This window comes from Bos grunniens, chromosome 25, assembly GCF_055505025.1.
Source record: "Bos grunniens cultivar Pamir isolate PY7600 chromosome 25, Bosgru_T2T1.0, whole genome shotgun sequence".
Lineage (NCBI taxonomy): Eukaryota > Metazoa > Chordata > Mammalia > Artiodactyla > Bovidae > Bos > Bos grunniens.
Genome location: NC_141189.1, coordinates 9,534,378 through 9,661,727, shown reverse-complemented (window position 1 = coordinate 9,661,727; position 127,350 = coordinate 9,534,378). Strand labels below are relative to the sequence as shown.

At 51.0% G+C, this 127,350-nt stretch overlaps 4 protein-coding genes, 1 long non-coding RNA gene and 1 other non-coding gene across 15 annotated transcripts; 2 read left to right on the top strand and 4 right to left on the bottom strand.

Moving 5' to 3' along the window:
* Positions 1 to 11,313: 11,313 nt before the first annotated feature.
* On the top strand, positions 11,314 to 24,792 carry RFC2 (replication factor C subunit 2). 2 transcript variants are annotated; one of them, XM_086374579.1, is made up of 11 exons: positions 11,314 to 11,461; positions 14,039 to 14,108; positions 15,606 to 15,647; positions 15,955 to 16,061; positions 18,755 to 18,856; positions 20,096 to 20,196; positions 20,991 to 21,148; positions 21,403 to 21,468; positions 21,714 to 21,794; positions 23,530 to 23,643; positions 24,381 to 24,792. In XM_086374579.1, exons 1-11 carry the CDS (start codon positions 11,355 to 11,357, stop codon positions 24,489 to 24,491), a joined length of 1,059 nt encoding a protein of 352 aa, XP_086230705.1. In that variant the 5' UTR covers positions 11,314 to 11,354; the 3' UTR covers positions 24,492 to 24,792. The 2 variants fall into 2 exon arrangements, with proteins under 2 accessions (XP_086230705.1, XP_086230706.1); XM_086374580.1 differs by lacking the exons at positions 15,606 to 15,647; positions 15,955 to 16,061.
* A 1,598-nt stretch (positions 24,793 to 26,390) lies between these two features.
* LAT2 (linker for activation of T cells family member 2) lies at positions 26,391 to 43,124 on the bottom strand. Of its 5 annotated transcripts, none has more exons than XR_015154444.1 (14): positions 43,007 to 43,124; positions 41,745 to 42,733; positions 37,443 to 37,568; positions 36,936 to 36,975; positions 33,237 to 33,280; positions 33,003 to 33,054; positions 32,741 to 32,778; positions 32,453 to 32,488; positions 32,341 to 32,371; positions 31,441 to 31,787; positions 30,353 to 30,415; positions 30,042 to 30,113; positions 29,451 to 29,573; positions 26,391 to 27,151 (listed from the first exon to the last, which is right to left on the bottom strand). XR_015154444.1 is itself a non-coding variant. In XM_086374582.1 (14 exons), exons 3-13 carry the CDS (start codon positions 37,540 to 37,542, stop codon positions 29,473 to 29,475), a joined length of 633 nt encoding a protein of 210 aa, XP_086230708.1. In that variant the 5' UTR covers positions 37,543 to 37,568; positions 41,745 to 42,733; positions 43,007 to 43,099; the 3' UTR covers positions 26,391 to 27,151; positions 29,451 to 29,472. The 5 variants fall into 5 exon arrangements, 3 of the variants coding, with proteins under 3 accessions (XP_086230708.1, XP_086230710.1, XP_086230709.1); XM_086374582.1 differs by having other exon boundaries at positions 31,732 to 31,787; positions 43,007 to 43,099; XR_015154445.1 differs by lacking the exons at positions 41,745 to 42,733; positions 43,007 to 43,124 and adding an exon at positions 39,329 to 39,457.
* Positions 43,125 to 47,839: 4,715 nt separating this feature from the next.
* EIF4H (eukaryotic translation initiation factor 4H) lies at positions 47,840 to 68,961 on the bottom strand. Its single transcript, XM_086374581.1, has 6 exons — positions 68,877 to 68,961; positions 56,344 to 56,531; positions 54,145 to 54,209; positions 53,967 to 54,063; positions 49,838 to 49,975; positions 47,840 to 49,755 (listed from the first exon to the last, which is right to left on the bottom strand). The coding sequence occupies exons 1-6, from the start codon at positions 68,933 to 68,935 to the stop codon at positions 49,616 to 49,618; spliced, it is 687 nt and encodes a 228-aa protein (XP_086230707.1). The 5' UTR covers positions 68,936 to 68,961; the 3' UTR covers positions 47,840 to 49,615.
* LOC147345000 (small nucleolar RNA SNORA32) lies at positions 55,352 to 55,474 on the bottom strand. Its single transcript, XR_015155133.1, has one exon. It is a non-coding gene; the product is annotated as a small nucleolar RNA SNORA32 (small nucleolar RNA).
* A 20,325-nt stretch (positions 68,962 to 89,286) lies between the features above and the next one.
* On the bottom strand, positions 89,287 to 115,296 carry LIMK1 (LIM domain kinase 1). 5 transcript variants are annotated; one of them, XM_086374573.1, is made up of 16 exons: positions 115,027 to 115,296; positions 113,235 to 113,331; positions 105,908 to 106,046; positions 105,482 to 105,591; positions 103,715 to 103,921; positions 97,566 to 97,671; positions 97,300 to 97,466; positions 96,103 to 96,286; positions 95,496 to 95,582; positions 95,056 to 95,187; positions 94,643 to 94,702; positions 94,243 to 94,308; positions 93,722 to 93,878; positions 91,084 to 91,139; positions 90,701 to 90,858; positions 89,287 to 90,591 (listed from the first exon to the last, which is right to left on the bottom strand). In XM_086374573.1, the coding sequence occupies exons 1-16, from the start codon at positions 115,079 to 115,081 to the stop codon at positions 90,429 to 90,431; spliced, it is 1,944 nt and encodes a 647-aa protein (XP_086230699.1). In that variant the 5' UTR covers positions 115,082 to 115,296; the 3' UTR covers positions 89,287 to 90,428. The 5 variants fall into 5 exon arrangements, with proteins under 5 accessions (XP_086230699.1, XP_086230700.1, XP_086230702.1 ...); XM_086374574.1 differs by having other exon boundaries at positions 96,103 to 96,283; positions 115,027 to 115,216; XM_086374576.1 differs by lacking the exon at positions 115,027 to 115,296 and adding an exon at positions 114,784 to 114,865.
* A 1,391-nt stretch (positions 115,297 to 116,687) lies between these two features.
* On the top strand, positions 116,688 to 117,724 carry LOC147344997 (uncharacterized). Its single transcript, XR_015154446.1, has 3 exons — positions 116,688 to 116,845; positions 117,048 to 117,179; positions 117,465 to 117,724. It is a non-coding gene; the product is annotated as an uncharacterized LOC147344997 (long non-coding RNA).
* The last annotated feature ends 9,626 nt before the right edge of the window (positions 117,725 to 127,350 follow it).

Here is a 127,350-nt window from a genome sequence, read left to right as displayed (position 1 = left end):
TCGGTGCCCATGCAAACAAAAATATAGGGAAACGGTGACGCACTGAGACACGAGATGATTTACTGTGTTTTAGTATGTGCTACCACCTTTTTGCTCTTTTCCATTGCACCCTGACAGTCTTGGCTTGACCATGTAGGGAGAGGAAACCTCCTCCACCCAAAGCGGAGGAGGAACTGTTGATGGAAACTTGAGGTCTACTCAAGAATGAGAAAGAGGGCTTTCCTGGTGGCTTGGTGATAAAGAATCTGCATGCCAATTCAGGAGATTCAGGTTTGAACCCTGGTCCAGGAAGATTCCACATGCCCTGGAGCAACTAAGCCCATGCGCCATAGCAACTGAGCCCAAGCTCTAGAGCCCGGAAGCCACAACTGCTGAAGCCTGTGTGCCTAGAGCCTGTGCTCTGCAACAAGAGAAGCCACGCGATGAGAAGCCCGAGCACAGCAACTACTGAAGCCTGAACGTTCTAGAGCCTGTGTCCAAAGCTGAGAAAAGCCTGTGCAGTAATAAACACCAGAACGGCCAAATAAATAACATTTTTTAAAAAAGAATGAAGAAGGTAGTCTTCTCTCCCTCCCCTCTTTTCCTTTGATTGTAAAACTGTAGCCCACTAAATTCTCGAGGTGGAACACCCTTACCTGCCCACTCGTACCTCTCACAAGCGTCCTATACAAATAAACCCCTTTCCCTACTTGTCACTCTGCCTCTCGCTGAATTCTTTCCATGCCAGGACAGAAGAACCTGCACTCTACTGAGTACTGAGATGCGTTCTGCCGGTTTCATTATTAGTGGAGGGATTCCTGGGACGCTGCATTTCTAACCTGTTTCCGGCTGGTACTGTTGCTGCTGGATCCTGGACCACACCTGAAGTGGTGAGACTTTGGACAAAACGGGCAAGTGCTAAGTCGCTTCAGTCATGTCTGGTTCTTTGTGACCCTGTGGACTCCTCTGTCCATGGGATTCTCCAGGCAAGAATACTGGCCTGGGTTGCTATGCCCTCTTTCAGAGGATGGTCCCGACCCGGGGATAGAACCAGAGTCTGTGTTGCAGGCAGATCCTTTACCGTCTGAGCCCACTGGAGATAGCTCGGATGAAACTGAACAGACTTCAAGCTCTAGTGTAGTATCCAGACCAGATTGAGACTGGAGTGGATTGAGAGGTAGTCACACGGAGGCCAGGGCAGGCACGCTGACTGAGAGCAGAAAGCGGGGAGAGCTTGGATGGGTAAACAAAACAGAATAAAATGAGAAGCAAAAAAAATCCAAAAAAACTGATGATCTGGGCTCTCAAATGTGGGGGCAAATGGTCTGGCAGACCCAGCAGCCCTGGGGTTGGCAGCCTACCCTGTTTCTACCTCCTACCTCATCACAGTGCACAAGTCAGGTGGCCCCTGTTGTGAAAACCCTAAGGCATGGGGAAACATTTCGTTCTGGTTTAAGGCCAGGAAGTGTGTAAAGCAGCTTTCAAGTTTTCCCAAGCGAAAAACTTTCCATGCAAAAGCCACTGAACTGAAACTGCATTTGTGTAGACTAGCTGGTTCTCTGGGAGGGTTCTCAAAGGATCTTTACTCGGGGGGGGGGTGTGTGTGTGTGTGTGTGTGTGTGTTAAGTCACTAAATCGTTTCAGTCGCGTCCGACTGTGTGTGACCCCATAGACTGTAGCCCGCCAGGCTCCTCTGTCCATGGGATTCTCCAGGCAAGAATACTGGAGTGGGTTGCCATGCCCTCCTCCAGGGGATCCTTTCGACCTGGGGACTGAACCTGAGTCTCTCAGTCTCCTGCAGTGGCAGGTGGGCTCCTTACCACCCAGGACAGGTGCTCTGAAATCCCCAGCCCCACCCCTTCTAAAATGCTACCTTGCAAGGGAAAACGAAGGCCTTTTAGAAGGTGCATCTCAAGGTCCTGTGTAGGCATTCGCCCCCGCCCCTCTAAACGGAGGTGTCTGGGGGCTGGGACCTGAGCTTTTCCCCCGAGGGGTGTAGACTTTTAAAAATCACACATCCTCTGGACACTTCTGCTCTGGAATGTCGATTTAAACTCGACCTGTGCTTCCTTTTTTAAAATGATTTGTCTTCATGATAATTTTAATTGTTTGTTTATTTTTGGCCACGCACTATGCGGGATCTTAGTTCCCCCACCAGGGATCGAACCCGTGCTCCTCGGATTGGAAGCTCAGAGTCTTAACCACTGGACCATCAGGGAAGTCCCAGGCTGGGGTTCCTTTTACAGCTGAGCTCCCTTTTACAGCTGAGCTCAAAGGTCGTTGATTCCTGGATTGGGAAGGTTCCCCTGGAGAAAGGAATGGTAACCCACTCCAGTATTCTTGTCTGGAGAATTCCATGGACAAAGGAGCCCGGCAGGCTACAGTCCATAGGGTCGCAGAGTTGGCACGACTGAGCACCTAACACTTGCACTTTTCACCAGTCATCTCTCCATGGGGCCTGGGCCACTCCAGCCACCAGTGACCCTTCCTCCCCGTGCTCTCCAGGTGCGAGGACCTTTGGATCACAGGCTTCTCACGGGACTTAGTTTAGTATCTCTCACTGTGGTCAGAACTCAGAGCTCACTCAGGGCTGGTCCTTCGTGGACTGACCATGTGAACATGACTTCCTGGCTAGAGAGCCAGGACTGTCCTGGTCAATGGACTGCCTTCTCTGGAGCTCCTGGGAGACAGCCGACGGGAGGACACTCCGTGACCTCATGATCCAGAATGAAGGAGCAGGCCGCATCCCCAGAGACACCAGATTCAGGGAGAGAGACTCCGAGTGAGGCCGAGACAGGCATGGAGGGAGGGCCTTTCAGGTGGCCGGTGCGCCTTCTCTGAGACCAGACTGACCCTAACCCCAGGTCATCAAGGCTCTCAGGGAGGTCCTGGAGAGGTCACGGTGTCCTCAGAGACGCAGACTGAATCTCAGTGACCCTAGGCTCTCTCATCTGTAGTAATAACAGGACTGGAGCTTTGAAGAGCACTTTATTTATTTATTTTTTAAAACGTTTTATTTCTGATTAACCTCTCCACCTTTCCTGTGGAACGCACGAGCACTTTAAAAAAAATGCCTCCTGGTGCTGCGGTGGGACGGAGGAGCCCGGCAGGCTGCAGTCTGTAGGGTCACAAAGAGACGGACACAACTGAAGCGACTCAGCACACACGCTGCAGTAGGAGTGTGTGCTGCTACAATGCTGTGGGACACAGTGTCAACACTCAGGGGAAATGTGGGCTTTCTGATGGGCCCGGAGACAAGTTTTCTGCGTTGAAAAGTTTACTTGCAAAATTACTAAGATTTCTTTGGTGAAATTTCCACATTTGAAAATCCTTGTTCCTTCCTCAAGCTTTCAAGTTCATTTTACAAATCTTATTTTCCTTTTCATCACTGTAGCTAATTTTTTTTTTAATTTGGACATACCTCGAGGGTTGCTGAATCTCAGTTCCCCCAACCAGGGAAAGAACCCGGGTCACAGAACCCTAACCTAACTGTTGGACCTCCACGGAACTCCCCCCATAATATTTTCTTTCTTTCTTTTTAAAATTTTTTACTTTTTAAAGGAGGCAAAGCTTTAACTTCTGTCTTGGTAGTGAGTCCATGAAGGTTGATATTGTTTTCAGTATATTTGAAACGCTTTACAATTTACAATTCAGAAATTAAGAGAGCACCCAAAACAATTCTGCACACATTTCTTCCACACATTTCTTCCACAGGTACCCTTGCCTCCCTCCAGACCACTTGATGCATGGCAACCAGAGTGATCGAAACAGTAACTGGGTCGTGCGGCTTTTACCCAACCTCCTCCAGGGGCTCCCTGCTCTTGTCCTGCACGATCTGACCCCTGCAGGCCTCATCTCTCTCCTATCCCGACACCCACGCATTCCGGATTGATCAGCCTCTCTTGCTCTCAGTCATTCATCCCTTCAGGACAAATGGAGCCTCCACTCTGGGCCAGCACTACGGGCAATGGGGAAAAGGGGTAACCAGGACGGAGTATCTGTTCTTAACAAGCTGTCATTCTAGGAGGGGAAACAAACAAGAAACAAGGCAATGTTGTGTGTTAGGCACCCAGTCGTGTCCGACTCTTTGCCACCCCACAGACTGTAGCCCACCAGGCTCCTCTGTCCATGGAATTCTGCAGGCAAGAAAGAATACTGGAGTGGGCTGCCATTCCCTTCTCCAGGGGATCTTCCCCACCTAGGGATCAAACCCAGATCTCCTGCACTGCAGGCAGATTCTTAACTGTCTGGGCAACCCGGGAAGCCCAAACAAGGCAATAAACCCAGATAATTGTGGGTAAGTACGGTTTAGAAATGAACAGGGTGAAGGAAAGACACCAGTGGGGGAGGAGGAGGGTGTTGTGTTAGGAGGTGTTTGCCTGCCAGGCAAAATAAACTGATGCTCAGGTCTCAGGTTCAGGGTTCAAATCTCAGGTAAGATGCCTCCTCCCGGCAAAGCCCTTCCTTACTTCCCAGGTGGGGTGGTACCCTAGGGTTGATATCCTAACAGCCTACCAGTGATTTTTCTTTTTCTTAATAATTTTATTTACTTATATTTAGGACTTTCCTGATAGCTCAGTTGGTAAAGAATCTGCCTGCAATGAAGGAGACCCTGGTTTGATTTCTGGGTGGGAGAATCTGCTGGAGAAGGGATAGGCTACCCACTCCAGTATTCTTGGGCTTCCCTTGTGGCTCAACTGGTAAAGAATCCACCCGCAATGTGGGAGACCTGGGTTCGATCCCTGGGTTGGGAAGATCCCCTGGAGAAGGGAAAGGCTACCCACTCCAGTGTCCTGGCCTGGAGAGTTCCATGGACTGTGTAGGCCATGAGGTTTATTTACTTATATTTAGCTGTGCTGGGTCTTCATTGCTGTGTGGGCTTTTCTCTAGCTGAGGCTCCAGGGCTTCTCATTGCCTTGTTTATTGTTTGTTTCCCCTCCTAGAATGCAGTTTGTTAAGAACAGATGCTCTGTCAGTCCTGTCACCCCTTCTCCCCATTGCCTGTAGTGCTGGCCCAGAGCGGACACTCCATTTGTCCTGAAGGGATGAGCTACCCACAGAGAGAGAGAGGCTGATCAATCTGGGATGATCAGCAATGAGAAGCTTCTTTTGTTCTTCTGTTGCAGAGCACCAGCTCTAGGGCGCACAGGCTTCAGTAGCCGTGGCACATGGCTCAGTAGCTGCAGCTCCCGGGCTCTAGAGCACAGGTTCAATCATTGTGGCACACGGGCTTGGTTGCTCTGCGGCATGTGGGATCTTCCTGGATCAGGGATCGAACCTGTGTCTCCCGCACTGGCAGATGGATTCTTTGCCACTGAGCCACCAGGGAAGCCCCATCAGCCCTTTTCCTAATGCATCATAATCACGATTGGCTGCTGGCTGTTTCCCCACCTACAATGTAAGCTCCAAGGTGCCCTGTTCACTCATCCAGCGGTTATAACAGTGGCTGCAGGTTCCCAGTTGATATTGCTAGACAGAAACTGAGAGTCAGGCTAAATGGCTTCCAGCTTCCAAATCCCACACCTCTAACCAGAGCACTTCCTGAGGACAAATCCTTATACTGTAGAGAAGTTTAGGATATATGCTTTTTCAAGCAATGGCATCCCACTCCAGTACTCTTACCTGGAAAATCCCATGGATGGAGGAGCCTGGTAGGCTGCAGTCCATGAGATTGTTAGAGTCGGACACGACTGAGCGACTTCACTTTCACTTTTCACTTTCATGCATTGGAGAAGGAAATGGCAACCCACTCCAGTGTTCTTGCCTGGAGAATCCCAGGGACGGGGGAGCCTGGTGGGCTCCCGTCTGTGGGGTCGCACAGAGTCGGACACGACTGAAGTGACTTAGCAGTAGCAGTAGCAATGAGCCTTTTAATACGGAACATGCTAATGAGAATGTTAGGAAGACCGTACTGATGATGGAAGGCTGCAGTGTCTGAGGGCAATTATTTCAGTGACAGAATCACCATTAGAAAGATAGCTAAAACTCCTAAGGAAATCCACTGGACAGCAACAAATGAATTTTTAAAACTTCAGTGCAGGACTTCCCTGGTGGTCTAGGGATTGAGAATCTGCCTTCCCATGCAGGGGAGGAGGGTTTGATCCCTTATCCAGAAAGATTCCACATGCCAAAGGGCAACGAAGTCCTCGAGCAGCAACTCCTGAGCCCTCCTGCCCTAGAGCCCATGCTGTGCGACAGGAGAAGCCACCGCCATGGGAAGCCAGAGCACCACAACGAGACAGCAGCCTCCAGTCGCTGCCACTAGAGAAAGCCCAAGCAGCAACAAAGACCCAGCACAGCCAAAAATAAATTAAAAAAAAAATTCAATGTAAAGAAAGTAAAGCAGCAAGTCGGTTCAACGTTCTGGGCCAATGAAATGGAAAGCAGGAGAGTCTGCCTATCCTGGGCTTGAGATGCCACCAGATTTCCAACCCCAGATCCCGCGGTGTCACAGGGGAAGTGAGCGATACTTTAACTGTCAAAGTCAAGGTGTCACTTTAACCAAGATTTGTTGCCTGTCCTGTTTGATAAATGGGATTGAAAGCCTCTGCCTTTAGGGAAAGGATTTTGTTTTCAGCTTTATTTCTTTGCTCTTTTCTCTAATTGCCCTCTTGTGATAAGAGTCTGAGAGCCCTTGCCCTTTCACAAGAACCTGGTCCCCATCCCCCATGTGGCTGCTGTGTGGCCCTGAAGGAGTGGCCAGAGTTTTCAAGATCTAAGCTCTGTCTGGGCCCAAGTCCAGCAAATCACAGACGGCTCAGTCTAGAAAAAATAAAAGAATGTCCTGATGGTATAGTTTCCCCGAAGGTCGCCTCCTTCTGATTTTTCTGGTATTCCAAGCACATCAGTGGACTTGGGGTCCTGGGAGCACCAACAGGTCCTCTGTAGAGTGGAGGGTTTTTTTGGAGAAGCAGGAAAGGGGAAAGATCTATACACCATTTTCTGCATTTATTGAAAATGTTTAGTTTCTAAACTGCATATGTGGTGGAACGTGTGTGTGTGTGTATGTGTGTATGATAGCTGACTCTAAGGAAAATATGAATATTAAACCACATGGGAACAATCCCAAGGGGAAAAAACCACAAAAAGACATTTCAAAAAAAGTTTAGATTTCAAGAAAATTTGTATTTTCTCCTGCAGAGAAATAAAGGACCTGTGAATAGTGATTCTAAAAATATACAGGATAGCTCTGGTAGTCTCAAGGGGAATGGAAGAGATATAGCCAACTTCAAGTATTCTTTCTGAAATCGTATAAAAGAGGGAAGAAAAACACTGAGTTAGTTTTTGAACCTGGAGACTTGAGTAATTACCGTCATTAGAACAAACTGCTTCAGAATCTGAGTCATTTGAGGTTTTTACCCAACTGGCAATGACTCGAAAAGAATGAGGAAGCACATGTTTTCTTCCCAGCTGTATAACACAATGGTAAATTGTGCCCACTGCCTTGAACTTGCGAGCCTGGCTGCATAACTGGAATAAGCAATTGGCAGACATCAATTCCATGCCCCTATTTACCAGGAATCGAGGGACAGGTATCATGTCCTGAAGGAGCTAAATAAACACTCAGGTTGGAAAGATGAAGCACAGAATTTTCACACAGGAAAACTGAACAGAACAGCAGGATTGTCTTTCCCAATAAATTTCCATAATGGGCAGGGTTTCTTGAGAGAAAGAAAACTGAAAAGATAAAAGGAGAGAACAATTACTTGCAATAGAGACTCTGGTACGTGTCAGTCGCTCAGTCGTGCCTGACGCTTTGCAACCCCATGGACTGCAGCCTGCCAGGCTCCTCTGTCCATGGGATTCTCCAGGCAAGAATACTGGAGTGGGTGGCCATTTCCTTCTCCATGGGATCTTTCTAACCCAGGGATCAAACCCAGGTCTCCTACATTGCAGGCAGATGCTTTACCGTCTGAGCCACCAGGGAAGCCTTCATAGATTCTGGAGACCATATTTACTTGAATGACCAATCAACTGCTTAGAAGATAAGGTCATCTCTCTGTAATGTATACAGATTTTAACTCATGATGAAAAAACCGCCATGAGGCTTTAATCAGCTCTCTGAATAAAGCAACCCAGTTCCTCACAGCTGATCAAAGCTGTTGTGGAAACATGGATCCTTACTGTTCATTAAAGATACTCATACTGAACACTTACAGAGCCTTGTGCTAAGCAACAGGGATAGACATAAAGAAGTTCCAACCCTTTTCTTCAGTTCAGACTTTTTTTTTTGGCCGAGTGGCAGTCTTGAGGAATCAAAGTTCCCCAGTCAGGGATTGAAACTGGGCACTCAGCACTGAAAGCACAGAATCCTAACCAGACTGGAATGCGAGGGAATTCTCCAGTTCAGACATTAAAGTCGGATTTTATCCTGAAACTATGATGTAATATGGGATGGGCTCGATAAAGGACAGAAATGGTATGGACCTAACAGAAGCAGAAGATATTAAGAAGAGATGGCAAGAATACACAGAAGAACTGTACAAAAAAGATCTTCACGACCCAGATAATCACGATGGTGTGATCACTGACCTAGAGCCAGACATCCTGGAATGTGAAGTCAAGCGGGCTTTAGAAAGCATCACTACGAACAAAGCTAGTGGAGGGGATGGAATTCCAGTTGAGCTATTCCAAATCCTGAAAGATGATGCTCTGAAAGTGCTGCACTCAATATGCCAGCAAAGTTGGAAAACTCAGCAGTGGCCACAGGACTGGAATAGGTCAGTTTTCATTCCAATCCCAAACAGAGGCAATGCCAAAGAATGCTCAAACTACCGCACAATTGCACTCATCTCACACGCTAGTAAAGTAATGCTCAAAATTCTCCAAGCCAGGCTTCAGCAATATGTGAACCATGAACTTCCTGATGTTCAAGCTGGTTTTAGAAAAGGCAGAGGAACCAGAGATCAAATTGCCAACATCCGCTGGATCATGGAAAAAGCAAGAGAGTTCCAGAAAAACATCTATTTCTGCTTTATTGACTATGCCAAAGCCTTTGACTGTGTGGATCACAATAAACTGTGGAAAATTCTGAAAGAGATGGGAATACCAGACCACCTGATCTGCCTCTTGAGAAATTTGTATGTAGGTCAGGAAGCAACTGGAGAAGGCAATGGCACCCCACTCCAGTATTCTTGCCTGGAAAATCCCATGGACGGAGGAGCCTGGAAGGCTGCAGTCCATGGGGTCGCTGAGGGTCAGACACGACTGAGCAACTTCACTTTCACTTTTCACTTTCATGCATTGGAGAAGGAAATGGCAACCCACTCCAGTGTTCTTGCCTGGAGAATCCCAGGGACAGGGGAGCCTGGTGGGCTGCCGTCTATGGGGTCGCACAGAGTCGGACACAACTGAAGTGACTTAGCAGCAGTAGCAGGAAGCAACAGTTAGAATTGGACATGGAACAACAGACTGGTTCCAAATAGGAAAAGGAGTACGTCAAGGCTGTATATTGTCACCCTGTTTATTTAACTTATATGCAGAGTACATCATGAGAAACGCCGGACTGGAAGAAACACAAGCTGGAATCAAGATTGCCAGGAGAAATATCAATAACCTCAGACATGCAGATGACACCACCCTTATGGCAGAAAGTGAAGAGGAACTAAAAAGCCTCTTGATGATAATGAAAGAGGAGAGTGAAAAAGTTGACTTAAAGCTCAACATTCAGAAAACGAAGATCATGGCATCCGGTCCCATCACTTCATGGGAAATAGATGGGGAAACAGTGGAAACAGTGTCAGACTTTATTTTTCTGGGCTCCAAAATCACTGCAGATGGTGACTGCAGCCATGAAATGAAAAGACGCTTACTCCTTGGAAGGAAAGTTACGACCAACCTAGATAGCATATTCAGAAGCAGAGACATTACTTTGCCAACAAAGGTTCGTCTAGTCAAGGGTATGGTTTTTCCTGTGGTGATGTATGGATGTGAGAGTTGGACTGTGAAGAAGGCTGAGCACCGAAGAATTGATGCTTTTGAACTGTGGTGTTGGAGAAGACTCTTGAGAGTCCCTTGGACTGCAAGGAGATCCAACCAGTCCATTCTGAAGGAGATCAGCCCTGGGTGTTCTTTGGAAGGAATGATGGGAAAGCTGAAACTCCAGTAGTTTGGCCACCTCGTGAGAAGAGTTGACTCATTGGAAAAGACTCTGATGCTGGGAGGGATTGGGGCAAGAGGAGAAGGGGACGACAGAGGATGAGATGGCTGGATGGCATCACTGACTCGATGGACGTGAGTCTGAGTGAACTCCGGGAGTTGGTGATAGACAGGGAGGCCTGGCGTGCTGCGATTCATGGAGTTGCAAAGAGTCGGACACGACTGAGCGACTGATCTGATCTGATCTGATCTGAAGTGCAATAAAACAGAATTTTATACAAATTCTTTTGGCAACATGGTGGGTTGGCTCCACCACGTACAACCTCATGATACCGGACAAATTAATCATTCTCAAGCCTGTTTCTTGTAAAACGAGGATACTGTAAGCACCCACTTTGGGACTAGTACATAACAGTAAATATAATGCATAATAGAGGACAGCAAACAGAGTCACTACTCGTTATTTTTATTATTTGTCATTATTATGACAATTAGGCTATGGGAGGAAAGATTAGTTCAACAGGTAGAAAACCAGCCCAAAAGAATGCTCAGAGCACTTGTGAATATGCAGTACCTATTTTTCTGGAATGAAATTAAGTCACATTTTACTGAGGCACAGTTTCTTCCCGGCACAATGAGAGTATGTCCCATGTTGTAGCATTGTGAGAATCTCCTGATAGTAAACAAGTTCCAGAGTGCAGGAGCCCACCCAATGGAAGCTGGTGTTCCGCTAGGGGAGTTCTGGGCAGTCGGGAAAACTGGCCAAGGGCACGGCCCAGCTCCGGCCTTCCCCCTTCCAAGGCCGCAGGACGTCAGCCCCTGTGCGTGTTCGCTGTCGGGTCCTGGGTTTGGCCGGAAGGTCCAGAGGCCCCGGTTCCTACCCGCACCAGGCAGGATGCTCCTACCCCTCCAGGCCTGCCCGGCGCGAGGCCCCATCTCAGCACAGCGCTTCCCGACGCGCCACGCGGAGAGGGCCTCCCAGACAAATCAAAGACGAAAACCAACCAACGTCCCTTCCCGGAGCGACCAGCGATCTCGAAAAGCCGCGCAGTCGGGTCTCGCCTTCCTCTTAGTCAGGAGGCCGGACGCCAGGTCTCCCTTAGCAACTGCGGCCAATAGCAACGGGTGCCAGCCCGGGCAGTCCCTCTGCGCAGGCGCGGAGAGGGGACAGCTCCACGGCTTCCGCTCGCGCCCAGCGTCCTTCGGAAATAGGGGCGGGGACTGCGTGATGGCGTCACGGGCGGGGGTCTCCGGTGGCGGGAAAAGGCGGCGCGAGAATGGAGGCGCAGGACAGCGGTGGTGGTACTGGCGAGTGCGGGGCCCAGGACGCTGCTCCAGGCCCCAGCAAGGCCCCCGGCAGCGCCGGCCACTACGAGCTGCCGTGGTGAGGACCCAGGCCATCCACGATGGGGCCCGTGGACGTGTGGGTGGGCGAGCGGCGGGCTGTGTGTCCCAGGGTGGCGCAGAGGCGGGAGTTCATTCACCTGAGCAGAGCAGGAGGTCCCGGGGTCGTGTCCAGTGGGTTATTATTTGAAGGCGGCAAGAGTTGTGGGTCGCTGAGCCCATCTGGGGTGCAGAGTGGCCAGCCTGGACTCTAGAAGCGGCGTTTTGATCACCACAGTGCTCGCTGAAAACAGCTACCCCTTGCCACCACCCACTCTTGCACAGGCGCTCTGCCAGCTGGGACTCTGATGATCGCAGAGCGGAAAGTGTCGGACGCAGGTTCGGAATCGGGGATGGTGTTGCAGAAGGCACCGGCCTGTTCTCCGCGGCTTGCTCACTTTAAATAGCAACATCCTGGGGACCTGGGAGGAAATGGTGACGTGGGGAGTCACCCGCCCCCGGCGCAGGTGTGGGGCAGGCTCTCTGCTGGTGTCCCGCTCCCTGTGCGCACCTCTCACAGTTCTCGCCACTGGGCGTCGTAATGCTTTCCTCCCTGCCTCCGCTGTGTATTCCCATCCCTCCAGCCCACCCCACTTGTGGGTGAGAACAGATATCTAAATAAAGGGCAGTATAACTTATTGGAATATATACGCTGCACCGTGCCGTCCCCCAGCCACTGGAGATGATGCTAGTCCGAACTGAGATGGGTTTTAAGTGTACAGCATACACCGGATTTCAAGGACTTCTTTTTTTTTTTTAATCTCAGTAATTTTGATTACATGTTGAAAATGATAATACTTTGAATGTATTAGGTTCTCTAAATTATGTTAGTAAAATTAAGCTCGTCCAATTTTACCTTTTTAAATGTGGCTACGAGAAAGTGTAAAATGACGTATGTGGTTTGCCTTATAAATTTCAGGCACAATCCTATTTTAGATGCTTAAAGATACTTCAGTGTGCAAAGCAAACTGTGTTGCCACAGAGCTCACATTTGATAGAGAAAGACAACAAAGTGAAAAATCAACGAGTAGACATATAGTACATTTGATACTGGGAAAGATTGCGGGCAATAGGAGAAGGGGGCGACTGGATGTGATGGTTGGATGGTATCACCCACTCAGTGGACATGAGTTTGAGCAAATGCAGGGAGACAGTGAAGGACAGGGAAGCCTGGCGTGCTGCAGTGCTTGGGGTTGCAGAGTCAGATCTGACTCAGAGACTGAACAGCAACAGTATTTGATGGTGACAGGCTCTGTGGAGCAAATAGCTGTGGAGGTAAGGGAAGGCCTGTGATGAGATGATATTTGAGTAAAGACCTGAATTTAGGGAGTAAGCCATTTGGCCGTGCAGAGAGAGAGCTTTCAGGCAGGGGAACCAGCTGAGAAGTCCCTTGAGGAGGAGTACATTTGCCTTGTTCAAAGTCTAGCTCAAATTTCAGCTCCAAACATCCCGAGGTGACAGTTCTTCCTTCCCCAGGCTTCCACAGCACGTGGTTTATATAAGCAGCTTAGCTTTGTCATAGAATTTGCTAAGCTGTATCTCTCCTCTAGTGGGAAAGCCCTTGATGGCAAGAACCGTGTCTTCTTCATCTCTGCACCTTCTGCTTTTCTCCTCCTGAGAGTTCTAAATCCTTCCACGGCACTTGGTACCTGGAGGGGGGCTATATGTGAAGAATAAATGAGTAGGACCAAGCATGCTCTCATCTGCTGACCTTGGAGAAGAGCTGTCCCTTTATTTTCTGCAGTATGTGGCAAACAAGCTTCTTTGCGTCCTGCTGCTTTTGGGGCAAGACCAGTACCTGGAGTGGGTACCAGCTCAGAGTAAATCAGGGAGTATAGTAAAGGGCAGAGGAAATCCTGATGGTCAAATCCCAGCAAGTCTACTTCCATTTCTGTTCTCAGAGCTGAAGAAAATAATTTTTCTCTCATCACATAGCTTGCTTGTTAATTAAAAGAGAGAAGTATTAGGAATTCTCTGGCAGTCCAGCAGTCTTAAGCTTCCAGTGCAGGGGATGAGAGCTTGATCCCTGATCGGGGAACTAAGATCCCACAAGCCACGTGGTACAGCCAAAAGCAAATTAATTTTTTAAGAAAGAGAAGTGTTGTCCTCAGGCCACCAGCCTGTCCAGTCTGCCTGTGGTCTCTGTCTAGCCGGCCCTGCTGGGCCCCTGGCGTGCTTCTGCAGACACTGGCAGGTGAGGGGTGAGACGGGGGCTCGGCTGCTTCGGTGTCTGTCAGAGCAAGTGATGTCAGTGCCACACGCACTGGCCTTCTGTTGTGGCAGGAAGGCTGTGGTGCCACAGCGTCATGTTGCTCCAGATGGCCGGCTCTGGCCCTCCTCCAGCAGCAACAGGTGTTTCTCTGCTGTGACGGGTTTGAAGCCTTTGGTACACGATTCACATGCAGTGGACTTTTCAAACAGCACTCGAACACCTCTTTAAAACCTGCAACCATTTGCTATATATTTACTGAAAGTATATCACCTCTGACAAAGCTCCCAGCATCGCCCTTTTGTGCTTTCTTTTTGGGTAGCGTGAAAATAGCCTCGTCAACATCTTTCTGCATTTTCTTAAAAACAGGGTTGAAAAATACAGACCAGTAAAGTTGAATGAAATTGTCGGGAATGAAGACACCGTAAGCCGGCTGGAGGTGAGTGAGTTTTTAAGGTGATTGATTTTTGTTTGTATTTTTTGACTGTGCCATGCAGCCTGTGGGATTTCAGCTCCCCAACCAGGGATGGAACTCCTAAACCCTGCATTGGAAGCGTGGAGTCTTAACCAAGGAAGTCCCTGAAAGATGATCTTAAACATCTCATTACTGTGGCTTTGATAAGCTCAAGGCATTTGGAGGAAGATAGCCACGAATCTAGAAGAATTAAGGGAATAGGAGATACTCAGTTTGGAGAGAAACTTAGGAGCTGGAGTGGGTAACTTCAGATGTTTGAAGGGCTGGCTTGTTAGGATTTACCAGATTGTTTTGTATTCTTCAGAAGCATCAGTGGCAAACTTTCTGTAAAGGCCAGTGAATAGGTATTTTAGACTTTGAAACCATATAAAGTCTTTGTCGAATATTCTGTTTTTTTTTTTTTAAGTTTTTTAAAAACTGTTTTATTTCTTTATTTTTGGCTGTGCTGGGTCTGTGCTGCTGTGCTGGGCCTTTTTTCTAGTTGCAGCGAGCGGGGGCTACTCTCTTACTGCAGACCGGGGGCTCTAGGGCACTCGGGTTTCAGCAGTTGTGGCTCACTGGGTTAGTTGCCCCATGGCATGTGGGATCTTCCCGGAGCAGGGATTGGACCCATGTCTGCTACGTTGGCAGCCAGATTCTTAACCACTGGACCACCAAGGAGGTCCAAATATTCTTTATTTTTTAAACAAGCCTTTAAAAATGTGAAAACCATTTTTAGCTAGGGGGCTTATAAAAATAGGCCCCAGATTGGGTTATCCCCACTCCCCCGCGCCGCCCCGCCACCTTCCCTTCCACCATAGCTTGGCCAGCCCTGCCTGAAGGAACTAATTAACAAGGCAACAGGCTTCAGGGTGACACGTGTAGAGGACAAGCAGAAATGTTCAGGCATAGAGCGAGCTTTGAATTTCCAGCCCGAGAGGTCTTTAGGTGGAGTCTAGAAACCCAGCTATTTGAGATATGACAGAGGGGGTCTCCGCTGTCGTTGGGGCTTAGACGTCAGTGGCTACCAAGGTATTTATTTTACAGACTTATTCATCTGCAGATGTTTGAGTATCTTCTCTGGGCCAGATGCGATGTGGTTTTGGGAACTGTTTATATCCTGGTGAGCAGAATAGAACTGATGCCGAGTCTGTATGAGACTCACAGACTCACCAGGGCAGCGTTAACGGCAACAGGCCATGTGATCAACGCTCAGTTAGGGGAAGTCCAGGGGCCGTGGGCGTACATGGGAGGAGTTCAGGAAAGAGTTAGCCTGATTACAGTGCCTTAAGCCCCAAGTGGAAGAAGTGACCAAAGCTAAGTGATTGGAAGTCAGACCTGGCAGGGCAGGGAGTGGAGAAAGGAGAGGAGGCTGGAATGGCATGTGCAGAGACCCCGAAGTGAGAGAGCTTGTGTGGCTGGGGGGCCCTGACCGGTCAAGTTGGCAGGTGAACCAGTTTTCACAAGCGTTTCTTCCCTCAGGTCTTTGCAAGGGAAGGGAACGTGCCCAACATCATTATCGCTGTGAGTACCAGGTCCTGGCCCTGTGCCACGTCCTGGAGTCTGGGTTTCGCCCCCCTCTTAGGTACATTCTTGTGCACAGAGCTTCCTCCTCAAGGAGGCTCATGATCACAGAGCCCAGACCACTCCCCTCGACCATGGGAGAGGGTTCCCTCCCAACCTGCGGGCTGGTTGCTGTGGAGATTGGCTGCAGATTGGGGTGAGGACAGTTCTAGAGGGGGTGAGCGGGTACAGTGGTGAGCAGTAAAGAGGGAGTTTGGTTACCTTCATTCTGTTGGCTCAAAGCACTTACTGGAGACCTCATTGCTAGGGCCCCCCGGGAACCGGCAAGACCACCAGCATCCTGTGTTTGGCACGAGCCCTGCTGGGCCCGGCCCTCAAGGATGCGGTTTTGGAGCTCAATGCCTCAAACGACAGGTACGCCTTGGAAGTTAGGCCTGAAGGGTAGCGCATGTTGTACATTTTGGGTTGTCATAGAAACAGCTATTTTTCAGATCTCTGTAGCATGTAGAGCTTGTCTCGCCAGCTTTGTGTTTTCCTTTAATCTTTCCAACAAAAGAGAACCAGGATTGCTGGCTTGGTGATGTGACATCATAGGCACTTGACTTACTGCTTTAGTTCTTTTTTAAGGGAGATTTTAAAAATTGGTTTTAATTGTGCTAAAATACACATTACATGAAACTTGCCATCTTAAAAAAAAAGTTAACCACCTTAACCATTTAAAAAAATATATTTATTTATTTGGCTGTGCTGGGTCTTCGTGGCGGCACGCAGGGTACTTTACTTGCAGCATGTGGGATCTAGTTCCCTGTTGTTCAGTCGCTCAGTCGTGTCCGAATCTTTGCAACCCCGTGGATTGCAGCACGCCTGTCTTTTACCATCTCCTGAAGCTTGCTCAAACTCATGTCCGTTGACTCGGTGATGCCATCCAGCCACCTCATCCTCTGTCGTCCCCTTCTCCTCCTGACTTCACAGTCTTCAGTAGTTCCCTGACCAGGGATCAAACCCAGGCCCCCTGCATTGGGAGCTTGAGCCTTAGCCACCAGACCACCAGGGAAGCCTCCCTGGTTTACTTGGGAGCTTGAGTCTTAACCACCAGACCACCAGGGAAGTCTCCCCGATTTACTGTTTAGATACGGGATAGTTGAGGATTATGAAATGAGGACCTGTTGAATAAAATGTCTGCAGAGCCTGCCTTTGGCTGTCCCCTTGAGGACGTGGCTTTTCACTCTGCAGTGTTTTCTGGTTTGGATGACGTGTATGGACCTGAGACAGGCTCTAAGTGCAGCTCACTGTTCATCCGGCATCAGGAGCACACCTGCAGTTGAGCCTTTTGTAAATGCCAGTTCCAGGTAGCAGATACGAATTGATTCAAGCTTACCATTACCTCCTTTTCTTCACACCCATATATCATCAAACTCACTAGTTTTGAAAACTTTGGTGGCTCTTAATTTTGTTGAAGAGATAGCCCATAATTGCAAATATATGTAATTTTAGATTTAATAGAGTGATGAGTACCATGGGTTTTTTTTTTTGTTCCTTTATCATATATTTCCTTTCAAGTCACCTTGTCAAACACACCTGCCTTCAGCTTTTGATCGCTTACAGACTGTATGTAAACGTGGGTGTTCAAACCTCATCAAAGATGAATGAATACTGTCAAATGCTCTTTTAGCAAAACGGGATGGTCTGTGTTCTTGTTACAAGACCTTGGGGAGCTAAGTCCTTCCTGTTGAGTGACTAACTGGATGAAAATATGTTCAGGTTTTGTCCTTAGAAATATGTTCACTCCTTGATTCTTTTTTTTAAATTAATTAATTTATTTGGATGCACCGAGTCTCAGTTGTGGCACATGAAATCTTTAGTTACGGCATGTGGGATCCCGTTCCCCGACCAGGGACTGAACCCAGGCCCCGGCATTGGCAGCCCGGCATCTTAGCCACTGGACCACCAGGGAAGTCCCACTCCTCGATTCTCAAGTTTGAGAAAATTCACGGGGGATTTTGGCATCCAAAGACTCTTAAACCCTGAAATTTTGTCCGTGTGATCAATTTCATCCTCATCATCAAAGTCTAGAATCCTGTTTCCCTGCTTCATTTTCTGACTTGTCTAATAATGATGAAACATCTTCCTCTGCCACTTCTCTGTGGCATTATGGGTAGAAAATGGAAAATTTTGAATTTTCCACTGTGGTCAATGAGAGCTTTCAGGTGGTGTATCTGAACTACTTTTGTATCTTCTAGAAAGATAATGTAGAACCTCACAAAACAATAAGAAACTGAGGGATGGGGCAGTAGTTAGTAACAGTTTTTCCCCCTCAATATTGCAGTATTCTAAGCACTTCCATCATCATTTCGTTTTCTTATTATTTTAGTCTTTTGTGGCATAGTTGGGAATTATTGATGAGTAATGATGAAACCAGTCCACTCTAAAGGAGATCAGCCCTGGGTGTTCTTTGGAAGGAATGATGCTAAAGCTGAAACTCCAGTACTTTGGCCACCTCATGCAAAGAGTTGACTCATTGGAAAAGACTCTGATGCTGGGAGGGATTGGGGGCAAGAGGAGAAGGGGACGACAGAGGATGAGATGGCTGGATGGCATCACTGACTCGATGGACATGAGTCTCAGTGAACTCTGGGAGTTGGTGATGGACAGGGAGGCCTGGCGTGCTGCGATTCATGGGGTCGCAAAGAGTCGGACACGACTGAGCGACTGAACTGAACTGAACTGAATGATGCGACAGTTACTGGGATGATGAAATAGCAAATGTTTCCAGGTGCAGTATGGGAGTGTAAGACTATGGAGACCCCCAAAATATATCTTAGACTGTAAAAGGGTCCAGTGGGTCCCCCATATGATAATTGCAAGATAAAATGAGTTTCATTCCGTTTTTCAAAAAGAAGTAAATTTTTTTTCCCTTTGTTCTTCTGAAAACCTCCAAGAAGGGATAAAAGTAATGAAATGTCAATCCTTATAAATAATGAGAGTTGCCCCAAAAAAGAGACTTAAAAACAAAATTGGGTCCATGGTGGTGTTCTGAGGGTTGAAAGTCCCCCATAAAGGTAACTGAATTGGTCTCAGTGACAATAACCTGTGGCTCATCGTTCCAGAGGCATCGATGTTGTGAGGAACAAAATCAAAATGTTTGCCCAGCAGAAAGTCACCCTGCCCAAAGGACGGCACAAGATCATCATCCTGGATGAAGCAGACAGGTAGGGGGCCTCGCCGAGAACCCGTCACCTTGATCCCCAAGTTTCCTGCCTGGATTTACTAACTTAGGAGGAAAAAGCTCATGCCTTTGCACTTCTGTGGTAGATTTGCTCATCACATCTTGAAACATGATTCCACAGGGGCCTGAGCCTTAAACCTGATCTTAATTAAGTAACTTACAAACATCCAAGACAGTTCATTTGTTTGTTCCAGCATCACTGACATGCGTAATTTAAATGATTTTTTTTTTAAATTGTGGTGGAATACACCTAACAGAAAAGTTACCATTTCCAGTCCTTTAAAGTACACCATTAGTGACACTGAGTGGGCTTTCCTGATAGATCAGTTGGTAAAGAATCCGTCTGCAGTACAGGATACCCTGGTTCGATCCCTGGGGTGGGAAGATCCCCTGGAGAAGGGATGGGCTACCCACCCCAGTATTCTGGCCTGGAGAATTTCATGGACTGTGTGTCCATGGGGTCGCAGAGAGACTGATGCGACTTTGACTTTCAGTGACATTGAGCATTGAGGGTAGTCACAGTGTTGTGCACGCATTACCAGGATAAATGAAAAACTGTTAAGTGACATTTAGGAAAATAACAGAGTTCGTGTTCTTTGAAGAAATTTTAGAAGATGTGAGTACAATCTTGCTTTATTTCATCGACAGTTTTTCTACACTATGCGTTTTTATATAATTGGGATGATAATAGTATAATTTTTATATCCTGGCTTTTTCTTATAAAAAGTAGAGTTCCATGTGGTTATAATCTTGTTGTCAGCATAGTTTTTAATTGCTGTTTTCTGTTCCATCCTGGGGCTGCATCTTAGCCATTTTCCTTAACATTAGCCATTTTACTGTAACGCTTTTATAGCAGTAACATCTATCCAGCACTTACATGTCTCCATTTGCATCTTGGCAGGTTCTCTGCTGAACACTCTGTGTGTTATTGTCTTGTTTGTCATACCAACACTCTGAGGTGGGCAGTAGCATTGTCTTCTTATGGGCGATGACACTGAGACTCAGATAATTAGCCCCAAAGTCCCCACACGAGCAGATGAAGGAGCTTCAGGGCGGTCCCAGGCAGCCTGTGCTCTGTCTGTGTACAACCAGCGGGCGTGAGACCCACACGGGGTCCCGGAGGGAGACTGAGCATGCTCAGTTAGGAGAGCTGGCTTCCCAGGGTCCTTTGGAGGGGATCTGGGTCTCAGCTGCAGACCTCCCCTTGTGTTCTTCTTCTCAGCATGACTGATGGAGCCCAGCAAGCCTTGAGGAGGACCATGGAAATCTACTCCAAGACGACCCGCTTTGCTCTCGCTTGTAACGCTTCAGATAAAATCATAGGTGAGGGTCAGCTGTGCATGGCTCGGGGTCCTCGTGGCGCTCACATGGGCTCTTTAGCAGCAGAAGAGAAGGTGTGGTACCAGATGGGGAGGTTTGGAGAGTGGAGACGGGTGAGGTTTGTGGAAGATTTTACGTACGAGGGTCAGAGGTGGACTGTACTGTGACCTCGGGGTGGTCAAAGGGTTTGCCTGGGCAGGCCAGAACATTTTGAGGAAAGCCAGTGGGGCAGCAGAACAGGATGGATCAGAGAGAGAAACCCACCCGGGGCTTGGCGATCATGCAGTCGCCGTTGTCACAGTCTGAACAGCGTTCAGGGACAGCTCCCAGAATTCCGCATTCGTCCGCATGGTGGTTTTCACATGCGTCTGAGTCTCCCAGGGAAGCTTAAAGAAGCCAGGCAGGTGCCCCATTCTCACCCTCGCCTGGCTGGGTGGTGACCTGCCCAGGAGGGCCCACACACACAGTGTACACGGTGGTTCCGAATCCCAGCTGGGCCGGCAGTGACCCTCTTGTGGGCTGTGGTGCACGCGTGTCTCTATCCTCGAAGATCTTTTCCGCTTCTGGGAAAGGTCAGCCAAGCTCAGCCCAGGCAGTGCAGGCTGGGGCCTTTATTGGTTGATGATTGAAGTCGAGCCCTGATGGCTGGGTTCCCCTTAAGCACCTGCTGGGTAGGGGGGAGTGCTGCCCACGTGGCTGGGCCACGGGCATCGTGCGGCTCATTCCCCGTAACTAAAGGACTGACAGGGTCCGGATGTGCGTTGCCCCGGAGCCTGACTCTCTTCCCGCCGGTCCAGAGCCCATTCAGTCCCGGTGCGCCGTCCTCCGCTACACGAAGCTGACCGACACGCAGATTCTTGCCAGGCTCCTGAGCGTCATCGAGAAGGAGAAGGTCCAGTACACGGACGACGGCCTGGAAGCCATCATCTTCACCGCCCAGGGCGACATGAGGCAGGTGCGTGCGGCTGCCGCCCTGGCTTCCCGGACTGGCCACACCCCTCGCTTTATAGGGAGAAGGAGGCGACTGCTGCATGGGGATGAACATAGCCAAACCAGGGGATGTTGACCCGACACCCTGGTGGTGGGGTTGCCTCGGGCCTCGGGGGAGTGGGCCTGCAAGGAACGGGTTAAACGCAGACTCCCAAGAGGAGGGGGTGCGGCCGGCAGAGACGGAATAATCTCCCTGGCCGTGTTTCTGCTCCTCGGCAGGCGTTGAACAACTTGCAGTCTACTTACTCGGGATTTGGCTTCATCAACAGTGAGAATGTGTTCAAGGTAAGAGCCGGCGTGGCCATCACAGTCGACAGGGCAGCATTTACCTGCCAGGGCCGCTGGAACTGCTCAGCTTTCACTTGGGTTGCGAGAGAGACAGTCCCACACCTGGTTCTGCTTGCTGGAGACACGCAGACAGCAAATGAAGACCTTGGTTACCTAGGGTGCCCAGACATGGATCTAGCAGGGCTCCCCCTTGGATGGGCCCTGTCCAACCCTGATGGGCCATCTCTTTCTGGTTTGGGCAGGTCTGTGATGAGCCCCACCCCTTGCTGGTAAAGGAGATGATCCAGCATTGTGTGAGCGCCGACATCGACGAGGCCTACAAGGTTGGTCTCACCCTTTCTTGACTCGGGGGAAACCTCTGGCTCCTTGAAAAGGGCAGAGGGGGTGCTCCCTGGGCTGGGCACTTTACTCCATCTCATTCTAAACTGGTGCTAGGAGTTGAGCATCCTCTAACTGATCCTAACTGATGCTAAGAGTTGGGTACCCTCTACAGTTGAGAAATCTGGCTCAGAAGCTAGACTCCTTACTGTAATCACATAGCTTAAAAGTAATCAACTTGGAAGTCAGCATCATGCGTTTCTACTCTAATTAGATTTTCTATAAGAGGGATTTGTCCACCAAGGACATGAGGAAAGAACAGCCCAACTCCTTGCCTATTTTTTTTTTTTAATATTTGTTTATTTGGCTGCATAGGGTCTTAGTTGTGACACACAGGCTTAGTTGCTCCGAGGTATGTGGGATCTTAGTTCCTTGACCAAGGGTCAAACCCACATCCTTTGCATTGCAAGGTGGATTCTTAGCACTGAACCACCAGGGAAGTCCCCAATTCCTTGCTTTGTGGAGAAGCCATCTTTCTCTCAGTGGAGGGGAGCTGTGAAGAGCCTGGGAATGGACATCCAGGGACCCAGGCTGGGTCCTGTGAGCCGATTCCAGAGGTCATCATTGAGGTTGCTGTGGCCCTCGAGTCCACATGGGGGCCGTGGTGTGATCTGAGGCCATTGGTCTGATGGCAGCCGGGTTCCCTCTTCCTACTGCCACCAAACCAAGATAGAAGTTGACTGGGTTTAGGACAAGGCTAGACCTCAGTGGCCAAAAATCCACCTGCCATCGCAGGGACGTGGGTTCGATCCCTGGGTTGGGAAGATTCCCCTGGAGGAGGAAATGGCAACCCACTCCAGCATTCTTGCGTGGAGAATCCCCAGGGACAGAGGAGCCTGGCGGGCTACAGTCCATGTGGTCACAGAGTTGGACACGACTGAGTGACTAAGCACACACACACGCAGACCTCATGAAACTGGAGCACAAGGCTGGGAGACTGAGGCAGACTCCCCGGCACTGAAGGGAGCCGTCAGATTTATGGGCGCAGAGCTTCCCCAGCCCCAGAATGCACCCCAGGGAGCCAAGGAAACTGACTCCAGACCCTGCTACTGGGTGGGATGGGGTTGGGGTTGGAACTGGGGCCTCGGGTTGAGAAGGCAGGAGGCTGTGACCTCTGTCGTCATCTCTGCCCTGGTCAGGATTTGTTCAGGCCTAATTGTGCTGTGAGTGTGTGTCACAAGTGACAACTCAGCACAGCAGTCACTCCAGGGTGCTTACTGGGATGATTAATAAGGCGTTTTAAGAGCCTTGGAGGGAGGGGATGTATGTATACTTATGGCTGATTCTCAGTGTTGTATGGCAGAAACCAACAGAATACAGTAAAGCAACTGTCCTGCAATTTAAAAAATAGTAAACACAGGAAAGAAAAAATAAAAGAGCCTTGGATTAAGATATTTCAGGGCACAGTGGTGGACTCGTCTTGCAGTATAGTCGAGAACATTTGCAGTGTTCTGTCTGCCTGCTGGGAACGTGGATCACCCCCACCCTCCAAGACCTAAAGGGCATGGACCTTGAGCCGGGTTGCCCCGTGGGGCCGATTCCCAGAAGCGCCTGTGCTGTCTCGGGTGGTCTGCCCACTCCCAGCCGTGTGACGGGCCGACCCTGGTTTGGGTTTAGCCGCACCCGCCGTATCCTTGTCGCCCGCAGTTGCACAGCCTCCGTGTCTTTTCTTTTGTCCAGATCCTTGCTCACCTGTGGCATCTTGGCTATTCCCCAGAAGACATCATCGGCAACATTTTTCGAGTGTGTAAAACCTTCCAGATGGCAGAATACTTGAAACTGGAGTTTATCAAGGTCAGTGAGAGTAGAGCAATGCCTCTCTCCCCAGGAATGTGGGCCACGCTGAGGCTGTTTCACTCACAGGCTAGGTGCCTGGAAGATGCTCAGTCAATGGCAGGTTGTCCCAGGGGCTAGGGGCTTGTTTACGCCAATCCTGCCAGGCAGTGACCTGATGTTCCCTGGGATGGCTGTGTTCATGAGAGAGGTATTTATTTACTTGTCATATAAGTGAGATTAATTGAGATGTAAGTTAAATAAGAGTAAAATTCAACCTCTTGGGTGAATTCTGTTGACAAATGCAGTCTGGCTTTTTTTTTTTTTTTTTCATTTTCTTAGTGGCACCCGTCAAAGAGCTTCCCAGGTGACTCAGTAGTAAAGAATCTGTCTGTCAATGCAGGAGACACAGATTTGATCCCTGGGTAGGGAAGATCTCCTGGAGGAGTAAATGGCAACCCATTCCAGTACTCTTGCCTAGATAATCCCATGGACAAAAGAGCCTGGCTGGCCACAGTCCATAGAGTTGCAAAGAGTCAGATATGACTGAGCGACTGAGCACGCATGCACCCATTAAAGAACTATCAGTATTCTTTTTAGGAAACAAGATGAACTTTTCAGAGTTCATTTTCCAGCTGGAGTTTGAGTCCCCTGCATCAATTTTGAGCAAACCTTTGGTTCAGATGTTCAGGTTTTAAGAATTAAGACTCTTCCCTCACTTACTAACCAGATTTAAGTTGGATTTTTTCCCCCCCCAGGAAATTGGATACACGCATATGAAAATAGCGGAAGGTGTGAACTCCCTTCTACAGATGGCAGGGCTCCTGGCCAGGCTGTGTCAGAAGACAATGGCCCCAGTGGCCAGTTAGAGCAGAAGCCTCTCTTGCTGGGTTACGAGAGTCCTTACTGCTGAGAGTCACAGCCTTTGGTTTGGATAAAGTGATGCCCTGGACTGACCCTGGAGCGCATCTTCCTGGTCTTCACCTTGCTTCCAGCACATCTCCCCTGCTCGTGGAGTGTTCAGACTCAGCCTCAGACTCACGATGGGGTGAGAGGGTGGGAAGAGACCCTCTAGGACATGGCCCCCGGTCTGTGCTTGTGTTGGCATTTTGCTAATAAAACCTTACAGTTTTGTGGCAGAAAGGTGGCAGTGCCAGGCCACAAGGAAAACCAGCTTCCTATCTCCCACATATACCCCTAGCGTCTGCAGGTAGAGAGGTGTTCTGATAATAGATTGGACAGGCTAATCTCAGTTTTTCTAGAAGCCATAACGACAATCCCACAGGGTGAGGCAGAGTTTGCTGTAACTTATCAGCCTCTCAGAACAGCCCGGGGCCCTGAGCCCTTCATAAAGAGCTTGGCAAGAATCACCCAGGAGGGCTTCTCTGCCGGTCCAGTGGTGGAGACTTTGCACTTACACCGCAGGGGGCACAGATTTGATCCCTGATCGGGGAGCTAAGATCCAGCATGCTTTGAGGGGCAGCCAGAAAGTTTTTTAAAATAAATAAATAAATTGAAAAAAGTCACAGAGGAGCACAGTACAGATAGACCCAGAGCAACCTCCCTCTAGGTCACCTTTTCTGTGTAGCCGGGTGTATCTGTTGCTTTAGAGTTTCCCAGTGAATGTTGTAGAAATGCTTTGTTTGTTGGCAAAATGCTGTTTTTTCCCCATGTTTAAAAATTATGGAAAATAATCATTATAGATAATACAGAGAATGATATGGTGAACTTTCACATAACTCATCTTAACAATTTTATCAACACATTCCCGTCTTGTTCTTTCTATATTCCCGCCCAGCAACCCTACCACCCCACTCCCAGATTGTTCTGAAGCAATCCCTCGGTGGGGTTAGACACGCGTCAAGACCACGTTGCTGAATGGTCACAGGAAAGTCTCCAAGGTCACTGGCTCTTTGGGTTAGGGTTTTGATTAAGAGGGGGGGTGGAAATTAAGGTACTCAAAAACTGCAAGCAGGAATTTTACAAAATACTTCAGCACATCTCAATCTTATTTATTATTATGAATTTTCTGGCTGCACCGCATGGCTTGCAGGATCTTAGTTCCCTGATCAAGGATTGAACCCAGGCCCCTGCAGGGAAAACGCTGACCATGAGAGAACTGCCTGCCTCCTCAGTCTTACTTTTTGTCTGGAGCTTTGGGATCCTCGGGAAGCAAAGGGATGCCTGCGCCCATTTTTTTGTGACACCCCAGCTTCCCACACTCGATGGCGGGGCAGGACCCCTCCCGCTGGGGCCTCACCACAGCCCTGCCGCACCTGTGCTCAGGCCTGAGCCGTCCTCCCCGCAGGTGAGGCTGGGCTGCAGGGCGTGAAGGGACGGGCGGCCAACAGCTGTGTTCTAGATGTTTTTTTTCCTCTAATTTCCAAACTTGCAGCATTAACTTCTCATGGAAAGAACTGTCTCATGTCTGATGAGACATCTGGAAAGAGGTTCTTGTCCCCAGCCTTCTCTCCAGATCTCAGAGTTTTGGGGTTGTTTTAAGTATTTCTTTGGCTGCACCAGGTCGCAGCATGCCGGATCATCCATCTTTGTGGCACGCGGCACTTCTTTAGCTGCGACCTGCGAACTCTTGGTTGTGGCCTGGGGGATCCCTGACCGCGGGGATGGAACCCAGGCCCCCCGCACTGGGAACACAGCCTTAGTCTCTGGACCACCTGGGACGTCCCTCAGGCCCCTTTGTATGAAACAAGCCTGACCTTCATGCCTTAGAAGATTCTAGTGAGGCGGGGAAAGCAGACAAAAAATCATGCTCTTAAATTGGAAATGTTTATTGAGACGTTTCAGTCGGAGGAGGCGCTTTGTCCCCCTGACTCTGGCTTCTCTGAGGCAGAAGGTCCCTCAGGCTCCCGCCTGTCCCATGAGACGGTCATGTTCCTGCCCAGTCAGCTGGGGCCCCGGCCACTCCTCCCCGCCTGCCCCTTCCGCAGTCTGCCCGCAGCGGACGCTCCCACGAGAGGTTCGCAAAGTTAGCCGCAGCTTCATCTCTGCTTTAGTTAACCAAGGCCCAGAGAAAGGAGCGCCAGGGCACCCCCAGCTGTCGAGGTGAAGTACATGTAATGCTTACAGGAGACAAGTTATTACACAACCTCTACCCTGAAATGCAAAATATTAAATACAACTCCACCTGCATAAATTAACTGTACAAGCTTATCCATCACGAAATCCCAGCAACCAACGTTAGTAAGCAATTTGGGATCAAAATCCAAAGCGAAAAAAAAGGACACAAACACCCATGTAGTACGATGTTTTCAATGCGGGTAGGGGGACGCGGCTGCCCCCAGTTCTGGGCACGGGACCACGGCGGGAGCCGCCAGACCCCAGGCTTGCCTGTGGGAGCCAGTCAGAGGTTGGCTCCCTGTAACTGTCCTTTCCCAGGCCAGGTGCTCCGTGGCCAGCCCGCTGGTCCTCAGGACACGTTGATGCCCCTCCCAGGAGTGCAGCAGGGAGTGTAGAAGAGAGCGGCTCTGGAGAAGGGGTCCTGGGGAGGCGATAAATGGTTCCCTGGCTCCTTCAATGAAGAGGAAACGTATTTGTTAAAGAGGGAAAGGTTTGCCTGGCCTGACTCTTTGTCCCCTTGGCCCCAGGAGGATACACAGCGATGGTCAGTGAGCAGAGAACCTGCCTATCAAACAAGCGTGTTTCTTATTCCAGGAGCTAGGAGCTTCTGCCTTTTTTTTTTTTTTTTTTTTTAGGTGAAAGGCTGGGGATCTTAGTTCCCCAGTCAGGGATTGAACCCCCATGGAAGCTCGGAGTCCGAACCACTGGACCACCAGGGATGTGCCTGCTTTTTGTTTGAATACCTGAAGGGACTTGACCAGGGGTACCAGGCCCTAACTCCACTTTGCCCCCAGCCTTGCCTGGTGGCCCTTCCACCTACTCGAACACAGGGATTAGGTCTCCCCAGTCTTGTCAGGCCACTTTGGACATCAGCTTGTGGAGTTCAGACCTTGTGTGCGAGGTCGAGGGTGTAAATTCCAGCCAGCCGGAGTCCAACCCCAAACTAGAGGCTCCCCGTATCATTTGTCAGACAGCGTACTCTAATTTCTTTCCTCTTAGGAACCTGCACAGCCTCTTTCCTCCTGCCCTCTCCCTGAATCCAGACGCAGGTCTCTTAACTCCTCACTTCGTACAACCCCCTGCATGGTATCTCCAACTTAGCAGGCCCAGACATAAACCAGCCTTGCCCACAAAACCTGCTCTGCTGGTCGCCTCCCTGATCTCAGTTGCTGATAGTGATGCCCTCTCCTTTGACTCGGGCAAACCTCCCAGGCCTCCTCAATCCTCACTCCACCTGGCAGCTGACAAGCGGCACATCAGGGAGCCCCTTCAGCTGCACAAACGGTTTGCCCCCACCACGGCCTCCCGGGTTCCTGCCCTAAGGTACTGGCCTCCCTGCCTCCCCGTCCCTGTATTCATATCTCTACACAGTGGCGGGCAGTGATACCTGAGAAACATCAAGTCACTCTTACCCTGCTGAGCACATCCCCCATCTCAGAAAAAACCCAGCTGCTGGCCCTGCCCTCCACCTCTGCCACTCCCCCATCGCTCTGTTCTGTTCCCCTCTTGTCAGACTCAGGCTCCTGTCGGGGGTCCTTCCCTCCCCTAGAAGGGTGAGGAGGGGAGCTCTGAAAGACTTCTCTGCCTCCCAGCTTAAATGAGGGCACCCTCCTCTCCCCCACCACATTCCTCCTGCCTCTCCCCACTCCTAACATCTTAACTGCTCAAGTTCCTTTCTCCCCTCCCCTCTCCTCCCTTCTCTTGTCTCGCCTCTCCTCTTCCAGCTAGTTTGCCTGTTTGCTCTCTCCCACCAGAATGGAAGTTCTAAGTGGACAGGGATTTATGTATCTTCTCTTTATCACTGTGTCCCCAGCCTCTAAGACAGGACTTGCCCCTGGCAGGTGCTCCCTAGTTGCAGGGTGAATGAATGAACTGTGGGCTCTGCCCTTTGGGCTTAAACGCCTGCAGCTGATCCTATTGCTGGTTTCTCAAACGGCCCAGGCCTGCCCCCAGTGTGACAGGCTTGCCCGTGTCCCCCAGATTGGGACTTCAGGCAGCCTTTCCAGGACCCTTGGGTCGACTCCCCTGTCCCGGAGGCAAGGCCGGGCTCCTACATCTTTGTACGTGTGTCCATCCCCTCCTCCACGCACTCTAAGTGGGGACCGCGGCAGGTGGCTTGTCCTCTCTGTGCCTTGGGGGGCGCCAAGGGGTGGTGTGTGAGCACTTGGCACCATCACCAGCCCCCATCCCGCCCCATCCCTGCGTCCAACATGGGCAAGTCACCCTGGTCCTGCTGCTGGTTTTTTTGTCTGTGTGGCTGTACCATGTGGCACGCGGGATCTTGGTTCCTCGACCAGGGATCAAACCCATGCTCTTTGCAGCGGCAGCACGGAGTCCTAACCACCAGACCACCTGGGAAGTCCCTGGCCCTGCTTTCTGTGTGGGTCTTGCGTGTCCCATCTAAGACACAGGTCCCAGTAGCTCCACGTTGCAAGTGAGGAAGTGGGTCACGGGAGGTTAAATCACCTTCCAAGGTTGCAGAGGCCCACCCAGACTCACCAGCCTGCCCTGCCTGACACCCCCGGGGCTGAGACTTTGTGTCTGCCGTAAATATGTCACCTCACCACGCCAGCCACAAGAGTTGGGGGTGGGCAGGGACTTGACGGGAGGTCCAGTGCCCCAAGAAGCCACCCCGTTTCAGCACCCATGAGTGCTGTCCACAGCCCCTCCTGTGGCTCCTCCAGCCCCGGTGCTCTGCTTTTCCCTGGGGATGTGATCCCCCTCGTGCGGCCCACCAGCGGGGACCGTACCTTCCTCCAGGCACCTTCTTCCCTAGGCTTCGATGGCCGCCACATCCCCGTTCACATAATCGGGCTCCCCGTCCTCGTCTGGGCTTCCTGCCAGGGAAAGCGGTGCTTCCCGAGGGGCTGGCTCTGCGGATCCGTGGGCAGACAGTCAGAGGGTTCACATGGACACGCTCAGCCCGGCCCTATCTCTGCAGATGGTACCGTGCAGACCACGGGAAAGGCTACACTGCCTGGTGTGTCCGTCTCATCCTCTCTGGGATCTCCCGGCAGTCTGTCCCGCCCGGAGCAGGGCAGGTGCGATTCCATCCAAGCCACTGGACGGGCAGCAGGCCAGGAGGACCCAACCTCAGAGGCCACAGTGCTTCCGAAGGAGGTCCTGCCATGGTTGAGCCGCTGCAGCCGCTGATGCGCCAGAAGCTTCGCTGTGGGATCAGCTGGACGGGCCTCGGGGGAGCCCACCTGGCCTCATTCTCCCAGATCCCCTAAGTGCCCCTCTCTCCCCCTCCCCATGACTGTGTGTCCTAGGGCGGCCCCCCTCCAATGCAAGCCAGCTGTAGGTGACCATTTGGGAATGCCTGGGCTCTGGCCACATACCCATGACTTTCTTGGACTCCCGCCACTGCTGAATGGACGCCGAGTTCTGATAATCCTCAGACCCCTCATCCCCTGCAGAGAGAGCACCAGGACAGGGGCTGGGGAAGGGACAGCCACCACGGCCATTCCTCAGGCCAGCGAGGTGCCGTGGCCGCCCCTCTAGGGGGGCAGCCTGCATCCTTCACGTGCTTGGCAGACCCGCGAGGGAGGGAGGGAGATCCAGGGACTGACGGGGCCTCCTCCCGGGACACGAGGTCTAGTACTGGTGAACCCTGCAGCGGGAGCTCCAGACCCCAGCAGTGCAACCTTACCTGATTCCATTCTCTTTGGCTTGCAGATGAGCACGTTCTCATAGGAATTGGTGTCATCGTCATCTGCCAGGAACAGGGGAGAGGGTGGGGGGTGCTGGTGGGTCCTGCGTGACAAGCCTGGCTCTTCCTCCCTCCCTCTGTCTCATCAAGCCCCCTCTGGGTCCCGCAGGGCCTCGAACATTCTCCTGGACAAGCTTCTTAATGGGCACAGGCCTGGCTCCGTGGCTTCCACCCTGGGCTCCTTCTGTCTTTCAGAAGCATTCCCCTGAATGCTCTGGGGAGGGGCAGGCCCACCATGGATAGTTAAGAGAAGGGAGACCCATCTCTATGCGGGCAAGAGGCGCAGGCAGAGCCACTGGGGGCACAGGAGACAGGAACCTGCCTAACCCTTCAGGCAGTGGGGGCAGGCTGAGGATCCTCTGCCTGGGGGTCTAGGCTGGGTGTGGCATATCAGAGCCTGGTACCCTGGCTTTGCACCCCACCCCCACCCCCCAACGAGCAAGCTAAGCTCTAAACACTGCCTCACCCAGCTTCCATCTTTGTTGAAGAGGCTCTGAGAAGTGAGGGCTTTCCCCCCAATATAGGAGCGCAGCGGGGGAGAAGAAGACCTTCACTCCCACTCTAGCTCGGCCTAGGCGGGGATCCAGGCCTATGCCCCCTTCAGCAGGCACTGCCCACCCTCCTGTTCTGTAAAGCCAAGGTGTTAAGAGCCCAGGGTTCCAGCACCTTCAGGGCTGGCAGGGCTTGGCATCCTTCAAGCAAGTCTGCCCCTTCCAGGGCCTCCCTCCAAGGACCCATGTGTCCCCAGCCTTAAGGGAGGCCCTGAATGACAAGGGGATCAACCTGCCCCCGGTCCCTGCCCTCAGCTCCCCTCTGCTCTCCGACTCTTGCTCCCTTCCATCCCTGCCCTCCTCTGCATCTCAGCTCCTGCCCACAGTGCCAGCCTCCTCAGTCCTCCTAGGTCCTCCATGGTCCTCCCTGATCCTCTCAGGTCCTCCTCAGTCCTCCCCCAGTCCTCCCCATCCTCCCAGGTCCTCCTAGATCCTCCCCATCCTCCTCCGTCCTCCCGGGTCCTCCCGAGTCCTCACCTATCCTCGGTCCTCCCAGATCCTCCTCGATCCTCCTCAGTCCTCCTCGGTCCTCCCCAAGTCCTTCTCGGTCCTCCCCAAGTCCTTCTCGGTCCTACTAGGTCCTCCTCGGTCCTCTCCGATCCTCCCACAGTCCTCCTCGGTCCTCCTAGGTCCCCCCAGGTCCTTGCCATCCTCCCCAGTCCTCCCTGATCCTCCCAGATCCTCCCCGGTCCTCCGAACCCTCTCTGGCCCAGGCCCGAGGGTGTGGGCTCTGAAGCTGATCTGCCCTCGCTGCCTCCTCTGCCTCACCTTCCACGGGCTTCTGGAACGGATCGTAATTGTAATAGTCCGTGGAGGTGGGGTCTCTGACAAGAAAACACAGACACAGCACCAGCTGCGGGGCAGGCCCGTGGTGGGGGTGGGGGCTTCACGTGGGGGGCGGTGAGACCACGGCTGCCCCAGCCGTCGTCACTCCCCCCGGAGCCCGTGGGGGGCTCAGCCAGGGTCTCACCCCTGAGCCACCCTGGGGCTGAAAGCGTGGTGGCCTGGCTCCAGCCACCGTGCCGGGTGACTTTAGGCAAGTCGCCTCCCGCCCCAGAACCTCAGTTTGCCCAACAGGGAGCCCAGGAGGAGACGTCCTGGGGACCCTTCCTCTGGAGGGTCCGCCGACGCAGGATGAGCCCCGCCCACCCCAGACAGCCCCGCCCACCCAGACGGCCCCGCCCCCGAGCAGGGCTGCATCCCTGCCCCGGCCTTGTCCCCACGAAGCCGCGGTCCTCTGAGGAGCCACGGTGCTGCGGGGAGCCTGCCCGGGCCCGCGGGTTTCCAGGGCAGGAGGCCGTTCTCGCGGAAGGAAGCTGAGGGCGGGGCGGGTGAGGGCGGGGCGGAGGTGGCCAGGGCCCGCAGAAGGCCGCTCACATGTAGGCTTCCTCTGATCTGGGTCTGCTTCCTGCGGGAGGGGGCTAGAATCAGGCCGCGGCAGGGGCTGTGGGCCCGCACCGCAGCCCCCTCCTGCCCAGAACCCACCTACCTTTGCTGAAGTACTGGTACCTGGGGGATGAAGAATCTGGAAGAAAGTCCAGGCCAATTGGCTCAATGCTGGTTCCCCAGCCCGGAGCCCCTCCAGGTGTTTCCCACTCTTCACAGTGTCACACCTGCTCTCTGTCCCCTCGCCCCACTGGGCCAGCCATCAGGCCTCCCAGCCCAGCCGGCATGTCTCTCTGGGAAGGCCTCGTGCTTAGTAGCTGTCTTACCAGGTATTCACCTGTCTCTATCCCACCTTGCCCCAGCCCCCACCCCTGTGTCCCAGGTCACTCACCCTCGAGGCTGGGGGAGAACCGCAACAGCTTGTCCTTCCTGCATGAGAGCGGGGCCAGGGCTGAGAAGGGGCTGGGAGGAGGCCCCCGGGGTTCCTGGGGGTCTGGAGCCCACAGCCCCCCTGGTGGGGCCCTCAGAATCAGAACTGGGGTTCTGAGGTCTGAGGAAGGAGCAGGGTCTTGGCCTGGGCTCCGCCAGGTGGGTACTCCCCAGGGCCCTCCTCATCACCTCCCTTGGGTGTGGGTTTGGGGGCTCATTCCTACCTTGTCAACTCCATGTTGGAGGCCGTGTCCCCGGGCCAGGCCTCCCTGACCACTGCAAAGGATGAAGGGATATTGGCTGGGCCCCAGACCAGCTGGCTGGTGTAGTCCCTTCATCCCATCACCCAGCCCGATCAGGCCTGGCCACAGCCTCAGAACAATGAGGACGAAAGGGATTTTGAGGCTGACACCCCCAACCCTGAGCCCAGCCTGGGACCCGTCTGCCAGGGGACTCACGGGTGTAGGTCCGGGCCACTGCAAAGCTCTGCTGATTCTCTTGCCTGGAAACACACAGAGCTGTGCTGAGTCAGGGCCTGGCTTCCCACAGCCCCAGGGACAGAGAGAACAGATGGACAGGGAGGGACAGACCACAGCGAGAGTGAGGGGGTGCTGCCAGCCCTCCAGGACTCAGATCCGGGGCTTCCTGATGCGTCTATACAGCTCCCCTGCCTGCCCACCAGGTGCCCACCCTTCTCGCACGGGCCTGGGCTGGAGCCAACCAGACACATAGACGGTCAGGAGGGCCTGTGGCAGGGCTGGGAGAGCTGCTCAGGGACTTGGTGGTGACTTCAACCAGGAGCAACAAAGAGGCTGCCCCCACCACCTACCACCCCAGGAATGTTTAAGATTCCTTTGAGAGCATGGCATGCTGGAGATGTTCAAACATGCCATTTATTCCCCAGTAATGGATGAGGCAACTTCAGGGCTTAGCAAACACAGCTAGGCATCTAACTATCACTTTCTTCCTTTCAAACAGAACCTGATTTATATTTAGACAATCACACACCCATCTATAAAGCTCTATTTCCCAATAAATGAATGACATCAAACTAAAAACCTTCTGCTCAGCCAAGGAAGTCATCAATGAAACCAAAAGACCATCTGCCGGGCAGGAGAAGCTATTTGCAAATGATATATCTGATAAGGGGTTAATGTCCCTTACAATATAATATAAAAACAACTCATAACAGCCAAAACACAACCTGATTAACAAAATGGGCAGAGGAACTAAATAGACTTAGTTTTTTTTTTTCTAAAGAAGACTTATAAATGGCCAACAGATATGAAAAGATGTTCAACATCACTAATTATGAGGGAAATAAATGCAAATCAAAACCATGGTGAAGTTTCACCTTAGGCCTGATAGAACAACAATATTACCAAAAAGGCAAGAAATCAAAAGTGTTGGTAAGGATGTGGAGGAAAGGAAACCCTTGTGTGCTATTGGGGGGAATATAAATTAGTGTAGTCACTATAAATTCAATATGGACATGCCCCAAAAACTAAGGATAAAACTACCATATAATCCAGAAATCCCACTTCTGGGTATTTATCTAAAGAATATGAAATAACTAATTTTAAAAGCTATATATAGTGCTGAAGAAGACTCTTGAGAGTCCCTTGAACAGCAAAGAGATCAAACCAGTCAATCATACAGGAAATCAACCCTGAATACTCATTGGAAGGACTGATGCTGAAGCACCAATACTCTGGCCACCTGATTCGAAGAGTCAACTCACTAGAAAACACCCTGATGCTGGGAAAGATTGAGGGCAGGAGGAGAAGGGGGAGGCACAAGATGAGATGGGTGGATGGCATCACCGACTCAATGAACTTGAATTTGAGCCAACTCTGAGACATAGTGAAGGACAGAGGAGTCTGGCACGCGGCAGTCCATGGGGTTGCAGAGTCTGACACGACTTAGCAACTGAACAACAACAGAATATGTGCCCCTATGTTTGCTGCAGCACTATTTATGACAGCCAAGACACAGAGACAATCTAAGTGTCCATCAACAGGTAGATGAATGAGTAAGGAGGATGTGGCATATATACACCGTGGAATACTCTTTACCCATAAAAAGATAAAGTCTTGCTATTTGTGACAATGTGGTTGGACGTTGAGGGTATTATGCTAAGTGAAATATGTCAGAGAAGGAAAAATTCAGTACGATTTCACTCGTGTGAAATATAAAAAGCAAATAAATAACAAACGAACAAACCAAACAAACACTAACTCGTAGATACAGAGAGAAGAGTAGTGTTTACCTAAGTTGAGAGGGAAAATGGGTAAGGGGGATGAACTGTGTGATGATAGATGGAAGCCACATGTTCGTTGGTCAGCTTGATATAAGGTGTACAGAAATAGAAATAAAATATTCTACATGTGAAACCTAAATAATGTTATAAACCAATGTTACTTCAATTGTTTTTAAAAAAAGACTCTATTTCCCAGCCTCCCTTACACGTAAGTGTGACTATGTAATTAGACTCTGGTTAATGATATGCAAGCCAAAACTGTTGGGTTTTCAGGAAAGCGTCTTAAAGGAGGCACTCCCAACTGGGATGCATGCTTTTTGTCTTCCTTCTTCATTCTTACTGCTGCATGGAATGCAGAGATGAGGGCTGGAGCTTTAGCTGCCATTTTGGTCCATGAAGTACCTTTGGGAATGAATGCCACCACTAAGGTTAGTGGAGCAGATTAGCTAATTATAAAAGCCTTTTGGGTTTCTTCCATGGACCAGAATGGTGACCTGGTCCACTCTTCCAGGAGCTCCTGAGGGGTGAAAGTGATCTGATTTAGGAACAAGGCCCTAAATCCACAGAAGAGTCTGGCATGGAGCTGGGCCGGGCACAGGTAGGACTGAACCCAGTTGAGGTGGGGAGAGCCCAAGTCTCCCCTCTGATCTCCTCCTACTCAGGCCTTTTTCTCCACCTCCCACATGGGGAGGTTTAACTTGTGCCTCTGAGGATCTTCAGTTCTAAGATTAATCAGGGGCCTGGAGTGGGCAGGGACTAAGGGAGGAGAGGCGAGGGGAGATATTGAGGAACTTGCCTTGGGGCAGGGGGAGGGCACCAGGGGAGTCCAGTCCACCCTGCCCTGGTGGAGGTTGTGGGCTGGCGAGCCAGAGGACCAAGGGACCCCAAAAGGCTGGGAAGGGCCAGCCCCAGCCCCAGGAGTGGGCATGGATGGGAAAATTCTATTTTCAAATCTCACTGTGGTTTTTCAGTTGCAAAAGGAAATGAGAAGAGGGTGTGTGAGCGGGTTTGTATGTGAGTGCCTGCCCAGGCGTGCAAGCAGGCCCTGTGTGTGTGTGAGAAGTGCATGCATGAATGAGTGCTGGGGGAGCCAGTGGGTGTGCGTGGGCGTGCAGGCCTGTGCACGTGTGTGCACACAGGTCTCGGAGCCCTCCACCAGCACACCGCTGGCCGCAGCCCTCCTGCCGGGGTCCTGACACTCTGGGGTCAGTGACAGCGTTTCATCTCCCCTGACCACCGCTCTGCTTCCAGCTCTCCTGCGACTCCCCTTGGCCCTTTGGACAAAGGCCAAGGCCTCTGGCCACGGTCAAGACTCTCCTTCCTCCGAATTCAGCTCACTACTCTCAAGACATGTTCACTTCGGCTGCATCAACCCCAAGACGGTGTCCACCCCAGCCTTAAGCCAGTGATTGCCCACACTGTTCCCTCTCTCTCTGGAATGTCCCCCTTTCCCCTTCTGTCTCTCTTCAGATTCTTCCCGCCTCCTCCAGGAGGCCTTCCCTGATCCCCCCAAAGTTTCATGCCCACATTCTCTCTCGGACCCAGCACCTGGTCCCTGGTCCCTGTCCCTGCAATGGGAGGGCAGGATTCCTCTGTCAACCCCCCAGCACAGCCTAGTCCCCACTGGGCTGGGGTCACGGCGGGGATTTCTGGAGACGCTCCTGTGCTCGCTGGAGCGTGCCTCCCACCCTCCCCGACTAGTCTGGGGCAGGGTTTGGGCGGTCCCTGGGCACCCCCTCGCCCTCCCCTAAGTGCTGAGGACCCACTGGAGCCCGGCATGGAGGAGGTGAGAGTGAAGGGGCGAGGGGTGGGGGTGGGGATGCCCGAGGGGAGGCCCAGAGGGACAGCCCCCGCCCAGGCAGGACACACGGCATCACCGGGCTGGGGAGACACTCACAGACTCCTCTGCTCATAGATTTTCTCAGACTTCTTTGCACCTGCAAGAGCAGGACCAGATTAGCCAGTTCCCCGCCCCCCGGGCCGGGTGGGAGCTGAGATCCGAGGCCCAACCATCTCCCCTGTTGCCCCGGGCAGGCCTCAGACCGGATATGGGGGCTGAGCTACTCATCGCTGGGGGGCCACCTGACCCTGGTGAGGTTTGCTCACCATTTACTTAGGAGAGTGGAACATGAAGGCAGACACTGCAGGCAGCCCAGCCCCCTCTCCCCTCCCTTGTCCGGCGCAATCCATGCGCAGACAGACGCCTTTGACTCCAGAGAACCAACACTCCCACTGAGTCAGACCCGTGGTCTTCAGAGAACGATCAGGGGACGGGTCCCTGGGTTTCACTTCTGCGCCCCCAGGCTTATCTGACTGCCCCTTCCAAGCAGCCGGGTCTGGGCCTGAGCGGCTCTCTGGGGACACCGCCTACTCCTCCCACAGGCCCACGACCCCCAGGCTTTACCTGGGCGGGAACAGCGCACGCACAGGCTGGCCGCTGCCCCCAGCAGCAGCAGCAGAGCCGCCCCCGGCCACAGCAGCTCCGTGTCCGCGCTCATGTCCATTCTGGGCCGCTCTTCTTCCTGCAGGGCTGCGACAGGGGGCACTGTGAGCCAGGGTAGGGGGCCGCAGGGCCGCCCCTGCTAGGAACCCTCCCCCCAATGTCCCCTGACAGCCCAGCGTCCCCTACCCTCCCTGCTCTGGGACCAGACGGGGACAGAACCAGCCCTGTCTGCTCATCTGACCCCAGACCCACACCTCGGGTCCCCCAGGGCCATCATCAAGTGCTGGAAGGTTCTGGAAACCTGCCTGTAAGCACACACTCCCATGCACACCTTTGCTTAGTCCACCCAGCCACCCTGCGAGGGAGAGGCTCGAGCCATTTCACAAATAGAGAATCGGAAGCCCCAAATTCCACAGCTGCAAAGGGGAAAGGCAGGATTTGAATGCCAGCCTCCAGACCCTAGGAGCTTCCCAGGAAGTCCTAGTGATAAAGAAAACCTGCCTGCCAATGCAGGAGACATAAGAGACGAGGGTTCGATCCCTGGGTCAGGAAGATCCCGTGGAAGAGGGCACGGCAACCCACTCCAGTATTCTTGCCTGGAGAATCCCATGGACAGAGGAGCCTGGCAGGCTGCAGTCCACACAGTTTCGCAAGGAGTCGGACACGACTGAAGTGACCTAGCATGCATGCAAGCACTCCAGACCCTAATGCTTGTTCTGCTCTTTGATCCTGTCATGAAACCTCCTGCGAACCCAGCTTTGTTCCCCAAGCTCAGAATCCACTGCCCCTTCTACACTGGAGCCCCCATCCACCTTAGGGTGATTCTCTGCTCCCACCCAAGGCCTCCCGGGGAAGCTGGGGGTGCAATTTCCATTCCTAAAACGCCCGTCTACCCAGATGCTCTGGCTCCTCCTGTCCTGGGAGCTGGGAGGAGGGAGGTCAGGAAGGCTTCTCGGAGGAGGTGGGCCTGAGACCAGGAAGCGGCGAAGGGCGCCTGGGCAGAGAGGGACTTTGGCGGCTGGTGGAGGAATGTGCTGGGAGATGGGGTTAAGAGGCTGCTCTGTGGTCAGTGGCCGGTCCCAGCCTCCGGGCCTCAGCGAAGCCGCAGGCAGCCACCTAGCAAGGCCTGCTGAGTGCAAGTTCAGCCCTCTTGAGGGGCCCTCCAGGGAGATTTGCTGCAACTCTAAAGAGGCTCAGCCCCCTTTGCAAAGGCCAGTGACAGAGGGCAGCAGGGGTCCTGTGGGGCCTGTGCCCCACGGTGGGCACATGGAGCCCATGCTACGGAGCATCCCCTCTGAACACCTGTGCCTCCCACCTCGGCCACCTTGGAGGAGGCTTCTCCTCGCTTCACAGCTGCGGGAGGTGAGGCTGAAGGAGGCCGGAGTTTTGTGCAGGCCTCCCCCCTCTTTCTGGCTGCCCCAGAGGCCTGCACCATACCCCGCGGCCCCGCTCACCACCCCAAGCTTCCTGAATCCCTGATTCAAAGATGACAGGGAATCTCCGTGCAGGGCCCAGCCTCTGTCAGCGGCCCGTCATGAAGTTAGCTCTCTTTCCCGCAAATGCCAAGTGAGTCAGTAGGAACACCACCATTCCCAGACCTCGGGACGCAGTGGCCTCCACATAAGGAGAGAGGGTGGATCGGTCACACCCCAGATATCGTTCCGGGGGGACCTCAGCTCCCCATCCTCTAGGGGCCGGGGCACCGTCTTCCCAGGCCGCATACCCCCCGCCCTCCGCAGACCTCCCTCTGGTCCAGGGCCGCCTCCCTCTTGGGCCTCCAGCCAAGGCCCAAGTCCATCCAGGGCTGCTGAGGTTGGGAGCCCCTAGTCTTGGACAGGGGACCCTACCTGTATCTCAGGGTCTCTTGGCCTCACTTTTCTCATCTGTAAAACTGGGATCAACCAGGGCCTTCCTCCAACAGTTGTGGGGATTTCACACACATCCAGCCTGGACCACAGTCAGGGTTTCAGGAAGAGAAACTTGCTGAGTGTCACACTTCCGGCCAGCTGGTTTGGACAGTTCCCTCGAGCGCCCATCCTTGACACATTTATCTTTGGGTCAAGACGAAGGCTCTTTCTGCCCCCAAGGAGGTTTGGGGGTAGACCCACGGGGGGTTACTCCCGTGGGACAAGGGTCTGGCACTGGCCACCCTTGGGGTCTGCTTGAGACCCCACAGGCAAGTCCACACACTCAGCTTGGCATTTGAGGCCCAAGGATCTGGGCTGCTGAGCTCTGCTGCCCTCCCTCCCTGAGGACCCCCGACCACCAGAAAGTGCTCTTGCTTCCTGGCTCTGCTGTTCGGGGATAAGCCGCACAGTCAGGCATGCCCCTAGCCCTGGTCTGTCTTCCCCCCGCCTGGCACTGAGTGAGGGAAGGGGGCAGGGCATGAGAATACAAATTCTGCCCCAGCAGCTGAATCCAAATGCCACCGGTCACCCTGTTAAATGGGGGGAAAAAACGACACGCAACCCTCGGGTTCGTCATAGGAGGCCCAGCACTGAGATGACACCCGGAGGTGCTGCTGATGGCTGGCGTGGGGCACATTTGGCTGTGACCTCTGTGACTTGTCATCATCACGGTCCCCGCGGGATGGGAAGGGGTTAGCTGCATCCTGGCTGGATGGCCTGCACTGGACAGCCTGGGGCAACCCTGCCTGAAGCCCTCCATGCCTGCTCCCCCAGACACACAGGCCTGAGCCTGCCCCAGGCGGGCGTCGTGCTGGGACCCTGGGAGACCCTGGGATCTGAAGGCGAGCGTGGCTGTTGCCCCCAGCCCCGCAGTTGTCACAGAGCCACACAGCATCGCCTCGGAGAGGTCGGCTCCTTTTTCTCCAAGGGAGGAGAGGGCGACCCAGAGAGGTGAGCACTCTGCCCAAGGTCACACAGCTGAGCAGTCACAGGGCCAAGATCCGTACTCAGGGCAGGTAGACTCTAAGGCCTACACTCCTTCCAGTAAATCCTTTTTTAAATTACATTTTTTTAAAGAATCACACAATATGGTTTTTAAAAGATTCATTTGGAAAAAAAAAATAAAAGATTCATTTGAGGAAGAAACTAGGGCTGTCTCTTCCCCGAGACCGAGACTGACTCAATTGGTCCTCTGCTTGTTTTCCCACCCAGGTCTGAGAACAGGCGGGGCGGTGGCAGGGGGAAGGAGAGGGGCTGGGCCCCCGCAGCACCAGGAGGGGCCCCAGGGGCCAGGCCGCGCTGGGTGGAGTGGGGAGGGGAGAGGAGGCCGCCGCAGCCCCAGGCCTGCCGGCCAAAATAGCAGAAAGGGAAGTGGGCAGTTTTCAGATGAACAAGGTTTGCAACAAGCCCATGGCGGAAGAGCTCTCAGGGTTGGGCTGAGCGGCCCCAGGACCCAGGCTCCCGCCCCCAAAGGCCCTTGGCGACCCTCCTGTCCAGCCCCCAGCCCTCCTCTGGCTATGGATGGGAAAACTGAGGCCCGCCGGGGTAGGGATGGAGTCAAGAGGTTTCCATCCCAGCCCTGGGAAGGCTTTATCTGCTGGGCTCTACTCTGTTTCCCCAGAGAACCTTGGCCTTCAGATGAGGCTGACCAGAGGTCTCTAATGGAGGTGCTTAATGCTCAGGCGCTGGTACAGGGCCCCGGGGAAGCTCCTGTTCTGGGCAGGGGAAGGGGAAGGCTATGGCCTCCTGTTGACAGAGCAGGGCACTGGGAGCGCCCCAGGGCCTGTAGTTTCTCGACCCCCCCAGCAGGGACCTGGTGGCCAGGCTGGGGGCTGGGTGGGGCGGCCCGGACAGCTCTTCCTCGGGGCCTGGGGCAGGACCTCGGCCTGCTCGCCCGGAGCGCCTCTCCCATCCTCCCGTAGTTCCGCGGCAGGGTATTTACAGTCCCATTTTACAGATGAAGAAACCAAAGCTTCTGAGCCCCTGGGAGCCCTGTCCTGGCCCCTCAGCCGTCTCTGGAAGTGGTGGGACCACCCTGGGTGCTTCCCAGGGCTGTGCAGGCTGGGCCGGGGAAGGCGAGGGCAGGAGAGGGGCCAGAGCCCCAGAAACAACTGCCCCCAGGTGCTGCAGGGGCTGGGGCAAGGGGCTCCTAGCCGGGGCGGGGGGGGCACCAGGACAGGGCGGGGGCTAAGGAAGGAGGTGTGGGGTGTCCTGGTTTCTTCCCGGCCCACCCAGTGGGCAACCAGATGCTCCTGCCAGGACACCAGGGCCTCTCCCATCCCCCCAGGGTGTCAGGGGGCAGCCTCAGGCCCTTGGCCTCAGGCCCAGGCTCCAGGTACCCCTGGGAAAGGCTTACCTGAGAGCGGGGGGCCTCCTCACTGCGGCCACCTCATCCTGAGTACGCACACCTGCCCGAGCCGATGCCAATGCCAGACACTGGCGGGCAGCAGGCAGGGCGACGGGCTTCCTGTCAGCCACTGAATCAGCCTTCACACATCCGCTGCTCTGCCGGACAGGCCCCGCTTGCAATAGACGGAGGCGGGGAGACACAGAGACAGAGAGAGACAGAAGACATGGAAACACAAACGCACGCAACATGCACGCTGAACACACACGCGTGAACCCGTCTCAGGGAGGAAGAGACACACAGAGAGACAGGAGAAAGGGAATGAAGAATGAAAACGGGGGTGCTTGCACAGACACACACAGGCGGCCAGAGAGTAAGACACGAACACACTAAACACACACACACAGAAATACACGTCCACACTAAAATACGCACACACACACACACACAGAAAACCAGAGACACACACACACACAGAAATACACGTCCACACTAAAATACGCACACACACACACACACACACAGAAAACCCGAGAGAGAGACACACACACACACAGAAATACACATCCACATTAAAATACACACACACACACACACAGAAAACCCGAGAGAGACACACACACACACACAGAAATACACGTCCACACTAAAATACGCACACACACACACACACACAGAAAACCCGAGAGAGAGACACACACACACACAGAAATACACATCCACATTAAAATACACACACACACACAGAAAACCAGAGAGACACACACACACACACACAGAAATACACGTCCACACTAAAATACACACACACACACAGAAAACCAGAGACAGAGACACACACACACAGAGAAAGAGATACACATGCTAAAGAAAGAGAAACAGACACACCAACACACAGAGATGCATGGCAGACGCGTGCCAGGGCAGACACAATGAACAGCTAGAGGCAAAGACAGATGGACGGAGTGGACAGACACCGGCACCAGAGGAAGGGAGACCTAGGTGAAGGGCAGAAGGAAGGACATGCGTGATCGCTCCTCCAGGCCCGGGGGCCCCCTTACTCCCATTTTCCAGATGAGGCTCATAGAGGTGCAGAGCTGGCCACTCCCTCCACCTGCTGCCCCAGCATCCGGCCGTAGAGGTGAGGAGGTGCTGGACAGGTGGCCGGGTCCCCCAGCACCTCCTGTTAGTGGTCATCGAACAACTTGCCCGAGGCCACTGAACTCTTACCCACCTGCTAGGGGCCCCAGGGAAGCCCACAGGGGTCGCACCTCAAGCCCGCATCTGGCATCTCGGAGCCTGAGCTCCCCAGCTCTGGGCCCCTCTCCGCTGGGACGGGGCTTCTCTTCCCGTCCAGTCCAGCCCTGCCAGGGGCCCAGTGGGAAGCAGAACAGAACCGCCAGGGCTGGGTGCTCACTGCTGCCACCCTGTGGGGGAGAAGGGTGGCGCGGGGACCTGGGCTACCTCGTGGGCCCTGAGCGCGGGCTGTCCTCACCCCTGCAGGTGCGGGCAGCAGGGCTAAAGCCAACCTCACCTGACTCCCAAACCTGAGCCTGAGAACCGAGGCTGCCTCCCTCGTTCCATGTGGGGGCAGCGCTACGCGTAAGTCCCTTGGCAACTCTTGCAGGAAGACCTTCGTTTTCTTGGGCAAGCTGGCTGGAGGCTGAGAGGCTAAGCTGGGTTTCAACCCAGACCCCAAAGCCTGTTGTCTTTTCACCACTCGTGGGTTCAGGGGCTCGCTGGGACCGCCCGCCCGGCCCCTCCTCACCCACTGGGACAAGTCTGTGTTGGTCCCATCCAACCCTGGGCTGTGTGCTTGTCCAGGTTTCTCCATCTGCAGAGAGGGACAGAAGGGCCGTGTCTAGTGGGAATTGAGCTGTTTCACATGCTGGCTTCTGTCAAGGGCCTTCTTATTTACGGAGGATGTGGAGTCGACTGCTGACTGCCAGCAAAGCCTCGGGGTCCGTCCACCGTGGCACCCAGGATCCTCTCTGAGCCCATTTTCCATCTATAAAAACAAGGGTCTCTCAACCCAAAGACCCTTTTTGAAATTGAGTGGGAGGAGGAGCCACTCAATCTGAATCCATTCCTGAATCCAGGAGCCTCCACTGCCCGCTTTTAGGCAATTCTGAAATTCCTCAAAGTTCTATTTTATTTATAGATCATTCAGATGTGAGTTAGAAAATAAGTTTTTAAAAACTAGACATTTCAACCCCTCTCCACCATTAGCCATTTTGTGTCCAGTTGTATAAATACTAGTGTCCCCTACTCTTTTTTCAACTCAATGGTTTCTGGTGTTTTTTTTAAGTTGTGACAAAATACAGGTCACATAAAATTTACCATTTTTACCACTTCTAAGTGGGCAACTCAGAGGCATTAATTATTCAGTTTCGTACAACCATCACCACCGTCTTGTCTTCATCACTCCAAACAGGACTGTCTGGCTTTTCCGCTCACAGCTGAGTGTCAGCTGTGTGCACAACCGTCACAGAAGCAAGCTAAGTAGTAACACAGCAGTTCTAAGAACTTAAGTTCTAACGCTGACGCTGAGAATCTTCTGGGGTCATACGTCCTTTCAAGGCTGATGGGAAGTCATGGATTTTCTTCAGGTATATGCACATAGAGAAGCATATACAACATTCTAGAAGCCCCTGGAGCCTGTCTATAAAGCTGCTGCCACTTACGATTCAAACGAGAATCACTCCTGCCCCCTCACGCCCAGGCATATGTGGCATTTATCTTTGGTCATGAGCTCACTACCCAGCGGAACCAAGAATATTCCCTCATTCTTCTGCCTTCCCCACAACGAAGTGATGTTTTTGTCATCTGTGTATTTTAGCCTTCAAAGTACTTTTTAAAAATTGAAGTATAGTTGACTTACACTGTTATAACTTTCTGCTGTACAGCAAAGTGATTCAGTTATACATACACATTTCTAAAAAAAAAATCCTTTTCCATTATGGTTCATCATAGGATACTCAATTTAGTTCCCTGTGCTATACATAGTTAAAAGACTTTGTTTTCTATTCTGTATATAGGTATTTGTAAAGTGTTTTGTGTGTGTGTGTGTGTGTGTGTGTGTGTGTGTGTATAAAATTAACACAGCAGTGTGGCTGTTATTTCTTTTGGGTGGATCTCTGGGAGAGGAACTGCTGGGCTAGAATGTGGGACCATTCAATTTTCGGGCTAATGCTCATTTCAAATTGATTCCCACAGTGGCTGTACTCACTGACTCTCACTTGTAACATGTGAAGACCCACAAACTTGCCAGCAACTGGTTTGTCAGGCTTCTCCATCTTTGCTGTTTGGATGGGCGTAAAATAGTATTTTCTTTGTAGTCCTGATGCAGGTCCTTGACTGCTCATGAGGCTGAGCACTTTATTTCCTCTTCTGTGAAATGCCTGTTCACTGGTGCTTAGTTTTCCATTGAGTTCTTGTTCTCTTACCAATTTGCAGGAAATCTTCATATACTTCATGTGTTTTTAGTTTGTAACATCATCATTTATATTTTGAAATATTACTTAAAAAAATCTGCTGAGTATATTCTGTATTTCAGGAGTGTAATGCACGTGAGAGACTTCTACCAATTCCAAGGAATCCTGGTGCTACTTACAGAACCCTTCAGTGACTTGGAAAGCATCTCTCATCTCCCTGCCTCCCTATCCCGCTTAGAAAAGATAAGTTTCCAGGCCAGTAATGATTTTATTGCCTTCTGTCCCATGGTGAACAGGTACAGGAAACATTTTCTCAAAGTTCCTGAACTGAAAACCAAAGAGCCCACCACTGCAAAGGAGCACGCTTTTGTTTGTATATTTAATATTTTACAGTTAGAGTGTGGTTACAGATGTGGGAAGAGATTAGTTATAGGTTATAATTAAATAAAGTCTTTCATTATTCTGGCTCATTCTCATGACAAAAAACTGCAAAAGGAAAACTCTTAGATACTAGATGTGTTTTTAACCCTGTTAGCCTCAAATAAAAAGCAACACAAACATCTCAATGGTGTTAAAGATTGGCCAAGAAAATGCAAAAGACAGAGCAAAGCTCTTCACCAATAAGGGCAGAAGTGGCCAGGCCCAGGGGCCCAGAGTAGCCTGCTGTCCGCCCAGCCTCCCCTCAGGGGAACCTTTTAGGGTGATTCACTGCCCTACAGGCTGAGCAAACTGGGGAGGGTGGGGAGAACCAGGAGAGCCATCGGTGACATCAGAAAGGTCGGGACGTGATCTGTCGGGCTCCCTCCCTGACGTCCCTACAAAAGCCCTGGTGAGGAGTCCCTCTTTGCTGACAGCACCGGCAGCTGAGCCGGAAACAGCTCGCTGACTCCATCCTCCAGGGGGCTGAGCAGCCCCGCTGACAGCATGGGGCCATCAGGTCCTAGTGAGGCTGCCATTCCGAACACTGAACCCCGTCTTGGCGCAAGTGACGCCCTGCGCAACCTCAACAGCCATTTGGAATTTGAGGTCTGAAGGGAAGCCAAAGTGTACTCGAAGTGCAACTTGTGAAGAGATTAATTACAGTAGGGTTGTTTTAAAAAAAAACAAAAAAGCAAGCACACAGTATCTAGAGGTTGCATTGCACCGTCTCCTGACATAGCAAAGAAACACTGTTTCTAGCGGGTCTCGAGCCAGAGTGGCTTTACAAAACTCAAGTGAATCAGTTCTTCTAGACTTAATCTCTACCAAGAAATTTCCTTCTCGGAAAGAACCAGGCTAATCCTTAGTAATCACAAATTGAGAGGGAACGCTAGGTACAACTTCGCAACCCCGTCCTTCTACATACAGCCCTCCTGACCACTGCCCTCTTTCTGCTCCCAGCTCACCGGGACCTCCCTGAAGGAACATTAGAGACAGGATGGGAAACTCAGGCTTCTGGAAGCCTGCTGTGGAAACTTGTCCTCTCCTGGGACCTGGAGAAACAATCCGGCCTCTTGACAAAATGGACTCCGAGTTAAGAACATTCTTAGAAACTTGAACCCCTTATTAAAAGGGCCTCACTTGGCGCTCTACTAAAATCGGTTTCTCTGAAGCCAGTTCAAGAATAGCAGAGAGAAACCATATGTCAACGATCCGTCTGAACTGACCTGTGGAACATTCACATAGTTAGTACAAATATTTGCGAAACTGACCCTATTTATTCAGGTGCTTATTTGGGGGAAAGACATACCTTCGATGCAGGTACTAAAATGATTTTCAAAAAAAAAATAAAATGATTTTCGTGGTCTCTAAAAATGGTGCTTGTGAAGAAGCGACCACTGTAGTTTCAGTCGCATCTGGGGGAGGCAGAGTCAGCTGCAGTCTCATTTCAATCACAAGAAACCTCTGAACGGCTGGCAGACCTAGAGGACCCTTCTGAGGTCCACGGGTCTGCAGACGGAATCCATGGGAAGGCTTCTCATCATCAGACTTGGTTTTCAAGCCCCTGCCCACCAGTTCCAGGAAACCCCTCCAGGAGACCAAGTCCCACTTGCTTAACTCTGAGCAGAGGGTTTTCAGCCTCAGGGACGCTCCCGCTCCCCTCTGAACGAAAACACCAGCTGACGTCAAGTCCTCTTGCTGGGGAGCCGCTGAAGTCAACAGTCGCTCAGGCACTTGCTGGAACACACCCACCCTCCCCGCTCATTTCTCCAGATTAAGTTGCAGTTAGGCTCCGACCTCAAGGTAAGCCGATTCGCCACCTTCCCCAGCAGTCGGGCCTCTCCCCAACGCCACCTGCAGCCCGCACCTTGCCCACTGGGTCAGAGGAACCACCAAACTACACACATGCTGGGCGCCTCCTCGACATACAATCCGCTTGCCGAGCAGCAACACCCAGCACCAGCATGAGGGCCACGCCCAGGATTACCCAGCCAAAACCTATGGCTACACCATCTAAGATTTGTTAGGAAAATTATTTTTATGGGGGAAAAAAGAGAAAAATTGGCATCCCATTTCTAATCATTACAAGCTTCTAAAATAAGCTCACAAATCTTGTAACTTCTGAAAGCAAGAGGCTTTGCCCACTGAATAGGACATCCTACTAAATTTGGACATGACTTTTCAAATATAAAATTGTTAATTTTATGAGCAGCTAAAAAACAACTCAAAAAAATAAAGACAAGCATTAAATATTACGTAAGGTTTTCTTTTATTTAAAAGATCATTCACAAAATACCATATCCATAGATTTACTTTCTGTCATATAGCTGAATGTGTTAAGTGTTTGGAATTCCATTCTTACATTTAAAAGTCAACTGGATTGCCCAGAAGTTTAGATGAATTTGTTTTGTTCTTAATCTTTTCCACATTGGAGATGTAAGTAGGTCATCTGAAAGCATCAGGTTTGATTACAACCACATAATGCATGTCTTTCTTTAGGTAAGTATTGGTGTTACACAAATGGTTCTTATCTCAGAAGCAAAGATGACAGGTGGAAGGAAGGACAGGAGGCAGAGTTCTGTGAATTGCTGAGACCTGGGGACAGGGAGAAGCCGAGGGCGGCAGCTAACGAGGAGCTGTCTCCTAAGCGCGCCGCCTAGGCCCGGCTGCCCCGGCCCTCCAGCCTTGCTGGTGAGGGTCTCTCTTTTCCGGGGCTCTAGCCGAGCCCGGACTGCTCCCAGTGGGATGAACTGGGACTCAGGTGCTGAAAAATGTGTTCACACATAGGTGTCTGAGCTCAAAAGCTGCCGCCTAGCTGCCCGGCCCTGGGTGAGAGCTGAACACTCTATGTGGGAGTGACGTCCTGAAGCTGAGACCTGGTGACCCTGGGCCACCTCCCTGTTACCTGACAGATCTGCATAGTCAAATTCTCAATTCATCAAGTGAGAGAGTAAAGTGCCAGATCCTAGGCCCATTTTCATTCCAAAATTAAGGGGCGGTGGGAAGCACAGGCTCTCACTGTGACCTAACACTGGGGGACAGCGAAGCCCAGAGAGGGAGGCCGGACACACCGTGGGGGCCCAAGAGGAAGCCGTGTCCGCACGGGGTGAGCCCAGCACAGCGCTGCCCCCTGCAGCCCCCAAAGCACCGCTGTGCCTGGCGGAGCAAGCTAGACATCCAGCCACAGAGGGGCCTCTGACACAGCTGGTTCCCGAGGGAGACCAGCGTGGACACGATGCTAGAAGAGTGATAAGCACAGGTGAGCACAGCAGGGCACTCAGTCTGCCTCCTGCATGCACTCCCCACTGACAGTTCACACCATTCTCTCGGGTTCTGCTGTGTGAAACGTGAGCCTCTTCCGCGTGAACAGCCCATCTGGGAAGCGGGTAGTGGAGTCAGGACTACCTATAAATAGTTATAGGAAGGAATCTGCAGAGATCAACAGATACTTTATCCTTGTTTTGAAAGCAAGGTGTCCCAAAGGCTGTCTGTTGATCACAGCTGACTAAAAACAAGGGGCTATCCAACGTGGGACTTGCTTTCTTCCTTGGAAGCCACAGCAATACAGAACTCGACATGCAGGTCAGAAGAGAAGCACTGAGAAAAGGCAAAGGAAAAGGCCGGTGTGGCAGAAGTAAAAGGCAAAAGCAATGGAGAGAAATGAAGCAGCACTTCAACCCAGAGAACTCCCGCACGGCGGCCGCCTCTGCCCCTCTAGAGAAACTTGTGTGCTGGAAGGAGACAAGGAGCGAGAAGGGAAAAGGACAGAAGGAAAAGGGCAAAGGAGTGGCGGGGGGAAAAAAAGCACAAAACGGGCACTAGGTAGATACAGCAAAGCCAAGAATGTACTAAAAACCACTTGTTAACTGCTGACATGCACTCACAAGCTCTGTGTTTCCGTTGTAAGAAAGGAGGACAAAGGTCAGGCGCAGGAATGGTAACTGCAGGACTGCCGGTCCGGGGGGCCAGCCAGGCTGTGGTCTCGCTCTAACGCCCCCCACACCCCATTCCCTCCCCACCGCAAGCTCATTCTTGCTCCTTGTGAACGACTTCCTCTCTGGGCCTGGCTCCCCCGAAGATGGCAGAGTTGGGGTTGGCTACTTGATTGAGGGGCGTTGCGACTGTTCGAGGTTTAAGCTGGAGCCGTGGTCTCTGTGCTCGTTCCTCTGCGGGGAGGAAACAGCGCGGTTTACCGAGGCGTCATGAGAAGGCGCCCTCCTGCCACCCGATCACACGCCACCGTCGTACCTTCTGTGGGTTCTCTGAAATCCATACTGGACCCTCGAAGGGGAGGGCCATCTCTGAAGCGACTTCCCATCGGGGGGCCTGTTCGCCGGTCACCTGGGCGACTCCCTCCCCGGCCTCCTAAGAAGTCATCCCTGAAACCTGTGGAAGGAAGAGAACCACAAAGGATTTTTTATACTCCCGCCTCAAAGCTGATTATACAGCTGTGTGAACTGTTTGCGCTCCATTTAAAATTCTTTAGTGTGTCCAGCATCAGAAATTTTTCCGAGATCAAGTGCACTTAAAACGGGTTCAAATGTTAATCTGCTGGGCAATTTCAACACTGACACTTTTTGAATCATAGAAGATTAAAAAGAAAAAGAATTTTAGGAGAGAAAAATGAAAGGCGCTGTTTAAATTCTTAAGTTTGCAGGGAAAGCCAGTAAGACTATATCCTAATAAGGCTTAAAACAAAACTCCTCAAACCACATTTTATTGTTTTTGATTATCATCTATAGTTGTTAAGAAAAAAAAAGATAAACCTGAAATTTAGAAGTAACAATTTAGAATGCAAAATCACACACACACACACACACACAGCTAGATGTGAAGACAAAATAAAAACACCAAGTCACCTCTGGGTGACCACTCCCCTTTTTCCAGTTTCTGCTGCCATTCAGGTGTGGATCATTCTAAAAGCAAAGCACCCGTGTGTAAACAAAGCTGTCATCAGGCCCACTCCCTTCCCAAAGAGGGAGTCAGAGAGCAGGAACCGCACATCCAACCCACACCTCTTACAGCTGCAAAGGGCTCCCCACCCCCAATCCTTTGTGCATCCGCTAAAATAAGTAAATCGCATCTTATTTAAAATTAGAGTAAGCTGCAATTGTCATCAGTGTGAAAACCATTTTCTCAATGGACTTTTAAGAACCTTAAGCCTTACTTTGTTTTGTATTTAACTGAAAGTCATTGGGGAGAGGGACGAATTGTTTTAAGATAACCTTTTAACAGTACAACCTTTAGCTTTCAATAAAAATTTAAGACATAATTAAACAAATGCGCTTGCCCTCTCTGTTTAAGCTCCTGAAGGTGACTACTTTTATTCACTCCAAGGATGGTGTCACTGCTCAAAGCTTTGTAGGAACTTATCCTTGAAGAAGGATCCTGAGCTTGAGGAAGTCGGTCCCCCTTATTCACAGATTTCATGTTTGCAAATCTGTCTACTCACTAAAACTGATCTGTAATCCCGAAATCAATACCTGGGGCCTTCTGCTGTCATTCTGACACGCACGGGGCAGGGACAGGCCTGCCACCTGACACGTGTACTCCAATCAAGTTACCAACAAGCCTGGGCTCACACAAACGAGCGCCCTCTTCACAGCCCAGTTAGCGCTGCGCTTTCTGCTCTTCTGCGCTCTTTGTGAGTGAATATCGCAGTGACGTGCTCCTAGTGCTCCGAAGACGAAGAAGGCTGGGCGCACCTGGTCAGAGAAGCCTTTCTCAGGCAGCACCTATGAGTTCACCATTAACCGATCAACTGCATATATATTAAACAGGGTGATGTATCGACTGGTTGACAAAAACATGACCAAAGGCTCACAGGCCTGAGCCTCACCATGGCAAGTATTTCCCCAGGAACAATGGCTCAGGATCTGCTACCTGGGTGTTTGCAACAACCCAACATTGTGAATACAGACAACCAACTACCGTGAACAGTAAGGTAGCAAGGAATCTGTAAGTTGATGAAGTTATCTGAAACTCAGTTCAGAGACGACTTGTTTGAACAATTCCATTTTGAACAAAACAAGTAATGAAAAACAATTGTAAAAAGACTTAGACCAGCAGGAGCACTGCTCTGGGGGAAAACCTAATCTGGACGCATATAATCAAGTCTAAGGTTCTTTGTGAAATCACTTTTAACAACCAGAGCATTCACCATTCATTAACCAACTTAATCAGTACTCAAACAATTAACCTGACATTTCCCCCAAACTAAACTGTCAAGTGTACCTTTCCTCACTAAGTATGACAGTAAATTCCCCTTAAATGAGATTAATTTTTGCTTCGGAGTTTAGCATAAAACAAATAGGCGCACAGCCATACAGACAAGGCACATAAACACAACTGCTATCGCTACTCCGTCCAGCACCATGAGACAAAGCACAGCAGGGGAGAGAAAACAAGCCAGTGTACATTGACGTTAACGACCACCTCCACCTCGCTTCAAGATCTCTTCTTACATAAGCCTGGTCTGACATTAACAGCCATCTTTCCATCAAGTCTGATGACAGATCTCTAGGAGGCACACTACCCATGAGAAACTTCTGAGCTTTCTTTACAAAGTTTAGTTTAACATACTGTCTATTTCTGGTTGACAGGGACCTTAATTGCTTTCTTCTATTTTTTGTATTGCTTGAATTTTTTTTTTCTTTTTAACAAGAGCATGTGTCAAAAACAGACATCATTAAAGAGTCAGAGAGGTCTACCTATAGAGATAACCTGCACAGGCTGTACGCCACCGCCTGGGCACTGCTGGTTCTAGATACAGTACAGTCTACACCGGCTGGTCTCAAGGTACTTTCTCTGGCTACATTCACTGTATGTTTTGCTTCAGAGTTACAAAAACCCAAGCTAAGTGAACAGTAGAAAGGTGTTGGTTCCTCTGGTAACCTTCAGAGCTGGGAACTCGCTGTGCCATTTCTTCAGTACCAGGGAATGCAGAACTGGCAGATGGGGGCCACCACTCACTGAGTCACTAACTACCCCTGAGGTGGCTCTGAGATGACTTTGCTGCACTTTTCAATCAGAAACGAGCTTACACATAAAACTACAGGTCTACTGGGTTATGCTGTACTTCTGTGAATAAGCTCGTTTCTGACTGGCTATAGGATCTGGGGTAATTAAATCATTCAAGAGATATAAGTAGCCATCTGTTTAGCTAAAGCAGTACTGGAAATAAATTCTTTAAGAAATTGACTCCCAAGACCAGTTCTTCCCACACCTGGCAGTCACCTTCTATCGAGTTTTGCTGTGAGGGGGATGATAGGGTTGCAGGGAGGCACTAATGCTCTCCTCTAACAAGGTGGCCAGTACAGAGGATCTCCAGTTTACAGGAAAGAAAACAGACCTGTGTTTCATTTTCTACCTTATGGTTACAATGGACATTTTGACCAAATATTAACTACTTTCATCATTAAAAAAAAAAAAGAGAGAGAGAGAGATGAGAAATGTTTAGAACATCAACTCTTCAAAGCCTGGCATGCAAACTGACCTCACGGATTGACACAAGGAGGTGCCCACAAGTCTGCTTCGCTGAGTTAAGAAAAGCAATCATCAAGTGGACTATGTCCACCTTTAAGAAACAAAGAGGTCAACAGGACTACTTGTTACCATCTAGGAGGGAGCCACCAGGAACCATTAGTATGAGGCTTTCTGTAAGCTTCTAGAACCTCCACACTACTTCTAGAAATAACACTACTCTATTCGTGCCGTACACACTAGACCCCATCAAGGGGAAAGACTCAGTGTAAGATACAGGCATGTGTAAGAGCAAAGAAATGGTAACAAAACAAGGTGGATCAGTTCAACTTGGGCTCCAGTAGAGTCGTTGAAGTCCTACCCCAAAACAGAGGCTCTAATAGAGACTTGATGCGTGCCTGGGTACCTTTCAGGAAAGTTTCTTTTGTGAGAGGATCGAAGGCAGCAGTCCGGCCAGGCGGGCTACTCACAAGAACCATACAACGGCAGCAAGGCCACCAAAAAGGGTAAGTGGTGACACTTTAAATACTGACACCGGAAATCCCATCTACCACAAGACTCTCAAGAGCCGCCCATTCCTGAGAATACACAAAAAAGGTAACGTTGAGGTTGATCATTACCTTGCTGCACAAACATGGGGCAATTCATTGGAAGACGTATAGCTCATGTGATGGGAACCTCACTGAAATTTTAGAGAAGTTTTTTGCTGCCAAAAGGAAGAAAAAAACCCAGGCTTGCAGAAGCATCATCCATTCTTTATAAGATTTTACACGTTTTCAAAAGCTCATAAATACCTAATCAGACCCACGAGATAAGAGGTCTACTATAACCTACAAGACTTGTAATCAGTGGGCATACAGCAACTTTTATGTTCAGTTGTATAAGAACCAATCACCTCTGTCATCTGGTCCACCTTTCCTGAAGCCAAAGCCGCCTTTATCTTGTTTTCTGCCTTCTGCAATGTCCACACGGAGTGACCGGTCACCCAAGAGCTAATAAGGGGAAAATATGGTAAGTACTGGCAAGACAAAATCCAGCGACTATCACCACAGAGAAGACCCGAATATACTTACTGCACCATCGTATGTCAAGGCTTCCTTAAGGGAATCCACTTCATCAAATTCTACATAGCAGAATCCTGTAAGAGAAAACAAACCCTGACTTCCTCCAGGACTCTAGGTTAAAGACACGGTGGGACCCTGTCTGTACCCTTCCCTACATCACAACTACCACTTCTGTTTCACCTAGACGGCCTCAGACGTGCACAACCTGAAAGAGCATGTTTTACTTTCTAATAAATAGAATTTGCCTGGAAGTCCTTCCTCTTAATTATATTCTATCAGAAAGTGCTAACCAAACAGGCAATGAAATAGTAGCTATTTTTATAAAGCTTTACCTTCTAACCATAATATTAAAACCTTGCCTGGATCATTGAAGAGCTGTTAGTTTTGACCTCTGAATGACTTCTAACTTCTGAACACATCTAACGGGGCTTGAAGACACAGATTTCAAACTGGATACTAAACACGCTTTGAAGGAATACTACATTGAAGGTGCCTATTACTTACCGCTCAGGTAGTTGGTATAAAATCTGTTTTACAAAGCTGAAAAATACACCCTCAGCAACAAGCACATGCTCTTCAGGAGGCTAATTAAAGACAGCTAGTCTGGGTGCTTTATTGACAACCCGAGTCCTTGATGCTAGATTCTGACACGGGCCTGTAAACAGGACACTCCTGGCAGAGGAAACCACACACCCTTCTCTCCCCGCTTAAACCTCTGAATAAGCCTTTCCTTCTACTTGCCACACTCTGGTCCATGCCCTTTCCCTGCCCCCTGGGTTAAATCTGGGTTAAGAGCCCTCTCCCCACTGCCCCCTGTGCTCACACTGCACCCTGTATTACCACCCTCCCCTCCCCCTCCTGTATGATCACAAGTCACCCTCAAACCCCACTAGGACGGCAAGCGCGACAGCCTGCGTCCTAACTTCTCCTGTTCACCATCTGCTCACACAAAGAATGGCTGGAGAGCCCCCCGTCCCCAGCTCGGCCTGCACCTCCGTATCCATGCCTCTCCCACGTGGATTCAATGTTCAGAGGAACCGAGAAAACCACTTCCAAACTCAAACAGGCAACAGCCGCCTGGTCCCTCTAGAGCTCACACTTGCCTCACACTAGAGCTGCCAAAGATGCCCTTGTATGAGACAAACTCTTAAAACCTGCTGCTGCTGGCTCGGCCCTGAGGCTGGCTTCACCCCCACATTTGTATTCCCCTCAGATAAAATGTTCCCAAATAGGCTCAATGCTAACCAAGTAGCAGGAAGAAAACCTAGTGGGAATCATTTTTTATGGTCATGTCCACAGCAAATGAGAAACTGCATTCTAAATGCCTCGGTAATGACCATTCACCCACGTATTTGTACCTTATATTTGAATTCTTAATGCTTCCTCCCAGTGTGACTTACTTCCACAAGCTTAACGGGTACACGGGTTTTCATTATTTGATCACTTACAATGAAAAGGGTCTAGGTTCTTAGGTGAGAAAGCTTTCAGAACGACAAAAATACAGAAGCACTCTGCCAAGCACACCGCTGCTTCGGGCACAGCCCCCACCCCGCCACAGCCTCTCTGCGCTCTTCATGGGTGCATTTCTGGGTCAATAAAGCAAACCAAATGCCCTTGGACCCTGCATCAAGCACTTAAATGCAGGCACACCTCCCTTCATTCAGCTAGACGCCAATGCCATTTGATTCCCCATTCTTAGTCCTTCTCTGCTCAAGAGCCCTAAAGAGACTAATCCACAGACACTAACTTGATCTGAAATCTGACCCCATCACTTCCTCAAACACATGCGCTGAAGTCACAAATGTAGAGTGACAAGTACCAGGTTACTCTTTGGACTTCATAATAAACCAGATCACAGGAAAACCAGCCCCAGGTGCATGAGTCAGCCAAAGTGATGCACACCTGAGAAGCCCCGGGTTCCATTTCTTCATTTCGTTCCTGGGAACGCCTTCTCTGGCAGAGACAGAACTGCCACACAGGCTAGGCACGCTCCAGATTTACTCCGGCATGTGTCACATTTTCTACAAACTAGACTATAAATACCTCCCCTCCCTGCCACGTAGAACTGAAGACCTATGAGTTAAAGGGCTATGTTTATTTCAACTACCTGGACCAGGCAAATGTTCCAAACACCTTCATAATTAGAGCCCTCTGCGTTAGACCCTCTCCCCCGCTTACAATAACCCAGTAAAAACCCCCTGAACTCACCTTTAAATTTGTCTGTGTCTTTGTCTCTGACTAGCCGTACACTCCTTATGCTGAGATCCTTAAAGATGGCGTCTATGTCGCCCTGAACTGTGTTAAAAGGCAGATTACCTACATATGCTGTGTAGGGGGGCTCTGTGGGCAGCTCCTTCTGGCTGCGGGAACCATGGCCACCAGCACTGCCACGGGACCTGGGAGGGAGAAAAAGACAGGATTCAAGTTTGCCCGAGCATTCCTGCCCCAGAGGCCAAGGAAAATGCCTCTCACTCAGCACACCACCATGTACATTGTCCTGAAATGACAAAGAATTCCAAAATTCATTTATGGAAAATATGCCTATTTTTGGATGACAAAAATGTCCAGAAATACACAATCTGTGTAAACATAGATTTCCCTAGAGGATCAAATCCAAACAGAACATCCTCCTACAGAAAAGGGGTTCTCCTATTCCCTAAATAAGAACGGAAGAATAGAACCTAAGCCAATGCCCTCCCTCACACCCAGTAACACTAACACATACAGAAATGAACTGTCCAACTTACTGTCCTGAAGCTGAAGTTTAACTCATTCACAGTACAACTGTCTCTTGCTATTGTCTGATGATGGATAATATGCTCTCATACAGATTTTTGTGTAGCAAGTACTATGTACATACATACTCTCCACTCTGCCACGCACTACCTCACTGGGTCCTCAAATATATGTGCATATGACTAATTCACTTAAGCCTCAATGCAATTTCCTCAGCTGAGACAAGAAGCGTTTACTTGTCCATGGTGGCTCGGTCAGTAAAGAATCCACCTGCAATGCGGGAGATCTGGGTTTGATCCCTGGGTTGGGAAGATCTCCTGGAAAAGGGGATGGCAACCCACTCCAGTATTCTTGCCTGGAAAATCCCATGGACAGATGAGCCTGGCAGGCTACAGTCCATGGGGTCGCAAAGAGTCGGACACGACTGAGCGACTTTCCCTTTCACAGAGCTTACAAGTGGCAGGACCTTGACTCCATCCCATCATTGCTAATGTGAGAGGTAGTGGTTTAAATCCCAGCTCTACCAATACTCACCTGGAGGAGTTACTCAATTTTTCTAAGCTTTATTTGGAAAACTGTCAATACGAAGAAAGACAGTGAATTCCTGAGAAACCACACACGTGCTCGCTGCACACGCTGCTTATGCACCGTGCGCATGTGCAGAGTACATGACACCACCAGGCCACCCGCAGCAGAGAGCTACAATGCTTTACAGGCAATTTAAAAGTAAACGGGGCCATTGCACATTTGCAAAAGCCCACGGAATGGAACGCACACCGTCAGGAGGGAACCCTATTGCCAACTGCGGACACTGGGTGATGAGCCGTCAGTGCAGGCTCGCTGACTGGAGCAGCTGCGCTGCTGCAACGCAGACGTCCACAGTGGGGGCGGGCAGGGGGCAGGGGAACGCGGGACTTTCTCACCAATTCTGCTCTGAACCTACACTGGTCTGCTAAAATTAATGGAAGGCAGGGGAGCTCTTCTTTACATTAATAATGATGTCAGCTAAAAAATGCAGGAGGAATCATGTAATTAGAAAACCACACCAACACAGTACTAACTGATTCAGGCAAGGCTCAGTTGCCACTGTAAACAGGTAACTGAACTTAGTATCTCCAGTAACGGGACAAACTTAAACGACATGCCCTCTGTAAATGGGCACAGACTCCTCAAATGCATAAAAGTAATGAAAGACTTCTTTAAGGCAGGGAGACTAACGCAATGACAACCAGTGCTACGTATGATCTCTGGATCCTAGAACAAACAGCCGGAAAAGAAAAAGCAGGTGGAGAAATGTGAAACCGGCGTGTGTAAGTATTACTGTCAGCATTAAATCTCTTAGGAGTGATAACTGGTACTACAGTTAGCAGGATGCCTCTGTTCTCAGGAAGACACACTACTTAGGAATGAAGAGTCAGGACAGCCACTTATTTTCAGGGAGTCTGGCACAAATGTCGTGTGTGCACATGAATGCATAAAGACAAAACAGCTGTGAAACTTGCGACTCTACTACGGTCCACTGTCTCATGTTCTTTCAACTTTACTGGAGACCTGAAAGATTTCAAAATAAAAGGTTTAGAGGAAAAAAATTTAAAAGAGGGAGGTGCTACTTTTAAGAGACACTTAAAGCAAATGAGTCTCCTCACATGAGTCAAAGGTCTGCCCAAAGTCAACCTTCTCTTTCTTCTGCAGGGTATAATATTAATACCAGGTCTTGGAAAGTAACTTTAAAATTCACACAGTGCTAGAAATATCATGAAAGAAATTCCACAACTTGCCTGACATGAATTCCAGATACCTCAAATGTTTGATAATAAATACCTTTAAGACAACACTTGAATAAGAGAAAAATAGACTTACAATTGAATGTGGCTTATTTTGCATTTCAATAACCATAAAACCTAAAATATTTTCAGGAAGATACTCCTTGGGACTGGGTACTGAATGTATAAAAAGAGTACAAACACTCGGAAAATTGTCAAAACAGAGAACCAACTGTAATTTAAAACATTTAAAGTAACACCTGGTGGAAAACAGCCCCTTGCCCTCAAGTAGCTTATGTCTGAAGAGCACAAATAAAACAAAAATAACTGTAAATGCATACGAACATGCTTGTGTATATACTTACACAGATACATAAAAAGGCAAAGGGCTAAAATGATCTTAAAAAAAAAAAAAATCAACGAGAAGGTGAGGATGAAAGAATGGTAACTTTGGCAGGGTACCTTTAATGAACCAAGAACACGGGAGGGAGAAAGACTTGCTAAAAGGGCATGTGGGAACTTCTGTGGGGTGCTGGACAGAGGACGGAAGAGACAGGGTGAACCGGCCTCTGACTGCAGAAAGCCACCTGAGCCTTGATAAGGATCGCGTCTAGCAAGAACGCAGGATGATCAGAAGCCAGCTCTGGCTTTGGGAAGATGAAGACTGAAGAACAGGCAAGCAGTACTTTAAGAGCAGGAGCTGTGGAAAGAGCAAACTCAGAACTCAGACCCTTGAACTCTCTCGTTTCACCCCAGCCTCACGCAACTGCCAGTGGTTTAACACTGTAGATTTTTTCAAGAAATTACAGAGGCAGTCCTAAATACTGTCCTACCTGATGCCCTCGGCTCTACAGGACTTGAGTGGTTTTTAGCTTCTCACTGAGTTGTTCACTGAAGACACTACAGCGCAACGGGACTGGAGCCGGACAGATTTCAGTGTATTCACTCTACCAAGAGCCTACAGTGTGCCAGCAACTTGAGACAAACCCGAGCAAACACATGCAAGTGATAAAACGATACACGTGTCATCAACCAATCAAATAAAGAGTCACATGTCAGAAAGCCTTTGAGCTAGAATTCTTAGGAGAGACTTTTAAGTTTAGAGGGGACTATTACTCCAAATAAGCTATGTTACACGAAAGCACTTTCTAAAATAGGTTAAAACACAGAAGACTCATCTGGCACCTTAGCTTGGTGAAGGACCTTTTCTAAACCACCTCTGTACCTCCGTTTTTGTATCTGTTATTTTACAAATATTCAAATTTTTATATTATAGAGGAGCTTGAGACTGACCATAAAAATACTTCACAAGACTGACTGCTTTATAAAAGTTTAATAACAATTCTGAAGTGTTATGGGTAGATTAAACACCCTGCGGGATACGCTGCTCACGCAGAAGCAGCCTGACTAGCAGCTGTGGACAAAAAACAGGCAACAGACGAGGCGAAGCTGCAATTCAGAGACAGACTGAGCTGAAGGTCTGTGCTGCGCTCCCAGGCCCCATCACCAGCCCCCATCGAGCAAGGGTCCTGCCCATTCATGCCTGCTGCCGACAGGGACAGCCTGTTGATTTTATATATATATATGAAAGTTTTATTGTTTTTATTGATTTTATATATATATATATATATATGAAAGTTTTAAAGTAATAATTACACCCTCAGTCACTTCAGAAAGCCAACTTTCAACTCCATGTGTGACCAAAATCCTATAGTGGTCACATTTCTTCACTCAAGTCAACAAAGTATCTGAATGTCTATTAAATACAGAGCACCATATTAAGGGCACAAACCTAAGACTCAGTTCCTAAGTCACAAAGTTCCTTAGGCACAAACCTAAACCTAAGTTCCTACTAGCAAGGAGCTGATAATTCAGCTAAGGAGGTCCAGGTATCTACAAAGAAGAAGTCACATCCCACGTAAAAGATGACGGAAAATTCAGGAGACAGTAATGAGCACCATCTCTGCAGCGTGGAGCAAAAGCCACTTTAACTCTATTTTCCAGACAGCAGACGAAACACTGAACTCAAAATGATAATGTGAATAAGCAAAGACAAAGAGGAGTGAGAGGAGACTGGAGGAAGGGTGACTGTAAGAAAAGAGAAGAGAAGAGATAAATGGGACGGGGATTACAAGCAGTAAGTGGATGAAACAAAACTAAGCGCTCAAGATTTGCTTCCAAAGTATGTAAGATAATCAGTAATGAAGGACACATGCTGTTATTTCTGGGAAAGACTTCTAAGTGAATCAGAAACTAAGCAGGACCTCCCTGGTGGGGCCAGGATAGGAACCCGCGTGTCAATCGACGCAGGGGACACGGTCCGATCCCTGGTCCGGCCAGATTCCACATGCTGTGGAGCAACTAAGCCCGTGCGCCGCAACTACCGAGTCCACATGCCCCCGAGCCCGCGCTCCGCAGCGAGAGAAGCCACTGCAACAAGCTCACCCACTGCAACTGCAGAGCAGCCCCACTCGCCACAACTAGACAAAGCCTAGGTGCAGCGGTGAAGACCCAGCACAACCAAAAACGAACAAAAACCACTATGCAGAATGTAGGTCTCGTTGCTGCCATTTAGGACCAGTGACAAGGTGCCCTGGCCTGGGTGTTAGCCTCTGGGCCACCTGGAGCATCGGGCCTCCTCTGCCTCCAGTGCTTCCAGGGCTCATCAACAGCTTTGGTTGTTCACGTGCCGCCCACAAACACTAGCATATATCACGTGCCATGAGGCACTCTTCCTAGATCCTATATAAACCTCAGTAAGACTGCCTTTCTGAGAATAAAATGCAAGGAAGCAACAAAGACAAAATCCTCTGACCGTGCAAAGAAGGTCAAAATGTGTAATTTACTTCGTTTCGAGACAATAAGCAAAAAAGGTAAGGCTGTCAAAAGCCAGCCCCTCATTTCATTAACATCTTACCAGCCCCCTTACCTATTAACATCTTACATTAGTAAGACACACTGATTACAATCACTGAACCAACATCAACACATTTACTAAGTAAAGCTCAGTTTATTCAGGTTTTCTTAGCTCTCACCTACTGTCTGTCATTTTCACGTCCCAGGATCCCATCCAAGATGTCACATGACATTTCAATTTTAGCTTAGGTTTTAAAAAACAAGCCCATGGACCAACTGAAGACACTGCACTCCCAAGCAGACCTTTCTCTAAGTGTATGGATTTCCCAAAGCCTTTAGTTAGCACCCAAAATTAAATCCCTTTATCCTGACAACTATCATTACTACAGGATGTGCATGAAAGCCTCTCCAAGTTTCTGGTGAACACTGGGGGTGGTGTGGGGGGCAGTGTCTGGGGTGAGTTCTTCAACGAGCCCTATTTCAAGGGGCTCTCTCTGCTGTGAATGGGAGCTTCCTAATTCAGTCACATCTGAAAGATACAAAAAGCAGTGCAGGGAACTGCAACCTTCTGAGGCGGGAACTCTTGTTCACTGCTTTATCGCCAAAACTCCAACAGTATCTGCTACTTATCAGGGTAGAAGGAATGAAGCCACAAGCCTGCCAACTACTTTAGGATTGCAAGTAACCTCTTTCACCAAGATAGGTACTCATTTAGATTTTCAGATGGCCCCTAAAAGAACATTAAACCATCCTTTATTTGGTTCTGGCTCTGTCTCTCCAGAGGAAAACCTTTCTTCCATTTAAGAGTTCCGTGGGCTAACCAGCTGTAGTAGTCCTGTTGAGTCAAAGAGTGCAGAGACCTCCACAGATCATGCTGTTGGCCATCACGTAAATCAAGACAGGGCACCACACCGCACCATTACTCATGCACTTGCAGTATTTAAAAAAAGAAAACGGTTCATCAAATACCATTTGTCTAGAGTCCATATATATGCATTAATATATTTGTTTTCCTCTTTCTGACTTCACTGTGTGTAACAGGTTCTAGGTTCATCCACTTCACTAGAACGGACTCAAATGTGTTCTTTTTTTAATGGCTGAATACTATTCCATTGTATGTATGTACCACAACCTACTTGCAGGGAAGGAATAGAGACGCAGATATAGAGAACGGAACTTGTGGACACAGACACAGGGGAGGGAGAGTGTGGGACGAATAGGGAAGCATCAACATACGCACACTATCAGGTGTAGGACAGAGAGCTGGTGAGAGGCTGTGTGCGGCACGGGGACCCCAGGCTGGCGCTGTGCCGGTGGAGGGAGGGGCTGGGGGAGGGGAGAGGGAGGAGGGGTACGTTTAAATGTGCTGATTTGCACTGCTGTATGGCAGAACCAACACAGCACTGTAAAAGTTTTTTTTTAATATTTAAATTAAAAAATAGGGGAAAAAAGGGGAGGGAGGAATTCCCTGGCAGTCCAGTGGTCAGGACTCCATGCGCTAACTTCCAAGGGCCTGGGTTCAAACCCTGGTCGAGTAACTAAGTTAAGATCCCACGAGTGGTTCAGACAAAAAATAAAAAGCCATCTTTAGCAAAGAATGTTTGTTGATAAAGTGGTCAAAATGATTAACTTTATTAAATACTGACCCATTTTTAAAATATCCTGTTACCAAATGGGAATGAAGCACTCTGCTGCTTACAGAAGTACGTGGTTAGCTTGAGGAAAAACACCCCTGTGAGTAAGTTACAAGCTGAATCAGCTATTCATTTCATGGAACAACACTTTTACTTGAAAGAACTAACCAACTGTGGTCCAGACTCGGGTGTCAGGCACTTTCATGTAAATGAAGCGAGTCTTGTCCCTTTCAGGAAACCAACAATACTATCTGCTGCCAATGACAAAATGCAGGCTTTCAAGCAAAACCCAGAATTTTAGAAAACTTGAATCTATCAACATACGCTTGACAGTCTCCCAATTCCTGAAATTTCTCTGATGAAACTGACGGTGACACTGATGAACCCGATTTTTGACACTTATAGTGAAATGTCAGCTTTTGGAAGCTCTGGAAGCTCTGCATAACTCAGTGAACTGGTATTTTCCAAAGGACCAATACATCGCGTTACCACAAAAATGCACAGGTAAAAGACACACTCAAAACGTAAGACAAATCTATATGGATTTTAATGTAAGAGATGTTGACTGTTACAGTTAACCTTTATGGAAATTACCACCTGGCAAGCTTTGGTAGTTAAAAATTAAGAGTACCTACAATTATCTAAAAAGTCCATTAAAACAATCCTCCCACTTCCAACTGTTTATCTGTTTAAGGCTGGATTTTCTCCCTTCATGAATGTCAAGCCACCTACCTTAAGAGTGAATACAGAAACAGCTATGAGAAACCAGCTGTCTCCTACTAAGCTAGGTATTCAAAAGGTCCCAGGGAATTCCTTGGTGGTCCATTGGTTATGACTCTGCACCTTCACTGCCGAGGGCCCAGGGTCAACTCCTGGTCAGGGAACTACCATCCCACAGGCTGTGGGGCTTGGCCCAAAAAAATTAGGGGGTTCCCTCCAAAAATGCAACTGATTATTTCAATTATAGAAGAATAGCATGTGGAGCAAGGGGGATCACCAGCTCCATCTACCCTGTGCTGGAGCACAGTGGAGGTGCCATGTTTTCAACAGAGTATCAATATACTTGAACACATCCTGAGGGTCCTTTCAAGAACATTAAAAAAAACTATGGTATGCTTGGCAAACTTAAAAAATTCAAGGATATTCAATGATTCACAAACACAACTTAGACATCACAGCTATGAAGTGCCATCAAAATCAGCTGGTCACTTGCGCCCTGAGTGTGCAAGTCTTACCACCTGTACAAACGACGGAAAGGCAAAGAGGCAGCAGGGTCCCCTGCCCAACACTCTCCTGTTTCCAGGCGAAGCTGGATCTGATCCAGGACTGAGTCCCGATGCCCTGACCCTCTCGGCCAAACATTCTGCTTTGTACGTTCCAAGTTTCTGGGAAGATGTCTTGATTCTGTGTGAAGTCTTTCTAGAACACCAAGGGTAATTTCAAATAGAAATCTCAATTTTAAAAGTACTTAAGAATTTTTTTTAAGAAATCTCAGAAGCATTTTAATAGTCCAACATGAACTGTTACAAACCAATAATGTACAAGAACAAATTACTTAACACTAATTTATGATACTTATATATGCTTATTATAAATGTTTTATGCCTATAAAATGAATAGCATTCCCTTAATTGGCTTTAGAAATATACCCAGGAAAACAATAACTCATTCCAGCTAACTCTCAATAGAAACTTCCCCATTCTTACTAACTCCAAAGGAAATATTTTAAGAAGTAAAATATTATAAATCAACAGCTACCGATTATTAAGCATTTATGTTCCAGATACCATGCTGCAGTTTAACATCTCATTTAATATTCCAACAGCTCTACAGAGGAGTTTCTATCTTATATGTGGGGAAAATGAGGCTTAGAGAGGTTAAGGAACTCGTCTAGACCACACAGCTAATACACAGCTGAGAGAACACTTGAGCTCTTGTCTGACTCATTCTAACGCCATGGCTTCTGCCCGAACATCTCTGACATTTCAAAGACCTCTTGGTAAAACCAAGTATTTGAAGAGAACAATGTCTTGGGATCAAGCACCGGGAGACTAAGGAGGGGAGAGCAGGATGACAATAAACCTAAACAATTTGCCATTTGATAGGTTTTCACAATATGCCTTTCAACACCTTTACAGATCCTGTCAGTGAAACTAGTCAGTCAGCTTTCATACACTTTCTTCTACATTATAAGACTTAAAATAAACGTAGACATTTAGACACAGATGCCAAGCTTAAGTCCTATAAGACTCAAAGATCAGAATTCTAACCTCCCCCCACTAGAACTTAATAAAGAATATTTAACTTTGTAGTTTAATTCATCTTTAGCAGGTACCATTCCAGCAATATCAATTCTTGCTAATTCTAAGTTCCAATCTAATTCTCAGGATTGATGCTCCTTTTAGGTTCAGCACTCAAAAGACCTTTTGTAGTTAGAAATGTAAAATTAGTGTCAATGGCACTTTACTGCCAAAGGCAAATGAAAAATCAGATCCTCAGAAAGATAAGTTAGCAAAGTGCAACACAAAAATACACTCAAGATCTGGTACAATCAACTGATAATTTGGAATTCTGTTTTGACTCGATTTCTGAGCGACAGTGCCGTCCCTGGTTCTCCCCTCTGCTCCTGGGAACAGGCCTTCAGAGGCTGGGGAAATAAAGCAGTTGTTCAACACTGCTTCCTGACAACCGAACTGGTTATTACACACAACTACAAAATACACTTACAGGGAATGTATAATAATTATTAAAACCCAAGTTTTTAGATTTTGACAAACCTGCCATCCCTTTCACCTGTGACCCAAGTTGATTACAGAGTTAAGACATCTTACCTAAGGTGTTTTAGATGAGAGAAGTGAGTGAAAGTTGCTCAGCTGCGTCCAACTCTTTGTGACTCCACAGACTGTACAGTCCATGGAATTCTCTAGGCCAGAATACTGGAGTGGGTAGCCTTTTCCTTCTCCAGGGGATCTTCCCAACTTAGGGATCAAACCCAGGTCTCCTGCATCACAGGCGGATTCTTTACCAGCTGAGCCATTAAAGGAAGCCCAAGAATCCTGGAGTGGGTAGCCTATCTCTTCTCCAGCGGATCTTTCCAACCAAGGAATTGAACCAGGGTCTCCTGCATTGCAAGCGGATTCTTTACCAACTGAGCTATGAGGGAAGCCCAGACTAGGGACAAGGTGCTTTACAAAAGCGCCAAACACAGACCTCCCTGGAAGTCCAGTGGTTAAGACTGCGCTCCCACTGCAGGCAGCGTGGGCTGATACCTGCAGTCCAGTGGTTAAGACTGCGCTCCCACTGCAGGGAGCGTGGGCTGATACCTGCTAGGGGAGCTACAAAGATTCACGACACAGGGTGAAGCCAAAAAAAAAAAAGGTGGAGCATTAAAAAAAAAAAAAAAAGAAACAAGCATGAAACAACACAGGACCGTCCCACAGGTGGTGATCACCCATAATGGTGAAGCATCGCATCTGACATAAACAGCACTGAGACGTGTACTGTGCACGCATGCTCAGTCGTGTCTCTTTGCAACCCCAAGGACTGTAGCCCGTCAGGCTCCTCTGTCCATGGAATTTTCCAGACAAGAATATCGGAGTGGGTTGCCACTTTCTTCACCAGAGGATCTTCTGAACCTAGGGGTGGAACCTGTGGCTCCTGCGTTGGCAGGCGGATTCTTTACCGCTGAGCCACTCAGGAAGCCCTGAGACAAGTACTGATGTGAACATAACTCGATCACTGAAGATGATCATCTGATCCTATCATTTTGTTAAATGTCAAAGATCCCAATAACTGATAACTTCAGACCTGATGAAGTTAACATTAACCATCTGGAACAAGAAAGTTTTGGCACAGATCACACCACTACATGTCTGGTCCTCCGTGAAGTTTTTGGACCCACTCCAGACACTGCCTAAAATAACACACAAATTCACCAACAGGTTTTTTAAAACTACTTTTTAGCTACCTGAGCAATATCTCCTATGTATTTTATATAAAGATGAAGTCAAGTGGAAAATTCCAAGGTCATTTGTAGAAGATGCTTAATAGCAAAAGGATTTTTTGTTAAAAAGCTTAGGAAATGTATGGGGCCAACTGCTACTCTCTCATATCAGTTTCTGGAGTACATCTGGGCAAATGGCTAACACTGTCTTTTGTCTTTTCTGATATTCTGATAAAAAGCATCTTAAACGAGAATTTTACTTTTGATCAACTTGTTATTCAAGGCAGCCCAACTGTCAAAACTTGATACACACAGGAAGACTAACACCTCAAGTCACCAGAACATCTGGTACATTTGTCAAAAGCCAAGAATTAAAAAAAAAAATCCCCAGGTTTTGTATACTACAACTAACACTGTAGTCTCAAACCAACTAAAATTCCCTGGATCTGTCTTAATCTTAAGAGTTTTCCTGGGTTCTTCCAAATGTTTTTTGAAACTAGGAGAAAAAAAAAATACTGGTCATTAAATTTCAAGATGACTTAACTACAAATTTGATGTGTAGAAACCTACCCCAAAGGCAGTAATTGTACATGTAATCCAACATCTATTTCTTTTTTATTAGCAAATAAAGTATTCTTTGAAATAACAGGTGGCTCCACCTCCCCCAACTTCCATGTTCTACAGTCATGAATGGTACTTGGTGCACTCACGCACCCAAACAAGCTTTTATTTGAGCCATTCCAAAACCGAGGTATTAAAAGGTCCTTCTTCACCAAACAAAGATACTTTTGGGATTGAAACTCAGGAGACTGGACACCTCAGTAGGTACTATTGTGGTGTTTTCCTGGGAAAGTAATCCTTTCTGCAAATCACACAAAGGCAAAGTGTGCCCTTGACAAACAGAAAGATGTTCATAGCCCATCTCCTAAATTCTGTACGAGGTTACTCGTGCAGAAAAAAAAGAAAAAATGCAGAGCAGGTCCCTGGAATTAAGCATTATAAGCTTTTAATTCACTAGACAAGGATTTTTCTTTTAAACAAGGTGCACATATAGTTTGTGTATGACCAGAATCAGAAGGAAGCTAAATGCGATTCCTTCTCCAGGTCATAACATATATCTGCCAGTAAGCACGTAGCACTTGTTAGTAAGGCACTCTGATCTAAGGAAGGATAAAAGGAAAATGCTACGGTGTGTTTGTTTTGGTTGGTCTTCTTGGGCTCCAGCTGCCAAATCCCAGCCTCACCCGAAAACGGAAGAGAATCACCTCTCTCTCGGCCTTCCGACCCGACACAGACCGCTGGTCTCATGGCCAAACACACTTGCAGCGCAGGCTGACAACAGGAAGGGGCGGCCGGGACCAGGGCTGGGGCCGGGCAGGTAGCGGGCCCCCACCCCCGCTCTGCAGCAGAGCCCCGCGCTGGCCCTGCCGTCCTGGGGGATGGGGCTGGAAGCGGGAGCCCGTCGTCCCGGGCCCTCAGCGCCGCGGCAGCCCGGCCCTGCGGCCGAGGAAGAGGAAAGACACGTCGCGGGCGGCGGAGGAGACACAAGGAGGGGTCTGTCCCGCGAGCAAGCCCCTAGGAGCCTAACCGCCGCCGCACCCTCCCCGAGCGCGCCATTTCCAGGCCCGGGTCCTCCAGGCGCCTCTACGAGGCCTCCGCCGGCCCAGCCGGGCCCCTACGGCTCGCCGCCCCTGGTGTGAGCGCGGGAAGGCCGCCGCCCAGGGGCCAGCCCCCCCACCCGCCACCTCGCCACCTCCGACTCCCGGCCGCCTCCCGCGCCCGGCCGGGGCCCGCGCACGCCCGCCTCACCCCCTGCCGCCGCCGAAGCTGCTGTAGGCCCGATCGTCGTAGGTATCGAAGTCCGCCATTTGCCGTCTCCGCTCCGAGAGGAACCAGGGTGAGCGAGGAAGGACCCCGCAATATAACTCCCCCCGCCCCGCCGCCGGGGCTGTCCACCGCGCCGCCTGATCGCAAATCGCACGCACGCACGCGCGCGTGCGCGCACGTACGCCGCGCCGCGCCCGGCCTGGGCCGACGGGCCTCTGGTGGCCCCTGCGCGCTTTGCGGCCCACGTGGTGCGGCGGCGCGTTGGCTGCGCGCCCTGCCGTGCGCTCCGGCCCATTGTGTGCTAGCCCCCAGCATCCGGGCTTCACCCGCGGCCGCCTCCGGCCCCCGCCCCGCCCCGCCAGTGGACGGGAGCCTGGCCTGACCTCCCGAACCTTTCCTCTGGTTGCTGCAGCGCGCAGCGAGGGCTCCTCTCCGGGCTGTCTTTGGAATCTGCGCCGGGCCGGCGGTGCTGTCTGTGGTCCAAGCTTTCCGAACACCAGACCTGGCAGGGACCCCAGAGCTCTCCTCCACTTGTCCCACTCCGACATCTACCCGGCCAGGGTGTCGCTCGCTAACACCAAAGTAAGGGCTACCTCCCCCAGGATGGAGAACCCCGCCCCCGATTCCCCCACCCCCACTCCCACCTCCCCGCCACATTGAGCTGAGCATTCCGTTGAGAACGCACAGGGGCGAAGGGCCTGGAAGGTGGAGTTTGGGGGTCAGGATCTGAGCGTTGCGAGGCCATGGGGATGACCTTTTGAGTCCTGCCTCCGAGATTCTAACTGCCAGCTAGGTATCGGTCTTGGGGAAGGGGTGTTGTGATTGGAGTGTAAGTTGTCCTTGAAGCAGAGAGTTTGTTGCATCTTGCTTTTGGAAAAGAATTCTATCCTGAGTGAATTCCCTCTAGCAATAGCACAGAATGGAAAGGCAGTGGAAATTCATTATGCTGGTAATTTCACAGGTTTGTGATCGAGATTGTGGTAATAGCGGATGCTCTTAAACCCTTCTAGAGCTGTCTAGGAAAAATTGAAAACCTCATGGAATTCTTTGGTAGACTTTGCCTGCAATGCAGGAGACCCGGGTTGGATCCCTGGGCTGAGAAGGGAATGGCTACCCACCCCAATATTTTTGCCTGGAGAATTCCATGCACAGAGGAACCTGGCAGACTACAGTCCCCAGGGGTCGCAAAGAGTGGGGACAAGACTGAGCAATTAACACTTTCACTTTTTTCACTTTCACGTCCGTGATTGGTATATTTAAGCATTTTCTGCTACTTTTCCCCAGTGCTAGCATTGACAGCAGCTTTTAACTCAAGTAACCCGGGCTCTGCCTCTTACTAGCTGTGTGATCTCAAGCAAGTCACTTAGCTTCTTTAAGGTCCCAGTTTTATCATCATTTTATCCTAAGGTGGAAGATACCAGCCACCTCCTCAGATTGGAAAGATTAAATGAAAAGTTTTTTATACCAAAGCCTCCCAGCCCACAACCACCTCTAGGTGAGATTCTGAAGGACGGGAGCCTTTGTTGAGAGAGTTGTCATCTCCCCCAGGGCACTGTGTGAGGGAGAAGAGTGTGATTTATCATGAATGAAGTAAAAGGAGGGAGGACTTGTAGGAAGGCCTATGGCTGGGGCTCTCCCAGCACCAGGACCATCCAAGGGCCACCACTCCCACCAGGCTTAATCGTCCTTTCTCTTCTTAGCCAACACCCACTGCCAGTCTCGTGCCACACTCCTGATCCTCACTATCTTCCAAGACCTTACTGTCTCTAGGCCGTTCGTTTCCCCTCCCTTGATCTCCAGCCACACAGCTTCCACCCCACACAGGATCTGGAAGATTAAGGCCAACCCTAGAAATTTCCATAAATGCACTGACTGCCTCCATGGTAAAACAAGATGCTGAGCCTCTGCTGAGGTTGTCCTCATGAGCTGGGATCCTCGTTTGTTCCCCAACTCCTTCCCCAGAATGGATATGCCAGTCTTTACCAGTTCCCTCTAATCCTGGGAGTGGGGAGGTGCAACCTGCTAGAAGGCCCAACTCAGATGCCTCTTTCTGGGAGGTGCCTTTAGTGTAGTGGTGAAGTTTATGAGTTGCATTTTACTTATTTTTTGACTGCACAGCGCATGTAGGATCTTAGTTTCCCGACCAGGGATTGAACCGTGCTTCCTGCATTGGAAGCTGGGAGTCTTAACCACTGGACCACCAGGGAAGTCCCTTGTGGATTGCATTTTAAACTGCCTGTGTTTAAATCCTGGCCACACCACTTAAACTACTAGCTATGTGATCTCCAGAAGTGGTTTTATTCTGTCAGTTCTTTGCCTGTAAAAGAACAATAGTCTTAATATTCAGCTGTTTTTAAGTTCTGAAATGTTGGTGTTTTCTTGGTGAAATGCTGTTAACTTATCTAAAATAATCTCAAATGTGAATCATTTTTATGTTGAGACTAAGATCAATGACTTAGCCAATTGATGTGAAAAGACATATTGATACTGTATAAATCTATGCAGATCCGCCCATGTGAATCTCAATAAGCATCTGTATTGAGCTACTGCCAAGCTTCTGTTACAAGCCTGAGTGTTACTCTTAGGTCAAAAACTTGCCAAACAAGTGAATCTGAATATGAGAAAAAATGATACCACCATCTATACATGATGAAAATAAAAAATACTGAATATGTTTTCTTTTTAACCAAAACCATAGCTTAGTGGCACTAAAAGTGTGCAGACTTTGCAAAGAAACAAAACCGTTCAGAAAGATCTCAAATCTATTGAATAAGAGGCGAAACTATTTGGAGAAGAAGGATGCTTCAACTCTGGCCCTTTGGTCCATTTTCCACAAAGTGGTCATAGTGTTTCTTCTAAAACCTGAGTCAGGGCGCTCTGGACCCTGCCATCATCCTGGGAAGGAGCCAGAGGCCCTTCTGTCTGCTCACCCTCCAAACCCCTCATCCCTGTCTCTCCCATCACTCATCCACCCAACCACCCTGTTTTCTTTCTTGTTCTTCTAACGCCCTGATCACCTTCCCACTTCAAGACTTTGCTTTTCCTGCCCCCTGATACCCACACAGCACCCACCACTGCTTCCTTCAGGCCTCTTCTCAAAGGAGGCTTCCTAACTTGTTGTATGCAAAATATTGGGTTGGCCAAAACGTTCATTTGGGTTTTTCCATTAGATGGTGCAGAAAAGCTTGAACCAACTTTCTGTTTTCTGCCCAGCTGGTTCTTTTTCCAGCTTGTCTAACCTGACTTCTTACCTGTTTGGCATTTTCTTATCTAAAGTCCATCTTTCCTGAGAGTGGGGAGTTTGTTTTGCTGGCAGATGAAGTCTTGGCACCTGAAAGCCGGGCCTGACTCACAGAGGAAGTTCAATAAATACCGCTTGCTTCTATGAAAACTGGGTATCAAATGAAAATATGTGGAGTTTGACTAAGACCCTGTCTTCATCATCCCATTTCCTCCCATCCCTCCACTGGGGTAGCCTTGCAGAGAGCTTCCGCGGCCACTGCTGGTGCTCTGTAGACAAAGACACCCTGTAATTCAATAATGGCACCATTCATGTGCTTTGTTAGTATTATTTTTAATAATTTTATTGAGATATCATTTATATACCATGCCATTCACCCATTTAAAGTGTGTAATTCAGTGGTTTGTAGTGTAATCACGGAGTTGTGCAACCATCAACACAATCAAATTCAGAACATTTGCAACACCCAGAAGAAACTGCTGTCCTTAGCCTTAACTCCCCACATCTTACCCCAGAGTCAGAGACCAGCTAATCTACTGTCTATAGATTTGTCCATTGTGAATGTTCCATTTATTATTACTGTTTTTTTTTTTTTTTTTTGTCTTCTAATTGGAGGAGAATTGCTTTACAGCGTTGTATTGGTTTCTGCCATACAAGGCAAGTCAGCCACAATCACACATGTACCACCTCCCTCTTGAGCCTCCCTCCCCTGGACATGCCATTTACCTGGAATCAAAGGTGCTCCTTTGCGACTGGCTTCTTTCGTTTAGCCTAATATTTTCAAGCTTCGCCCATGCTGTGCCATGCCATACATCCTTGTGCAGCACTTTCTTCCTTTTTATCGTGAAATAAAATTCCATCGTGTGGGCATGCTGCATGTTATCTATCCATTCAGCGGTCGGTGGACATTTGGGTTGTTTGATTTGGGGCCATTATGAAGGAGGTCGCATGAACATTTGTGTACTAGTTTTTGTGTAGAAACATGTTTTCCCTTCTCTTGGGTGTGGTTAACTCTTATGTTTCATGATTTGAGGAGCTTTCTTTGGACTGTTTTCCAAAGTGACTGCACCATTTCACATGCCCACCAGCAGTACATGAGGGTCCCAGTGTCTCTGTATCCTCTGTAGCACTTTTTAATCTGTCTTTTTGATTATAGCCATCTCACATGTTTATGGGTCTTTTTTCATTTTCTTTATGGTGCTGTTTGAAGCACAGAAAATTTTCATTTTGGAAATTGGCTGGTGGTCCAGTGGTTGGACTTAGTGCTTTCACTGCCAGGGCCGAGGTTCGATCCTGATCGCGGAACTAAGACCCGCATGCTGTACCCGCGGCTAATAAGTAAATAAATGTGGGCTTCCTGTTTTGAGCAGGAGTAGGCTTTCTGCTTCTTGAATCTTTAACATCCTGTCTTTTGCCAATTCTGGAAAATTAGTGGTCATCCTCTTTAAATATTGTCTTTCCCCCATTCTTTGTGCCTCCTTATAGAACTTCTTAGACCTGTGTGAATTTGTTATTCTTCCTTCTGTGTGTCCTGGCTTCAGTTTCATGTTTTCCACCATTTTACCCTTCTGTGCATTCTGAGCACAATCTATTCCTCAGATATGTCTCCCAGGTCAGTCATTGTCATTTCTGATTCATTTAACTTGTTACGTTACTGATTTCCCTTTTAAAATTATGTTACATTGCGTGCATTTTATCTTTAAAAGTTCTGTTTGATTCTTCTTAAAACCTGTCTCCTTGGCCCAGTGATTAGGCCTCCATGCTTGCATTGCCGAGGACATGGGTTCCATCCCTTATTGAGAAGCTGCAAGGTGCACCCAAAAAACCCCACAAAACCACCCTGCCTCTGTTTCTACCCGATAATGTCTTATTCTTTACCTTTCTAATTCCTAATATTTTTCCTTTAATCATTTGTTAAATTATTGTATTAAATTATAACATCAGTTCAGTTGCTCAGTCGTGTCCGACTCCGACCCCATGGACTGCAGCGCACCAGGTTTTCCTGTCCATGGCCAACTCCCCGAGCTTGCTCAAACTCCTGTCCATTGAGTCAGTGATGCCACTGAATTATACATCTGAAAAAGTATACAAATCCTATGTATGCCTGTCACTAAATCTTCAAAAATTGAACAAATACAGGTAACCAGCACTTGGATCAGGACATAGAATATTCCAGTACCCCTAGAAGCCTCCTTCATGTCCACTCCACCCCTAAAGGAAACCACTCTCCCCCCCCCCCGCCTCCTTTTTTGGCTGCTGCTACTGCTAAGTCATTTCAGTTGTGTCCGACTCTGTGCGACCCCATAGATGGCAGCCCACCAGGCTCCCCTGTCCCTGGGATTCTCCAGGCAAGAACACTGGAGTGGGTTGCCATTTCCTTCTCCAATGCATGAAAGTGAAAGTGAAGTCGCTCAGTCGTGTCTGACCCTCAGCGACCCCAAGGACTGCAGTCTTCCAGGCTCCTCCGTCCATGGGATTTTCCAGGCAAGAGTACCAGAGTGGGGTGCTATTGCCCTTTTTTGGCACTCGGGATTTTAGTTCTCTGACCTGGGATCAAACCCACACCCCCTGTGGTGGAAGTGCAGAGTCTTAACCATTGGACCTCCAGGGAAGTCCGACAACCACTCCGTTATCACCTTTAACAGACTTACTTTGTATTCTCTTTCAGATTGTTGTCCTGTATTCTGGAGACCTGGGGCCTCTGGTTTGTTTTGTCTTCAGAGTTTCCACCCCAGTGAATCGTGCCCCCGGGGGTTTTGACATTTCTTACTGTGAGCTCATCCTTAAGGTGGCTGGTTCTTGTTTTTTCCTTCCAATAGAATCTGTTGCAGCCTGGATCTTGGGAGCACAACTTCCAAGCTTTTTTCTCCCCTTTTCGCTTTTCCCCCAGAAGTATCCTCAGGCTTTGTTCAGTACTTCTGTCTTTAGAGTTGGGAGTTTTCTGAACCATTCCCGTCCAGTACAATGCTGGGTTGGGAGTTCTGATTCTCAGGCTGCGACCTCCTTGTAGCTGAGCATTTTTAAAAATAATTTTATTCATTTATTTATTTGGGGGTATGCTGGGTCTTCATTGCTGCATGGGCTTTTTCTCAGATTTTTGGTGAGTGGAAGGCTACTGGTTGTGGTGTGTGGGCTTCTTACTGTGGTGGCTTCTCTCTTGTTGCTGAGCATGGGCTCTGAAGCACAGGCTCAGTAGATGTGGTGCACGAGCTTACCTGTTTCATGGCAGGTGGGACCTTCCCAGACCAGGGATTGAACCCATGTCTCCTGCATTGGCAGGCAGATTCTTTACCACTGAGCCACGGGGGAAGCCCCCTAGATGGGCATTTTTTCTCAAGTTCTTTAAAGGTCCAGACCTTTACCAAGGTCCTCAGAGACCTGCATGCGGGTCTGGAATGCGGGATATCCACGTTATCCATGCCCTGGGGTTAGTCCTGACAGAGCTCTCAGGACCTGCACCGAGCTTAGGCATGCTCCCAAGGCTGTCTCCTGTCCCCACATACACTTGAGCACAAGCCCCTGCTGTGCCCCCTGTCCTCACCCCAGAAGTAGAGCAAGCTGTTCTCTGCAGGGGTCAGCCCCCTCTTATTTCTGGCATCTGGGATTTCTCTCTTTCCTGGGACCTCAGCTGAGCATTTCAAATAATTTCTGTTCTGTCCAACTTGAGGAGGTCCTGAGCATTTGAAAGGTAGTTAGTGCGACTGTGGAACTCATTTTTAAATTCTGTTTAATTTTAACCAAACGACATTGAAATTTAAATAGCACATGTGGCGAGTGGCTCCCTTACTGGACAGTGCAGCCTTTGAAAGGGAGGAGGAGCTTAGGTCAGACTAACCCCAGGGCATGGATAACATGGATATCCCGCATTCCAGACCCGCTTGTAGGTCTCTGAGGACCTTGGTAAAGGTCACCTGGAAAGCTCCTGCGTTGGCCTAGATTGCATTCTGTGGGTTTGGACCCCTGTGTGCTTGATGAAATGGGCCAGTCAGCCTGGAGGACAGGCCCTGGGCGGTGCCTCAGGGATTTGTATTAGGCCCCACCTATTTATGTCCATTTGGAGTGTGACAGAGTTGAGAAGGATCCCGCCTGCAATGCGGGAGACCTGGGTTCAATCCCTGGGTCCAGAAGATCCCCTGGAGAAAGGAAAGGCTACCCATGGCCTGGAGAATTCCATGGACTATATAGTCCATGGGGTCACAGAGTTGGACATGACTGAGCAACTTTCACTTTCATGGCAACTTCAGTTCAGTTCAGTTCAGTTGCTCAGTCGTGTCCGACTCTTTGCGACCCCATGAATCGCAGCACGCCAGGCCTCCCTGTCCATCACCAACTCCCGGAGTTCACTCATACTCACGTCCATCGAGTCAGTGATGTCATCCAGCCATCTCATCCTCTGTTGTCCCCTTCTCCTCCTGCCCCCAACCCCTCCCAGCATCAGAGTCTTTTCCAATGAGTCACTCTTCGCGTGAGGTGGCCAAAGTACTGGAGTTTCAGCTTTAGCATCATTCCTTCCAAAGAAATCCCAGGGCTGATCTCCTTCAGAATGGACTGGTTGGATCTCCTTGCAGTCCAAGGGACTCTCAAGAGTCTTCTCCAGTACCACAGTTCAAAAGCATCAGTTCTTCGGCGCTCAGCCTTCTTCACAGTCCAACTCTCACATCCATACATGACCACAGGAAAAACCATAGCCTAGACGGACCTTTGTTGGCAAAGTAATGTCTCTGCTTTTGAATATGCTATCTAGGTTGGTCATAACTTTCCTTCCAAGGAGTAAGCGTCTTTTAATTTAATCACCACGGCAACTTAGGTGACAGTCAAGAGCCTGGATGACCTCTTTTGTCCCTTAAAGCCTCAGCGTTCCTTCTCTCTCCCCACCCCACTCCTCTGTTCTGTCTTCAGCCCTTTCCTGACCCCAGACTCTCCCTGGAAAGTTCTTCCTCCAGGGGCTCCAGCTCCCCTGGATGCTTCGCTAACAGCCTAATACATCTCAGGCTTCCCCACACTGGTCCCACTTTCCAAAGCCTGCAGGCCTCTGCCCATCCTGGTGAACTTACGGTTGCCAGCGGTGGGGGGCAGGGGGAGGAATGGATGGGGGGAGGGACAGTTAGGGATTTGGGGATGGACATGTACACACTGTTAAAGTGGCGCTAGTGGTAAAGAACCCACCTGCCAATGCAGGAGACAGAAGAAGCATGTGTTTGATCCCTGGGTCAGGAAATCCCCTGGAGGAGGGCATAGCAACCCATTCCAGTATTCTTGCCTGGAGATCCCATGGACAGAGGAGCCAGGTGGGCTACAGTCCATGGGGTTGCAAAGAGTTGGACAGGACTGAAGCGACTTAGCACACACTTAGCATGAAACCAACAAGAACCTACTGTACAGCCCAGGGAAGTCGTTTAATGTTATGTGGCAGCCTGGATGGGAGGGGAGTTTGGGAGAGAATGGATATGTTAGGTAGGTAGAATAGGGAAAAGGAGTCCAAAATGGCGGTGGCTAAAAGACAAGGAAGGTCCGAGGACCAGAGTGAAGACTTCAGGCAGAACAAACAGCACTCCTGGCTAAGCCCAATTTGCATAGGGCAGGCCCAGGTGGAGGAAAAAACATATAAAAGGAGGAGCCAAAGCGCTTTCTCTGGGACTCTCTCTTCCGCGTGCGTGCGCTCTTTTCTCTCTCTCTCTTTCTCTCTCTCTCTCTCACTCTCCTGCTATCTTCTAAATAAAATAGAGCTGTAACACTGATTTGCCTAAGAGCTGTAGCACGGTTTGTCCAAGACCTGAGAGCTGTGATGCGCCGAGGGCTTTAATGTCCGTTGCTCCAAATCTTTGTTGTGAGGAGACAAAGAACCGAGGAACATACACTCGCGTGACAGATACATGTGTATGGCTGAGTCCCTTCACTGTCCACCTGAAGCTATCACAACATTGTTAATAGGTTATACCCCAATACAAAATAAAAACTTTTTTTTTTTTTAAAAAGGCAGTCTCAAATGTCACCTCCCCCAAAAGCCCAACTTCTCTATTCCCCAAATATTCTAATACACGTCCGTGTTCTAATATGTATGTACACAGGTGTGTGTACATATACACATGGATAACATTTGTTTTTAAGAGTAAGCTGGCTCAGATGGTAAAGCGTCTGCCTGCAATGCAGGAGACCTGGGTTCGATTCCTGGGTTGGGAAGATCCCCTGGAGAAGGAAATGGCAATCCACTCCAGCATTCTTGCCTGGAAAATCCCATGGGCGGAGGAGCCTGATAGGCTACAGTCCATGGGGTTGCAAAGAGTCGGACATGACTGAGTGACTTCACTTTCACTCTATAGCATAAGATTCAGAATCCACCCAGGAGTGTAAAGTAAAAAGTTTGTTTCCCCCACGCCCTGGGCTCCAGGCCACCCAATTCCTGTTCCCAAAGACAACTGCTTCCCTGGTGGCTCAGATGGTAAAGAATCTGCCTGCAGTGTGGGAGACCTGGGTTCAATCCCTGGATTGGGAAGATCCCCTGGAGGAGGGCATGGCTACCCGCTCCAGTATTCTTGCCCGGAGAGTCCCCATTAACAGAGGAGCCTGGCAGGCTACAGTCCATGGGGTTGCAAAGAGTCCCCCTGAGGGGTTGCACTGTGCTTAGTAGCACAGCACAAAGACAACTGCTGTGCTTCGAGGCTGTGAACACCCTTCCTCAAGGGCCATGTGGATTTCACAGCAGTTGCCTGGAAAACAGCAGGATAATCTTATTCTCTGTAGGCTCTTTGAGAACTAAGGAAGGGCTTGATGCTTGGGCAAGCCACCGCTACCTGAGGACAGGGATAGAAAGAGGGAATACACAGCCGTAATGAGGGGTCTGGACTGAAACTCAAACTCACGGACCCCTGCCATGAGAATGAAAGATAGTGCAACTGGGAAAGGCACCCACCAGCTCCCCCAGGGTCCCAGCGTGGGAGCCGGATTTGTTCCTGATCCATAAACTGCTCTATGAGGTAGAACAAGGAGCTTCCCAGGTGGTGCTAGTGGTAAAGAATCCTCCTGCAATGCAGGAGATGCAGGTTTGATCCCTGGGTCAGGAAGATCCCCTGGAGGAGGTAATGACAACCCACCCCAGTACTCTTACCTGGAGAATTCCATGGACAGGAGCCTGATGGGCTACAGTGCAAGGGGTTGCAAAGAAGCAGACATGACTGTGAGCACAGGCACACGTGGGTGTAACAAAACCTTGGAACACACCTGGAAGCCCATCAGTGGCAGAATAATGAATCAGTAGTCATGTCATTCAGTGGAGTAGCTCACCAAAGTGAGAATGAATCAGCTACAGCTACACACAATGTGGATAAATGAAAGAAGCCAGACACAGGGACTCCTCTGGCGGTCCAGTGGTTAAGACTCGGCATGTCCACTGCAGGGGGGGCGCACTCGAGTTCCATCCCTGGTGGGGGAACTAAGATCCCACATGTCTCATGGTGCAGCCAAAAAAAAAAACCAGACATAAAAAAGAACATACTGAGTCTATTTATATAATAAATGTCCGAAAAACAGGCAAAACTCAACTCCAGTGTTAGAAGTCAGGAGAGCAGTTACTTTTGGGGTAGCACATGGTGGTATTGGGAGGCTGGAACCTACCGCTTCATCTAGATGCTGGTCAACTGGGTGTGTGAAAATTCATTGAGCTTTTCCCATATATATGTATATATATATATATATACTTTTATGTGTGTATATTATATTACGCTTTAAAAAAAAAAGTTACAAAAAAGAAATGAGAAACCTTTCCATATACTGCAATCAGGGATCTCTAAGGCTGAGATGGAAAGAAAAAGAGAGTACACGCCCATTAAAAACAAGCTGTTTTCTGGGAAGAGCATGAACCTCTTTTCTGCTGCAAAGCCACAGTATAATTGCATGGGCCTCCTGAACTTCTGCCACGTGAATGTATTTCTTATTGGAGAGAATGTTTCAGATTGGCCTTTAAGAAACATTACGGGGCCCCTGCCAGGCACTGGGTGGACCACGCTTCCTGCTCCTCACCTGAGTCTGAGAGGACCAGCACCAGCCTGCAGGTACCCACAGCGTGAGCGATGCTGGCAGTGAGGCCTGGAGTGAACCACCCCACTCCTATGATGGAGAATTTCAGAAGCATCTGGATCTCAGGTTCCCCAGCTCTGTGGCTTTCACAGGAGTGCTTTGGTGCCTTAGGAGCCTGGAGAAGGGCCCCCGCAGCCGTGACCCCAGCTTTAAGCACTGTGAATCTATTCTGTGTACTCAGTTCTATGAAGCTATTGTTTGAAAAATAACTCTGTTGCTAAAGAGTCCAAAAGCCCCTTTTCTAATGAAATGCTTGCCCAGAAATTCTCAGTAGCCTGTTGGGTATGTGGCTACTGTCTTTTTACGGGACTGTCTCGAAAGTTGCAAGGATCTCAGCATCCACTGTGCATCAACAATATTTGCAATCACCATGATGACCAAAAGTACCCCTTAAATTATCCAGCGGGTGAGAGGGGGCTGGGGTGCACTAACCAAAGCAAGAGATTCTTCACCAGTGCACTTGACGGTCCACAAACTTTCTGGGATACCCCCCAGTGACGAGGAGCTTACCACCTCCCCAGGCAGCCCATGCCGCATTCAGCAGCTCTGTCTCCACACACAGCTTCCTTTCCCCTGTAATGTCCACCAGTTAGTTCCAGGTATCAGTCAAAACATGGAGAGTAAATCAAACTCCTTTCCCCTGTTTACATCACACCACCCATGAGATAGGGGCTTCCCTAGTGGCTCAACGGCAAAGAATCTGCCTGCGATGCAGGAGCCTTAAGAGATCTGGGTTCCATCCCTGAGTCAATAAGATCCCCTGGAGCAGGGCATGGCTACCCACTCCAATATTCTTGCCTGGAGAATCCCATGGACAGAGGAGCATGGTGGGCTACAGTCCATGGGGTGGCAAAGAGTCAGACTCGACTGAACACAGCACAGCACCCATGAGTCATTTCTTTTCTTTTTAAGTTTTCCATTTGCTTGTTTATTTACTTGGCTGTGCTGGGTCTTAATTGCAGCATGCAGGACTTCTAGTTGTTTTTTAGTTGTTAAGTCATGAACGACTCTTTGCATCCCCATGGACTGCAGCATGTCGGGCTTCCTGTTCTTCACTATCTCCCGGAGTTTGCTCAGACTCATGTCCATTGAGTTGGTGATGCCATCCAACCATCTCATCCTCTCTCCTCCCCTTCTCCTCCTGCCCTCAGTCTTTCCCAGCATCAGGGAGGATCTCTAGGTGCAGAATGTAAACCCTTAGATGCAACATGTGGGATCTAGTTCCCTGACCAGGGATCGAACCCAGGCCCCCTTGCATTGGAAGCGCAGTCTTAACCACTGGACCACTAGGGAACTCCAGCCATGAGATGTTTCCGTCAAAACAATTAACTGAGCCCAGTCAAGTCTCTATATTTAACTTCTCTTCCCATTGCAGAAAATAAAGGGGATGGAGGAATGAGGTAAGTGCCACCTCAAGGAAAATGACAGATCCAGAAGATGGAACTTTGTACAAGACGATTGGCCTGGAACAACAACAACAAAAAATACCAGGGATGAAAGGATTGGTGGGGTCACAGGAAGAAAGAGAATGACAGACAAAGGTGCCCTGAGCCTTGACTGGGTGCTGATGCGACCAGCAAAAGAATAACAACTCAGCTATAAAATGCTTAGCTGAGAAAACTGAGGAAACTGACCTTTGACTAGATACGTAGTAATACTGGAAATTATTGTTATTTGTCTTTTCGTTTTTAAAAATATTTATTTGGCTGTTCTGGGTCTTCGTTGCAGCATGAGGGATCTAATTCCCTGACCAGGGATTGAACCTGGGCCCCCTGCATTTGGGAGCGTGGAGTCTTAGCCACTGGACCACCAGGGAAGTCCCTACTGTTAATTTTCTCGAGTCTGATCATGGTTTTGTGGTTTTGAAGATAATGTATTTTTAGGAGGCGTCTGCATGCCGAAGTATTCGCTATGTTCAGGAAGTGAAATGTCATGATGTTTGCAAAGTGATTTCAAATGAATAGTTCAGCAAAACCAACCAAACAATTAACCTTGTACACACACTGGCAGATGTTAACAATTGTTGGATGTAGGTGGTGGGCGTAAGGGACTCATTAACTTATTATTTCTAGTTTTCTTAATGTTTGAATTGCCTCATAATGAAAAGTTTGCAGAAACATCTTTCCTTAAAGACAGCCCACTGGGGGACTTCCATCATCGTCCAGTGGCTAAGACTCCAATGCTCCCAGTGCAGTGGGCTCCAGGTTCGATCCCTGGTCAGAAAACTAGATCCCCCGTGCGAAATTATGAGTTCCCATGCTGCCACTAAGACCTGATGCAGCCAAATAAATATTTTAAGCAGAACTCTATAATGTCTCAAAAAAAAAAAAAGCAGATTATGTTTGATACTCCGTGCGCCCACTTTTGTGTATGTGGTTCTGTACAGTCAGCTTATGTAAACCAAGCAGACAAAAGCTCAACTCCACGGAGACAGATTTGGGAAAGCAGGTGGTATCTGGGAATTGTGAGGCCAGTAAGCTGTGTTTCTCCAGGGAAGAAGGTGAGGCTGGAGGGTGGTCTGGGTGGCTTGGGGAAAGGCCTCAAATGCCGGGGGAAAGAGGCTGATTTCCTCTGCAGGGACTTGGACCAGCTGCCGAATGGGGTCAACTCTGGGCTGTAGTTGGGAGCAGAGAGAGTAACGATGGATGGGGGAAGAGCTTTAATCTCAAGTGCCCTGCAAAGCAAGGCTTGTCCTGGGGGTCTGTGATCATCAGGGTATGGCTGCCACTTGGGGACATCAAGGGAAGAACATGCATGTGGGCCCAATAAATCACTCAAGAGCAGCCAGAGTTCTTTCCTTGTATGTGAAATCCACTGTATAGTGTTGGCTCATTTAAAAGCAAAAGCAGGGAATTCCCTGGTGGTCCCGTGGCTAGGACTCTGAGCTCCTAAAGCGGGGCTTCTGGATCCTATGGCTGGTCAGGGAACCACGTGGCGCAACTAAAGAGTTCACGTGCCACAACTGAGACCTGGCACAGCCAGATACATATTTTTTTAAATTAAGAAAAAATAAGAAGAAAGCAAACCACGGTTGGAGGCAGACAAAGCGAGTCTGAGGCCCTGAGCAGGGGCCCACCAACCCCAGACTAGAGGCTGCGGGTGAGTTAGGAGGTATGATGACCCAGAGGGCCATGCTGGTGGCTGACCTCAGATGATGGTGCAGAGGGATGGTGGCAGGCAGAGGCCTGATTGCAGAGAAGCCCAGAAGTAGATTCCATCCTGGAAACTTTCAGAAAGAGGAGGGCGGAGTCCAGGGTCACTCCCAGGTGTCAGCGTGGGTTGGATGGCTAAGGATGACACTTTGGAGTTGGGATCCCAGAAGGAGGGCAGGATGCTTGGGGGAAACTGAAGTCTGTGTCTGGGCACTTGGCCTTTGAGGAGTCTTTGGGTCTTCCTGCGACCAGCTGGAGACCTGGAGAGATGAGTTGGAGGCCCTAGGGTGGGCAGCCCTGCTGCAGGTGAAATTCTCTGCCGAGAGTCAGGAAAGGGTTGAGAACAGGATGAGTGGGGAAGGGATAGGGAAGGAAAGCTGAGGCTTTGAGGGGCAAAAGGAGGCCCTACAGGGTCCTGACTGTCACCTAAGGGGTCCTTTGTTGTTGTTCAGTCGATAAGTCGTATCTGACCCTTTGCAAGCCCGTGGAGTCTGCAGCACACAGGGTTTCCTGGTCCTTCACCATCTCCCAGAGCTGTGTCAACTCGTGTCCATTGAGTCAGGGATGCCATCCAACTATCTCATCCTCTGTCACCCCCTTCTTCTCCTGCTGATCCTTCTCCACTCTGTCACACCCAGAACGGACAAACAGGTGGGGCCTAATGCGGACCTCTGAGATACCTCTAGGGCCTGTCCTCCAGGCTGACTGGCCCACTCATCAAGCACACGTGGGTGTAAATCCACAGAATGGAATCCAGGCCAACCTGCATGCTTCCCGCATGACCTCCATCGAGGTCCTCAGAGACCCGGACAGAGGCTGGAATGCAGGTTGTCCACCCTGAGGGTAGTCTGACCTGGGTCTGCTAAGTCCGTGGGGGTGGTGGTAAGCTCCTCCTTCCTGTTTTAGGGGAAGGGAAAATGATCTTTATTGAGCAGTTGCTCTCTGGTTTAATCACACATCAGACCTGCAGTGGGTGTTACACTGACTACAGGCGTCAGCCAGTCATCTTTCATGCATTCACGTATTCACTGTACATTTACTCAGCATCTTCTGTGGGTGCATTAGGCACAGAAGTCTAAGACACCAGGAACTGAATCAGAACACTGGGGAAGTGAGTTGTGTCATTTCCCAAATTGTGCGTGGGTGCTCAGTCGCTTCAGTTGTGTCCGACTCTTTGCAACCCTACAGACTGTAGCCCTCCAGGCTCCTCTGTTCATGGAATTTCCAGGCAAGAATCCTGGAGTGTGTTGTCATGCTTTCCTCCAGGAGATCTTCTTGACCCAGGGATCGAACCCACATCTCTTACGTTTCCTGCACTGGCAGGTGGGTTCTTTACCACTAGCGCCGCTTCTCAAGTTACAGAGGAACAATCCCCACTGTCACCCCATTTCTGGCCCCAGATGCACCCAGATTTTGGCAGACTCTTTAGGAGGCAGTGTCAGGATTTTGGCAGGGGAAGAAGGCCTAGGAAACATGTTCTGAGAAACCTCCCCACGTGCTTCTGATTTGGCAGCTAGGCCAACCAGAAAACTCGACAAGTAAAACCCTTTGAAATGTTTGATCAAATTAATTTTAGATGCACAGCTGCGGACAAGGCAATGGCACCCCACTCCAGTACTCTTTCCTGGAAAATCCCACGGGTGGAGGAGCCTGGTAGGCTGCAGTCCATGGGGTCGCACAGAGTCGGACACGACTGAAGCGACTTAGCAGCAGCAGCAGCAGCAGCAGCAGCAGCAGATGCACAGCTGAGCTCCCAGGGAAGAAAGAGAAAACCCAGGAGTCCAGAAACAAACGGGACTAAACACCACACAGGAGAAGGCAATGGCACCCCACTCCAGTACTCTTGCCTAGAAAATCCCATGGACGGAGGAGCCTGGTGGGCTGCAGTCCATGGGGTCCTAAGAGTTGGACACGACTGAGCGACTTCACTTTCACTTTCCCCTTTCATGCATTGGAGAAGGAAATGGCAATCCACTCCAGTGTTCTTGCCTGGAGAATCCCAGGGATGGGGGAGCCTGGTGGACCGCCGTCTATGGGGTCGCACAGAGTCGGACATGACTGAAGTGACTTAGCAGTAGCAAAGTCGGTCACCACACATGACCGACAATGAGTCGATAATGTGTCTTCCCTTAGGTGTTAGTGAGGGTCTGTAACCAGGAGTGACAGGAGATGAGATTTACAAGAAAAAAGAAAAATACAGACTAATTCAGGATGTATTATGTATACATAAAGTTTTGGGCTAAGTGTGGCAGTTGGACTCACCTACAATGAAAATTGTACCCATTATTAAGAAATGTCGTATACATATAAGAGATATACGTATACTATGGCTGATTCATGTTGAGGTTTGACAGAAAACAACAAATTTCTCTAAAGCAATTATCCTTCAATTAAAAAAAAATTGTTGAGGGCTTCTCTCATGGTGCAGTGGTTAAGACTCTGCTTTGCAATGCACGGGACATTGGTTTGACCCCGGGTCTGGGAAGATCCCAGATGCTGCAGAGCAACTAAGCCTGTGCTCCACAACTACTGGACCAGAACTCTAGAGCCCGTGAGCTGCGACTCCTGAGCCCATGAGCCACAACTACTGCAGCCCCCGCACCTAGCTTCGCAGCACGAGTAGCCACCACAGAGAGAAGCCGTGCATCACGACCAAGGGTAGCCCCGCTCCCCACGACCAAGGAAAGCCCGTGTGCAGCAATGGAAACCCACGCAGCCAAAAAAAAAAAAAAGCAATTTTTAAAAAGAGGTATCGAAGCCCTTAAACAAATTTTCACATGTGAGAATCAAAGTTACAATTAGGACAATTATAGCCCCTAGATCCTGAGGATATACAACAACAACATGAAAGAGAACATAAAATTCAGTATGCTGAAGACTCTTAAAGACATAAAATAATAAACCCAAACTTTTAGACAACACTCCATCTGACAAAGAACCAAATAAAGTTTCTAAAAAACTGAAAATGTAGTCACTGAAAGGGCACAATCAAGCCCTCGAGGGCTGGATTTAACACAGTAGGAGCGGCTTCCCAGGAGGCGCTGGTCATAAAGAACCCGCTGCCAATGCAGGGGACGCGAGGGATGCGGGCTCCACCCCTGGGTCGGGAGGACCCCCTGGAGGAGGGCATAGCAACACACTCCAGTACTCCTGCCAGGAAAACTCCATGCACAGAGGAGCCTGGTGGGCTACAGTCCATGGAGTGACAAAGAGTCAGATATGACTGAGCGCGCGCACGCACACACACACGCACACACACATCTACCCTTCCCACAACTCATCTACTCTCTGTCTCTATGAATTTGCCCATTCCGGACATTTCGTGTACACAGAATCATCAGCATGTGACCTTCTATGTTTGGCTTCTTTCTCTGGGATCATCCACGTTGTAGCATGTATCACTATTTCATTCCTTTTCATGGCTGAATAATATTCCATTGTATGGATGTACTAGTTTTGTTTGTCCATTTAGCAGGTGATGGACATTTGGTTGTTCCCACTTTCTGACTCTTACAAATAATGTTGCTATGCACCTTCATGTACACGTTTTTATGTGCATGTTTCCACCTCTGCTGTTTGTAAACCTGAGAGGGGAATTGCTGGGTCATAACTGTGTTAAAAAAATTTTTTTTTTTAATATTTATTTTTGGCCTTTCTGGGCCTTTGTTGCTGCGCACAGGGCTTTCTCCAGTTGCGGTGAGTAGGGGCTGCTTCTCATTACGGGGAGGGGGCTTCTCATTGCGGTGGCGCGTCTTCTTGCTGAGCACAGGCTCTAGGGCAGGCTGGCTTCAGTAGCTGCAGCCCTCGGGCTCCGCAGTTGTGACTCGTGGGTTCTACAGTGTAAGCTCAGCAGTTGTGGCACACAGGCTTAGTTGCCCCGTGGCATGTGGGATCTTCCTGGACCAGGGGTTGAACCCATGTCCCCTGAATTAGCAGGCAATTTCATAAACACGGGACCACCAGGGAAGCCCCATAACGCTGTTTAACATTTTGAGGAACTGCCAAACTGTTCTGCACAGCAGCGGACCATTTTATATTCCCATTAACAGAGAAGGGGGTTTCTGATTTATCCACGTCCTTACCAACATATTTTTCCTTTCTTTTTAAAAATTGTGGCCATCCTGTGGGTGCTAAGTGGTATCTTGCTGTGGTTTTCCACGGATTTACTTTCCAAATACTGAACCACTATTGCATTCCTGGGGTAAATCCTACTTGTCATAGTATATTATTCTTTTTAGGTATTTCTAGGACAATGGTGCCTGATTTTCCTCTTCCTGTACTGTTTCTAATTTTTGGCATTAGAAAGAGAATGACACATCTGTGTACAAAAGATATTTGCATCTTGTTATGTGGAAGCATTGTTAAGAGTTGTATGGAAATCAAATATGGCAGAAAGGTGTGTGTGGGTGAGGAGCCGAAAGGATGGGTTGTGCTGGTTGCTCACGGTACCTCAGCCCCACGCCCGCGCCACAGCCTGTTCTGTGATAGTGTTGCTGGACTGCTGAAAACTACATTTCCCAGATTTCCTTGCAACTGGCTTCCTGTTGAGGTGGGCCTGCTAACAGTGGTCCCCTGAGAGAGACTGGAACATGGAGCAGGTAGAGAGACTTTCTTCTGCCCTTGTCCAGCAGGAGCCAATGTTTAGCTCTAGCACTATTTCTGCACCTTTTTTTTTTTTTTTTTAATTACTTTTGGCTGCATTCGGTCTTAGTTGTGGCACGTGGGCTCCAGAGCGTGTGGGCACACAGGTTTAGTTGACCCACAGCATGCGGAACCTTAGTACACTGATCAGGGATTGAACCTATGTCCCTTGTACTGGAAGGTGGGCTCTTAAGCACTGGACCGCTGGGAAAGTCCCGCAGCTATCTTCTTAGTAAGAAGTTCCAGCACCAACTGGAATCCAACCCTTCCCCCCAACACACATCAAAAATCTAAGCACTGTTCTGGGGCTCCGCCCTCCACGTCTCTAGCCAGCTTCCAAGATGACTACAGTGATTTCTCCTGGGCTGTATTTGTGGCCTTGTATAGACAGCTCACATGCTGGATCAGGGTTGGTCTGTGTGACTGGCGGAATATGGTGGAAGCAAGCTTGTGTGACTTCTGAGATTAGGTCCTAAAAGGCAGTGGAGCCTCTGCTTTGCTCTCTTGGGATGCTCACTCTCGAGGATGCTGTGAGGACACTCAAGGGGCCCTGTAGGGAGGCCTCTGAGAGGGACGGAGGCCTCTAGTCAGCAGCCAGCCCAGTTTGCAGCCATGAGCATGAGCCATGTACAGAAGGTCCTTGGAAAGGGACCCTCTGGTCCCAGTGAAGCCCTCAAAGCGTTGCAGCCCCGGGCAGTATCTGACCACAAACACAGGAGAGACCCCAGGCCAAAACCACTCATCAAGATGTTCCCAATTCTTAACAGAGAAGTTCTGAGCCATGAGTGACCAGTTATTTCAAGCCACCAAATTTAAGGGGTGAATTGTTAACCTTGGCACCAGATAACTAAATTAACTTATTTCCTTAAGTGCCCCAGCCAAGGGGTGGCCGCTTCCTACAGTTCAACAGAAATGGTTATCTCAGTATCCACTTTTTGTCCTTCCACTGGATTAAACGATTCCCTGGATTAAATGACCTACATTTGAAATAACTAGGGTGGTTTCCAGTTTCCCGATGGGACTCTTTACATTTTAGAAAAAAAAAAAAAGCAAGCATGAAATAAGAGCAATCCATTCCCTAGTCTCCCTTGGCTCTCCCCCTACTCCTCCCCCTACCCTCAAACTCAACTTTGGCAAAGCTGGGCCAACACCTCCATCCCCGCCCTCTTATCTGTCCTCACCCACACCTCCATGCCTGTCTTCTCAGACCAGGCTTCTGAATCAAAAGGTCCTTCTCTCCTCCTGTTTCTTTGGGGCCCCCAGACACACGTCACAATGCGGGATCTGGGGGGGGAGTACGGAATTTATTTTATTATTCTGAGTCTGGGTTTTGTTCCTTAGACGTCCCCATTCCTGGATGGAGATGACTCTTGTCACCTCCCTGAGTCATAGTCCCATGGGCCTGTTTTTGATTGTTTTCCAGGTTCAAAGTGCACTGAGAAGGCTTCACAGTTTTAATACTTCCTAGATGCTCAACTGAGGCACAGTGACAAAATGGCCCCCCACCCCCGCCCGCCGGAAAAAATAAAACCCCAAGCCCCCGGCAGCTGCTGCTGCAGCCGTTATGAAAAAATAATACAAACTCTTCTTAAAAAATAGATTACACAGAAAGAACCCAGAGGACAGAGAGGTGTGGGGAGGGGCAGGGGCTGCTTCAGCCACTGGCAAGGAGCCTGGGGAGAGGCCTGGAGGGGGTGCTGAGATGAACTTCAGGGGGCTGGGAGGCTGGGGGACTCTGCCCAACCACCCTCTGCGGCGCCCCCCAGCAGCTCTGGCCCCCGGACCACGGCTCCCCTCCCCCTCCAGGGACCCTCCCTTCACCCTGAGGCCTGGTACCTGCTTCCCACTAAAGTGGCTTCAATAAAGAAAGGAAAAGACCCAAAGCGAGTCAGGGCTGCTGTCTGGCCCCCGGGACTTTCGCCCCACGGGAGCAGACCTCTCTCCCTTTGGGGTTTGGATAATTATCTATACCTGCTGCTACGGAGACAACCCCCTGGGGGGCTGACGGGCCCCAAATTCCCTGTCTGCTCCCAGGAACACGCATGATGGGCCACAGTCGGGGGGGCGGCCTGTCCTCCAGCCCAGCCTCAGAGGAGCTGCAGACAGCGGAGTGTGCATGGGGGTGGGCCGGGGGGCAGGTGCGGGACAGGGCGCAGCTCACATGGGCCCTCCAGCTCATGCAAGGAGAGGCGGGAGGGGGCGGCCCCACCAAGACAGAGGTAAGGCAGGGTGAGGTGATGGTGTGTGTGAGGCCAGACCAGCTCTGGGGCCGGGGGCAGAGATGGGGCAAGGCAGGGCCCGGCGCGGGGGAGGGTCTGGGTGCCCGCCGCCCCAGTGAGGGCGCCACACCCAGGCCGCCTCCTGTAGAGGAATCCAGTGCCGGCCAGATTCCATGGAGGCGGACAGGGGCAGCCAGGGGCGCTGGGCTCAGTCAGGGACCTCAGGGTGGGCGGGCAGTCCGCTCTCGCCACGCCGGTAGGTCTCCCAGAAGCCCCTGTCCAGCTGCTCCAGCTGTGGGCCCAGCGGCAGGTGGCCAGCCAAGTGCATGTGGAGGGTCTCCAGCCACTGCTCCAGCTTCACGAAGGAGGGCCTGGGTGGGGGTGGGGGGTGGGAGACAGGAGGTGGGGGCATGGTGGGTTCTGGCTCTGCTCGGGAATCCCCCCACCCACACCCCGCCCTAAGCCCCGCATCCCGCTCACCTCTTCTCGGGGTCCAGGTCACAGCAGCGCACGGTAATGGGGAAGAAGCTCGGGGGGCAGTTTGGGGGGCAGTAGCGGTCCAGGAAGCCTCGCACATTGAGGCCGAAATCCATGGTGCGTGGCAGGTAGTCCGGGTCAGCGTTCACTCGCCCAATAATCTGTCCAGATGAGGCCCGGCAGTTACCTGGGGGGCCCTGGGGCTGGGTGCCACCCGGATGGGTTTGAGGGTGGGTCTGGTACCCATCTGACCACGGGGATGCAGGCAGTGGCGGGCAGCCCGTCCCCACAGCCTCCCTGACCTGGGACCCCATAGGGCTCCAGCCTGCAGCTCAGAGTGCGTGGGGAGGGGGCTGGAGCCAGCTGCCACCCGCCCCTGGGCCTACCTCGCACAGGACGATCCCGAATGAGAACACATCCACCTTCTCATCGTAGCTGCGGCCTGGATGGAGAGACTACGGTTGGCAGGTGCACAGGGCCGGTGGTGCCAGCTGGCGAGGGGGCCAGGCTGGGGACTGCCCGCAGGGGGATGTGCTGACCCATAGGTGGGGACCAGGAGGCAGGTGCTAGCAGCCTCCGCGGGATCAGGCCCTGGGCTCTGACCTTACCTGGGCCCACCCAGGCTGAGCCAGCCTGCTGGCGGGGGAGGGGTGGCTGGTGGCTGATTGAGTGGGGAGTCAGGGTGAAAGCCCTGGGCAAGGGGTTCCAAGTCCAGCTCAGTCACTAACCAACTCTGTGACTCCGGGCATGTCATGGACCCTGTGGTGACCCTGAGAGATAACTGTCAGACCCTCAGAGCCCGTTTGTGCTACTGTTTTTGGAAAGATAAAGAATTGATTTGAAGATACAATTCTAGATCCTGAGATGAGACCACCCTAGATTATCTGGGCAGGTTCTAAATGCCCTCCTGCATGTATACTCACTCAGCTGTGTCCAACTTTTGTGACCCTTTAGACTACAGCCAGCTGGGCTCCTCTGTCCGTAGGGTTTTTCAGGCAAGCATACTGGAGTGGGATGCCATGCCTTCCTCCAGGGGATCTGCCCAACCCAGGGACTGAACCCGAGTCTTTTGCATCTCCTGCAGTGCAGGCAGATTCTTTACCACTGAGCCAGCGTGGAAGCCCCAAAATGCCATCCTAACTGTCTTTATAAGAGAGACTGAAAAGGAGAAGATACACAGGAGGAGGCAGCCATGTGGAAACAGAGGCAGAGATTGGGCCGATGTGGCCACAAGCCCGGAATGCCAGGGTCAGAGCTTAGACAGAGCAAGGAATGGACTCTCCCTTGAAATCCCTGGAGGGAGCAAGGCTCTACTGGATTTCAGACTTCTGCTGCGAGCACTCAGTCTGTGCACATGTTACAGCAGCCTCAGGGACTGATACAGACTCTCTGAGCCTCGGCCTGCCTTAGCTGTAAAATGGGAATAATACCGTCTGCCTAATAATGTTACAGATAATCAGGACAACCACTCTCACTGAATCCTGACTAGTTTACAAATCTTACCCAATCTTCATACCACTTCTTAAAGATAGGGACTCTTTTTGTTTATTTATTTTATTCTTTTTCTTTTCTTCAAGATAGGGACTATTAACACTACTTTACAAGGGCTTCCCTGATGGCTCAGATGGTTAAGAAATCTACCCGCAATGCAGGAGACCTGGGTTCGATTCTTGGGTCGGGAAGATATCCTGGAGCGGGAAATGGCTACCCACTCCAGTATTCCTGCCTGGGAAATTCCATAAACAGAGGCGGCTGGTGGGCTACAGTCCATGGGGTTGAAGGTTCAGACATGACTGAGTAACTAATGCTAACACTTTCACTTTCTTTTACTTTACCAGTTATGTTATTAGGGGGTGGGTTATATTAACTTTGATCAGAGTTGGTGTTAAGGTGACCCCCAGTCTGCCTGTCCTGACCCTGTGTTTGCACATCCCCTGCCTGTGGATGGACTTTATCACCCCCAGTCTGGGCACACACGGGATCAGTGTGTGACAGGCCTGAAAAAACAAATGGGGTGGGAGAAGGGGACTCTGTGGGAGGCCTAATAATGGTCCTGAGAGACCCTACACCCTGTCCAGGGACCGCCTGCTCCTTGGACCCTTGGACCCTGAATGTGCTGCCTTTTACGGGACTTTGCAGGTGTCACTCAGTTAAGGATCTTGCGATGGAGAGATGATCTTGGGTTAGTTGGCTGAGCCCTCTGATCACAAAGGTCCTTGTGAGGGAGAACGGAGAGTCAGGGTCAGGGTAAGAGAGGTGACGGTGGATACGGGTGTCGGAAAGAAGAGACTGTGTGCGCTGCTGGCCTTGCTGGAGGAGGGGCCAGGAGCCAAGGAGTGAGGCTGCCTCTGCAAACTGTAAAAGGGAAGGAAACAGATCCTTCCCGCTCGAGCCACGAGAAGGAATGCAGTCCTGCTGACACTGGACTTTAGCTCAGCGAGCCTGATACTGGACTCCTGACCTCCAGAACTATAGGATAATCTGTGTGTGCGGTTTTAAATTTTTTGGGTGAACCTCATGACATGTAGGGCTTCCCTGGTGGCTCAGATGGTAAGGAATCCACCTGCGATGTGGAAGACCGGGTTTGCTCCCTGGGTTGGGGAGATCCCCTGGAGGAGGAAATGGCTACCCACTCCAGTATTCTTGCCTGGAGAATTCCATGGACAGAGGAGAATTTCATGACAGTGGGCTACAGTCAGTCCTTGGGGTCACAAAGAGTCAGACATGACTGAGTGACTAACATTTTCACTTGTCACTTTCAGTGGGCTCATACTTCCCTGACCAGGGATCAAACCTGTGCCCCTCTGCATTGGAAGCATGGAGTCCTAACCACTGGACCGCCCGGGAAGTCCCTAGGATGATTTGTGTTTTTTAAGCCAAGTTGTGATAATCTGTTGCAGCAGCAAAAGGAAACTTATGTTAGGACTCGAGGAGGAGGAAGAGGCGGCCGGGACCTCTGCCTCCTGCAGTTCCGCCTGGGACCATGCGGCCCCAGGGATGTGCCCTGTGGGGCCCCCGACTCACCATTGATCATCTCGGGCGCCATCCAGTAGGGGTTGCCCACCACCGTGTACCGCTTTTTCCGGTCTGGCTTCTTGAGGCTCCGCAGGTCCTCGGGCTGCGTCTTCTCGTCCACCATGAGCCGCGCCAGCCCGAAGTCGGCCACCACCACATTCTTGTTCTGGGGAGATGGGGAAGCAGGGCCGCGCTGAGACACGCTCCCACCACCACCTGCTCACTCCCTCCTCTGCCTTCTGGGGGCAGCCTGTGGTCTCCCCATCACTGACCCCTAGACCCCGGGCTGCCTGCTCCCACTGCCTCCCACTGAAGTATATCTCCCTGCCCCAAATCTCTTTCAGTAAACCTCCCCTGATTGCCCCAGCCCCATATCCAGGCCCTCCTCCGGGCTGATGCAGCCTGGTGTGGCCCATGGCCACACTGTGGGCCATTCTCTGTGACGGTCACCCTCCCAGCAGACCCCCAACCTGCTAGGAGTGTGGCGGGCGGCGGTCCCGCTGGGCCCTCCTGCAGCCCTGGCTGCTCACCTCACGAACCAGGCAGTTGTGGGAGTTGAGGTCCCGGTGGATGATGTTCATGGAGTGGAGGTAGGCCTGAGGGTAGAGGGGCGTGGAGATGAGGGGGCAGCCGCGCTGAGGGACCCCAGCCACAAGGATGACCCGTCATCCTCCGCAAGGCTCCCATCTTCCCTCCCACTGGGTTCCCTCTGTCCTCTGTTGAAGCTTCCTATGGAATTTAGGAGAATGGTAGAGAATTTTTTTGGCAGGGGTCGGGAGAGGGGGAACTGCAAAGCAAGGCAGGTGGGATCTTAGTTCCCTGACCAGGAATCAGACCCATGTCCCCTGCAGTGGAAGCATGGATTCTTAACCACTGGACCATCAGCGAAGTCCCCACTCCGTGCCGCCCCTGAAATCAGAGCCTACTCACCATCCCAGAAGCGATGTCCTTGGCAAAGCTCACCCTCTGACTCCAGGGGTACTGACTGTCCTGGGGGTGGGGGTGAGGGGGGACAAAGTCCAGGATGAGCCAACAGGGCCACAGGGACAGGACAGTGGGTGAGAAAAGCAGGAGGGGGTGAGCGTCCTGTAGGGGCTGATGATCACCCCCTCACTCTCTACGACACCCCCAACTGTCCCTTCCAAGGGGTGTGGGTGAACAATTCCAAACAATTTCCTGAAGAGCGGCTTTGAGATCAGAGGCTGATCCCCAGTGAAGAGCCTGGGAGACTGGGGCCCAGGGAGGAGCCTCTGGGTCCAGGGTCCCTCGGTGGGAGCGGCTGGGATTGGATGCGGGTGGGGGTGGGGGTGGGGGGGGAGGGCGTGGTTCCGCCCAGCACTCACCATGCTCTTGATGATGCCCCGGAGCGTGCCGCCCTTGATGTACTCGGTGATGAAGTTGAGCCTCTTGTCCTTGTAGAGCACCCCGATGAACTTGAGCACGTTCGGGTGTTCCAGGCATCGCATGACCTTCACCTGGGGAGTGGGGTGCAAACAGACTGCGCCCCCATCTTCTCCCGCCCCTCCCACCAGAAGCCGCCATGGGCAGTTCTGAAGGAGGGGGAGTCTCCACACCCCACCCCCTCACTGGGGGTTCCTGCCTCACCTGCCGCCGCCCTGCCCTTTGCTAGGGCTGCCCCCACCCCCAGGGATGTCCCTGCCCCTCTCGCCCTCCTGGCAGAGTCTGTCTTCTTTCGATGAGGGCTTGAGTGTCACTTCCTCCCGGAGCCCTTTGCCACCCACCCCCTCTCGATGGGCAAGGGTGGGGCAGGCCCCTCACCCACCTCCTTGAGGAATGTCCGCTGGGTCTCCTCGTCAAAGCGGATCAGCTCCTTCATCACCATCACCTCGCCCGTCTCTCGGTGCGTCACCTGCATGGGGACACGCGGGGCACGGGCTCTGCTCCAGGCCGCCCCGCAGGAGGCCCACCCCACCCCACCCCAGGCAGATGGACACACGGGGCCAGGGGCTGAGGCCTGGCTGGTGGACATGGCAACCTGGCTGGTGCCTTTTCTATAAACCTGAACCTTCTAGGCTGGTCACTGCCAGAGAACATCAGAGGCAGGAGAGGGCTGGTCGTGAGAGTGTGAAGAGGGTGAGCGGCCCACATTGGGCTGAGTAGAGGGGCCTGGGGGAGGAAGCCTTCAGGGTCAGTCTGGGCTGCCCTCTCATCCCGACTCTGAGAAGCCACTGCCCTACGACCTCCTTCACGCAGTCTACCTACATACGGTAGCTAGCTCGAGGAGGCCCAGGGGAAGGCAAGCCCTGGCCAGGGAGCCTGGAAGCCAGACACCTTTCCACTGTGGCTTCCTGGGGACACTGGTGGGAAGAGGGTGGAGGGCCAACAGGTCACCCCCAGGTGGTCCCCTCCCTCCCTGGCATGCCCCGTACCTTGATGGCCTGGCCGAAGCAGCCCTTGCCCAACACCTCCCCATGGATGAGATCCGAAGGCCGAAAGATGCGGTGCGGCCGGCAGACCACACGGAGAGACTCGGAGCGACCCAGGTCCTTGCGCTGGGAGGCCGGGGAGCCCAGCGAGCTGGCGCCCGGGGACCTGTCAATGCTGCAGCTCCTTCTGGGGAGACACACCAGTGCCAGGTGCCACCGGTGTCAGGTGGGCCCCTGGCCGAGGGCCCTGCCCCTTCCCCCAGCCTGCCATGCCCCACCGATGCCAGTCCATGTAAATCGCCCGTAGTCAGGAAGGGTGGGACCGGGCAGCTCTCCAGGGACCATCATGAGAGCCCTGCCCTGCCCTGATGCGAGCACTCCGTGCCCTGTCTGGCTTGGACTTCCCGTTCAGGAAGGAATGTTTGCCCTTGGCCTTCTCTGCCTGACGACCCTGGATCAGATGCTTTGTCTCCCAGCATTTGAGTCCTGGCCCCGAGGTGCAGAGGCGGACGACCTGCGCAGGACGCCCCTAGGTGGCCCTGCAGGGTGACCTGAGCTCCAAATGGGGGAGGAGGAGACACAGGCCTTCGAGGTCACTGCTTCCTAGTGTAAAGGCTGTCACCCCAGGTGTGCCCCTGACCAGGAGTCCTGAGCAGGCCCCAGAGGGAGTGGCGTGAGGACCAGGCTGTCTCTGGGCTTCTTCTTTGCACCCTTCACCTCCCTTTAAGAGGTGCCCCTGGCCCCTCCAGCCTGGACCACATCACAGCCCTCCAGCTGTCTCTGGTCCTGAGCACCTTTTCGCAAAGGGGACCAGAGTGGTCTCTGTGGGACGCATCACTGTGCTGTGAGACCCTGGCCACCAGCTGCCGCCTCGGAGCCCACCTCTCAACACACACCAGACGCCACAGCATCCTGAGCGCCAGGCCAGCGGCTCCTTGAAGCCAGGGCTCTGGTCCACCCCGGGAGCCCTGTCACCCCTGGCTGGGGGCGCTGCTTCCCCATTTCCTCCTTCTCATTCCCCTTCTTCTTCCCAGCTCCCTGCACCCCTTGCTGGCGTGTTCTTTTTTTTTTTGCAGGGCTGACTTCTCCATCAGACTGTGAGCAACTAGAGGGCAGGGACCACCCCTCCCCACCCCGACTGAGGCCCAGTGTCAGTGAAAGTAACAAGATACAGAGCATCACGGTGCAGGGCTGACTTACAGCACAGGCTTCTGCCGGCCGGAGCTGCCCGCCTCCCCGCTGGGCGTGTGAGCCGGGGAGCCCAGGGGGCTGGGCTCAGACCCCGGCCCATGGCCCAGGCTGTCATGGGGGTCATGTTCCAGAGTCAGCTGCAGCAGGCGGCTGGTTTCCTGGATCAGCAGATCAATCTGGGGAGAGCAGGCGTGTGGACAGGTGAGTCTCAGGTGGTGGCGAGCAGGTACGAAGGCACCACCTCCAACCCCGCTTGCCAGACCTGGGACCCGCACCTCGTCCAGGGGCACGTTCCGGATGGGGGTGCCATTGATTTCCAGGATCCGGTCCCCGACATGGATGGAATTCTTCACATCCGGGCTCATGCAGCCTGGGTCCACTCTGTGGGCACAAGGCAGTGGTCAGACCCCTGCCTGCCCCAGGAAGCCAAGGCCAAGGGGATCAGGTCAGGAGTGTGGGGGCAAACCATGCTGTCTTGCATGACTGGTGGGTGGCAGTTGTCCAAAACACCGAAGTCTGGGTGGTGGGAAGAGTTCTACGTTAATTGCAACGCCTGCCATGGGTGGTGGAAAGTACCATGCCCCGAGGTATCTGCCCTGCTATACGAGATGGTCAGGCTTCCCTGGTGGCTCAGATGGTAAAAAAACCCACCTGCCAATGCAGGAGATGCAGTTAGATCCCTGGGTCGGGAAGATCCCCTGGAGAAGGAAATGGCTACCCACTCCAGTGTTCCTGCCTGGAAAGTCCCAGGGACAGAGGAGCTGGCAGGCTACTGTCCATGGGGTCGCAGAAAAGTTGGACACAACTTAGTGGCTGAACAGCAACAGCAGCAACAACGAGATGCTCGGGGGCTCCTGTTCAACAGAGCATTGTCTCTGCTACGGAGGGCAGACTTCTCCTTCCAACTGCCTGTGATGCTTGGAGCAGACGAGTGTCAAAGAGGCCTAAGAGGGTCTGGACCTACTGGCTTCCTGCCTGACCCCCAAACATGCCCTGCAAAACGAGCCTAAGGCTCCCACTCCTCCGAGATTGGCAGGAAGGGGTAAGCAGCCTTCCCTGAACCACAGCTACAGGTGAGGTGGGGCTGGTGACTTCCATTAGCTGGCCACGAGCTAAGTCACAGATGGCCAACTTGCCACACTACTTTGCTTCTTTTAACTCCTCCTGAGTGTTAATGATCTGATTTCATTTTGTCCTCATTAAAGCTCTTCAAGGAATGTTTGTCTCTGCCTTGAGATGCGGAAGGGCTGGGGCAGAGGGATATGGTTGTGGTGGTGGCAGGACAGAAAGGAGACAAGAGCTTTAAGAAAAACAGTCTTAGCAATTTTTCAATTATTGAGAGTATATTCTCACGTGGGGGAGAAGCGCTTCCTTACACAGGGAAGTCAGGTAACAAATGAAGCAGCAAGAACAGAGCTAGAAAAACCATCATTTTGTAGCCATCACAGTAGTAACTGCTATAGGGAAGACTTATCATGAAGGCAAGAACCATTTAGTGAAAGGTGGTTGGGGACAGGATATTTAGACTCAAATCTCACAGACGACTCACTGGTTACACTGCAAAGGGGGAAAAAAATCCTTTACAGCGGAGAGAATAGACTGCACTTTAACCAAATAATCGAAGTTGACATCCCCAGTGAAGGGTACACTTTATACCTCCTGTGTCTACCACTAAGATGCACAGAGGAGGAGAGAGCATCAGTTACGCGGGCAAAATGCACGACCCAAATCTAGGGAAGAGGAACCCAAGTGCGGGGGAGGGGGACATCCTCCTAACGACTGACTTGGACTCTTCACAGATGTCAAGGGCATAAAGGACAATGGAAAGCGGAGGCACTGGCACAGGTTAAAAGAAGCTGAAGACACTTGAGGACAGCATTGTGACGGCTGGCAAAATCCGAGTTCGGGGTTGTATACTGGATAAAAGTATTATATTGATGGTAAGTTTCCTAACTGTCATATAGTTGCACTATAGGACACAGTGGGTAATTACATAAAGAGAATTTATGCTTTTATTTTCAGGAGAATGTCTGAAGTATTTGGGGAAAGGATGAGTCAATGGTGCCTACAGCTTACTCTCAAATGATTCAGTAAATAACAGCAATACATGCACATGTGTGTATGAACATATACAAATGAATATATATATGTTGATACACCCACACCTAGATATACATAGACGAAAACACACACATATCTCAAACGTGACAAAAAGTTAAAAATGATGAACCTAGGTAAAGGATGTACATGTGCTAAGTCACTTTAGTTGTGTCTGACTCTTTGCAACCCCCTGGACTCTAGCCCCCCAGGATCCTCTCTACGGGACTCTCCAGGCAAGAATCCTGGAGTGGGTTGCCATGCTCTCCTCCCAGGGATGCTCCCGACCCTGTGATTGAACCCACATGCCTTACGTCTCCTGCATTGGCAGGTGGGTTCTTTACCACTAGCGCCATCTGGGAAGCCCGAAAGGGTGTATAGGTATTCAATACACTTATTATTTCAGCAATTTTTCTGTAAATTTGGTATTTTTCAAGATAAAAAATTTTAAAATCGCGACTATATTTTCACAGAGACTTCTTGTGGATCAGTTCAGTTCAGTTTAGTCACTCAGTCGTGTCTGACTCTTTGCGATCCCACAGACTGCAGCATGCCAGGCTTCCCTGTCCATCACCAACTCTGGGAGTTTACTCAAACTCATGTCTATTGAGTCAGTAATGCCATCCAACCATCTCATACTCTGTCGGCTCCTTCTCCTCCCGCCTTCAATCTTTCTCAGCATCAGAGTCTTTTCCAATGAATCAGTTCTTTGCATCAGGTGGCCAAAGTACTGCAGTTTCAGCTTTAGCATCAGTCCTTCCAATGAATATTCAGGATTGATTTCCTTTAGGATGGACTGTTTAGATCTCCTTGCAGTCCAAGGGACTCTCAAGAGTTTTCTCCAACATCACAGTTCAAAAGCAACAATTCTTTGGTGCTCAGCTTTCTTTATAGTCCAACTCTCACGTCCATACATGACCACTGGAAAAACCATAGCTTTGACTAGACAAACCTTTGTTGGCAAAGTAATGTCTCTGCTTTTTAATATGCTATCTAGGTTGGTCGTAACTTTTCTTCCAAGGATATGGCCTTAAAAATATATTTCCTGGACTGCCCTGATAGTCCAGTGGTTAAGACTCTGCACTTCCACTATGGGGTGGCCTGGGTTCAGTCCCTGATCAGGGAACTTGGATCCCACAAGCCGCACGGCTTGGCCGAAAAACCCATAGGAAAGCGTGTATATATATATTCCTTAGACTCTCCGTCTCCCTTGCCTCAGTCTCCTGCTCAAGTAGCGGGGAGGCTGGGGCAAAGATAAATTTAACTTCCCTTTCAATGCTGCTATAAACAAAATACACATAAACAAAATAAAAAGTGGCCAGCTAAGACTCTTCAAACAAACAGTTCAATCTGGCCAGCTGCCTTTGGGCAAGCTGGGATGCTTTTGAGAAGGGTGTGGCCCCTTGCAGACTGCTGGGAAAGCAGACGTTGGCTGGAAAGAATGCTCGCCCAGTGAGGGAGGCAGGGAGGAGGTGTCATTGACTCTCTGTTTCTAAAATTCTGCCTTGCTGTCAGGGTCCAGCTGGTCTGGGAGTTTCCCTGTCTCTCACCAGTCTGTCTGCTTAGTTGTGTGCGGAAGGCAGCTGCTGGCCTGGCTGATGCTCCAGATGGGGCTGGAAACACAGCATCAAGTCCAGCCTCCTCCTCTCCCCCGCTACCCTCTCCACTCCTGCCCCAACCATCTTCACTTCTCACCAGGCACTGGCCTGGTACCCAGCAGGCGTGTGAGAACTGTTCACTGACTCCCAAGGAAGGAACGGTTCACTGACTCCAAGGGGGTAGTTGTCCTACACTCAGACAACTATTTCTCAAGGGTCCTTGAAGGCCCAGGAGAAATATTAGAAGGCTCCAAGGTATCTGACTCCCTCATGGTTTAGACAAAGACTGCGAAGCTCAGAGAAGGCAATGGCACCCCGCTCCAGTACTCTTGCCTGGAAAATCCCATGGATGGAGGAACCCGGAAGGCTGCAGTCCATGGGGTCACTAAGAGTCGGACATGACTGAGTGACTTCACTTTCACTCTTCACTTTCATGCATTGGAGAAAGAAATGGCAACCCACTCCAGTGTTCTTGCCTGGAGAATCCCAGGGACGGGGGAGCCTGGTGGGCTGCTGTCTATGGGGTCGCAAAGAGTTGGACACGACTGAAGCGACTTAGCAGTAGCAGCAGCAGCACGAAGCTCAGAGAGGACAAGGAAGCAGCTCAGTGTCACACAGCGTATGAGCCACTGGCTTGGCCCCTTAACTTTCATTTCTTCTTGCATCTCAGGCCTTTTCTACAACCTTTAGAATTTTCTTTAGGGATGATCTGCGGGTATCAAATCCTGTTTTGTCTGCTTTAACATGTCTTTATTTCACCTTCATTCCTTTTTTTAATTTTTAATTGATTTATCTGTTTGTTGTTTTTTGGAGCTGTGCAGGGTCTTCGTTGCAGTGTTGGCTTTTCTGTAGCTGCAGTGTGTGGGGGCTACGTGTTGCAGTGTGCGGGTTTCTCATCGTGGAGCTCAGGTTTCAGGCGCCTGGGCCCAGCAGTTGTGGCTCCCAGGCTCCAGAGCACAGTCTTAATAGTTAAGGTGCACGGACCTAGTTGCTCTGCAGCCTGTGGGATCTTCCCAGATCAGGGATTGAACCCATGTCTCCTGCATTGGCAGGCAGATTCTTTACCACTCAGCCACCGGGGAAGCCCTTTCCTTCACCCTTGAAGGACATTTTCATCGAGTATAGAATTCTGTTTTGTCTTTTTAAAATCATCTGGCTGCGCCACGTCTTAGTTGCGGCATGCAGGATTTCTAGTTGCCTGACCAGGGATCGAACCTGAGCCCGATGCAATGCAAGCTTGGAGTCTCAACCACCAGACCACAGTCAGGTCTTTTTTTGAAGGAAATTTGTTTCTTCCCTATGGCTACTTCTAAGATATATATGTTTTTTGCCTTTGTGGGGTGATCCATGGGTAGATTTCTTATTTTTCTGTTTGGGATTTACTGGGTTTGAGTTTGTGGATTGACATCTTTTATCCCCTCTGGGAAGTTCTCAGCTGTTAAATACTGCCTCTCTCCCATTCTCTCTTCTGGGATTCTAGATGGATAATTAGATCCACTCACTCTGTCCTCTCTTTCTCTACTTTCTTAGCCTCACTACTTTCTTAAGCCTCTCTACTTTCTTAGTACATCTTAGCCTTTCTTTCTCTACTTTCATCTCGTGTTTCTGCTTCTCACTTCAGCTGTTTAAAACCTTGCTCTACTAGTACTAAACCTGTATTTCACTTCTAGAGGTGCTATTTGGTTCTTTTCCAAATTCATTTGCTCTTTACTCACTTTTCCCAAGCATCTCTTACTTATTAAAACACAGGAGTAAACAGAAAAAGAACACACACGGAGCGTGCGCATTTTACATGGTCTCTGATAATCTCGCTCTCTGCAGTTTCTGTAGGTCTGCTCCTGCCCCGTTGCTGCTGTCGGCTTGCGCTCACAGTGCCTTGTTGCCACACGTGCTCTGTGGTTTTTGACTGACCGGCTCCTATTCCTTGGGACACTCATCTCAGGAAATTCTCTGAAGCCTGGAGGTGGGTCCCACATGCATCTGCTTCTGTCAGGGCCTAGGGACATTCCCAGTGGAGAAGTACTTTAAACTTTTACAACTTCTCCTGGAGGCTTTTTGAACTACCCAGGCTTGTCAATTTGGTTGGCAAACTCAAGTGTTTGAATTCTCAGGGAAGATTCCTTCTCCCCTTCTGTTCAGGTTCAAATCAGTTTATTTTCCAGTTCTGGGAAGGAGGGGTGGAAATCGCTGGTGGAAGGCACGGTTTATTTCTTGTTCTTCCTCACCTTGAGAGCACTTTGTGGGGGCGGGGGGTGTCCCAACTTTATGGAGAAGGGATAAGTGTTCTCTTACTAGACTCACTTTCCTAGAGCTAGTCGCTTGGGCTTTGAGAGATGCTCAGCCACAAGAAGACTTCAAAAGTGAAACTTAATTCCCTCCCCCCCACCCCTGATTTAGATTTGCCCTCAAGGTATGGCTGCCTTCCATGCTCTGCTGACACCCTCAGGCTCCCTTCTTCACCTGCTCCTGACCTGGTTGCTTCTCTTTCTTGTTTGGTCATGCAGTAAGTAAAGAGAACATTTTAAATATTTTATCTGGCAATTGTTACAGATTTTTTTTCTCTTGGAGGAATGACTGGATCAGACAGCTGGTATAGCAGGTTGTTGGAGCTGGGCTCCATCTGGGCTCACATTTACCCGTTCTCAGTCCCCGCCCGAGTCGGCCTGCCCACCTAAGGCATCCGTGCCCACAGCCACACCAGCTGCAGCCTTGGCAGCCTAGCCACTCACCCCTGGACGCGGACGGTGTGAGAGTGCTCCGTGCTGCAGCCCGGCAGGCCGTGAGGGGGGTCGATGGAGACCGAGAGGCCACGTTTGCCATGAGCTGAGGCTGGGATGGAGACTAGGGTGACCGTGTGGGGCAGGTGGGAGCCAGGGGAGTCGGGCAGAATCTGCTCGATGACGGGGGTCACCACGGTCTGGTAGTAGCAGTGTCCGCTGCAAGAGCCGCCGGCGGTGGGGACCCAAGAGTGGGAAGAAAAGTGTGTCAGGGCAGTCAGCAGCATCACCCCCCACAATCCCTCAGGCCCGGGCTCTCTTCTCCTTCCACCTTCCCCTTCCTGCTCCCCATGGGAGGAGGAGGGTCTTGGCTGCTTGGTGGGCTGGGAGCAGGCCCTGCCCCTCTCTGGGGCTCAGTCATTCAGGGTTGTCTACACTGTCAGCTGGCCAGGATGAGACCTGGGGATAAATCCCATTTGGGAGGAAGTCATTAAAAGTCCATTTGGGAGCCTCAAAAGCCATGCTGCCCTCAAATCCAGCTTTATCAGTGCTGCCACACTAAAGGATTTCTCTGATCTTTGTCCCTGGTTCCTGCGAAAGAGGCTCTAAATCCTCAGAAGAGGAGTGTGTCTTCTTTTTTCATGAGTCCCTCAACCCACATTTGAGCTAATGTTTTTGGTTTTGCTTTTATCTGTTTTTCTTTCTTTTTCAAAATTTCTATTTAATTGGAGGCTAATTACTTTACAATATTGTGGTGGTTTTTGCCATACATTCACATGAATCAGCCATGGGTGTACATGTGTTCCCCATCCTGACCCTCCCTTCCACCTCCCTCCCCATCCCATCCCTCAGGGTCATCCCAGTGCACCAGCCCTGAGCACCCATGCATCAAACCAAAATTTTTATTTATTTTTTGTCTTTTTTTGAGTTAATGTTAATGAGCCAATTCAGACGGGGGTAGGGGGGTAGGGGTAGGCTGGTCACCAGAAAGACTGACCATGTGATGAGAGGCTGCCATCCTGATCCAGTCTGACCTCAAGGAGCCCAAGTTCAACCCCATGCCCAGTGATTCGGTCAATTACGCCACATAACGAAACTCCAATAAAAACTGTGGTGATGCTGGCGAGGACAGATCACATGTCCTGATTCTATGAGCGGAACGCGTGGAAGCTCTGCATTCCAGACCTCCCGGACTTGCCCTTTGTGTGTCTCCACCTGGCTGGTCCTGATTTTAGCTTTTCAGTCTTGCCTCCTTTGTCAAAGATTAATTGACCACAGGTGCATGGGTTTATTTCTGGGTTTTTATCCTGTTCCATTGATCTGTATTTCTATTTTTGTGCCAGTACCATACTGTTTTGATGACTGTAGCTTTGTAGTATAGCTTTTAGTAAAAACTGTGATTGTGGTGCTCTCCTGAGCTCTGTGAGTCACTGAGTGAAGTATCAAATCTGAGGGCGCTGTGGGGATCCCTGAGTCTGCAGTTGGTTGGTCAGAAGTGTGAGTGGCCTGGGGACCCCTGCACTTGGGTCTGGGGTGTGGGCGGTCTTGCTGGGGATGAGTCCAGAGCTTACAGGGTTAGTGCTCACACTGGTGCCAGAGTTACACAGCAATGATGTCAGGAAGAGAGCTGATGTCTCAGGCTTCCTCCATCTGACTTCGGTGTCTTATTTCCCAGTGGATTCTGCACTGTCACCATGACTGCCCTCTCGCAGAAAGGGGAAGGGCCCTGGCGTGGGAGACCTGGGGGCACGCCAGAATCAGGGAGGGGCTGGCGCTCACCAGTACAGCTTGGAGTGCTCCACCAGAGTGTAGGTGTCCCCGTCACCGATGAAGGTTCCGCATGTGAGGCAGATGAAGCATTCGGGGTGATATTTCAGCTCCCCGGCCACCTGGAAGCAAGTGTGTGTGTGTAGGGGGAGGCATGCAGGGAAGGGGACCACAACCCAGCTCAGAGGTTCCTTCAGCCCCTATAGCTTCTCCCCTTTGCCTCCTCTCAGAAGGGCAGCCCCAAACCAACTTGGGGGCAGAGCTGGCTCCACAGATGGGGACTGAGGGATACAGACAGACACACAGGCTCAGGAGGCACTGGGGAATCAGAAAACCAGTGAAAAGAACAAGAGAGATGATGGGAGAGAGATCTGGGGCAGGGAGTAACCTGTGAACACATACACACACCCACCAGGTAAGGTTGGGGGGCGTACTTACCATGACCAGCCCCTTGGTGATGTGCTCTGAGCATCCGTGGCAAGACTCGCCATAGCGGGCCCAATAGTCCTTCTTGCAGAAGAGCTGCCCATCCTTCTCGTAGTACTGGTGCGAAAGGGAGGCACTGCATTCGCAACACCTGGGTGGAAGGGGAGCTGGGACTCAGAGGGGCCCACCCTTTCCCCCCACACCTGGGCCCTGCCAGTCTCCAGGCAGCATTAGAGAAAGGTGTGCTCTCTGGATGGAGGCAGCCTGCTCTGGGCACAGGGCTTGGTGAGTGGACTCAGGGATGGATTTGGTGACCACCCCACTCCCTCCACCATGGTCCCTCGGCCAGAAGCCTTGGTCCTGTGTGCAACCTCAAATCACAACCCCCGTGCCCCCACCACAGCAGTTCTGCACCCAAAGTGTCCGGTCCACCTGCTAGCCCTGGGGTGAGAAGTGCTCCTCATCTGAGGCCCCCATCCCCTGTCGTGCAAGGAAGAGGGCCAAGTGTGGGCAGAAGACTTACTTTCAGGCCCAGGGAAGAACCTGGGAGCCCAGGACTCATGTTGCGGGGAGCACTGGAACAAACTGTGAGCCCCACTCATCTAGTCTAGTCTGCTTCTTCTCCCTTCTTGTCCTCCTATTCCCAGCAATGGGGAGGCTGCTGATATAAATGGAGGTGTCTTTTTGGAGCTGTGAAGACCTATTAAGTGCTCACATCTTTCCATTAAAAAAAAAATTAATTGGAGTATAGTTGTTTTACAATGTTCTACTGGTTTCCGCTGTACAACGTGAATCAGCTGTAAGTATACACATATCCCTTCCTTCTCGAGCCTCCCTCCTACCCCCCCATCCACCCCCTAGGTCATCACAGAGCATCGAGCTGAGCTCCCTGTGTTTCGCAGCAGCTTCCACTAGCTATCTGTTTTACACATGGTAGTGTATAAGCGTCAAAGCTGCTCTCTCGCTTCATCCCACCCTCTCCTTCCCAGGTGTGTCCAGTCTGTTCTCTTCGTCTGTGTCTCTATCCTGCCCTGCAAATAGGTTCATCAGTACCATTTTTCTAGATTCCACAGATAAGTGTTAATATACGATACTTGTTTTTTCTTTCTGACTTACTTCACTCTGTATGACAGGCTCACCTTCTTGCTTAAATTTACTTAGTCCTCACAGGCTACCATGAGGCAGGCATGGCTATCCCCATTTCTAGAGACGAGGCAGATGAACTTGAGAGGGTCTGTTCCACCCAGGGTCATACAGATGGGCAGCACAAGCCCCACGAATATGTTCCCAGTTGCACTAAGATAGAAGGCAGGAGTTCAGCTCAGTGTAGACCAGTCAGTTAGCTAAGACAAGGAAATCTCCTGGCTTCCTAGACTCCAGCCAGCCCCATGGGTGCTGCCGGTAACAGGAACAGGGTTTGGCATAGGGAGCAGGGAGGCCTGGCTGGTGGAGCCCCTGAAGGGCAGGTGCAGAGAAATGAGGTACAGGTTTCTTCCTAGGCACAACTCCACAGCCAGGAGCTAGACCGGCACGCCTGGCTTCTTTACGCTCAAGGGTCCTGGTGGGGTGGGGACCAGCAGCCCAGCTAAGCCAGGGTGAACAAATCCAAGAATGGACTCTGAGTGACCAACAGCCCCTCCACCCTGGGCATGAGCCCTGCTGGGTTCGTAGAGCTTGACCGGGGTCCTGGCGTGCACAGGTATGTCTGAGCTGTGGACATGCCATGCAGAGAACTGCTAGGGAATCCGTCCAGCTCTGCTGCTGTCTGGGTGCTCTGCATGATGTGCCAAAGTCACACAAGGATAGAAGGACCAGGCTTAGAGCTCCTAGCTCGGTGCAGGAACAATCTAGGAGAGAGGAGGGCAGGATAGACTGGGACTGGGTCAGAGAGCCCCGTGCCCCAGGCAGCCGGGGAGGCCTCCACTCTATTGTAGCCTGCAGAGTGGCAGGGCTCATTGACTGTGCTCCATAACTGCTCCTGAACTAGGCAACTGGCGGGGGGGGGGGGGGGGGGGGGTGGGGGGGGGCGGTGGTGGTGGAGGAGGAGGAGGAGGAGGAGGAGGAGGAGGAGGGAGGGGACAGCAACCAGAGCGCTGATGGGACGCTGTCCCTTTAAGAGGATCCAGCAGGTTCCCTGCTGTCTGGGAGCCTCAAGGGAGGCGCTGGGGACCACAGCTCAGGGCTTTGGGTGGGGGCGGGTGGCAGAGGAGCACAAAATGCCCAGGTTTTGAAACCTCCAATGGTGGGCGGAGGGGACAAGGAAAGCTCCTGGAGGCAGCGCTGGGATGTGGGAGGCGGCGCTGCGGCGGAAGCGGCTGGACCAGAGCCATGACGTCATCAGGCGCCCCCGCGGCCCTTCCTGCCCCGACACTCGCGGCCCCTATGGTGGGTGGACGTCTTACCGCAGGGTGGGCGACGGGCAAGGAACTTACCGAGCCAGGGGGCGGGAGGACGCCCAGGGTGGGGAGGTCCCTAGGGGAAGTCCCTAGCGCAGCCCCCGGGGGGCTCTAACCCAGCGCGGAAGGGAAGGTGGCGGCCTGAGAGCGGGCTCCGCACAGAGGCGGGGCGCGCCCGCCCCGCACCCCGATCCGGGAGTCACTGCGCCCTTCCACCGCGTCACGGGAGTGTCCCCGCGGGAGTCTCACCCGACTCCGGGCGGCTGGAAGCCCCCTCCCCCGCCCCAGTGGGCGGGACTGCGGCAGTCACCTTCCTCCAGGGCAGAGACTGCTCTTCTGCCGGAGAACTACTTCGCTCACGCACACACACTCAACACTGCAGCAGCCCTGGAAGACGCGACTGTTGATTCACTCACGCGCTGAGACTGCAGTCAGCTCCCCAATAACCACTTCCTCGCAGCCTGCTCCGATGCCCCACCACGGGCTCCGCACGCTGCCTGCATCCCCCCAGCCTCTGCCATTATAACCTGCCGGCTCTCTGAGGTCCCAGGCCAGGCACCTTTAAACGGTGCTCGCCGCTCGCGGAGAACATAAGTGTTTCCGTCAGCCTGGAGCAGTTCTCATCCGCCAGCGTCCTCGGGACTGCTCCCAGGAGCCTGGGGCTCAGCTTCTACCTCGGCCAGGGGACCTCCACCTCAGAGAGCGGACCCAGCCTAGGGTCACACAGAGGCTTAGTGGCCGGCCCCCTGGGGCCTCGGTGGACTCTGCTGATGGCAGGCACACAGGAGCCCCTGACCCTGGGCATCCCCTCATCCCTCAGGCCCCTATCTGGGCAGGAGCCAGAGGAGGCAGGTGGGGCAGGTCATGTCCCTACAAAGGGTGTCCAGAGAGGAATACCCAGGATACTGTACCTTCCCTGAGAGCAGGCAATGGCAGAGCCAACCTTGGGCAGGAGAGAAGGGCACTGGGGGTGGGGTGGGGTGGAGTGGGGGGGCTGAACAGGCCAGGCTGGGAAACCGGGATGACCCCCTCAAGGAAAGAGCAATCCCTCCCAGGGGTGCCCTCTACCCAGAATCATATTTCTGGATACCAAGGGTGCAAAAGAGCAGCTGGGGGACCAGCCTGATGGGAACCTGTACCAGAAGGGCCAGGGGCCGCAGCCTCGGCCTGCTTCCCCCTCGACCAGCAGCCAACAGTGACCAAGGAGTTTCACTTCTCCTGCCCCAGAACCCGGCCTCAGGTGGGTCTGTCCCACCGTGGCCTCCAGCCCCAGCAGGCCCCAGCCGGCCCCAGCCCTCACACCGCAGGCCCTGCCTGAGGCCTGGGACAGGACAGGAGGGGGGCTTTCCACTTACTTGGCCCTTCTGATGAAGACACGCCGTCTTCTCAGGGGGGAGGCCAGCATCCTGCGCTGCTGCCTATCTCTGGGTCCCCCGGAGGCTGCGGGGAGCGCAGGGGTGGGCCGACAGAGCTGCTTCCCCGTCCCACTCCAGGCACTCAGGATTGGAGGCTGCCGAGGGAGGGGCGAGCGTGGCCACGAGGCAGGGGAGGAGGATGCGGCAGTGTGGGTGCTGGCGGACCTGGTCTTAGCTCAGAACAGGAAGCAGCTGAAGGCCCTACTGCCTGGGCTCTGGTGCAGATAGGGAGGCCTGGCTGCCACCCTGCCCTCAGCCCTGCACATCAGAGAAAGGCACCCTCCACAGCCCGCAGCCTCTTTTTTTTTTTTGGCCTTGCTGCATAGCTTGTGGAATCTTAGTTCCCTGACCAGGGATCGAACCTGCACCCTCTGCATTGGGAGTGTGTGTGTGTGTGTTCAGTCATATCTGACTTTTTGTGACCCCATGGACTGTTGCCTGCCAGGCTCCTCTGTCCATGGAATTTTCAGGCAAGAATTTCCTGAAATTCTTGCCATTTCCTCCTCCAGGGGGATCTTCCCGAACCAGGGATCGAACCCGTGTCTCTTGCATCTCTTGCCTTGGCAACTGGATTCTTTACCACTAGCTCCACCTGAGAATCCCTCACTGGGAGTGTGGCATCTGAACCATTGGACTGCCTGGGAAGTCCCCCTTGGCCTCTGCTTTGAAAGGCTCCGGGTACTCTCTGGGGACAGGGAGCAGCTGCTTCTTCCGGTGCTGCCCCCAAGGGAACAGAGGTTGACTTCCACGAACAGTCTATCCTCCTTCCCTGAAAGTCCCCTGAAAAGGGGGGGGCATCCCAGCCCAGGCTCCGGCCCCCAGTGCCAGCTGCGCACTGAGCTCTCGCCCTCCAGGCCCCACCAGCCTCCAGGGAGATGTTACCAGAGTTACAGCAGCCCTGGGGCTCCTGCACCATGCTTTTCTGAGAATGGACCTCCCGGAGGCAACAGCTGGGCCAAAGGAAGCCTGGACCACCCTGGGCCTGGCCCCAACCTTCTAGAAGGCTGGGACAGAGAAAGGGGGTGGCCCTGCCGTGACAGCGACCCCTAGTGCTAACGCCAGAGGCATTCCGTGGGCCCACAGCAACCCTCCCACTGCGAGGCCTTGAAGCCCAGGGGCTAGCACTTCCAGGGGGCCCAGCAAGCAGTCCCTCCTTTATGAGCTGCTTTCCTGTCATGGGCGTGAGGACTGGTGGCCTTAACCAGGTTTGGGGGCTGTTGGGAGAACCACACAGCGTGGGGCCTGAAATGCTGTGGGAGTCATGGAAGCAGGGGAAGCCACGACTCTTACTGCCTGTGGGCCCCTGCCCCATTGTGGGAGCCTTCCCTGTGGCCCCACCACACCAGGGACAAACCCAACGTGCCCCCTCCCTACTGTCCCCACCTGGGGCCTCCCTCCTCTGCTGGTGAACAGGGCAGGGACCCCTCCCAAGTTGGGTTCCACACGTCCTGCCCCACTCTGCCCTTCTGTGGCTTCTGCAGGCGCACTCTTGCCCCTTCCCCACGTCTCCCAAGACTCTCCCTCCCTCCCCACCCCACACACAGGGACCCCCAAAGTTCTTCCCTTGATTTCTCTCAGCCTCATCTCAATCCCCTCTGCCGGCCCTCAGTGGGCTGATTTCTCTGATCTCTCCGCCTGGGACTGGTCTCAGATCACCTCGGCCAGCTGTGGGCAGGGCAGGGCCACTCTGGTTAACCTACTGCTTCTCCAACTCAAAGAGAACAGGGCATGACTCATGGCCAACTTGGCCCCCAGCTCCACCAGACCCAACGGACCACTCGTCTCCTTTGCACCCGGGGGTGCAGAACCAAATGGCTTAGATTAGTGTGCCCCTGCCACTCACCAGCCCCCAGCTCCTCCCCCATGGTCCCTGACTTCTTCAACTCTGCAGTGACTTGGAGTGAGACAGATACAGGTTCGAGTCCCAGCTCCGCTGCTGCAACTTTGGTAAGTTACTTGATTTCTCTGAGCCTCCGTTTCTAACATGGAAATTGGGCAAATGATGGTACCTCCTACAGTTGTGGTGAAGGCTTGAGGACATGACATCCAGGAGTCACTGATGAACAGTGGCTAATATGACTAACTTGCCAAATAGCGTCCCTTTCAGATCTGAAACTCTCTCTGCTCTGAGTCACTGTCCCAGGTCGGGTCTTATGAGCACAGATCCCTGAACCACTGTGACAGTCCCTTCCCTGTCACCTGACCACCATCTGCCCACTGGAATGGCACTTTTCAGTAGCACTTCTGCTCACAACCCTCCCCTGCTTCCTGACACTCTCCGCTGGCTCCCTACTGCCTTCAGAAGCTCCTTATCTTGGCATTCAGGGCCCTTCACACATCAGTCCTAACTTTGCCTCCTCATCACATCCCTCGACTCACTCTGTCCAACCAGATGAGCTGTTCCCATGCCTCAGCTGCTGGCACTGTTCCCCCTTCCCTGTCTCCGTGCATGTGGTCTTCTCTGCCTGTTCAGAGCCCCGTTCCTCCTCAAATGCCTCCTTCTGAACACCTGATTGGGAAGCCCAGGACATGGAACCCACCTCACCTCTCCTCTGGGCTCCCCAGCCAATGTTCATTTCACCCCTGCGGCTGTGTGTCTTTGGTCAAGAGAATTAACCACTCTGTGTCCCAACTAAAGGAGACCACACATATCCAACTATACAGAGTCCTTAAACCAGTGTCCAGCCCTTGCTAAAGTGTGGAAAATATTAGAAATTATTTTTAAAACATAAAAAAAAAAAATCCTTGTTGGCGGCTCCCAGTGCCCAAATTTAACACTTCGTTCAGCTGGTGGTAGTTGCCCTGACCCCAGCAGGGCCTCCCCAACTTTACCTCCCTTCCTTTTTGGTGCTTTTCTGCCTGAACTCTGCTGGCCACTGACTGGGCCAGGCCCCGTCACCATTCATTCTACCATTCATTCATTCTGCACCTGCTGGGCTCTCTGTCTAGAATTGCTTCCTACCACACTTCTCCACCTGGGAAATCTCCCATCCTTTGGACTCCAGCTCAGGCCCCACAGGGCTCTCTAAGGCCCTCCTCTGGCCTTGTTTCTCAGGATGGTGGTACTGGATTGCTGGGCCACCTCTGCGTCCCCACGTGCACCACCACAACCCTGATCCTTCTCTCCTATACTTGGGAGTTGGTGTCCTGGACGGAAGGGACTGGTCTTCCTGGTTAGGCATCTTTGCAAGCAGCCTGGGGCCACGACGGGGGCCCGTCTCCTCCCAAGGCCTGCTTGGTCTGCCTCTTCTCCCTGAAGCACCAGCATCCAGAAGGTAAGGGTGGATCACCCTCCACTCCCCTGCCTGCCAAGGTGCCATCAGGCCTTGGGATTATCAGCATAAATGCAGGTCTCTCCTTTTCTCTCTTCAGAGGTGTAGAATGACAAAAAAGAGAGGCCTCCAGGGAGCTTCTAAGCCAGATGCCCCATTTTACAGATGGGAAACTGAGGCCCAGGACCAGAGAGAGATCCCCCTGCCTCTGGCAAGCCTTTTTTCGGGCACCCCAGCCCCCACTAGCCTGCCCTACCTGAAGCAGTCTGCGTGCCAGTCAGCATTCAGGGCCTGGAGGTACTGGCCATCGTAGATCCTCTGGCCGCAGCTCGCACACACGGGCAACTCGCTTCCTGCAGGGGTGGAAAGGGCATTAGGAACCATACTCAGGAGGGGCCATTTGCTGTAGGCCTGGCCTGCCTCGCTGGACCCCATGTACACCTCCACAAAGCCCCCTGTACACACACAGCACCCAAGCTGAGCAGTGTCCGTGCAGAGCAGGAGACAGAATGAGAGTTGCTGAGACCATGGCTCAGTCTCCAAGCCCCCCGGGCCTCAGTTTCTCTCTATGTAAGCTAAGGAGGAGGTAGCAGAGGTCCACCCCCCAGCAAGAGCATTCTTCAGCTCAGGCTCTGGCAGTGTAAATGTGAAAAAAGAAAGCAGCATGATTTAGATGGAAGGCAGTGGCTGACACTCTCGTCACAGCCCCTTCTCCTCTGCTGCCTGCCCAGGAAGAGGAGCTCTTTTGAAGGGCAGGGAGTGGACAGCACTAAGTTGGTGCATCCTGTATTAAAGACCCCTGGAAGGCTTGGCTATGCCCTGGCCTCACAAGGGGCCAGGGCCTCAGTGCTGAGCTCCCAGATACCTGCTCCCAGGGAGGCCTGGCACCTCTTTAAGCTGGGCCACTAGGCATGCTTAGTCATCCTTGGGGCCTGGCACCCTCGGAGCAGGGTGGGCCCTGCAAGATCTCCCAGCTTGCCCCTTCCCATTGCACAGATGGGAAGACTGAGCCCTGGACAAGATAAAGCTTGCAAGGTCACCAACCAGGCTCCAAGGCCACAGCCTGCCCCTTCAAGAGGACTCAGGGACCTAGGAGCTTCCGTAAGGTGGCTCCAAGTGGGCCTTCATGGACCTGGGGGGAGGGCAGGGCTGGAGGAGCTGGCAGAGTAGAAGCTTTGTTGGACCAGGTGGGCCTATGAGATGGCTCAGAGGAGGAACCCCAGGAAAGGAGACGCTAGGGAGGGAATCGTGGGGATCTTCCTACCGTAACTGTCCTGCAAACCCAAGCCTTGGACCGTAGTAGGTGAAAAGGGCAGAAGAAAGACTAATCATCCTCCCAGTCAAGACTGACAGCAGGCAGTGGGTTTGGTGCAGGGAGGGGGTGGGGTGGGGGCCGCTGCCCACAACAAGCTTCGGCGGACTCATATCTCTGCTCTGCCCATCCTGCCCCTAGATTCCCAGGCACGCCAACTATGCGGGGGCCAACTGTACAAACAAGGAAACTGAGGCCCAGAAGGTAGCGCCTGGCTCAAGGTCAGAGAGCCGGTCCAGACTTGGGGCTGCGATTCGGACGCAGGGCTGCGGCTTTCCCAACGACTCTTTCTTCCAAGGGCCGGTTAGAGACGCGATAAGGGGTGGCCCAGGGCGAGCCTGGGATGGACACAGCACGCGCGGACGGAGGCCAGGGCCGGGTGGGCTGTGCCCGGGCTTCCTCCGGGGTGGTCGTCGGTCGGAGGATGGGAGAAGGCGGGGATGAAAGGGAGGAGGGGGCTCTCCGCCAGCGAGGGGTGGAGGGAGCATCTCACCGGGGCCGAGGAGGGGAAAACGGGATGGGATCTTTCCAGGGAGGGGCCTGCGGGCTTCTGAAGGACGAGCTCATCCCGGACGACACAGGGGCGCGGCCTCGCCGCAGACCCGGCCTCCGCGGCGGGCAGGCCCGGCCCCCTCCCCGCGCCCGGCCCCCCTTGCTTCTCCGTCTCCCCCCCAGCGCAGCGTCCCCGCCCGCCCGGCCCCCAGGTCGGCGCCACCGCCGCCCGCATCCCGCGCACCTTCCTCTCCCATACGTTCTTCCCTCCAGGTACAACAAAGTAGCGTCAACCTCATGCACTCGGCGGGGGGCGGGGCCCGGCGGGTCTGGGGCTGGGGGCGGCCCGGGCCCCGCGCGCTCGCCCGCAGCCGCCGCCGCCGCCGGCCAGGGAGGCAGGGGCGGAGAGCGCGGGCCGGGCCGGGCCGGGCTGGGCTCGGGGCTCGCGGCACCGCCGCCGCCGCGTTTCGGATACCGGCTCCGGCAACCACTCCGCACCGCGGCGGCCTGGGGAGCGAGCGGAGGGGCGGACCGGGGCGGGGCCTCCGAGCTGCGGCACGGGGGCGGGGCGGGGCGCCGGCGAGCTGCGGAACGGCCCTGCGCGGCCCCGCCCCGCCCGCAGCCCCACCCCGCCAGCGACCACGCCCCCTCCCCGCCGGGCCCCGCCCCACTCCTCCTTTCATTCATCTTTCCCAGAGCGATAGCACTCCTCCGAGTCCCTAGGCAAATCCGGAATCCGAAAACTGCGGCTTAGGTGGGATGTGTGCTCTGATGCGGCAACCTAGAGGGTGTAGAAGCCGCAGTTGTTCAGTCGCTCAGTCGTGTCCGACCCTGTGACCCCATGGACTGCAGCACAGCTTCCCTTGTCCTTCACCATCTCCCGGAGCTTGCTCGAACTCGTCCGTTGAGTCGGTGATGCCATCCAACCATTTCGTCCTCTGTCATCCCCTTCTCCTCCTGCCTTCAGTCTTTCCCAGCATCAGGGTCTTTTCTAATGAGTCGGCTCTTCGCATTAGGTGGCCAAAGTATTGGAGTCTCAGCTTCAGCATCAGTCCTTCCAATGAACATTCAGGACTGATTTCCTTTAGGATTGACTGGTTGGATCTCCTTGCAGCCCAAGGGACTCTCAAGAGTCTTTTCCAACACCACAATTCAAAAGGATCAATACTTCGGCGCTCAGCCTTCTTTATGATCCAGCTCTCACATCCATACATGACTACTGGAAAAACCAGAAGCCCGCAGTTAGGAGCCTCGGTTTCCCTGCGCAGAGCCCGTCTGATCCAGGCCTGCTCGGTGGGGGCTGAGAACCGGGACCCTATCGGAAAGAGACGTCGCGGGACCCTGAGGTCCATAGTAGTTGCCTGGGGGAGGGGCCTCGGCCAGATCCTTTCCCTCTCTGAGGCCTGCAGTGAGAGCTGGCCCCACCAGGGGCAGGTGGGGTGCTGGGTGGGGAGGAGAGGTGAGGCCCTCACCAGCCAGGCAGTGTGCTAAAGGTTCAGACCCCAGGGGAGACGGTGACAACTGAGCCCAGGGATTTGCTTCTCCCAGTGCTAGAGCCCTGGAGCTGGCGCCACCCTGCCCAGGATTCAGGAGGAGGTACTGCTAAAAGGAGGTTTTGAGAGAAGTGGCCGGAGGAATTGGGTGATCCCCAAAGCACAGGCTTCCCTGGTGGCTCAGACCATAAAGAATCTGCCTGCACTGTGGGAGATCCAGGTTCCGTCCCTGTGTCAGGAAGATCCCCTGGAGAAGGCACTGGCTGCCCACTCCAGTATTCTTGCCTGGAGAATTCCACGGACTGAGGAGCCTGGCGAGCTACAGTCCATGGGGTCCCAGGAGTCGGACAGGACTGAGAGAGACTAACACTTTCACTTTCACTTTCAAAGCGCAGGTGCTCCTTCCAGCCCTGGAAGTATGGAGCACCCTGCCTACAACTGTCTCTCTGAGATCCACCCTCCCACTTCATCCCACTGCCTGGGAGCCTATACGGGGAGAGGCTGACCCACGTACCCAAGTTCATCCAGTGAACAAGGGGCAGAGCTGTTTATGCTCCAACTCCAGCCATCGTGTGTATAAATTTTCTCTAGCCAGGGCTTTGTCCAGTGGCCTACATGAGGGGCAGTCACCTCTGGGTGCAAAACAACTACCTGGGGGAGGAAACAAAACATAATTTTTCTTTCTTCCTTCTTTCTTCCCTCCCTACCTGTTTATTTCTTTCTTTTTCTTCCTTCCTCCCTTCTTCCTCCTCCCTCCTTTCTTAACATGCAGGGTTGATGCTTGTCCTCACTTTATGCTGGTCAGATGGCCCTAAAGTACTTAGAGTAAAGTGTCCTAAGAAGGTGTGTAGGTCTTCAGAGGCTGGCCAGCAACGTCTTTGCTTGTTTGTTGGTTTCCTTCAAGGTATGTATCAGGCAGGGTCCAGGCTGATACAGGAAACAGGAGCAGTCAGTGGGGATTACTGAGGAGTTTAATAAAGGAGATTTGACAATGGACTGGGCAGAGTTAAGGGAAATCCATGAAGACAGGCACAGCCTCAGTGTGGCAGCAGTTAGTACTCCTGGGTGAAGGGGCTTGGGAGAGGCCCCCAGTGCAGGGGGTTACCAAGGAGGATGTAGAGGTGCTGTGGGCCTGTGCCCAGTTAGCTGGAAGACAATCACTCAGTTTTAACACAATTAACCCTTACAGAATAGACTTGTGGCTGTGTAAGATTCTGGAAAAGAAAGCAGAGATTGAAGATGATGCTGATGCTGTAAGACGCATGAGAAGACGGAGCTGACACTTCCCTCTCTTGCTGGAGCTCCTTGGCAGCCACGTTTTTCCGTGAAACCGAGGACCAGCTCATCAGATCTGACATATTCAGTCGCATTGCTCATCCAAGTTAAGTCTCTTTTTAACTGAAAGCAACAAACCAACTTTTTACTTGTAATAAATAAAACATTCACATATTGTTCATCTCATCTTTAGAACCAGGGGCTTCCCTGGTGGATCACGTGGTAAAGAATATGCCTGCAATGCAGGAGACCCAGATTTAATACTTAGGTTGGGAAGATCCCCTGGAAAAAGGGATGGCTACTCACTCCAGTATTCTTGCTTGGAGAATTCCATGGACTAGAGAACCCTGCCTGGGTGGCTCCTCTAGTCCGTGGGGTCACAAACAGTTGGACATAACTGAGCAACTAACACTTCCACTTTTCACTTTCATCTTTAGAACATTCTTCTTAGATTCTATTTTTGCATTGTTATGTGACGAACATTTTAAAAATAATTTATACAAACAAGAAGGTATGTAATTTGTAAGTGAATATGTCTGTGTGTGTGTTGGGGAACAAATATTAAATTTTTATTTTTTGGCTGTACCACACGGATTATGGGCTTTTAGTTTCCCTACCAAGGATTGAACCTGGGCCCCCAGCAACAAAAGTTCTGAGTCCTAAATTCCCTGGACTGCCACAGAATTCCCAAATATTAATTTGGGTACAAATTAAGATCTCTGGCTTAGATGTGTTAAGTTTTAGGTACCCATTTGCCATCCAAGTGGCAAATATATATGTGATGTTTGCTAAAAAATATTTTAATGATTGTGTTTGTGATACAAGTTTTGGGATTAGGGGTCCAGAGCCCTATTGGGAAAGACTTACTCCAGGTCTGGTGGCTCAGACGGTAAAGAATTTGCCTGCAATGCAGGAGACCTGGGTTCGATTCCTGAGTGGGGAAGATCCCCTGGAGAAGGGAATGGCAACCCAGTATTCTTGCCTGGAGGATCCCATGGACAGAGGAGCTTGGTGGGCTACAGTCCATGGGGTTGCAAAGAGTTGGACACAACTGAGCAACTAACCCTGAATATTCATTGGAAGGACTGATGGTGAAGCTGAAGCTCCAAGACTTTGGCCACCTGATGTGAAGAATTGACTCATTGGAAAAGACTGGGATGCTGGGAAAGATTGAAAGAGAAGGGGATGAGATGTTTGGATGGCACCACGGACTCAATGCACATGAGTTCGAGCAAGCTCCGGGAGTTGGTGATGGATAGGGAGGCCTGGTGTGCTCGCGAAGAGTTGGACATGACTGAGCAACTGAATTGAACTGAGCAACTAACATTTTCACTTTTACTCCAGGTCAGTGATTAGGATTTGCCCAAATTGCCAAATTGTGGCCTGGCTGAACACAAGCTGGTGCCAAAAGGCTGCATAGGAACACCGACAGGATGAGCCCAAGACTGTGACCCAGGACAGGGGCCAGAGCCTAAAGTGTTCTAGCCCAGGGAGGGACAGAGAGCTGGCATCACAGGATCCCTGCTGTCAGATACAGCCTGCCCCCTCCTTGCCCATTCTGTGTGACCTCACCCAGACACGTGGCTCGGTGACTCCCCTGCCCTCTCCTTGAACTGTGGACACAAAGACCCAAATATCTTTGTGGCATCTCTTGGATGACACATGGGCACCTCAAACTGAATGCATCCAGATTAGAGCTCTTAACTGGTGCCCGGATCTGTTCCTCCCTCAGTGTTTCTCATCTCAGTAAATGACACCCTTGTCCTTTAGTGGCTCAGCCAAAATTCGAAGACATCCTCAACTCCTCTCTCCCTATTTCTTTTCTTGCACCCGTGTGTGTGTACTCAGTTGTGTCCGACTCTTCGCAATCCCATGGACTGTAGCCCCCCCAGGCTTCTCTGTCCCTGGGATTTTCCAGGCAAGAATACTGGAGCAGGTTGCCACTTCCTCCTCTAGGGGATCTTCCCGACCCAGGGATTGAAACCTGCCTCTCTTACTTCTCCTGCATTGGCAGGCGAGTTCCTGATCCATCAGCAAATCCTATTGGCAGATTCTACTGGTTCCCTGTAAATCCCAAACTCCACTGCTTCTCCCTCCAGCCACCCTCCTCCCTGGTCTAGCTGGGTACAACTGCCCCCGGGTTATTCCCCCATGATGCCTCTGCACACGTGGGTCAAAGTGTGACATTTCCTTACTTTCAAACCCAAAACTCTTACCGCAGCCATTAGGGGACCTCGTCCCTGATTACTCTTTGCTCCTATTTCTTCTCTCCTTTGCTCTTTTTCAATAACCACAGTGCACCTCTCTGCTCTCATAACTTCCCAAGCAAGGGGTTGTCACAGGGCTTCTCACCTGAGATCAGGTGTCCCCCACCATCCCAACTGACTTAACATTCTTCCTCACTCTCCATCTCCTTCCCTGGCTTTTGATCCGCATAGCACTGATTCGCCTGATGTTAGGATTAATCGTTTGCTCACTGTGTTCGCTTCCTGTGGCTGCTGTCACAAATTACTGTGCTCACAGTGCCAGAGGCCACAAGTCCCAACTCAGTTGCACTGACCAAAATCAAGGACTGCATTCCTTCCGAAGTCTCTAGAGGAGAATCTGTTCCTTTCCCTTTCCGGCTTCTTTTCCTTTTAAAATTGTATTTTAAAAAACACACACATAGTATAAATGAATCATCTTGACCATTTTTAAGTATACAGGTCAGTGGTTTAAGTACAGTTGATACTTGAACAATTCAGGGGGTTAGGGCCACCAACACCCCCTCTTGCCCACTCCCACTGCCCCCAGAGACACAGACACACAGACACACAGACACACACACACACACACACACAGTCGTAAAATCTGCACACTGCTATCTCTGCCTTAAAACCAAAAGAGTTGATAGATGATGACTCACCCAGGCCAGGAAGCCGAAACTGAAAAGAATCAGGACTCAACTCCCTGTTGTTTTGATTCTGCAAATTGCAATCTCTACTCAAACACAAACTTTTCCCCACACTTCATCAAAGGCCTGTAAAATGAAAATACAGGTACTATCTTTATTGAAAAAAATCTGCATATAAATGGACACTCCCAGCTGAAATGGATGTTGTTCCAGGGTAAACTGTAACATTCACACTGTTGTGAAACAGATCTCCAAAAGTTTAATTTTCTTTTTTTGGGGGGCTATGCCGTTTGGTTTGCCGGATTCTAGTTCCCCGACCAGGGCTCGAACCTGTGCCTCCTGCAGTGGAAGCATAGAGTCCTAACCACCAGACCACCAGGGAATTCCCCAATACTTGGGAAAAAAAAGCCTTTCTTTATTTATTTGGAATATAGTTGATTTGCAATACGTGTTGGTTTCAGGTTTACAGTAAAGTGAATCAGTGATATGAGCACATATAGCCAAAAAATTTTAAAGAGTATTTTCCCATATAGATCATCACGGAGTGCAAAACTTTTCCATCTTGCAAATCTGAAGCTCTGAACCCATTAAACAGTCCATCTTCTTTCCCCCTCTCCCCCAGCCCCTGGTGACCACCGTTCTACACTCTTTTCCCGTGAATTTGACTACTTTAGAGGCTTCATCCGAGTGGGATTGTACAGAATTTCCCTTGTGACGGGCTTTTCACTCAGCAAGGTGTCCTCTAGCTTCCTCCGTGTGGTAGCATGTGACAGGATTTCCTTCCTTTATTTATTTTTAGGATTTCCTTCCTTTTTAAGGCTGAATAATACTCCACATTTTCTCTCTTCATTCCTCTGTTGTTGGAAACGTATTTTGTTCCCATATCTTGGTTAATGTGGATCGTGCTGCTACAAGCATGGGAGTGCAAATATCTCTTCAAGACAGTGATTTCATTTTCTTCACTTATATACACATAAGTGAAATTGCTGAGTCATATGATAGTTCTTTTCTTTTCTTTTTTTTAAATTTATTTATTTTTGGTCGCGCTGAGTCTTCGTCGCTGCACAAGGGCTTTCTCTAGTTGCGGCCAAGAGGGGCTGCTCTTCGTTGCAGTGCACAGGCTTCTCTTGGCGGTGACTTCTCTTGCTGCGGAGCACAGGCTCTAAGCACACGGGTTTCAGTAGTTGTGTCTCGTGGGCTTTAGCGTACAGGCCCCGAGGCATGTGGAATCTTCCCAGACTACGGTTCGATCCACTCGTAGATTCTTATCCATTGCGCTACCAGGGAAATCCTTATTTTTAATTTTTTCAAGGAACCTCCATACCATTCTCCCATTATGGCTGTCCCAACTTACATTCCCACTAGCAGTATACAAGGGTTCCCTTTTCTCCACGTCCTCTCCCACACTTGTTATCTTTTGTTTTTTGATAAGAAACCATTCTAACAGGAAAGGGGTGATATCTCATTGTGGTTTTGATCTGTATTTGCATCACCTGACGATTAGTGATGCTGAGCACCTTTTCATTTACCAAATGGCCACGTAGATGCATTCTCCTGAGAAATGTCTGCTCAGATTTTTTGCCTATTTTAAAAAATTGGATTATAAAAAAAAAAGATTTTCGAGTTGCTTAAGTTTCAAATACATTTTGCTATTTACCTATATCAAAGATACGATCCAAAAATATTTCCTCCCATTTCGTCGGTGGTCTCTTTGCTTTGTTGATGGTTTCCTCTTCTGTGAGAAAGCTTTTTAGTTTAAAACCATCCCACTTGCTCATTTTTGCTTTTGCCATCTGTTCCCCTGGGGTCTTATCCAAAAAAACTGTTGCCCAGACCACGGTCAGGAAGCTTGTCTTCTATGTTTTCTTCTAATATATTTTTCTTCTATATGTTTATTTTCTTCTAACGTTTGATAGTTTCAGGCCTTACAGTTGTCTTTAATGCATTTGGAGTCGATTTTTGTGTATGGTGTGAGATGGGGGTTCACCCTCCTTCTTTTGCATCTGGATATTCAGTTTTTTCCAGCACCGTTTATTGAAGAGACTATCCTTACCCCGTTGTGTGTTTTTGGTACCCTTGTTGAAGATTGGTGGTGGTGGTTTAGTCGCTAAGTTGTGACCGACTCTTGTGACCTCACAGACAGAGGAGCCTGGCAGGCTACAGTCCATGGGATTCTCCAGGCAAGAACCCTAGAGTGGGTTGCCATTTCCTTCTCCAGGGCATCTTCCCAACCCAGGAATTGAACCCGGTTCTCCTGCATTATAGGCGGATTCTTTACCAACTGAGCTACAAGGGAAGCCCTTGAAGATCAGTCGATCGTAAATGCATGGATTTATTTCTGGACTCTATTCTGTTCCATTGGACTCTCTCTTTTTCTTTATTACTGTAGCTTTGTAATGTATTTTGAAGTCAGGAAGAGTGATGCCTTCAGCTTTATTCTTCCTGTTTAAGACTGTTTTGACTGTTTGGGGTCTTTTGAGGTTCTGGATGAATTTTAGGCTTGTTTCTGTGAGGGTATGTGGGCTGAAGACTTCCTATTCTGCAACCTTGCTAATGTCATTTCTCTGTATTTTTCTCTTCTTGTGGTATCTTTGTCCGGCTTTCCGAGTAACGAAATGGTATCAGGGTAATGCTGGCCTCTTAGAATGAACTTGGATCTGTTTCACCTCTTCAGTCTTTTGGAAGAGTTTCAGGAGAATTGGTATAAATTCTTCTTTAAATATTTGGTAGAATTCACCAGTGAAACCATCTGGTCCTGGCTTTTCTTTGTTGGGAGGATTGATTACTGATTCATTCTCCTTTCTTGCCATTAGTCTGTTCAGATTTTCTATTTTTTTTTCACCATTCAGTCTTAGCAGATTGTGTGTTTTTAGGAATTTATTCATTTCTTGGAGGTTATTCAATTTGTTGGCACACAAGTCTCCTAGCTTCTTTTAAGGATACTTGTGATGGCATTTAGGGCCCATCAGGATAATATCCTCATCTTAAGATTCTTAATTACATCTGCAAAAACTTTTTTCATATAAGGTAGCTGCCATGGGCTTAAAATTCATGCCCCCTTAAAATTCATATGTCGAAGTCCCAACCCCCAACATCTCGGAATGTCACTGTGTCTGGAGATAGAATCTTTAAAGAGGCGATTAGGTTAAAATGAGGTCATCGGGAACTTTCCTGGCAGTCCAGTGGCTAAGACTCCATGCTCCCAATGCAGGGGGTCTGGGTTTGATTCCTGGTCAGGGAACTAAGACTCCCCCATACCACAACTAAGAGCCCTCACACGGCAACGAAGACCCGGTACAGCCAAATAAATCAATACTGAAAAATACACACAAAAATGAAATGAATACAAGAACTAAAATAAAAATGGTGTCAGAATAATAAATAAAAATTTGTCAGAATGGGCTCAAATCCACTACGACTTGTGTCCTTATAAGAAGAGGAGGTTAGGAGACATATATGCACAGAGGGAAGACCATGCAGGGACCCAGGTAGAAGGCGGCCACCTGCACTCCGAGGAGAGAGGCCTTAGGAGAAACTGGCCCTGTGGACACCTTGATCTTGGACTTCCAGCCTCCAGAACTGTGAGAAAATAAATTTCTGCCAACCAGCCTGTGCCACTTTGCTATGGCAGCCTGAACAGACTACTAGCAAGCGGTGGTATTTACAGGGTTTCGGGGATTAGGACCCAGGTCTCCTTGAGACTGTTATCAGCCTGGCACAGGAGTCTTGCCTGGAGAATCCCATGAACAGAGGAGCCTGGCAGGCTACAGTCCACGGGGGTCGCAAGAGTCGGCTACGACTTAGCGACTAAATCACCATCTCTCTCCCAGCGTGTATAACTAGTGACAGCAGGGAGTTTAATCTCTCTTATTCTTACAACAAAGTTTATCCTCAGGGAATTGCATTATGGTGTGGATAGACAGTAAACAAAGAAGCAAAGTGCACTCTGGGCTTTCCTGATGACCCCGCGGTAAAGCATCGGCCTGCCAGTGCAGGAGACGCGGATTCCGTCCCTGGATCAGGAAGATCCCCTGCAGAAGGCAATGGCAACCCACTCCAGGATTCTTGCCTGGGAAATCCCATGGACAAAGGAGCCTGGCGGGCTACAGTCCATGGGATCGCAGAGTCGGACACGACTTAATGACTAAACGACAACAACAAAGTGTGCTGTGTTACGTCGCGACATGACAGTGGGTGTTGGTCACGGGTGCTTGGAGAAAGAGAAGGCAGGGCCTAGTGTTGGAGGAAGGTATAGCTCGCCATCCCCAATCAGGGACTGAACCTTTGCCCTCAGCAGTGAAAGTCAGGAATCCTAACCACTTCAGTTGCTTCAGTCATGCGGACTCATGTCTCCTGCTTTGGCCAGGTGGGTTCTTTACCACTAGCGCCACCTGGGAAGCCCCAACCACTGGAAAAGAAAGTGAAAGCCGCTCAGCCATCTCTGACTCTTTGCAACCCCATGGCCTGTACAAGTCATAGAATTCTCCAGGCCAGAACACTGGAGTGGGTAGCCACTCCCTTCTCCAGGGGATCTTCCCAACCCAGGGCAAACCCGGGTCTCCCACATTACAGGCGGATTCTTTACCAGCTGAGCCACCAGGGAAGCCCAAGAATACTATCCCTTCTCCAGCAGATCTTCTTGACTCAGGAATTGTACTGGGGTCTCCCACACAGCAGGGGGATTCTTTACCAGCTAAGTTACCAGGGAAGCCCCTGGACCACCAGGGAATTCCCTAGAGTTTGCAATTTCAGAAACAGGGTCAGGGGAGCACCTTCTGAGAAGGTGACATTTGAGTCAAGACCTGAAGGAGGTGAGGGTGCCAAGCACGTCGATAGCAGAGGGAAGGACGTTCTGGGCAAGGGAGACAGCAGAGGTGCTGGCCGGAGATGGGGTGGCCTCTGCCCGCAAGGAATGGGGAGAGGGCAGGGTAGTTGGGTGGCTGGTAGGGGGCCAGGTAGCAGGATGCAAGATCAGAACAGCTGGTCTAACTCAGTTAAGAGGCTCCTCGGCCATGGACGGGCCTCTGGCTTGGGCAGACGGCAGCCGCTGCAGGATTTTGAGCAGATGCATGACCTGAGCTGACTTTGTTTTAAAAGGATTGTTTTGGCTGCTGTGTGAAGCGAAGGCTGAAAAGGAGCCAGGTCAGGATGGGGAAGCCCAGTCTGGAAGCTGTGTCAGTTGTCTAGGCAAGAGTTGCTGTGGACCAGGGCCTGGACCCTGGAGGTTGGGAGGGCTGGTTGGACCCTGGTCACCCTCTGAAGGTGGTGCCCTGGGGTTTGCTGGTGAATCTGGTGTGTGAAATGGGAGGAGAGGAGGATTCCTAAGCTGCAGCCTGAACCCCTGGAACTGAGATGGGGAAGGTGCCGAGGGGCAGAGGGGAGCAGGTTATGGTGGGGGTGGGAGGGGGGAACCCATGCCACTCAGGGTTATGAGACTTTCAGGTGGGGATGTTAGGAACTGGCTGTGAACGTGCAGGTCCAGAGTTCAGGGGAGAGGTCTGTGCTGGAGGTATCAGTTTGGGAATTGCTAATGCGGACATGGTATTTAAAGTCATAAATTATGAGAAACCACAGCAGGGGGCCCCCAGGGCTGAATGCTGGAGCCGGCCAAATTTCAGAGTCTGGAGAGCTTGTGGAGTAATGAGCAAGGGATCTTTTCGATGAACAAATAAGTGATGAATCGATCTCGTTTGCCACTGCTCTTGGGCAAGTTGTCCCTCCTCACTGATGGTCACCGCAGCCCCTTGCGGTCTCTGCAAACGCACCCCTACCCCCTTCTGACCCATCCTCCGTTTTTCCTGGGCTCTGGCCGCTCCGGCCAGGCACTGCGGGCCTTCACGGGGCTGCTCTTCCTCCCTGAGAGGCCTGATCCTCCCTACTCTCTGCACTATTCTCCGCCTGGTAAATTGCTTCCTGCGCTCTGCTGTCCTCTGGGACTGGGTCCCTGAGCATCGCCCCACACCCGTGTCTTTCCAGCCAGACTCCTGGCAGCGTGAGGGCCCTTGTTCTCAGATGTGCGGATACTAGCGTCTACACGGGCAGACCCCACCTGCACTCCCAACACAGCTCCTCCTTGCCACCCCTGTGGCTTCCCCGGGTGCCCACTGGCCCTGGGGTTGTCTCTGGGGAGGACGGACACTAGCCCATACGGGCCCTGGAAGTGGACTTGGTGGTTTGGGGAGGGGAGTTTGGAATCTGGTACCCAGAGTGCTCTAGAAGGGAGGGGTGGGCTCCGGGAGGGCGCATCAGATGGATGAGTGGCCCGAGGGGAGGGGGACGGCCCTGGGGAATGGGTGCAGTCAAGGGTGGTACTCAGTCTCCTGTTGAGCCAGCAGGGTGTCCCTCTTTATAATTTGTCAGGAAGCAAAGTGGTGCCTTATGCCAGGTGTGACAGGGAGGGAGCGTTGAGAGGGAAGCATGCTCCTGTTTTTCTTCGGTTGGACCATTTCTTCTCTCTTGGCTGTTCACCAAGGTCAAGGTTTGGTCTGGACAGAAGGGTCATTTTTGTTTCCTCCGCTCATCCAGCTGCAGCCACAGCATCCAGAGGCCAAGGACTTGGGTCTGAGGGGTGAGGGCTGGGGAACGTGTGTCTGGGTGAGCCCATCTCCTCGGAGGGATGAGTGCGTCAGACTGGCTTCCCTGCTTCCCCTAAAAGGGATTATCATTTTTAAAGGACAGGCTGAACTTGAAGAAGGATCCTTTCACCAGAAGTCAATGGCAGATGATTTTGGTAGAGTGAAAGTGTTAGTCGCTCAGTCGTGTCTGACTCTTTGCGACCCCATGGTCTGTAGCCCACTCGGCTTCTCCGTCCATGGGATTCTCCAGGCAAGAAAACTGGAGTGGGTTGCCATTCCCTTCTCCAGGGGATCTTCCCTGACCCAGGGATCGAATGTGCGTCTCTTGCACC

Bases quoted from the DNA above. Each gene is read 5' to 3' on its own strand.
- LAT2 (XM_086374582.1), bottom strand. From the start codon at position 37,542: ATGGACATGAGCGCGGACACGGAGCTGCTGTGGCCGGGGGCGGCTCTG. The intron at 32,779-33,002 runs GTAGGAATGAGC...GCTCTCATGCAG, and splicing joins TCCAACATGGAGTTGACAAG to GAAGGACAAGCTGTTGCGGT. The intron at 32,489-32,740 runs GTGAGTGACCTG...ACTTTCTTCCAG, and splicing joins GTTCTCCCCCAGCCTCGAGG to ATTCTTCATCCCCCAGGTAC.
- LIMK1 (XM_086374573.1), bottom strand. From the start codon at position 115,081: ATGAGGTTGACGCTACTTTGTTGTACCTGGAGGGAAGAACGTATGGGA. The intron at 113,332-115,026 runs GTGCGCGGGATG...CCACCCCTGCAG, and splicing joins AGAACGTATGGGAGAGGAAG to GAAGCGAGTTGCCCGTGTGT. The intron at 106,047-113,234 runs GTAGGGCAGGCT...CCTTCCACCCAG, and splicing joins TGGCACGCAGACTGCTTCAG to GTGTTGCGAATGCAGTGCCT.
- EIF4H (XM_086374581.1), bottom strand. From the start codon at position 68,935: ATGGCGGACTTCGATACCTACGACGATCGGGCCTACAGCAGCTTCGGC. The intron at 56,532-68,876 runs GTGAGGCGGGCG...TCTCCCTCCCAG, and splicing joins AGCTTCGGCGGCGGCAGGGG to GTCCCGTGGCAGTGCTGGTG. The intron at 49,976-53,966 runs GTGATTGGTTCT...TTCCTTCCACAG, and splicing joins AGGTGGACCAGATGACAGAG to GTTTCAGGGATGACTTCTTA.
- RFC2 (XM_086374579.1), top strand. From the start codon at position 11,355: ATGGAGGCGCAGGACAGCGGTGGTGGTACTGGCGAGTGCGGGGCCCAG. The intron at 21,469-21,713 runs GTAAGAGCCGGC...TGGTTTGGGCAG, and splicing joins ACAGTGAGAATGTGTTCAAG to GTCTGTGATGAGCCCCACCC. The intron at 23,644-24,380 runs GTCAGTGAGAGT...TTCCCCCCCCAG, and splicing joins TGAAACTGGAGTTTATCAAG to GAAATTGGATACACGCATAT.